We start from the raw sequence: 144,179 nt of genomic DNA, 5'->3' as shown, positions 1-144,179 counted from the left end.
TTAAAATGTGAGTCCTCATACATTGATCAATTGGCATGCTGGAACATCGATCACAAGCATAAATGCAAACTAAGTCACCCATTATGGCACAAAGTATTCTTCAAATCAAGAACAACATCCACAATCAACAAAAACAATATTCCACGTGGGTGCGAGAAACAATTTCAATAGACCTCAAGTCAACCACCAATTTGGAAATCAGCTTGTAAGAAATTCAGTCAAGTCCAAACACCGACTGCTGCTGCTGCTACTGATGTTATCAAGGTCCTTCCGTGCACATCTTATGTTTATTATCAACACATTATTCAAATTTCAATTTTCCGCTGGGAAGAACAAAAACAGAAAACTTTGTCCCTTTCTTGGCCGGACACGGTTATCTAGCACCGGAGATCGATGCCTGAGAGGGCGGATGGAAGCACAGCATATCCGTTCGTTGGTGGTGGAGACGAGCATGGTAAAAAACATCAGTAAAAGTTGGAAAAAAGCATGCTTACCATTTTAAAAATGAATTTATTACAAACTTTTCCCTTTCGGCGACGGCGGGGCGGGCGGTGCGGTCATATTCTTCCACCTTTCAACGATGAACGGCAATGGGGAGTAACAGTGTCGCCTTGTCGTAGGCAACCAGCAGCAGCAAGTCTTATGAGAATCGAGGGACTTGTCAAAACACTGCCAACAGACACAGAGACCGCTGGGAAAACTATATTACCGAAATGGTCAAGACAGGAGACCAGGGTTTGGATGGAGGTGGAAGAAGCAACCGAAAGGAACGGAAAGTAATGTAATTTTTGTTATAATCCTACAGAGGCGGAAAGCCAGTTACGGTCACGGATTGGTACCTCGGGCGGCCACCGGCAGGCTGGAGGAAGCGTGGAAAGTTGCGAAACTGTTTGAAAAGTGGAAAAAATGAGAAAACTTTTCTTCCCTTCGCATTTTTATTCATCACGCTTTGCAAACACACAAAACGTGGGACGCAACGCGGGAGATGGCCAGTTTTCCTCGCCCGGTGGAAGAAAATGCACCGGTAGGTCGGTCGGCTGGGTGGGTGGAAAAACCTTAACATGCCACTTATCTTCCATCGCCGCCGAAGGAAATGGCGGAGAAATGGGATCAGCCTGCTACTTTTATGCTTCGCATGAATCGATGAACGGAGAGACATCGGAAGCGTTTTTGCCTGAAAGCTTCGATGAGTTGTGGCTTGGGGAAGGGAGGAGAAGCGAGTCTTCACTTAAATATTATTAATGGAGGCAAAATAAATGTTTATGGTTGCTGTAAAATCGGTTGAGAAATGGGCCTTAAGTGAAAACAGAATTGCGAATTATTGCTCAAGTTCGGCTTGCAGACGCGCGTTCTCGTTTGGAATTCGTGCGAAGGGTGGAAACGTGGAGGTGGTAGCTTCGAAAATTGGATCCTCAGATTGTCGTAGGTGGTTGCGAGCTGGCTTAGAGGTAATTGAATACTTTTTGAGCCGGTACAGTCTTGTTGTTATCAAAACAGATTTAGGCCGAGATGTACGTGTGCATTTGACGAAATGATACGCCGGGCACAGGGGTTTGTTGTTTATTTGTGCTTATTCTGAGTGCTTGTTTCTTTCTTGGCAAGAAGGTATGGCTGTTCGGTCGTTGCTGAGATAATTGTACCCGAGGAAAGGAATTATCCATTGCTTGAAATTTTCCTCGTTGGTTGCCGGAGATACTAAGAAGATAATGGTTTATTATTATTTTTTGTTCGAGCAAAATCTTCAAGCTTTAACACAAGCGTTTTTTTCAAGCTGATGGGTCAAATGCTACTTCTAGCTGGGAAAATGAATCTTTCAATGTTTAATATAATGAAATACAAATTTGATTAAATTTTCCTTTTATGTACATTTTGTTGAAATTGTTATGAGTAACGTCAATTGCTTTACGAGTATCAGAACAGATTAGATATGGATTTGGGACATTTATCGGAAATGTCAGGATTGAAATTTCGACCAGACTTTTAGTAGTTTTTTTTTGATCGTCACGTATTAGTGACCACAATTTAATTTGTTTTGACTATAAATTCAAAACTCAAAAACTACACCGAAACCTATTTCCATCGCGATTACAATAACATTAACCATGATTCCTTTATACGTGATTTACAAGAATTAAATATGGATGCTATCTATTCTTATTGTGATGTAAATGACAAATTGAATTACCTGTCACACATAAACCGTTATGCGCTTTTAACCAGAAAACTGGCAAGAGACCCTTCAACTCCATGGCTTAATCGACATGTCCACAGGATGTTCAAAAATCCTTCAGAAGCATATGACTGTTAGAAACGCGATCAGAATAATGCTAATGGCACAATTTTCTTAAGCTACGCAACATAACTAACCGTACGGTTAAAAACACTAAACGTGAATACTTTGCTGTCCAACTTAGTGCACTTCTTCCTGCTAAAAAGCTTTGGATTAATATTAAGCGACTCGGGTTAAAAGGTTCAAATATTATTGTTGGTGGCGGTGATGTCACTGCTGGTTCATTGAATTATTATTTTGTTTTACATTTTGCCCCATCATCTTTTATTGAACCTGAGCAAGTTGATGAACTTTCTGCTAAATTTTCATTCAGAGGTATTATTTAGTAACGATATTTTAGAAGAGTTTGCGTCTGCTTCATGTGATTCTGTGGGTACTGATCTCATTCCTCTAAATATTTTGAAAGAATGGCCATGTTCATGGAAATTGGCTAAGATTGTTCTTATTGGTAAGATTGAATATCCAACTACAGAAAAGGATTGTCGATCTATTAGCATACTTTGTGCTCTGTCGAAAATATTTGAATCAATTATATCCAAACAACTAAACGAATATCTTAATAATCATAATCTGCTATGTTCTTTACAATCTAGTTATTGTAAGAACTGCAGCACGATTACAGCTCTTATAAAAAATGAAGAATATTTAAGAAATGCCCTTGATAAGAAAATGTTAACCGTGATGGTGCTCTTAGATTTCAGCAAAGCTTTTGATTCAATTGATCATCGGAAACTTTGCAATAAACTTGCTTGTTATTTTAAAATTGGTCATTCTTCAGTGAATTTAATCGAATCATATTTGGCTGGCCAATAACAGTATGTTGAATTTAATAACATGCAATCCAATTACGTGCATGTTCTAAGTGGGGTTCCTCAATGATCCATCCTGGGACCCTTTTTTTCTTTGTTCATCAATGTTATGCCCAACGTTATTAAATTTTAAATTTCACTTATATTCAGATGACTGTCAACTATACAAATATGTTGCAATATATATGCAAATTGAATAATATTTCTGAAACTAAATCATTATTAAATAGTGTTGTAGAAAATATCTTAAAATGGTGTTTTTTGAACAAGGCAAACAAACAAACTATTATTTTTAGATCGAAAAAAAAAACGAACTGGTATTCAGGATATCCCATTAGTTAAAGTGGGTGCTGATATCATTATGTATTCTGACACAATAAAAAATCTTGGTATTGCTATGGATTGCAACCTCAACTGGAATGCACAAGTCAATACTGTGTGCAGCAAAGTTTATTGTCCGCTTCACTTCCTAGTTTTGTTACGTCACTCCACAACCTGCGGAAATACGATCACATTTCTAACTTTTCTAATTTATTAGTGTAGAGAACTACTTCGGCCTAATCGCCCATTTTGGGCCTATCGAGCAGAAAACTTCAAATAAATCCATGATTTCAGAGTTAACAAGTCAATTATGCGTTTGGTACGATACTTTAGTTAATAAGCTACCGAACGAAGTCAATGAGAACGCGGGATATAAAGAAGCGCTCTGACCGAATCAATTTTTATCTTCATCCGATAGGCCGAAGTGAATTCATTGGCGTTATAATAGTTTTTCAATGCGTTAGGCCGAGTTTAGAATCAGTAGGCCGAGTTTGGTAAGTGTTGGACTTTTGACAATATCTCAACGATTGGTTTCTCGTTTTCAAATCTTACGGTACGTACGGAAAGGTAAATAAATTTGGAAGCCATCAATAATAATAACATTCCATAGTTGAAGATGCTGATTTCAAATAACAGACTGTAGTGGTAATTTTTATACGATAGATCCTCACCATCCCTCTCCAAAGGGGGAGTTTGGTAAAGAGAGATGAAAAAACCGATTTGTACCTTTCTTAAAAGTTGTCCTAGCTCGCTATTCTAATATCTATATGCAATCTTCACACTGCCGTACTCTAACGGAACTATCAACTCTATGCTTTCATCTACTCCATCTATCGTATAAAAATTACCACTACAGCATCTTCAACTATGTAAATCGTTGACTTCACGTAGAAGTAATACTAAAAACATATAGTCAAAGTAAATAACATTCCGTTAAAATAAATTGCCAATTGACACATAACATTTCCTTAAAATAAAATAAAATTAAAATTTTATTTTTTTCGTAGTCTGCTTATCTGTATTCAAATACTTCTTCGTATTCCCAGTCGTTGGGTCTTTGGTTTTCATGCACAAATAAAAAATATTCAATTGCTGTGTGAAACGCTTCATTTTTCCACAGTGGATTTAATGATTCGGTCACACAGAAATCTTCATAAATATTCGTTAGTAAAAAATCCAAATAGCAATTTTGTTGATTTTTAATGTGGTTAATTTGCCTCAGTACTAAATTAGCAGTTTCATCAAAAAATGAACTGCAATGTTTCATTATCTTCACGACTGGGAGTAAGATACATTTATTTTCAGAGTCCAGAATGAAGTCAGCATGGCGTTGATTAAAGTCTTCCTAGATGTGAACTTGAAACCCAGGAGGAGGCTCAGATAGAATTTGTTCAGCACTTTTGAAGAAGGCTTCATAAGTGATTTTATGAACATGGTCTGATAGAAAATACACTGAGGTGAACACGTGCGTTTCACCGGCTATGTGTGATTTCACCCAAACATACTCAAATTCTATTACCAAGCTAGAAGCGGTTGGTTGGATTCCCAGTTCAGCCAAGGAAATCTTTCGGATTGGAAATTATCTCGATCTCCCAGATTATCATTCTTGCTACCAAGGCTCTACATTTTCGAAGCTCGGGTTTTGTCACTTTCATATAACGTGTTCAACGCATCATTTATATAACACCTAGCTAGACACGAAACGAAAATGAAAAAGAAGCACGCTTAGAACGAAAGGCTGGCTGTGGATTTTCTCGTCATTGCTTTGCTCATCACTTTAAATTAAAGTAACGTCGATTATCGAGATGAAACGAAACCTCCGTATGTATTTCAATTCCTTTCATCGACACTCTATAACTGCTCATTCAACTTGTTTAATATGCGTTATGTTCCGTTTTCGTTATATTTTTTTAGATAATTATGTTGATATATTAATCATATTACGTGTAATTTCATAAACGCTTCAGGTTTTAATTTTCCGTCATATCCGTCTTGAAATCAATGTAGATGGTACGCAACACCTTCCGTTCGAAAACACCAAGCTGGTGCTCTAAGAGCATAGTCCATGTAACGTGGCCGTAGATGACCACTGGTCTAATCAGCGTCTTGAAGCTTATCAACTTCGTGTGGCGGTGAATTTTATTCGACCGGGGAGTCCTCTAGAGACCAAAGTAGGCACGATTCCCTGCCATAATGCGTCTTTGAATTTTTCTACTGGTATAATTTTTGGAGGTCATCAGTGTGTTATTATGGAAAAACTCTCTCTAGACAGCTTTAGTCCGGGAGTTAGACGGTGATAGTTCTATTGCAGATCCACCAACCTATTTCAGAATGTCTGGAGAGTCACGCCCATTCCAAGGATACTTTCACTTACAATAAGCCCCGAATGTATGTATTACCTCTATTAATTGGATTTTAGCATTACACACACACACTTCCAGCTTCAAAATGTTCTTTTGAAGCCTGGCACGTATTAAGTTTATGTTTTTTTTTTATTGTAAAAAGTATTTGTACTGGTGTCACCATGTTAATTTGATCCCCCAATGCATGGGTTACGTAGTTCCGAACGCAAATTTTCTTGCACTGCCATGCCTGGGAAGATTTTCGCGTCTAGTGCTTTCCCTAAGAACCGTTCGCGGCCATCAGTTACACCCCGTCAAGTCTCGAGCGAGGCATTTTTCAGATTAGTCGCAATCTCCGACACCGTCAAGAGATCAGCAGCCGAACACTTTTGCATGCGGAAAGCTTGCTGATTCACGGCAACATCTGCCACCGAATCACCACCAAAACTCGCGACGGACACATTATCAGCACTTTCCCGGGCTAATTCACCAATCGGACCGGATTAAAACTCGTCCACGGTGACGAATCTCTCAATAGAACTACGCGCCGAAAGTGTGGCATCCGAACTCGGAGAACCGGGCTCCTGGGCTCCCGGGAGGCAATTAAACCGACACCAAACAATTGAACTGAAGCTGCGACGTAGATTTTGGAGGTTAAATTCAAGGTCAACCGAAGCACTCAAGGTGGACCTTTTTTTCTTGCTTCTTTCTTTTGTCACTGCATGTTTCTTCTCATTTTTCAATCTTATTTTGCTTCAAAACTGAACGCTTCAACACAGGAAAAAACAGGATATATCACTAAATGATTACTTTATGAACACTTTAAACTAAATTTCAGCACACAAATCACCAAATTCAAGGCAAAAAAAAGCTTAATTCGCTGACGAAAAATACGCAGCAAAAGAAAAACACGTCAGCTTTCAAGCGCTGCCTACTGCGATCCTCATCATTTTTGAAGGTCATCAGTGAGCCCAAATACACGAACTCGTCGACCATTTCGATTATTAGCTCGGGGTGTGAGGCTAACATTGTCTTCCTCTCATGTATTTCGTCTTCGATGCGTTGATGGCAAGTCCAATTCGCCTAGTTTCAGCCTTCATGCCATGATGTCGATGTCGTCGGTGAAGCCAAGAAGCTGGATGAACTTCCTGGAGATCGTGCCACTCGTGTCTATCCCAGATCTTCTGATCACACCTTCTTACGTGATGTTAAATAGCAGACACGAAAGGGACTCGAGAGTGTCCCTGATACTCAAACCACGAACATCACTTGATCCATCGTTGTCTTGACCAATCGCGTCAGTTTATCCAGAAATTCGAGCATACAACAAACGACGATCTCCTGTTATAGTGCTTTGTTGTAATGTAAGGAACTCGGTGACCCAATAGCAACCGTTTTTGCTTACTGAGCAGAAAATCGTGGGTTTAATCACAGTTTCCATCTTACTATCGAAGCGCCGCCGGTGGTGTAGTGGTAAACGTAATTACCTCTCACCCCAGCAGGCCTGGGTTCAATCCCAGTTGGCGCCGCCAAGATGTTCTGAGGCATAACATTTCTGATCAAGGCTTCCTTCGGAAGGGAAGTAAAGCCGTTGGTCCCTGGTTCATGAGTTGATGGGTCGATAGGTAGGGTCCAGGTGTGGGAGCTGCTTTCCTGGCGTCGGTAGCATTGGTGCTCAAGCACGGAAAACAAGATCGACGGAAAACAAATCGAAGGAAAAAAATCTTACTATCGAAGTATTTTTTTATGTAAAAGCTGTAAATCGCTATTGATATAACTTGGTAAAAATGGTGCGAAAAGAAAGGTGTTGGGACTCCACACGGAGTTTTTATTTTACGGAAGCCTGATGCCATGGGCATATGGCATGGGGCTTTGAAAATGGTGAAACTTGGATTAATCCACGGTCTAGCGAACCATTCGGAATAGAGACTCATTCAACTTAATAACGTTCAGCCTACTTCTACTGACCCATCCTGGCGGAAAATTACCGACTGGAAAATCATTCCCGCAAAAGCTGGATTAAACATGCCAACCAATATAAAGATAGAAATTGCACAGTGGTCCAGAAATTCAGCAAGAAAACTGTAAAAGTATTTTTTTTTTTCCTTTTGTTTGTTTTTTTTCGTCGATCTTGTTTTCCGTGCTGAGCACCAATGCTACCGACGTGCCAGGAAGGCAGCTCCCACACCTGGACCCTACCTATCGACCCATTAACTCATGAACCGGGGACCAACGGCTTTACTTCCCATCCGAAGGAAGGCGTGATCAGAGATGTTATGCCTCAGAACATCCCGGCGGCGCCGACTGGGATTGAACCCAGGCTTGCTGGGGTGAGAGTTAATCACGCTTACCACTCCACCACCGGAAACTGTAATAGTACTTTTGTTTTAATATTTAGACGTTTGGTGCCTTTGGTGACGTTTTTGTGCTTAAATATTTCCTCCAACAGTTGTAAGCATTAAGGTGATCCTCAAATCAATTGATTTTCAATGAATTTTAAAAATAAAGACATATGAATATTTTTCATGGCATTCACATTTGAGAATTGTTTGAAAATTCGTAAGACGCATTTTATTAAAAAAAATAAAATTCCAGTATCTCCTGTTGCAAAGAATTAAAACGCAATTAGGGGGAGGAGGGGCATAGTGAACAGATGGGGCATAGTGAGCATCCCGCAGTTTGGCCCTGGATTTCTAGCTGCATGAAACAAATCAACTGGTAGTAGGTTCAATATCATTATGATACTGATCCTACCACCAACCAATTTGTTCCGAACGGCCGGAAGTCCAAGCTGGTGCACGGGATGCTCACTATGCCCCTCTTACCCCTATATTAAAAAAATATATGATTTTAAATGCGTTTGAAAAATAGCAGTACTCCAACTACACCGTATCACGTACTTCACGTTGTGCACTTTCAAATACTGACTTGAATTTGTGTGTGTATTTGCCCCATGCTGAGTAATAAACATTTGAAGAACTTAACTTAAATGATCTTAATTCTTAGGGTACATTCTAGTTCTATTTTGAATAATTACTCTTAAATTAGAACGTCAAGAGATAGATAAATCAACAAAGTTGCTTTTAAACATTTTAAATTGGAATGCTCGATCTCTTAAAGATAATGAAGACGAGCTATTTAACTTTTTGAGAGTTCATAACGTGCATATTGCCGTTATAACTGAAACGTTCCTTAAACCTGACCATAAGGTTAAGAAGGACGCAAATTACTTGATTTATAGAAATGATCGTCTTGATGGACCCTGTGGTGGCGTTGCCATCATTATTCAAAGACGAATCAAACATAAAATTCTTTCTTCATTTGAAACCAAAGTTTTTGAAACTTTGGGAGTTTCTGTTGAAACAAAATTTGGACAACTTACGTTTATAGCTGCCTATTTGCCATTCCAATGCGTAGGCCAGAAAAAGAATTTTCTCAAGGGTGACCTCCAGAAACTTACCCGTCATAGGTCTAAATTCTTCATTATTGGTGATTTTAATGCAAAACACCGCTCATGGAATAATGCTCAAAGCAATTCCAATGGTAATATTCTGTTTGATGATTGTTCTGCAGGTTATTACACTATTCAATATCCAAACAGCCCAACATGCTTTTCTTCTGCAAGAAATCCCTCCACTATTGATTTGGTCTTAACTGATTCATGTCAACTTTGTAGCCAACTGGTTACCCATGCTGACTTCGGTTCTGATCACCTTCCAGTAACTTTTGAAATATCCCAAGAAATAATTTGCAATCCCAACAGCTCTACTTTCAATTACCATAGAGCTGATTGGGAGCAGTATCGAACATTTATGGAATATAACTTCGATCCAAACATTCCTTTGCAAACCAAAGATGAAATTAATTATGCTCTTGAATCTCTGACTACTTCTATAGTTGAAGCAAGAGCTGTCTCAGTTCCAAAATGCGATGTTAAATTCGATTCAATTATAACAGACGACGATCTTCAGCTCTTGATCCGTCTTAAAAATGTCCGTAGGAGACAATATCAAAGAACACGCGATCCTTAAATGAAAGTTATCAGGCGGGATTTACAAAAACAAATTAAAAAGCGATTCTCTGCCCTGAGGAACAAAACTTTTGAAAATAATGTTTCTAAATTAGACCCGAGTTCCAAACCCTTTTGGAAACTCACAAAAATTTTGAAAAAACCTCAAAAGCCTATTCCAGCGCTTAAAGAAGGTGGCAAAATTTTGATCACAAATTTGGAAAAAGCTCAGAAACTTGCTAAGCAATTCGAGAGTTCCCATAATTTCAGTTTGGGTCTTACTAGTCCTATTGAGAATCAGGTTGCTCGGGACTTTCTGAATATTTTCCCTCGGGAAAATATTTTTGATGATTCCTGGGGGACTGATTTGGACGAAGTAAGGTCTATAACTAAAAAGTTTCAAAATATGAAAGCTCCAGGTGATGATGGAATTTTCTATATCCTCATCAAAAAACTCCCAGAGAGTACCTTGTCTTTCCTGGTAAAATTATTTAACAGATGTTTCCATTTGGCATACTTTCCTGATAAATGGAAAAATGCAAAAGTTGTTCCAATTTTGAAGCCGGATAAAAATCCAGCTGAAGCTTCTAGCTACCGCCCAATAAGTTTGCTTTCTTCAATAAGTAAACTTTTTGAAAAGATAATTTTGAATAGAATGATGCTTCACATCAATACGAACTCAATTTTTGCAGATGAGCAGTTTGGATTTCGCCATGGGCATTCAACTACTCATCAACTCTTAAGAGTTACCAATTTAATTCGTTCAAACAAATCTGAAGGCCACTCAACTGGAGTTGCTCTTTTAGACATAGAAAAAGCATTCGACAGTGTTTGGCATGGAGGTTTGATTGCTAAATTGAAAAAGTTTAATTTTCCACTTTACATTATGAAATTAGTTCAAAATTATTTAACCGACAGAACTCTGCAGGTAAATTATCAAAATTCCAAATCCGTACGACTAACTGTTAAAGCAGGAGTTTTCAGGGTAGCATTCTTGGGCCTATATTGTATACCTACCATATTCACTTTGGACCTCCCTGATTTTCCTCAGTTTAGATATTTTCTCTTCTTATTTACAAAAATGGAAGATCGCTCCCAACGCTTCCAAAACTCAACTTATAATATTTCCACATAATCCTAAAGCTTCCTTTTTGAAACCTACTAGTAGTCACATAGTCACTATGAACGGAGTTCCAATTTCCTGGTCAAACCAAGTGAAATATCTTGGATTAATACTTGACCAAAAATTAACTTTTAAAGATCACATTGAGGGCATTCAAGCCAAATGTAACAAATATATTAAATGTTTGTATCCTCTTATAAACAGGAAATCCAAACTTTGCCTGACGAATAAACTTCTAATATTTAAACAAGTTTTTTTACGCTGTGCCAATATGGTCTTGTTGTTGCACTTCAAAGGATTCAGAACAAAGTTCTGAAAATGATTTTGAAGTTGCCTCCCTGGTACAGTACTACCGAGGTACATATAATTTCGAATGTTGAGACTTTAGCACAAATGTCCAACAAAATAATTAATAATTTCAGGCAAAAATCGTTGCAATCCTCAATTGCAACCATTAATTCCCTTTATACTTAGATAAGATTAAGTTTTAGTTTTTAGTTTTAAGATATCAATTGTTATACTGACATGCAGGTTAAAAAACCTGTTTAAAATACTGAATTGCCAAGACATGAACAATGTAAAAACACTTAGATATATATAATAACAATTAAGACTGGTACGTTACTGCAGTAACTGGAGCACCTAGGTTAAAATGAAATGTAATTTATTTTGAATTTGGAACAAAAAAAGAATTAAAAAAAAAAAAAAAAAAAACAAAAAAAAGAAAAAAAAAAAAACAACGTTGTTTTAAATTAACTTAGCTACAGCTTTGCCAAAGATCGTATCTCATTATATTTAAAAATAAGAAAGTTAGTTTTTGAATATACATTACTTTGAGAGTCACCCTAATGTTAACATCAACCAAAAGAAAGAAGTTTTTAAGACTACTTGCCATCTAAATTCCCATCCTGGACCACTGTGCAATGGTGAAAGCAAAAGCAAGCATCGTTGGCTGACATCCAAAAATGAAAATTCACAGTCGGAAAAAAGAACCAGGAGACAAACAGCGTGTTCTTTCCCCAAAAAGCACCGACGATGACAACTGGAACGTAATGTTGTTGGCATCCAACATCCGGGAGATATGTGAGGACGTCGTCAGTCTAGTAGATGAAGGAATGCTTCCAAAGAAATTGGAACTACTTTAACTCAGGCCTTCTTAGGTCGTGGATGCTGATGATGCTGATGATGATGATGATGATGATGATGATGAAGATAATAGCGTTCGAAGATGGTGATGTAATGGAAATGTACTGTCGTCGTTTTCCTCAATCAACATCAACAGCTGCTCAGGTTCCACCAGGTACTGGAAGGCAGACGCCGACAGTAAGCTAAAAGCTAACCTGTAAGCTTTTTCCTCTCACTATTTGATAAGTTCCTCTTCACGAGCTCTGGGATAAAAATGAAGGAAACGGGAAATGTTCTTCCTTTACCCACCGCATTACCGGGCGGTGTGGTTTTAGTTCGATGAACTTCGTTGGAAGGCTGTTTTTTTTCGTATTAAACAACCGGGGATATGATTTTGCATTGTTATGCGTTAGAAATTGGCTACACATACATTTGTTGTAACATTAGTAGTAATTAGGAAATTTGTTAACTGCTGTGCACAAATCAATGTGGATGCAAAGTTCAGCCAAACAATTTGAAATTTTCTCACGCACTGAATAACCAAACAAATGAACAAATCCGATTGTACTCAGCGGAAGCATAAAACATATCTGCACGTACGCAACTGATGGACAATGGATACATTAACAGAGTAATGTGATAGGCCCCACAGGTTAGCTGCCACTGCGCGCTGGATGGAGTGCAACTAGTTAGCGGATAACCTATTATTTTTATTGATACTGCTTTTTGATAGTTCTTTGTTGCAGAAGTCGGGTTTCAAATATTTGTTAGCATTATTATATGAAGTTTTTTTTTTTGGGTTTTTGAATGATTGACATAGAGAAACTTGCGTGGCCTAACTGTCTATTCTTTGAAGAACAACGCGTCTCATATAGATTTGTGCGTTTTCTCCATTTCAAGAACTTCCAATAAAGCGCTTCATGTGATGTTGCAGCTGATTTAAAAAAAACCCTCTAGTCCAGGATTTATATTCAAAGTCCACAGGAGCCTACTAAGCAAAAGTAATGATCCTTGGAGAGAACATCATTACAGCAGCAATTATTTTTAAATGTATACCACCATTAAATATCCGGAACATGTTAATTCCAGGGACTTCATTAATTCGAACAATGACCAGCCGGAACGGATTCATTATGAGCCGGAGGTTATCATCATATTCACTTCATTATTCGAAGCTGCTTCCATTCCAACTTAATTGCACAGTATTTGCATCAATTCCCCAGAATTTAAATTCATCAATATTAATTCACCATTTCCACACACGAAATCTATTCCCAAACCAAGACCCGATAAACCGCAATACTCGCCGGAGAGAGAGAGAGAGAGAGAAAAAAAAGGGTTATCATCATTTAATTGGGTGCAAATAATGAGACAATGAACAAATATTACAATTATTTACTGATAACCGATATCGCGACATAATCGTCACTCATTACTGCCAAACCAGAAAGCGACCGAACGACCGACTCTGGAATGACGACATGCGGTAAAATTTTATATATTTCCGATTTATTCCTCAGGTGAATCAGGTCCCTCCGGGGGCCGGGCCGAATGGTGTTGATTTTTTAACATCCCGGCATTTCATTACTTTTCAGTCAGTTCGATGCAGTTGGTTGAAGTCGTCAGTCCAAACTGGAATCCCATTGAAATGTAAAAATTGTGTTGCAATATAACAAATCGGTATGATAATTGCCGAGAAGCGTTTGAAATGGAAATTCATTTTCTGTTTGTGTGTGTGTCAACCGTTTTCAACAATTAACAAATGTACAGCAACAACCACAAAATGTGTTTTCATGAAATATTGTTGAAATTCAATTGACCCTAGTAAATGTGTTTGATGTTTTGAATTAGCTCACAAAATCGTTGGTAAATGGGTACCACGAGTGAGCCCGGTATATTAAATAATAAAAATATCGGTGTGATATCGTTAGCTCGTATGAACGTAGTATTTATTTAATACGAATCGAGCTCGATGATGCAATGTTTGGGTTTGGTTCGGTTATCACTTCAAATTGCTCCAGTGGGGTTCCACCGATCGCACTATTTGTTCTTGCTCCGATAAAATGAAGCAATTTGGAGTGAATTTTTCCGGTGTTGGGTATTTTATTATATTAGATAGCTGAGTGGAATATTTGGTATCAAGTGGAAACCTGAAGCAATGAGTAGGTCAATTACATATCGAATTAAAGCTTTAATGTGCTTGACAAAATTAAACTTTACAATTTGCAACAGTAAGTACGTGCATTGATACTGACTGCTTTGAAATTTACTTTTCATTGATGAATGAAGACTGACGCAAAATTTGAAATTTTCGCTCCACAGTGCTCAAACGGTTCCAAATTGGGCCCTGATAAACCACACAAATTTTGAACTCAAAGTGAGAAACTGACTTGGCACAAACCATTTGAAGTATATATGGAATTTGCTATGGAGAAACCACAATTTCGATTCATGTCAATCACTAAATTCACTACCTTAGAAAATGATAGCTGAGCTTGTTGAAAATTTTCTCAGCTACAACTTTGTTGAAGATCACTTTTCGATCAGAAGTAAGGAACAAAAATGATTAATGATTCAAGTCACTTATGTCCTACGCGAAACGAAAATCAATTATTTTATTCATGTGTTTCACTTATACATTTTTGCCAAAACATCAGCCTTATACATTCCATAAGAAAAACCACATAGGTCCTATAAGAATGCATAAAAGGTATGTGTGACCGCTTATACATTTCATTTGACACATCATCTTCATTAACTTTTTGCATGGCGTCTGCTTATTAGTTGACTTATACATTTTATAAATAATCAGCAATAGAAATTTGCCAAAAGGTATAAGGAGATTTCTATCCGTGTATGATTATGCTCAATCAACTGTTCAGCAGGCAACATTGGTGTTTGTGGCGCGTAGAATAGAGGACAAAATTCATGGGTACTATGTCACACTGCAGAATACAGTGTTGCCCACAATACAGTTTCATAATCTTGCCATAAGATTAACAATCTCTTAAACAATTAATAACTATTTAATTTGACGTTTGGCTGAAAAACGATTTTCTGCAAAGCTGTAGATTATTAAAAAAAAATCCAATAAGAATAACAATAGAATGCTAAAGCAGAGCAAAAAATTCCCATAAGAATAACAATAGAATGTGTTTACAGTACAATATGTAAAAAGGCTAGAAGACAATGAACAAAAAGTTTTGTTTTCCCATAGTAATTCCCATATAAACTTCAAATGGTGTGTTCCAAGTCAGTTTCTTATCAAATGAGTTTAAATTAGCTCCTGAATGGAGTTGAAAAAAGTAGAAGGGCCTGTGCCTAGGGGCACGAACGGAAGCTTGACGTAGGACCGCTAGTGGATGGAATAAATGTGAAGAGCATTTAGTTCTTTTAATTGATCAATTATCTATTATTTCAACTCTTTCCGTTTTTTAATTGTAGGCGTACAAAATTTGTAGTAATATTTTTCAAAGAGAAAGTTGATTAAGAGAATCAATCAAAATCACTTGCACCCCTGCTTCTAAGTTTGGTTACAAGATTACAACTCTGGAGAGCATTTTGTGTGGTCGTTGGGGGCTTGTGGTTCTGAATATGGACAAACAAGCACAGATAAATTCTATTCCTCTTTACTGATGTAAGCTTGATGGCCCTGAAAAGGGCCGTTTTATTGAAGAGGACATCCATGGCCACTTACCCTTGGTGTGCTAAAAGTAGGTGACAGCATCACGGACCTCATTTTCCAGGAACGTCTTCATCACACCTCGTAGATCAGACCGGAGATACGTTTGACACTACCACGGCGAACCAGACGACCGATGGCGGTTATCTCGAAGAACTTTGCGATGACGCTTGGCGCCTCCTTTACCAGACCTTTTCCTCCTTTGCCACGACCAGTCAATTGTTGCTTGTTAGCTGTTAAGGAGTGGACTATCCACCACCTTCCTACTGCTGCTATTGCTGTTCACCACGCCGTCGGCGCTCTTTTATATCTTTTCAGGTTAAAGCAGAATGATGTACAACCAAGTGGTATAAAGGCTACAAAGACTCCTCCCATTATGAGTAGTTTGCTATCAACTAGCGACACTGGCCGTTTTCCTTTTGCGTACACAGCGAATGAGAACGACCCAAATTTGAGATTAGTTCACTCATAATCGCCAAAAGTGCAGGAACTCAGCGATGAGTAAATTTTTCTCATGGTTTCCTGTGGAAAACCTAAAAAATCTGCCAGAAAATGAGGAAATTGACGAAAATTTTATTCAGTCTCGGAGTAGTACCAATAGACTGAGTGAAACCAACCTTTACTTTTCGCAAATTCGGGATTTTTTTCCTGGAAAATCCTGGAAAAACCTGGAAAAACATGAGGCAAATTTACTCATCGCTGAGTTCCTGCACTTTATTTCTTATTTCTGAGATAACTAAACTCAAATTTGGGTCGTTCTCATTTGCCGTGATATCACCTTGAAAGATATCGGCGCCGGTGGTTAACGTGATTACCTCTCACCCCAAAACCAAAATTCCGAAACCAAACAGAGTGCGTCTCTCTCACTTTAAAACGTCGATGACATCCATGGCCGCTTACGCTTGGCGTGTTTAGTGTAGGTGACAGCATCACGGATCTCATTTTTCAGGAACACCTTCAGCACACCTCGTAAATCAGACCCGAGATACGTCAAACACCGCCACGGCGAGCCTGACGACGGATGGTAGTTATCTCGAAGAATTTGCGTTTGGTGCTGAATATGGCGATGAGTGTGCAAAATAGTACGCAATTCCATCCCTTGGAGGCGAACCAGCCCAAGGCTGAAAGCCTCCTTAATAAAGTTAAATAATAATAATAATAATTCCATTCTCTCTATTCGCACGCGCCCGAGGATTGGAGGCGAATGCCACTTCGACTTGTTTCGTCTACTTACTACTCTCTGACGACTGTGCTGGGGAAGCAGCATATGCATGTAGGTAATTGGTGGATTTGTTAGTTAATTCGATGCTTTTGGACAATGCATTTACCAGTTTTTCAATAGTTTCTTGTTGAAAATCAATATTCGATGCATAGCCATATTTCTGATCGATTGGTCATAAAATTATTGGAATTGGACCAGGGGCAGCTGAGTTATTAACGTTCAAAATCTTTCTTAATTTGTTACATGTTCCATTTTCGGTTTCCACAAAGTGTACCCTCATATAGAAATCAAAGACGTAGTCCTCCGTCAAAAACATCAAGAAAAAGACGAAAGAAGCTCTCCTGGATGAAGTTCGAGAAAAGCTGGAAAAACATCCGGGAAACTTCCAAGACACGAATTGAGAAACTTGTGGCGAAAATTTAAATAAAGTATCGGAAAAAAATCAGATGTCACATCCAAAGGAAGCCAAAAAAGTTTCGGAAACCAGAAGTAAATTTCCAGAAGTAGCCATGTCCAGGGAAAGCCAGAAGAAGCTCGAAAAACCCTTCCAACATAAGTCGAACAAAAAAAAACCTTTGGCTTATGGTCAAACTTCCAGAAGAAGACGAATGAAATTTCTGGGAGAATCAATTGAACTTCCTGGAGACGCTGGCAGAAACTTCCTAAGGTAGATTGGAAGAAACATCTGAAGAAAGTCGGCAGCCAGAGCGTTTACGGAACAGTCGAAAGAAACAAGGACATAGGACGGGAAAAAGAGATTCCTGGGGGATGTTCTGATGATCCAGCCCCTTGCATCAGCCCCTCAGGACATTGCTGAAAATTTCGGGAATTGCCTGAGTTTCTCAGAACTCCTTTATAGTTTCTGACATTAATTGATCTGTCCTGATGTTCTCTGAGCTTCACTAAAGTTCCTGAAAACCATTAAATTTCCCTGAAGTTCTTTGGACTTGTGAAGTTTCGAAAATATTTATGATGTTTCCTTAAGTTCACTGGAGTTCGCCGGACTTTTCTGAAATCTCCGGGTTTTCGAATATTAACAGAAGCTAATGAAACTGTCTTCTGTCTGTCTATCGAAACTTACACAAAAGTCTGGTCTTTTCTGAAGTTTCAGAACTTCTTAAATGATCCTGCAGCTAGTGTGGATCCGCAATAAAAATCTGATAGCATCCTTGAGGTTCCGGGAAAGTTGAAAAAAGAAACTGGCGGGAGAAGATGAAAGAAAATTTTGAGCGAAGGGGGAAAAAAACTCCAGGGAAAGTTGGATGAAACTTCAGGAAGATTAAAAATGAATAAAAACTTCCGGAAGTTAAATAATGTTTAAAAAATATTTCTCGTTTCCGTAGGAATTACCGGAAAGAGCCATCGACTATTTCTCGATTTATGGGTAGCCAAAAAAGGTGAGGAAATGCAAACATTAGTCGAAAGAGTATCAAGCATAAGGCATCTTTAGTACAGTAGAATAAATGATTTTTATCAGCACTGCTTTGTATACACTCGGTGTGGAATGAGCCATGGTTATTTGGATTTTTGAGACATAGAAAGCAGTCCGAAGCCATTGCCATTATTTTTTCCAGATATAGAACAATTAATTGCCAATAAAAAGGGATGGAACAAATTGCTTCAAGCCATACGAGTAAAAACTTTTTGTTCCCTAATTTAGGCCCTATCTGCAGAGTACGTCTTCGCTGCCACCACCGGGTGCACAAAAGTGCCACAGATAATTACCAAATTTCCTCGGACTTTCTATCGGCGGGAAAGGTGGCAAAACCCGGTACCGTGGTCAAAAGACAGACTTTTCCCCAACATCATCGCGCTGCAGAACAACAGATCGATTTGTCCTCCTCAATTTTTCCTTTTCACGGTCCCATGCCAATCCCCCGGCTTCATCCTTTCCGAAACCGAATGCAATCAAAGTGGTTGGGAAAAGTTTTGCGCGAATCTCCGACCGAACAAAATGAGAAAAGTTCCGCCAAGAACTATACTTCCTACTATACGAAACGGTACTATACCAGGCAGTGTGTTCAAGAACTTTGAGATAACCTAACCAATAAAAGCAATCGACAAGGACGGTCGAGGAAGGAGAGAATTGGAAATAATTAATTGGATTTTATTTTTATTGATGATTCAACGGTTTTCTCCCGAGTGTGACCGATTCTCCCTTATAGGCGTTGTGGTCGGGCTTCTTCTCTTGCACCCGGGAGCCACACGCTCCCATCGAGCTTTTCTTTGTGAGTGCATAGCGAAATGAGTTATGGTAAAATGGATGACCATCATTTCGGCCGATCAGCCACCAATCGAGGAAGACGTGCTCTATCACCATTGGGAACCCTCATTCTCACACAAACATCCAGATTAGTGCCGGATAGACTGAGATCCAAGGCTTTACCAAACAACCCATACACTCAAGCAGGAACCGAAAGGGAAGACGAGGCCTGTCGCTTCGCTTTAATGACTGTCATAAATAATTTTATGGATTAGGCCAGCATTATTCCGATTAAATCAATTATTGCTGCCTTGTTCCGCAAATCATCGCTTATCGAGTGTGGAGATCCAGGAAAAGCGAAGATTGGTCAGTGGCTAGCAGCTCGATTGCATTTGTGTCCGTAGGAGTGCAAGATTCTGCAGGAAGGGATTTGGGCTTGAAGCAATCGAGGAATAACGTAATCAGAAATTAGCACATTTAACCTTTCGAGGAGTCTTGCCTTGAATCATTTTCATTAGTAATTACGTCACCCATTCCAGAAATATTCTTGAAGGGTGCCCACATACCCCATACAAACTTAGCAATGTCTTTCATCTCAATAATGCTGTTCCGCTCTTCCAGGAGATGCGTAGGTTTTGGATGTCACTCGAGCACACCGCGCGTATTCAACAACTTGGTTCGCCATCAATTTCGCTCATCATCTCATCTCGTCAGTTGTCTTCCAGTGAAAGGAATCGGACCACATTGCTGTTTCCAAGAAGGTACAATTCATAGTTCTTTTTCAAATTGGACCAAGAGAGCCAAAGTTCTGGGAATGTGTAAAAACGGTTTTCATGCTGTAAGTTGGCTTGTTCCCGGAATATCGTGATTGTACTGAATCGTGTATGAGCATTGAAAATCTATCGAAAAATGAGAGACGACAGAAAGTCTCCAAATGCGATTGCTTGGCAAAAAGAAAATAAAGGAATTTTCTATTAAATGTGTTCTCGTCAACAATCAACAAACAACAATGAACAACAAAGACTGAAACAATGAATTAATGAACTTAAAATTTGCATTCAAAGGCGTTAGCTGAAAACGCAGCAACACCATCATACAAATTACGTGCTATTTGGAGCATGATGGGATTTATATTGATACTTAACTTTTAAAAGTTCCCGGAAGTATGGGCTAAGTGTTCGGATTTGAATTCTTTACCATACACAACAAAAAATAAATTTAAATATTACATCTAAGAGGATGTACTTATGCACATATTAACATTAGGACATAGCGGCGCCGATGGTGAAGTGGTAAGCGTGATTGCCCCTCACCCCAGCCCCTGGGTTCAATCCAAGGGTTCAATCCCAGTCGGTGCCGCCGGAATGTTCTGAGGCATAACATCTCTGATCACGTCTATCTTCAGAAGGTTGGAGGCAAACCAGCCTCAGACTGAAAGCCTCCTTAATAAAGAGAAATCAATCAATCAATCCTTCGGAAGGGATGTAAACGCGTTAGTCCCAGAATCATGAGTTGATGGGTCGATAGGTAGGGTCCAGGTGTGGGAGCTGCCTCCCTGATGTCGGTAGCATTGGTGCTCAGCACGGAAAACGAGATCGACGAAAATCAAATCAAGGAAAAATAAATACATTAGGACTGATGTTCGATGACTTCGCAGGGTTCTGAAATATATTTTAAATTCTGTTGAGGGCGTATTAAGGGCAATCATTTCATTACCGGTCCCAATTTAGTGTAATTGGTACGATGCTGATCTACTGCGAACAAATGTCGATTGCGTAATTGTCGGGAAGTTGCATAGAAATTTATTCTTGACAATAGATCAGCTGAGTCAATGCGTTGCGAAATGATATTGTTGAATAATGAAATCTTTGCGTAATCCCGACGTTCTTTCAATGTTTGAATGCTGATCAACAAGCAACGTTCTGGATCGAGGGATTCACAACTGGGCAAACCTTTCAAGATAACCTTAAACCGGCGATCAGTTTTGGTGTGGTAAATGAAACATTTGTGTTGCTTCTCAGTAAGATACTTGCGAATACGTTTGAATCCGTCCAAGCATTGAAATGGGAAGTGGTTGTCACAACAGGGGGGACCTTTTCCTTCTTGGCATTAATCAGGGAAAGTTTAATGGAATGTAGTCTAGATGATGGATCACTACAATCATCCGTGAGCATATCAAATTCATTGCTCAAATAAATTTTATCAAAAGGGGGATCAAGAGATTACCTTTTCCTTTTGCGTTTAGGCACCATGGCGGCAGTAAAACGTTTCTCCAAATCAACTTCCAAGCATAACGGCGCCGGTGGTGTAGTGGTAAGCGTGATTACTTCTCACCCCAGCAGGCCTGGGTTCAATCCCAGTCGGCACCGCCGGGATGTTCTGAGGCATAACATCTCTGATCACGCCTTCCTTCGCGTTGTTCCCCTGTTCATGAGTTGATGGGTCGATAGGTAGGGTCCAGGTGTGGGAGCTGCCTTCCTAGCACGTCGGTAGCATTGGTGCTCAGCACGGAAAACAAGATCGACGGAAAAAACAAACCAAAGGAAAAGAAAAAAAAAAACTTCCAAACAGATCGCTATAAGAATTCGAAGGATTGAAGAGAAATTTTTCAAGTCGATGTCATTACCAAACAAGTTTCTAAGAGGAATAAGAGTCGAAAAGCCTAAAAACCAAAGGGTATTCAACTCTCCACATCTTAATATGTGCCGTATACTTTTTCTGTGCCGAGCGTTGTGCCGAACGTGCCGAAATGCCGCAATCAAGGTGTCGGTCACAGTATACCATGAGCTTGGCAACCCTGCAGTTATGACTTATGAGATTGTTTGTTAACAACTTCAAGATCTCATGGATGGTACATAATAATTATGGTAAACGAGTGTCCTGTTGAAGGTAAAACGCGTGTGGTGAGTTCATTAATTCCGCTTGGTTCAATGATTCCAAACGAGTGTTTCATGAAGGAACTGACACACACAATCACAGTAGTAACTATAGTTTGATTACAGCAAGGATAACGATTTCAAGCACCACCACATTATTAAAAACATCGATTCTGATCTTTGAGTTCATCTCGGAATAGTCAGAATGAGAGAAAATATCATTATGCTTATATCTAGATTTTTGGGCTATCAATATGGCCTACAGATCTGATCTTAACCAGTCTAGCCAAGCCGGACCCAAACCAAGCCATAAAAGACAAGCGATCAAGACAGAGAGGACACTCATTTTACTATTAACTCATATTACTATTGATTGCTATAAATGTATATGTTAGAAATATAACAAGATGTTTGGATGATGCATGTGTTAAATAGAATATTTTTTTTTCCTTTGGTTTGTTTTTTTTTTCCGTCGATCTTGTTTTCCGTGCTGAGCACCAATGCTACCGACGTGCCAGGAAGGCAGCTCCCACACCTGGGCCCTACCTATCGACCCATCAACTCATGAACCGGGGACCAACGGCTTTACTTCCCATCCGAAGGAAGGCGTGATCAGAGATGTTATGCCTCAGAGCATCCCGGCGGCGCCGACCGGGTTGAACCCAGGCCTGCTGGGGTGAGAGGTAATCACGCTTACCACTACACCACCGGTGCCGTTGGTGTTAAATAGAATAGATAAAAATAAATACGAGCCTTATTTTATTTCGCTGAGGGGTGTTACATTTTTTATCTTACATAATAGGTGTTGAGAAGAGGGGTGTTAGATTTTGTAACATGCAATGAATTAGATATAGGAAAAACGTGGCAAGGGGAGGGGAGGACAGTGGTTGGCGATTGAAAACAAAAAACTTCTTCGTTGCCTTTATCTGCTTCAGAATGTTCAGCTTTTTACTCTAGAAAAAAAAACTTGAAGTTCATCAAAGTTGTTGTTACTTTTTGGTTTGGAAGATTGAGACAATCAAGGATGGACAGACTTGCAACGTCAACGATGTTTTCGTCGGTTTTCCCTCACAGCTTCAAATTGGGCATACGACTTTGGCACGGTTTTCATCGTCTTGATTTCGTCCAAGGAAATAATCATAAAATTATCCAGTGGTTTCTAAAAAAGGATTCTGATATGCACACTAATTGATTGTTTTGTTAGAGTTACTGGGAAGTAGAATGCATAAAAAAAATTTAAATAGTGGAAGGCCTTTATCCCTCGACTTCCTATGATCACTGCCAAATCGCTCATATGGCTCCCCGAGTAGCACACTTCTGTCGTGAAAAGTTGCAGCATCCTATTTATGACTAAAATAAGTCATTCAGAAGTTTAAAAAACCGATTTGTGACAAGCGTGTTACTAGGATCATGGAGGGGATCCCCACCTTCAGTTGCTGCTTCGATGTAGTGGTCAGACATATAACGCATATCCTCAGCAATTTTACCAATCGATCCCCTCGTTAGGTTTTTCAGGGACCGCCGGCATGAATTCTGAACTTTTAATATATGCTGGATGTGGAGATTTATTTGGCCAAACTCCAGCTCCAACTGATTCCAAAAGTAGGCCTAAAAGTTGAGTTTGTTTATTATATTTAATAATTTTTCAATCGAGCAGCACTTTTGACAATACTTACCTTATATAATGCCTCTTCCATTTTAAAAGCGGCACCAAACATTTTATGTTGAGTTGTACAATCAACTTTTAAAATTCTAGGATTAATCGTTGTTTCACCAGTATAGACGGATGTTTTCATTTGGAGTAAACAATCCTTAGCAACGGGTAAATCGATTAGAAAAAAAAATCAGCGTTCAACAGTGTTGTCGTTTTAAATAATATTTTTCGTGTCATACGTATCAGCGTGTGCTTCAACGTGCCGAACAGTGTGTCATACTGTGTTTTGGCACAGTATGCAGAGTTGATTTCTCCTTGGTAAAAGCTCTACGCAGATGTCGCCACTGCATGATGATGATAATGTTTACAGACTACATAGAAAATTCATGAAAATGAGCATTAAACAAAACACCTTTCCAAAATAACCTTCAAATTGTGTAGGGAAACACCATTCCTATTAGTCTGATGTGCATGTTTGAATTTTCCAGTTGGATTTTCATGCGAGACATTCATTTAATTTCACGGCACCGTCAATGCTTCATCACACAAAAGAAGTAAACAAAAGTAAATTTCATAAATTGCTTAAAATAAAAATGATTTGCTACTGTGGAATCACTGTGAAAACCATCTTGAATCATTCTAGAATGGAGTGCCTGTTACTTAAATAAAGTTCAGTTATATTTTTCATCGAAATGTGTGTGTATCCAAATGTTTGCCTGAGAAGGATTACAATGAACTACTATTTAATAATACCGTAAAAATGCGCTCGGTTTCCACTTTCATCTCAGTCAAGGGATTGGTCACTCTACACATTGTGCCAATCAAATTTTTACAAACCACAACCGTGAATCTCCATCGAATTCCACCAGTGATTCTCGGGTCATGAGCGGGCCATTTGGACAGCTGTTTCGACCGAATAACTTCGTTTTCGGACAATCCAGTGCTTGTAACAACTAGGTCAAACGATACTACACCAAGGGTGCTGAACTGGTGGATTCTGTGCTGGATGTTGTCCATAAGGAATCCGAGGGTTGTGATTGCCTGTAGGGCTTTCAGCTTACGCACTCGCTCGGCGGTGGAACTGGCTCAGGTAAATTTTAAATCTTTTGTAACGTTGGCGGAATTCAGTAGCCAAAATACCTTCCACTCAACAGATATGAGCACGCTACTGATCTCGAAGATTCGAGAAGAATACCCGGATCGCATCATGAACCTGTTTTCCGTCGTTCCATCGCACAGTCTCTCCCATTGTCGTAGAGCTATACTAACAGCTATACACGCTACGCTAAGTGTTTATCAGCTAGTGGAAAACACGACATTTGCTTCCGAGCATTGAAGCTCACCACCCCTACCTACGGCAATTTGAATCATCTAGTCTCGGTCACGATGTCTGGCAATCAACCTTTTTATAATCCACATCCTTCAGAGATCGTTCATTGTCCGTATCTTTTACCGTCCTCAAAAACTTCCGGAAAGCACCCAACCAACGCTCATTGCTTCACCTCGATTAGCATCTCTTCCACCTGCAGGCGGCACAAATTCGAGTGGTGGAAATATTCCGTTTCCTTCAACCGATTGATTTCCTCTACCGTCGACGGTTAGTACAGCTGCTTCATGGCTTTGAACTTCCGTTGGTGTTCTTGGTCTGTTCGTCGCTTGGAATGGCTTTGCGTCTTTTGATTCCGAAGATCCGACAATCATGACTAGCACAAAGCGTCCACCACTTTCTTGACCGCTGTCGCTTTCCGGCTCCGGCTACCCAAAATCGTCGTCGTCAATTGACGAATCCAACTTAAACTAATGCGCGCCTGGTGACAGGAATAAGCACTATCCGACGGTGATCAGCTAGTGACAGCCCTTGGAAATTTCATTATTTTTATGAAAATTTGTTAAATTACAGTGCTAGTTCGTGTAAATATGCTATTAAAATTAATGAATCTTGTTCAAAACCTAAAAAACTATTGTGATATGTGTCGATCCCAAAATTAAAATTACTAGTTTTCAAATAAAATTGAAAAAACATGATGAGGTTATGGACATGGTTATGTTAACAGCCATACCACATCGAGTAATGTTGATATGGAGACACCCTAAATAAAATTTTATGGTTAATTTGTTTAACGACGTGTTCAAGGTATCATACAAACCATTTATTGAATAGTTCAATGATTTGGGTTATCGTTCGTTTATGGTAATGTTTTATTAGGGCGTGACTAACCAAATTAAATAAAAATAGAAGAGCCCCTTTGTAAAATGTATTCCAATGCAGGCACCCGATGCTGGTTGTTGGTTTAATACGGTAGGATTGTATTCGGATACGATTTGCAACCATCGATCGAAGAATTTAGTTGGTTTTATCATGTTTGTTCTACGATTTTTTTATTTCAATGCTATTTCAATAATTTAGCACTTAAATATCTAATTCTACTTACCAGAGAGATTCTATTTATGCCAGAGAAGAAAGGGTTTTCGTTCGGCTATATTCCTATATTCCTTCCTGCGAATGGAACAATATATTGTTTTGATTGCTTCAATATGTAAAATTGTTCTAACAACTCACCTCAAACAGCAAAACTAATTGATTTAATTCAATCTCCGATGGGATGATCCTGCAGGATTGCATTCTCAGTTTGAATACTGTAAAAATATTGTTAACATTATTTGTTGATGTTTTGCTGAGAGCAACATATTTTTCATTTTGAAGAAATCTCAATAAGTTTGCATTTAAAAATTAGGATTTACTTACCATTCTTACCGGCGCTACTTTTCTGTTCATATTTGCTTTCTGTTATTGAATAAAGTCCAGTGTTTGAAGTTTTCACTGTTCACTGAATAATTCACGTGTATTTCCGCAACCGTTGGACCCCCGTGTGTCAGTAAACTAAACTGATTTCCTTGTATCGGCGAGACGACGAATCATGGCACATAAAGAAACAGAGAAAAATAAATCTTGCTGCATCGATGATCAAATACGTTCACACAAACGATTTACTACTGACGGTATCATCGAAAGAATCTTTATATTCGTGTGTACCATTCGGCATGGATTGTGTGCGTTAGTTTCTGTTCATGATACATCTGCGTATCGCAGTATAACATTGGCGAATGGTTCATATTCAGCAACATGTAATGACACTGAATATGGATGGTCAAAAGCTGTTGCATAAAGTGAACATTAACTTTTCACTTCGAATTACGTGGGTTATTGGGGGAGATTTTGTATTGCCAGGTTCCTAATTTTGCGTATATATCCTAGCCATTGTAAATACATTGAAATACACTGAAGTCTTTTTTTACACGGTTTTTTTTACGCGGTTTTTTTTTACACGGTTTTTTTTACGACGATTTTCGAAATAACGCGGTTTTTTTTACGCGGTTTTTTGAAATAACGCGGTTTTTTTTTACACGGTTTTTTGAAATAACGCGGTTAAAGAGCCAAAACATTCTAAGTGTTTTCTGAGGAATGGACTTAGCCAAAAAAACAAACTTGGAAGTGTACATCGAGTGGATTCACCGGACAACATGAGTACATACATATTTTCGGAACGGGAACGACGTGTAGAGGCCGGAAATCGATGATTCATGCCATTTTGGAATCCAAGATGGCGGCTTCCGGTTTTGTGAAAAACTGTCAAATAGCCAACCATATGGATATTTTTGGAACGGGAACGACGCGTAGAGGCCGGAAATCGATCATTCATGCCATTTTGGAATTCAAGATGGCGGCTTCCGGTTTTGGGAAAAACTGTCAAATAGCCAAAAATATGGATATTTTTGGAACCAAGACGACATCCAGAGGCCGGAAATCGATGATTCATGCCATTTTGGAATTCAAGATGGCGGCTTCCGGTTTTGTGAAAAACTGTCAAATAACCAACAATATGGATATTTTAGGAACCGAGACGACATCCAGAGGCTGGAAATCGATGATTCATGCCATTTTGGAATCCAAAATGGCGGTTTCCGGTTTTGTGAAAAACTGTCAAATAGCCAACAATAAGGATATTTTTGGAACCGAGATGACATGCAGAGGCCAGAAATCGATGATTCATGCCATTTTGGAATTCAAGATGGCGGCTTCCGGTTTTGTGAAAAACTGTCAAATAGCCAACGATATGGATATTTTCGGAACGGGGACGACGCGTAGAGGCCGGAAATCGATGATTCATGCCATTTTGGAATCCAAGATGGCGGCTTCCGGTTTTGTGAAAAACTGTCAAATAGCCAACCATATGGATATTTTTGGAACGGGAACGACGCGTAGAGGCCGGAAATCGATGATTCATGCCATTTTGGAATCCAAGATGGCGGCTTCCGGTTTTGTAAAAAACTGTCAAATAGCCAACAATATGGATATTTTTGGAACGGGAACGGGAATTATTTCGCGAAGTTCTCTTTGGCGCAATTCCGATTTGCAGAATCCTATTTTGCGGTATAAGGATAAAATTTCTGCAAGATAGGACATTACGCGAAATGGGATATTCTGCCAAATAATATTCCGCTTGATGAAATAGGTTACCCCGTAAATCACTATTGAAAAGCCACTGCCGTCAAACTACACTGGAGTCGCTTTTTACGCGGTTTTTTTTACACGGTTTTTTTTACGCGGTTTTTTTTTACGCGGATTTCGGAATTTACGCGGTTTTTTTTTACGCAGATTCCGGAATTTACGCGGTTTTTTTTACGCGGATTTTGGTTTTTTTTTACGCGGATTTCAGAATTGACGCGATATATCGCTTTTTACGCGGTTTTTTCTTACACGTTTTTTTTTTTACCCGGTTTTTTTTACGCGGATTTCGGAATTTACGCGGTTTTTTTTTACGCGGGACGTATCACCCGCGTAAAAAGCGACTCCAGTGTATAGGGCGCCTTGATAATGTTGAGCCGACTCTTTCAATTAGTAATGGATGAAATGGTTTTGCAGAACATACATGTATACCACATTTTTTTTTTGACCATGTCAAACAGTGGAATTTAAATTGAAGTTTAATTTAAAGGGTCTACTTCAGTACATACCGTGCACTGGTAGTGGCAGTGTCCATGATGTCTTATTGGCTAAACATCGATTTCAGTGACAAGGATTCTTTGTTCACTGTGTTTCATAACTTTGACTATTCGGTCAGCGACAACTTCAACCCCAGTTCCTGTTATGTTAAGTACTATCCACACAATTAGTTTTTTTTTCTACCGAACTCGGCTGAGCAAATCTCGGCAGGCCATTACCACTTGTACCTGTACAACCTCTAGTGCTACATGTATTCCACAACCAAGTCACTGGTATCACATGTTGTTCAACATTGAATTTATGAAGTTCTTGTAAATGTAAGAAGATTAATTACAGATCATCGAAAAAAAATTAATTAAAATTTGTTGCATAACATTTTTTTGAAACATTCACAAACCGGAAGCCACCATTTTGGATTCCAAAATTGCGTGAATCATCGATTTCCGGCCTCTACACGTCGTTCCCGTTCCGAAAATATCCATATCGTTGGCTATTTGACAGTTTTTCACAAAACCGGAAGCCGCCATCTTGGATTCCAAAATGGCATGAATCATCGATTTCCGGCCTCTGCATGTCGTCTCGGTTCCGAAAATATCCATATCGTTGGCTATTTGACAGATTTTCACAAAACCGGAAGCCGCCATCTTGGATTTCAAAATGGCATGAATGATCGATTTCCGGCCTCTGCATGTCGTCTCGGTTCCGAAAATATCCATATCGTTGGCTATTTGACAGTTTTTCACAAAACCGGAAGCCGCCATCTTGGATTTCAAAATGGCATGAATCATCGATTTCATCGACCTCTACACGTCTAGATTATACCATGCAAGAGTGGAAATGGCTGAATTCCAACACAAACCTGGTTCATTGTCTGGCTTTGTGGAAGCCAGCTGCTTTCAAGATGGTTAGGATTTACAAATGAGAGAAAATTCCGTAATGGTGTGATCAAAGCATTCGGAAGGTCTTTACCTCCAGAAGAACTTTATCATGAACGAATATGTTCTAGGTGATCATGACTTACAAGTACCGAATAAAATTCCATGCACACTGCTCAGTTTTTTTGTTATGATGAATTTTGAAATAACACGGGTTTATCACACGGTTTTGTGAAACACATGGTCTTTTTTTACACGGTTTTTTGAAACAACGCGGTTTTTTTTTACACGGTTTTTTGAAACAACGCGGTTTTTTTTTTACACGGTTTTTTGAAACAACGCGGTTTTTTTTTACGCGGTTTTTTGAAACAACGCGGTTTTTTTTACACGGTTTTTTTTTACGCGGTACGTATCCCCCGTGTAAAAAAAGACTTGAGTGTACTATATTCCTGTAACTTTTTCAGAGGATTTCCAACAAAACATAATCCCTAGTACCCCTGATGTTCTTGACTGGATTTTCTTTATTGGTCGGGATGTTAAGGCGTCGTCCACTGTTGTGGTGATGTGGCATGTGGCCTCTCATTCCACAAAACATGCATGCAACCTCGATTAATGTCAGACACCCACTGCCCACTACTGTGGCGGCGATGTGGCGTGTCAAAACATTATGCTGAAACATTGCATGTGGCGAACGTCAACATGATTTTAGTCAAGTTAGTTTCTGATATGGCGGCGGAGTGGCATCTGCTAGCATAGTAAAAAAGCTTGTCGTGGTTTGCCTTACGCCTCATTACATCCACATGATCTTTTGGCATGTTGTATGATGCCGCACCGTCGCCACAACAGTGGGCGCCTCGTCTCGTGTCCGCGGTACGTTGTTCTAGAGTTTTTTTTCGATTACACGAGTGAATCCCGAAAATTTAATACACGTATCATGTGGAAATTTGATTTAATTGGTTCCAAAATGGAATACCCCGTGATCCCGGCGATATAGGAAGTTACTGTGTTCGACAAACATTTTCAGGTGACTAAGATCTTTCCGATGGTGGACATGTTCAGAGTGGTGTAAGTATACATATGAGATTTTTTATGAGCCATTTATATCTCATGAACCAGACATTCATGGGAAATACAGTCCTCAACAATGTTTTTTTCCCCGGTGGACAAGGCCTTCTACATGAAGCACAGGTTAATTGCGAATGCTCTTGTTACGCGGCTCTATTGTATATGTGCTTTATCACAAGATCCTGACTTACTTGGAAAATACAGTCTTCTGCATAGCTGCTAAGCTAACCAAGTCCTTTCAAATGATGGGCAGTACACTCTTATAAATTATCGCCGACTTCGGTAATTTTTACCGAAATCTGAACAGCTGAACTTTTCGGTAAAATTTATGCAATTCAATTAAATTGCTTTTCAGCTACTTTGAAACTAAATCTCCACTAAAATGACAAGATTTGATAATTTAAACAAGGTTGAAAAAGTTTTGACATTTTTTTCAAATTCAATAGCCTTTAAAATGAAAGTCAAAGTTTTGCAGAACGTTCAGCTGTTCTGATTTCGGTAACATTTAACGAACACGGAAACAACATCTTAGTGTGTAAGTGTGTATGATACATGCACAAGCTCTTACGTTCACTGCTAAGTTGTTCAGATGGCCAAGGTCACTGCAAAGTTGTTCAAAAAATATATGAAAACTTTCCCGAAGTCACCCATTCACGGATTTTTTATACGTTGTAGCAAGCGTGATTGACCATTTTATGGATAATCCGGATCATCTGGACAACTTGTTTGTGGCCTCCAGTGTGCATAATTTTGCTCCAATGCCAAATTCAGTGAGATAACACATCAACAAGTGCTTGCCCAAAAAAAAATGGAGCTCTAGGACCAGTTTAATTTATTTACCTCTTTTACCTCTTTTACGGATGTTCTGGAGGACCAGTCTGTGATCATCAATATTATGGCCACAATATGAAATTAATTCGAAAAACACATCAACAAGTCTGTTCGCAAAAAAATGGAGCTCTAGAAACAGTTTAATTAATTGACCACTTTTACGCATGTTCCGGATCTTTTAATGGACCAGCCTTAGCCCTCCAGGGTACATATTTGGACCAAAACCCCATATTTTTTCTTAAAACTCACCAATAAGTGCTTCCGCTAAAAACTGCGCACTTTTACGGATGTTACGGTGTCCCGCTGGAAGACACATTTAACCAAAAGGAGGACAATTAACAATTTACCCGAAGATACCAGGAAGTTATCTATTCATATAACTTTAATATCAGAGTGTATCAGAGTTTTATTGACTGTATATAGATTTAGTTTCATTCATTTTAAACCGGCCATGACATTGATCCGTGTTCATAATAATTAAAAACTAACTAACTTATCCGCGTTCCATTTCTTCGATTATTTCTTCCCTTATTCGCTCGTAAGGTACCGCAGGACGAAGGAATGTTTCTTATGTACCTAGCTGCGCTGTGCTACTGCCAGAGTTGGTGCGGTAGAAAGATGACGTTTGCGATTCCTTATGTATCATCCTCTGCTTTGTACGGATCTGTACGGCAATGTTGTGCGGTAGACACGAAGAGAAGATATGTGCAGTCCAAAGTTGTATACAATCATTGAACGCATTATTCGGTGAACTGTTGAGATCGTTTATTTTTTGTGCAACCATCGTTCTTCGTTTCGTTCATTCATTTGGTGCTACAAAACTGAATACTCTTATTCGGCAAAGGTGTCTGACACTTCACTCATTTGTGAATATCTATTCATGACCAGTTACGAACCTGACACACGGTAGTTCAATGGCATGTTGACAGATTTCCAAACACTGGAATAAAGCGATTACAATAACACGTAAAACATAGTTTTCTTATCACAAACTTGAAAATATATGCAGTTTGACAGATGATCTCAAGTTCATCACCGCTACGATTACAGCGCCGCGGTGGCCGGCATAAACTTGGATTTGTCAATTGAGTTCTCAGGTTTCGAAAAACAAAACAAAATCAAGAGTTGTCAAAATACGGGGTTGCCAAACAATTCATTATTCAAAAGCAAACAAAAGTCAGTTCAATTACTTCTTGGCACTGCCGTGCCAGCTGCGGAACACTGAGGTACACTGAGAAAAAAATTTGGCGCAAAACAAGTGTGTAGAGCCTTGATCTCAGTAGAAATCACACATTTTCACCATATTCTGAAAAATTCAGCTGAGGAGGAGGTAACCTTTCCGTGTGAGTGCAAAATTGTTGTGAATAATTTGCCGTGAAACCATCACAGAAATTCACCGGAAAATGAATAATTAGTTACCAAAAACGTTTTCCTATGCTATTACAGCATCAGTTTCTCCCGGAAAAAGATAAGTTTTGCTTTATGGAGTAATTTTCTCTAAAACTCGCCTGTTTCCCTTGTAGTATTTTGCAACCATCATCCATATAACAGTTCTCACTTTGGAATGTAGGTGGTGACAGTTCGTAAAAGTTGAACTGCAAGACGCCAATCACACAACAAACCTTATTCATAGTCAGGTGCTTCCACCCGAACTTTCAGCTTTCAAATTTTCAGCATCAGTAGGATCTCCAACTTTCAACAAATAACGAACGCATAACGTAACGTTGAACCGCTGAATGTGATCAAGATGGTTCCACGTTACCTTCGTCCCTCCATCGTTTGCCTGTATAACGAGAACAAAAGTCCCACTGCGTTTATTTTTCGCCAAGGTCCATCGACCCTCCGTACAGTTGAGTATGTTATTCATGTTTAACTGATTCATATGGGAAATACCTTCTCGGGTAGAAGCCAAAGTCGCCAGAGTCAAATCTCTAAAAATACCGTTGAGGAAAATTAAATAGAACTGTATCTCACCCCTGTTACACTGAACGGAAATACTTAAGACGGGATGTTCCATTTGTCATCTCAAATCACTCCATTGCTTCAAAAGTGGAAACTAGAAGTTGGTCAATGCACTCTTCGAACAGAATACATCCGTCCTGAACACACCCAAGCCACACGAAATCCACTATCTACTATTATTTAAAATCTGGTAGATAACTAACTACCGCCAGAAATGCTGAGCACTGTAATCGGATGGGCCTGCAGTGTATGCAGGTTGGAACATGGCTACCCCACCTGCTAACACTCAAAACCTCCTGACTCTCCCGTTCTTGTGCGCGTACCTGACTACAACAAATCATAGCCAGGCACCGGAAGAATCGGAGCTGAGATACAAATAAGTCACAAGTCGACTTATCGTCTGGCAAAACCCGACTACCGTCCTAAGCAACTCAAATTCATAGAAATATGTTGAGTAAACTGCTATACAACCAAAAGCAGTAGTACAAAGGTATATATACTGTAATAGAACATATGTGTTGCTTGGGGTAGACAAGCGTTGTTATGCATATGCCTTACTGCCTATAATCGCATATCAGTCCCATATGGAACAAGTAGGCATTGAGGAAATGACCGTCGAAGTTACGAAGTGCAATTCCCATGTAAATATTTGAAAAATCATAGTAAATTTATTGATAATACATTCAAGATAAAATCAGTTGCAATGAAGCTTGTATGTTTTGTCAAATCAGCGAACAATATAGCAATTTGAAAAGCAGAACTTTAACTTGAACTATGGACGATTGAATTTTAGGATGGGACTGATATGCGACTATTTTGCTAAATGGGACAAACTGACTGTTGTTTTCACATTTTTCATGATCAAAGTTCGTAGATTTATCACGTAATATGGAAGTAGATGCCAATTTTTAGTGGATAGCATTGTTATCTCAAAATTGACGAAAATCCAAATAGGACTGATATGCGATTATAGGCAGTTTAGATGGTGATCCGAGATTTGTTCAGAATTATCTCACATGGAGCCGTTAGTGAGTAAAAGAATACTTCTTCTTCTTCATCATAATCGCATTTGAAGCTTATTGCTTATCGCATATTAGCTTATTGCGTGCTCTCAACTTAGTGTTCTAGATTGAAACTGTTCTCTTCTACTCACAAAGGTCAGAGGGACCCCTGACTACGCCCCTGGCTACTGGTCAAGCCTACGGCAGCCATTCGGGTGGGCCTTACAATAGCCTCTTTATGGAGCACTGATAGCGTCGTTTTTATGATTGGTCACCAGGTTATGTTCTACTTTTCCATATCGAAGTGGACAAACTAACAAAGCGGAAAACAAGCAGAGAACATAGGGAGAACTTTCAAACAAATAAATAATTTTACGAACAGCTTAATTTTGTTAGACCTTACATTTCTTTTATTTTGAGGAAGCTTCAATTAGAGTGTATAGAGTGGTGAGAAAAGACAAAAAGGGTTCATTCTCTACTTGCGCATTTATCACTCCATCCACTAGTTACTGAAACTCCTTGCGGCCGTGATGAATCGGTGGTCGACATTGATGAGATGGCAGGATGGGCTCACGTGGCGGCGTCGGCAGGTTGCCAACGAACGTGCGCAGCTGTGTAGGGCTTCCAGACGACGGGAGGATTCCAGATGAGGTGGCAAAAGGGCCTTTGTGTAACGGAGACCAGCGTTTCACTTCGCTTTGCCCGGGGAGTGGTACCATGCGCGCGCGCGAACTACCCCGAGTGTCTCACAACAGTCGAGTGGAGTTTTTAACGCTAGATTGAACGGTCTTTAGTTAAGTTCCAACGGTTCACAATATAATTTTCGGCGTTTTATTAAGCCACACACTGACCGTTAATGCACTCGCGTCGTACTAGTACGAATAACACTTTTGTTCCGAGCCGTGGACCAGGAAAAACGGCTCACCACACTATTACTCCACTCGACGGATCGACCAGCTCTTGGAGAGCGTGTGGTGACGCTAGCCGATCACAATTTCGATCTCTAAGATCAGAAAGCACTTAACTTTTTTTAAACTCGAAACGCTTTGTCACGTGTAACGGGTGACTTGCCACGATCTTCACTCCTCCGGGCGAATTTCTTTAAAAGAGCCCGTCACTATGTGCCCAGAATCCTTTTATAGATTTTCTGGAACAGCGACACATCAATAGCAACCCATACACAATAGCCGCGAACGTCGGCTTCTACATGACTCAGCGTTGGTGGTGATGACAGCAGCAATAAACAATTTTATTGGAGAAGGTTGATATTAAGGCTCATCAAAATTTTAATTTCAATTTTTATAGCAAAATAAATATTTACAAAATAACTACAAAATAAATATTTACAAAGCTGAAAAATAATACCAACCTTAGGCTAAAAAGCACTCAATATTTATCACTAAAACACATAACGTGGAGTACACAAAGACAAATATTTTATGTTTAATCATTTACTAACAATATAATATTTACAATATGTACATTTTTCTAAATTAAGCTGCCCCAGAAATCAAAGAAAGATTGTAACCGTGCAAGCGTTGGTTACAAGATGCACTTCCACAGTTATTAATTGAGAACTTTCGATGCCTGTACCATTTTTGTATTAGTATAATTGTGTGGTAAGTACAATCATACTCTATGCCCAGGGAAGTCGATAAATTTTCCAAACCGAAAAAAAAATCCTAGACCGGACCGGGAAATTGAACCCAGCCACTTCCAACATGGTTTTGCTTTGTAGCTGCGCCTTTACCGATCGAGCTAAGGGAGGCCCCAAGTGAAGGAGTAAAGGAATACTGTTCTACATAATATCAATCATGCTTACCAAGTAGAACTATCTTTTCTTCAGATATATTTACAAGATGGCGCTAATGAGCAAAAGTATTATTCCATCTCACATATCATGATACTGCCCATATGGAAAGTTCGTGTTTTCGGAAAAGTTCACCAAGCACAACAGAAAACATCTCAATTCTTTTATTTTTTTTAAAGTTGCCCAGAAATCCCTTTAATGGTACAGGAAATATATCTTGATACCACTAAGTTTCAACTAGTGGCTCATAATGTTGAAACCTGATGGCTGCTGACGGAGGAGCTGCACTGATGTCGCTACCACTCGATGTCACATTGCTACTGACAAGTGACGTTTAAAGCACGCACATACTCAACCAATTCTATGATTGTTCAAAACTACGTATTTGCTACTTATTTTCAACATAACTGGAACATGTTCCATCGATAATACGTAATGTTGCAGTTTTGTTGACAAATCGTTGCTGTGTTGGTGCAGTTCAATATGAATCAATCATTTTAATATCCACTCATCTCCAACGTAAAAAATACATGATGTCTTGAAAAATTGGATTGTGTGAGTTGGATTAAATCTGGATGAAACATACCCTACCGGCTTAAATTATGTAGCTATAATTGAGAATGTTTACAAATATTCCAAACATTGAAAAAATTAAATCAAATTCAGAATTTTACACTTGTTAATGGTTATGTGAGGGCGTTTTGATTTGTTATCGGTACAGGTCATTAAAGAACTATATTAAATTCTTCATTTTGGTTGACTTTATTTTCTTATGGTGTAATGTTGTTCAGCTGAAGGCTTTGATTTGTATTTTGTCAAAATTTCGATAGAAATCTTTGCTTTATAATTATAAGCTGTTTTTTTTAAAGATCAGTGAATGATGACTAGATGATTATGAAATGAAGTCTTACGGTTTGCGTAATCGACGTAGTGAAATCGCTTTAATTCTCGCGCAATAAACTGGGAGTTTGAATCCTTAGGGTTTGAAGTAAGAACTCTAAGCGTTGAAATATCGAACTCATTCACTAATTTTTGGTTAGTGTGTGGCCTATTATGATTGACCAAGGGGTCAAAAAGCAAGGATTAATGTATTGACCAGAAATTGATGATAGGCAGCAGCTAGGTGGTATATTTATCTGGAGTTGAATTTTTGTTTCTTGTTTCCGGAAGTCATACGAGTCCCACAACTGATCACCAACGACCGTCTTCGGAATCCGTAATCGCTCAAGTTTTCTCATTTTTTTAGAGAGGGAAAATGCTTCAAAAACAGCTCTCACAAGATCAAATTGACTGATGGTGTGTCATATAAATACAAACAATACATTTGAGAAACTATAACCATTTTTCATCAATAACCTTTTTTTCCACACTAAATTTTAGATATTTTTAATAGAATAATAATAATTAGCAATACCAAAACGATCAAATGATAAACGATAGCAAATGATGCCCCAAACCAAACAATGCAGTAGTGCACATCTGTCATTTTCATAATTGATTAATTTTATTAAATTAGAAGCGTGTAAAACATATTCAATAATCAAAACAAAATGATGGATCCTACAATAAAGCAACCATCAATATTCATCGGAAAAATTTCATTATCGAAATGTGTCACGCCGCTACCGATGTTCAATAAAACACTTTCCGTTGATTTATGATACACCACCGACAGCACCGCTCCAAATATGTGGCAATGCTCCACCACGTATCGAAAAATATCCATCCATTCAAACCCAAACCCGGGTATCTCTGTCCCAACATTCTCATAAATCGTCACACAATTCTTCGATTATACCCACTCGCATGTGTGCCAGTAAAAAAAAACACCCACAAAAAAAAATAAACGAAACAAAAACTCACGGCATCCATCACCACTTTGCTCGAACAGATTTCCCCCAAATACCCAATGTTTCTGAAAATGGTGAGATTTTCCGGGGTGGTACCGGAGCTTAAATCGAACGCTTCGCATCACTAATGTGTTAAATGTGAAAAAAATACGATAGCGCTAAGCATAACAAAACTGTTGGAGCTTGAATGCCGGGAACCAGGATAGGATGATGGGGGAATTAACAGAAGAAAAATCACATTACAATACCATTACACACGCACATACAGCCTCAGCAGCAATACCTTCAAGAAGAATTCCGTATGTGAACACGAACTACGGAGGAGGAAGAGAAGGAGGAGGACATAGCATGATTTGTCGTTGCCGCCGTCTTCGTTGTCGTCACTAGGTTCCCAAAGGAGGTACCACTTCCTTAGGGACTGGTACCGTCTTTTGTGCTTTTGTGTGAATGAATACGATAAAAGCGCATAAAAAGGTGGGGTAGGGATAGGATTCAGAGTCTCAGTTCGCATTCTTGTCAGTTATTATCAAAGCTCCAGCGTTTAAGCCATCTAGGTGTGGGGACCTTGAAATGTCTGCGAAGTTCTATTTCAGTGTGAAACTAGAAGTGTGATTTTCAGGCAACATTTAGTTGACCTTAGTTTCCTAGCGCATCTAATGAAGCACCCAAGACAACGCTCAATTACAATCGCAAATAATAGGGCAACCAAGAAAATCAAAATGCCTGTCATCTGCTACTCCACCATCCCGGAGAGCAGCTAGACTACCATTGGGAAAACATTTTCATCCCAGTCACCAAACTAGAAGTAGAGATACGAAGAATTGAATTTGCCAGCGTACCGACACCCACACAATATGGAATGTAACGTAACAAAAACAACAACAACAGCAGCTTAAGAAGGTGAGGGTTCACTTTTAAAGTGCCCGTCCTGGCGAATGTGTATTTATATAAATGGGGAGCTGACAAAAGGCAAAACATCAACAGCAGTACTGGTTCCCTCCGGGGGTCTTCACGTCCACGGAAATTCAAGATGTTGGATGTTTTGTCGCATGGGGGTCCTTCGGAGGTGGAGAGGATCTCGAAGGCACCAGCTTTTATTTATTTATTTAGATATGCATTCAAAACGGACGCCATCGCCGCCGCCGGCAGCCACAGCACAGCAAAGTAGGGGAAATCCGAAAAAAAAAGTAGTATGGAAGAGCGGTTGGGAAAAAGGACAAGCTATTTTCCACCACATCGCATACGCGATTGCCACTGACTGCGAGATGCGGGACGGGAAATGCTTCGTTCACTTGCAGAACCACATAGCACTATAGCCGCTGTTATTTCTCGTATGATTGTGGCTCTCTCTATATGGATGTAAAATGGGACGCGTCGCTATCGCAGGGAAAATTCCCCGAGGTGCAAAAGTGAAATCAAAGATGCAGGAATGAAATTGAAGCTAGCGCAATAATAATATTTACAGAAAATTATACAGATATCTTAACCTTTTTTCCACCGCTTTACTGGTCGCTCACATATACGCTCGAAACGACAAGTGCTGATGTGGTACTTGGCAACGATGTGGCTCGGCGAGGTATTTTTGGTCAACGGTGGAGAAAATCGTTCTGCCGAAATGTCTTCCACAGAACTACGTATAATTTCATTCATTTAATGGCCACAAAGTCTCGTCCCATTCGCTGGGACAATTTGCTGCAGGGTGGCACATTTGCAGCAATGGAGATACCTTCAGAATGATTGTTATGGTTTCTGAGTGCAACGTTCGCCTCTGGTAGAAAGTTCTGTTAACGATTTGTACATGCTATGGGAAGAGTCTGATGAATACAATTCCATCAAAATTTTACATTTAAATTATAGAAGACTATCCGTGAAAGAGTGGATGATGGATGACGAAGAGCGGCTGGCATAGGCAAAACAAAAATGCATGGAGAAGTTAAAATAATTGCGGCACGGAGAAAGCAAGCCTGGAAGGAGCAGAATATCTAGCTTTGGACCTCATTCTTACCTCACGCCTCCTCGAGTCATATGATAACAAAAGACTACCACCTTATTATGCCCACACACCAAAAAATATGAATTTTAATAGTGATGTAAATATCCATGCAAGCTAAAATTGAAGCATGTAAACTTCCTTTTAACGTAAACTAACAACTTGCAATAAATGTTGCTCACGAAAATGGACGGTTTCCTTCAATATATGGAATATTTCATGAAATGTCTCAAAAATTTACACGATCTGTAATGTGAATTTGTATGATATGTGACGCTCCATTTATGTGCATCATAGTGACAGAAATTTACACTACTTTTTCAAACTGTGCAGTGTAACGTGTGCAGGCTCGCGGCATAATCGAGTAATGGATGCGGTGTTCTCATCTGTTTATCCTAGAGGGCAGAAGAGGTTCGCAGCACTTTTGGGGAATTTCTTTTCCAATAAGCGGTGTCTAAACCTGTGTATCCCACACAGCTAAAAAGAAGTAGTGTTCATTTCCGTTACTATGATGCACATAAATGGAGCGTCATATATCATACAAGTTTAGATTGTAGATCGTGTAAATTTATGAGACATGTCATGCAATATTCCATATATTGTATGCAACTGTCCACTTTTGTTTGCAACATTTCTTGCAAGCTGCTAGTTTACGTGATGAGGAAGTTTACATGTATGAATGTTTGCATGGATGGATGTTTACATCGCCAGTAAAATTCAGAATTTTTTGGTGTGCAAGGTGGATCGCAATCCGAAGAGATTCTTAGATCGAAAGTAACTGTCTTTATTAATGAGCTGCTTGGGTTTATATGCATCGGAAACATGGACACAGCTGGGTGGCGTTAGCAATGGGCGAACTTGGATCGAAACACAAAAGATCGATTCCTTTGGTTCGATTAATCGATTTTTTGAATCGATCCCAAACAATACAAAAATCGACTAGAACGATCCTTTTTAATTCGATCCAAAAAGAAAATTTCAGTGCATTTGCATTTGCTAAACAACCAGTGTGACAGTTCAGTAGACAAGAACGAGACATAGAAAGTTTGGGGCTCCAGAGATGATTACAGACCTTTTTGACTTTCTTTTTTGTCTTTCTATATCTAGCACACATCGATGAACGGACGCTTTGTTTTCCCACTTATCTGTTTTCCTCTTGTTCGCGCACATTTGATTTAAATGGTGCAGTAGTGTACTGAAGTTTGACGAGATGTTCAAAGACGTTGAACTGGTGGATACATTTGCTATTGCAACGCTCCTTGATCCCTGTTTCAAGACACTGTACCTGAAGTCTTTAGCTCACGCTCGGGCAGTTAAAATTGTGTCTGAGCAGATCTCACTATAGGAAATCAGGCGGACAAAAATAAGAAAATTTACTTTTTCTAACTCAGTTTCTGGAATACTTTATCAATAGTAAACACTTTGACTAAGAAGTTCCCAAAATTTTAGGTATCTACGATTTGTAGTTTAAGAGATATTCAACTTGAAAGTTGAAAAAGCGCGGAAATCATACACTTTTTGCTTAAAAAACAAGCGCACATTCAAGTAATATTTTATTATTTATTGAACAGTTATTCATATGTTTTTACATACCATTAGAAAGCTTATGAAAAGTCCTTTTAATGAGAATGCAATCAAGAACAAAAAAAATATTTTAAAAAATTATAAAAATAAAAAAAATTGTGGATATAACAAGAAAAACATCAAATTTATTTTTTTGTTGGTCAGCCATTTTTTTCCCCAAACATTCCCAGGTCATTTTATGCTCGATGATCGAGTTTTATGAGTATTTTATCGAGTTCAGAAAAAAAAAATCTTGCGCAAACTTGCGCCATTTGGAAATAGAGCGTTTTCAAAAATTTGATTAGATTAGCTGATTTTCATTTTTTTCCTTGGTTTGTTTTCCGTCGATCTTGTTTTCCGTGCTGAGCACCAATGCTACCGACGCCATGGAGGCAGCTCCCACACCTGGACCCTTTGTAGTTGATTAACCAAGGAATTGTTTGAATACATCTTACAAGATGTTCTGCTCGAATAATTCATTGTCATTAACGTTTGAAAATGGGTTGCCGAAAATAGTCTTTGGTGCCGAAGCCAACACTTACGATATTTTTAATTTTCACAATGAAATGATTTGTTTTAATGAAATATGTTCTTGAACAACGGACCTAATTTAGTTGTTGATATAAAAAGCAAAAGAGCACGATGTATAAAGAATGTATTGTGATGGTGCGTATATGATTATATATATTTGAACCTGTTATTTGTGGGCTTGATTATGTTTCGAAGGTAGAATAATGCATCTGCTACCCAGTATTCCTACCTATAATTCAAGACTTGTTGAAGCTACTTATATTTCAATGTCAGAATCCTATATTAATTTTTATGGGCTATTTCTAGTTTCATCGTACATGGATATTAGAACTATTATTTCACTTTTTGACGTAGGACTAACGCATAGCGAAATCGTTCAAAAAGCTTTCAAGTATATTTGTGAAAAATATCATATCCACGTGAAAAACCAAACACGACATCGTGGTTGGCTCAAATCTAATTTGCCATCAAGGAATTCATCGAAAAGGAGCGGAACGTTCTTTCAACATCAAAACGAGGGAGACCTTCAACGCAATTTAATGGATGGTCAGATCATTAGCTGCTTGAACGTCAAGCAGTACAGTTCGGTCTTTGCTCGCTCTGTCGAGTTGTTCGATTAACCTATAGTTTGTTACAAACGTTCGCAGATATACTGCACGTCGCGTTGTCAGTAGTGTCGGTCGCATAGCGTGATGGGAAGACAGCGCTCTCGGAGCAGACTTCGTGACCAAGCGGAGAAGAAGAACAGTGGTGAGGGTAGCTCGGTACCTACCTCAAATAGGTACGCTACTCTGCCCACCGATGTTGAAAATACCAACCCAGTCCCGGTGAAGCGGATGAAAAAGAGGAAGAAGAATCAAGGACAGTCCGATGGTACGAGCGGACGCGACGATGTTACCGCGACGAACGCCAGCGACATCGGTGATTTCGGCGACGCCGTCGAAACCGAGAATTCTGCCGGCCCGAGTGCGGTGAAAATCAAGCTTCCTCCCCTGGTGGTGAAGCAAGTACCACTCAACACGCTGATTGGCGATCTTTCATCGCTGGGCGTTGCCGCTGAGTTCAAGCTCGGCAGGATCGGCACCAAGGTGATGCTGCGAACAAAAGCGGAGTACGAAGTGGCCGTGAAATATCTGAAGGATTCCAAGGCGGAATTCTTCACGCATGACATCCCCGGTGAGAAGCCCTTCAAGGTAGTCATCAGGGGTCTACCAAATTTCGACCCCAAGATGGTCGAAGCTGAAATCAACCGGTACAAGCTAGCCCCAATCGCTGTCTTCCGAATGACAAGGAGAGACGAAAACGTGAAGACGTACCCGGATTGCCTCTTCCTGGTGCACTTCCAGAAAGGGACGGTGACTCTCAATGCGCTGCAAGCCATCCGATCGATCTACTCCATCATCGTACGATGGGAGCCATACCGTGGCGGCCATCGTGACGTAACGCAGTGCCAGCGGTGCCTCAATTTTGGTCACGGTACCCGCAACTGCAACATCAAGCCACGCTGCAGCAACTGCGCTCAAGAACACGCCACTTCCGACTGCCCTGCAGATGGAGCCGTGGCATTAAAATGCGCCAACTGTGGTGGTGCACATCAAGGTTCCGACAGACAGTGCTCCAAACGCGAGGACTTCAAACGCATCCGAAAGCAGGCGTCAAGCAACAATCAACCAGGACGCAAGAAGGACAAAACCCCAGCATTCAGGACGGAGGACTTTCCGCCTCTTCGTGCTCCCCAGCAAAGGCAAGCGAATTCGCGGGTGCAACCCGCCCCTCCTCAAGAAGCTTCCGGTGATTCTGCTGGCCAAAGCTCTCCATCCCCCCCTGGATTCTGGAGACAACCAACAACGCATAACAACAACCCCGATCTGTTCTCAGCGGATGAACTGATGGAAATTTTCGTCAACATGTCCGGTGCTCTTCGTAAGTGCCGCAATAAGCCCGAACAGATCCAAGTGCTCGGTAAGTTCATCATCCAGTATGGCGTCTAAACCGCTAGATATCGTCACCTGGAATGCTTGCTCCGTAAGAGCAAAAAGGATTGAGCTTGCCGACTTCCTCCGCAAGCACAGCATCGACGTGGGCCTTCTAACCGAGACCCATCTAAAGTCCGGCGACAGCTTCTGGTTGCCTGACCACAACATTATCCGGCTTGATCGCACCAGCTCCAGGGGGGGTGGTGTTGCGGTCGTCGTCAAGAAAGGAATAAAATACCACACTCTGTCCCATATCCGCACCTCTATCATCGAGGCCCTTGGTGTGGAGGTGGAGTCGTCGACTGGATACGTCCAGTTCATCGCCGTCTACTGCCCTCGACAGTGTGCCGCCAGCAGTGGACTAGCGGCTAAATTTAAGAAGGACCTGTCCACCATCACCCGTACCGGTTCCCGCTTCGTAGTTGGAGGAGATCTGAATGCTCACCATGAGGCCTGGCAGAACTACCCGCAGAACCAGAACGGTCGTCTCCTGTTTGACCACTCACAGCATGGGCTGTACTCCGTTTGGTTTTCGGATGAACCAACATTCATCTCACCGGCGGGCAACCCATCGACGTTAGACCTGTTCCTGACAAATATCGGCTTGTCCAAGCCGGTAGCCTTGAACGAACTCAGCTCCGACCACCAACCGGTGGTGTCTGAGCTGGGCTGCAACGTGGCTCCTGCTTCAAGCCTGCGCAAGGACTATCATCACGTAAACTGGGCCCAGTTTGGACGCGTGGTAGACAGGCACATCATCGACAACCCGCCGCTTGACACCGTGGAGGACATCGACCGAGCGTTGGAGGGACTTCACCAAGCCATAACCGTGGCTGACGAGATGTGCGTCCGACGAGTTCCTGTGAGGGGTAAGTTTATTGCTATTGATTCCCACACCCAACTCTTAATTCGCCTGAGAAATGTTCGTAGACGCCAGTTTCAGAGGACTGGAGATCAAGCGAGGAAACGTGAAATGGCCGATCTGAACAAGGAGATTGCTTCCAGAATGGTCTCACTCCGGAACGAAAGTTTCGGGCGGCTTGCCCAGAATCTGGACGACCGCTCCAGACCATTCTGGAAAGTTGCCAAGGTCTTAAAGACGCACCCTAAACCCATTCCGCCACTAAAAGATGAAAATGATGACGATCGGCTCATAATCACCCCTCAGGAGAAAGCAAATGCGATTGGTGAGCATATTGCCAAATCGCACATGCTTGGCTCCAACATCCAAAGTCCGCTCGAAGTTCAGGTTGAGCAATGCGTACTCAACCTTGATTCCTCCCCTTGTGCCATCCCTCCGGAGGATATAATCACAGTGGAACAGATTTGCTCAGCGCTGAAATGCACCAAAAACATGAAGGCCCCCGGGTTTGACGGAATATTCAACCTAGTGTTGAAAAATCTCAGCATGAAGGTTCACTCTCTGCTGGCTGCTGTCTTAAACAGATGCTTGGAACTGCACTATTTTCCAAGTATCTGGAAGACAGCGAAAATCATACCAATCCGCAAACCCGGGAAGGACCCAACGCTAGCTTCAAGCTACAGACCAATCAGCCTCCTTTCAGCGCTGAGCAAATTGTTCGAAAAACTCATTCTCAATCGTTTGCTCAAGTTTGTCGAGGAAAATAACATTCTCCTTCCGGAACAGTTTGGGTTCAGAAAGGGGCACTCCACCAATCACCAGCTAGTGCGGGTGATGAATAACATCCGAAGTAACAAAGCTGTATCCAAGTCCACAGCCATGGCCTTGTTAGACGTTGAGAAAGCGTTTGATAATGTCTGGCACAATGGGCTTGTATACAAGCTTTGTAACTTCAACTTTCCATTACATCTGGTTAAAATCACCCGTAGCTACCTCCAGCAAAGGTCGTTTAAGGTATCGTTGAATGGTTGTCTTTCAGACACGTTTTCCATCCCAGCAGGAGTCCCGCAAGGCAGTCTGCTGGGCCCCTTGCTTTACAGCATTTACACTTCCGACATTCCTCCCCTTGGAGACGGTTGCGTGTTTTTCCTGTTCGCAGATGATACCGCAATAGCCGTCAAAGGAAGGATGCCTCGCGAAATAACGAACAAACTTCAACGATGCCTTAACGCCTTTGCTGATTATGCCACCACGTGGAAAATCAAAATCAATGCTTCCAAAACACAAACAATCATGTTCCTCCATCGGCAATCACCCAAACTAAAACCGGCTCCCTCTTGTACTGTAATCATGGATGGCACAAGGGTTGAGTGGTCCGCCGAAGTAACCTATCTCGGGATGTTGTTCGATGAAAAGCTCCTCTTCCGTTCGCATGTAGAGAAAACAGTAGTCAAGTGTTCTGTCTTGGTTAGGTGTCTGTATCCGCTGATTTGCCGCAGATCCCGCCTCTCAAGGGTGAACAAACTGGCCGTCTACAAACAAATAATAGCACCTGCGATCCTCTACGCAGCTCCGGTGTGGGAATCATGTGCACAGACTCACAGGAACAAAATCCAGGTCGCTCAGAATAGAGTGCTGAGGATGGTTCTTGATCGTCCTTTCGACACTAGAGTAACAAATTTACATGAAGAGGCAGGCATTGCCAAAATAGATTCCAAAATTAAGGAAATTAAGACTAAATTTGCACAAAAATGTAATTTATCAGAACATGCTTTGATAAGCAATTTGTATATAGTAGGTTAGGTGTACATAGCAGTTGTAGGTTAGTTGTAGTTGTAAATAGTAGTTATAAGTAGTCTCATTTTTCCAATTCAAATCAAACCAATCCCACCAAGGTGGTCATTCTCTAAAACAGGCCTGATAGGACTAGGAACTGTTAATAATAATTAAATTCTCAAATGTACTAAAGTTGAAAAGACGCATCTGTGTCACTTGAAAATTCATACATGTAAACCACACAATCACAAGAAATAAAGATCATTTAAATGGCAAAAAAACGCAATTTAATGAGCTGAGCGAAAGAAGCAAGTGTCGTCTCGTCGACAACAAGGAAGTAAATCCAAAGGAGGACAGCATCGAGAAGGCTTTATTTATTACGCGACGGACTGCCTATAATCGATGGGACTTTAATCTGGTTAAGGTCATTGTACACCTTATTAAAACCCAAGAACATTAAAAGAAAATATACGCGCAGTTAACAGATGAACGTGGAATGATGTCACCTGAAGAAGCATTTAGTATGTTCATTGAAGCTGGCTTAAGCAAAAGTCAATAGAGGCACCATCAAGATTTCCACCATACAATTTTATCGGGACATTTAAAAAAGTATGTGCCCCTCCGATTCAATCCATTGAGAAAACTGCGTCCAAAATAAGGGTGAAACTACAGGCTCTGTTGGAACATACAGTCCAACGAATCATCAAAGCTATTGAGATGGAACTCGACGAGTTTATGACATCAAATAACCTGGAATATGCAGAATTGATTCTATTGAGTAGTTGGAGCAAGTATGTTTCAACCGGTTATTCCCAGTATCATCAAAAACTGCCAGACAAATTTCAAGATGATTCTGATGTATTCTCATCAAAACTCTCTCCAATACGGTTATATATGGTGAATCATCCGAACAAAATTATGTGGTTTAACCACATGCCTCAAAACATTCGGTTTTGTGGGCCATTCATCCTGCAATTCGTGAAAGAGAGTAAAGAGACAATTCTTGCTACAAAATAAGACGTGGAGAAAGAAATCCTAGATTGCTGATTGCATCTGAAATTGGACTGCCCCAAAAATGCAAAAAGTGTGATAATAGTGCACCTTTGCGTCGAATCGTTTTAATGTCTTCGGAGCACTTATTGCTTGCACCATAAGAAATAAGTGCACCGAAGACACCAAGACAATTAGACGGAAGCTCGCACTTTAATCACACATTTTAATAAGTGAAAACGCGGTTATTAGTGCAGTTTGGTGTGAAATGCGCAATACCAGTGAAATTTGATCTGTTAAACGGAAACACAATCTTAGTTAATTTTAAATTTGCACTAAGTATGATTGACGGTAAGGTGTAAACATATATTTGTGGTAGTTCATCAACGCAGAACTGTGCTATTTGTGGGGCAACTCCAAACGTAATGAACAACAAAGACAAATAAGAAGAAGGATTTCTATATAATGTAGATATCCTAGTCTATGGTATATCTCCACTTCATGCATGGATTCGCTTCTTTGACTGTATGCTGAATATTTCGTATCGTAAGGATATAAAGCAATGGAAAGTTTTACAGCCATATAAAGAACAGTATTTGCAAAGAATTAAACAAGTAACGGCGCAGCTTTATGACAATTTTGGAGTTAGAGTTCATCAACCAAGATCGGGAGGAGCAGGTACTAGCACAACAGATAACGTTTGTCGACAATCATTCGCAAATCCTCATCTTTTAAGCAGCGAAAAAAAAATTGAAAATATTATCATTAAAGATCAATTAAATGAAATGAAAATTTGTTCTTCGTCGCTCAGTAAGTAATTACAACCATTCAACATCTTACATTGAAGCAAAAATGAAGAAAATAATTCTGTCCGCCTGCTTGTATGGAAATTTCCCATAGTGAATCTATAGTACCGAAATAGTATACGATGATATGCACACCTCTGTTCCCTCACCAAAACCAACCGGAGGCCTGTGGGATATTAATGACGAAAGTTATTGATCTACATATGTGCACACATTCACTTCTTATGACATATTTCAGGATCATTAGTCCTCTGCTATGTCAGAACCAGGCATACCAAAAGTACCGCCTCATGACAGTATTCCAACGGCTGTCGCTTTCTTTTTCCTACGACAGCCTTGAGATTGAGCTATAAGCGACAGCCCACAGTGAGGCTTTTATACGACATGCAACGTTGCCGTCTTGTGCTGTTCACGACAGCTTGTTCTTAGTCATGTATTTTGTTCGTTCGGCTATGACAGCCTCGGATGGTCATTCGTAACTTTCCTCGTATATACAACAAGCAGTCCGTCAAACTGCCGATTCGTTGCTGCTGTCTTTGAAATTTTGTTTGTATGTCGTAAAACTGCTACTACACTACCAGTGTGGCGCCGGAGCTCGTTCGGTTGCTATCACGTTCGTGCTACCCATTGCAAAATTTTCATCCGATATATTTTTTTTAAACGCACGGTCTCCGGCGAAAAATATAAGCCTACCCGACACCAACCTGACTTCTACCAAACCCCAACCCGATGTTGGCCCGACATTTACCTGACATAAACACAGAATTGACCCGACATCGACCCGACATTTGGCCGACGTCGACCATAAAATGACCTTACATTGATCCGACATCGGGCCGACATATCTGTTCGGGATCATTCTTCTGGGTTTCTTCCATACTCCACTGCCGTATATCAATTGTATATAATGTCTCGTGACAGCCTTTTCGTGACAGCCACTTGGGTAAGCTGAGGGATGTCGTCGGTTTGTGAAGGCTGTTATGACGACAGAAACATTGAGAACCTGGTCATAAAGAAATGCATAAATACAGCCCATGCGGTTCATTACGTTCCAAGCACGATTTTTTTTTTTTTTTTTTTTTTTTTTTAACTCTTTATTTGTTCCAAATTCAAAATAAATTACATTTCATTTTTAACCTAGGTGCTCCAGTTACTGCAGTAACGTACCAGCCTTAATTGTTATGATATATATCTAAGTGTTTTTACATTGTTCATGTCTTGGCAATTCAGTATTTTAAACAGGTTTTTTTAAACCTGCATGTCAGTATAACAATTGATATCTTAAAACTAAAAACTAAAACTAAATCTTATCTAAGTATAAAGGGAATTAATCGTTGCAATTGAGGATTGCAACGATTTTTGCCTGAAATTATTCATTATTTTGTTGGACATTAGTTCTAAAGTCTCAACATTCGAAATTCTATGTACCTCGGTAGTACTGTACCAGGGAGGCAACTTCAAAATCATTTTCAGAACTTTGTTCTGAATCCTTTGAAGTGCTTTTTTCCTGGTAGTGCAACAACTAGACCATATTGGCACAGCGTAAAGCATGGCCGGTCTAAAAACTTGTTTAAATTTTAGAAGTTTATTCGTCAGGAAAAGTTTGGATTTTCTGTTTATAAGAGGATACAAACATTTAATATATTTGTTACATTTGGCTTGAATGCCCTCAATGTGATCTTTAAAAGTTAATTTTTGGTCAAGTATTAATCCAAGATATTTCACTTGGTTTGACCAGGAAATTGGAACTCCGTTCATAGTGACTATGTGACTACTACTAGGTTTCAAAACCGAAGCTCTAGGCTTGTGTGGAAATATTATAAGTTGAGTTTTGGAAGCGTTGGGAGAAATCTTCCATTTTTGTAAATAAGAAGAGAAAATATCTAAACTTTTCTGCAGTCTGCTGCAAATAACACGAAGACTTTTTCCTTTAGCGGAAATGCCTGTGTCATCAGCGAACAAAGATTTGTGGCAACCCTGAGGCAAATCAGGGAGGTCCGAAGTGAAAATGTTATACAATATAGGCCCAAGAATGCTACCCTGAGGAACTCCTGCTCTAACAGGTAGTCGATTAGATTTGGAATTTTGATAATTTACCTGCAGAGTTCTGTCAGTTAAATAATTTTGAACTAATTTCATAATATAAAGTGGAAAATTAAACTTTTTCAATTTGGCAATCAATCCTTCATGCCAAACACTGTCGAATGCTTTTTCTATGTCTAGAAGAGCAACTCCAGTTGAGTGGCCTTCCGATTTGTTTGAACGAATTAAATTGTTAACTCTTAAAAGTTGATGAGTAGTTGAATGCCCATGGCGAAATCCAAACTGCTCATCTGCAAAAATTGAGTTCGTATTGATGTGAAGCATCATTCTATTCAAAATTATCTTTTCAAAAAGTTTACTTATTGAAGAAAGCAAACTTATTGGGCGGTAGCTAGAAGCTTCAGCTGGATTTTTATCCGGCTTCAAAATTGGAACAACTTTTGCATTTTTCCATTTATCAGGAAAGTATGCCAAATGGAAACATCTGTTAAATAATTTTACCAAGAAAAACAAGGTACTCTCTGGGAGTTTTTTGATGAGGATATAGAAAATTCCATCATCACCTGGAGCTTTCATATTTTGAAATTTTTTAGTTATAGACCTTACTTCGTCCAAATCAGTCCCCCAGGAATCATCAAAAATATTTTCCCGAGAGAAAATATTCCGAAAATCCCGAGCAACCTGATTCTCAATAGTACTAGTAAGACCCAAACTGAAATTATGGGAACTCTCGAATTGCTTAGCAAGTTTCTGAGCTTTTTCCAAATTTGTGATTAAAATTTTACCACCTTCTTTAAGCGCTGGAATAGGCTTTTGAGGTTTTTTCAAAATTTTTGTGAGTTTCCAAAAGGGTTTGGAACTCGGGTCTAATTTAGAAATATTATTTTCAAAAGTTTTGTTCCTCAGGGCAGAGAATCGCTTTTTAATTTGTTTTTGCAAATCCCGCCAGATAACCTTCATGGCAGGATCGCGTGTTCTTTGATATTGTCTCCTACGAACATTTTTAAGACGGATCAAGAGCTGAAGATCGTCGTCTATTATAATTGAATCGAATTTAACCTCGCATTTTGGTACTGAGGCAGCTCTTGCTGCAACTATAGAAGTAGTCAGAGATTCAAGAGCATAATTAATTTCATCTTTGGTTTGCAAAGGAATGTTTGGATCGAAGTTATATTCCATAAATGTTCGATATTGCTCCCAATCAGCTCTATGGTAATTAAAAGTAGAGCTGTTGGGATTACAAATTATTTCTTGGGATATTTCAAAAGTTACTGGAAGGTGATCAGAACCGAAGTCAGCATGGGTAACCAATTGACTACAAAGTTGACATGAATCAGTTAAGACCAAATCAATAGTTGAGGGATTTCGTGCTGAAGAAAAGCATGTTGGGCTGTTTGGATATTGAATAGTGTAATAACCTGCAGAACAATCATCAAACAGAACATTACCATTGGAATTGCTTTGAGCATTATTCCATGAGCGGTGTTTTGAATTAAAATCACCAATAATGAAGAATTTAGACCTATGACGGGTAAGTTTCTGGAGGTCACCCTTGAGAAAATTCTTTTGCTGGCCTACGCATTGGAATGGCAAATAGGCAGCTATAAACGTAAGTTGTCCAAATTTCGTTTCAACAGAAACTCCCAAAGTTTCAAAAACTTTGGTTTCAAATGAAGAAAGAATTTTATGTTTGATTCGTCTATGAATAATGATGGCAACGCCACCACAGGGTCCATCAAGACGATCATTTCTATAAATCAAGTAATTTGCGTCCTTCTTAACCTTATGGTCAGGTTTAAGGAACGTTTCAGTTATAACGGCAATATGCACGTTATGAACTCGCAAAAAGTTAAATAGCTCGTCTTCATTATCTTTAAGAGATCGAGCATTCCAATTTACAATATTTAATGCTTTAAAATCCATTACTGAATTTTAAAGTCATGACAATATTATTTGCAAATTTTACTCCAGTTTGAATAGCATCAAACATGGAGTTAGATTTAAGCATATCAGAAATCATGTCAATTAATGATTTCTGTAAAAATTCCATTTTAGGGGCAGTAATGCTTCCTAAATCAAAATTGTCGTTCCAAGCACGATGATTTTAGCAAAGCGGGTATAGATGCGACTGTTCTAATACAGCTTTCATTCGTTCATGCGTGCGCTGTTACCAATACACTTCGAATTCAGATCTGAACGTACGGTAGCAAGCGGTAGTAAAGCACACAAAGCAACAGTCAATTCAGGTATAAACCAACTGTCGCGAGGAGGCTGTACTTTTTAGAAGCCTGGTCAGAACTGGATTGCCATGGGGGCATAACGGCAGAAAAATTACAAAATTTCTTGCATCAGCCTGATTTCCCAAGTTCTGTCGATCCTTTTCAAGCATGGTGAAACTCCGTATTGAATATTCCCTATTGCTCGAGACTATTTATCAATTATGGCAACAAGTGTTCCGTAAGAGAGGCTATTCGATAAAATTGGTGAAACCACACAGAATCTTTATCGGCTCAATGCAAAACGCATGGCTCAATTAGATTTCCTGGGGTCCTCGTCGGATGAGTTTTGGGATATCTGAATTAAAATCTGCTTTTACACTCCGACCATCAAATCGTTTCGTTTTTAAATCGTTCATTTATTACCAATAAAACGAAAATTATAACCTGTTAAATCACTAATCGAGTGTCCTGAGCAAAAACTTCCACATGTCAAATGAAATCAAAATTGTCATTAACTAAATGCTCATCGAGTAGGTATGTTACACTCACAATGTGTGCGCGTATGTGCTACACAATTTTTTTTCCAAATTATATCAGTCATCACTCTAAATGACTATTATAAGCGAAATGTCATAACAAGATAGCTTATGTAACGTTATATACATTTTAGACTGAACTTGGCATTAATTTGCTCCAAATTTTCTATGATCCCTTATATTTGAAACATTTTTCTGCCATTTTAAAAAATGAATCGATTCAAAAGATCGATTTAAAAAGATTGATTAAATCGGTGAATCGATTCACTATGCTCGATTCTTGCCTCAAGATTGCCCAATGCTAGGTGGCGTAGCCTGGGCAATGTTGCCAGTCCGGTAATATCAAAGTGAATAGATGTGACGCGAACATTGGTGCGGTGGCCACTGGTACGGTGATAGAGGAAATGCTTCACCAAACCAGCTAGTGCCAGCGTGGGACTCTTAACAGAGCTGTGCACGATGGTCTCTCGGCGAGACAGGGGGTTGAGGCAGGCCCAACAAGCCACCCTGGAAAAACCATAAAGTTGCAAATACGCAAGGAAGAATCGGAACAGTCGGAACAGACCTACGCGACGAAATAAGGACTACGATTGGAAACTCGGAACATGCAAATCGCTCGGCTTCCCGGGCTGCGAAAGGTTAATCTATGACGAACTGCAACCACGCAACTTCGAAGTCGGAGCCCTGCAGGAACTTTGCTGGACGGGACAAAAGGTATGGAAAAGCGGGCACCGAGCGGCTACTTTTTACGTAGTGCTGGGTTGGATGCGGCAACGCGTAGGGGAAACGCTCCTATAGTTGCGGTACGTTAGAAGCGTTAGGTTCCTATAGTTGTGTACGGAGTCTCCATACACAACTATAGGAACCTAACGCTTCTAACGTACCGCAACTATAGGAGCGTTTACCCTAATTGGTTGGCAGCCAATCAACGCGAGGATGTGCAAGTTGAGGATTAAGGGAGACCCGACGACAACAAAAAGCATTATATGTGCAGCTGGAGCGACGGCTGTTCGCAACGGGACGTCAAAATCGTCATCGGCAACATGAACGCTCAGACAGGATGGGAGGCAATGTTCAGACCGGCAATTGGGCCAAACAGCCTGCATGCCGTATCGAACGACAACGGCCAACGATGCGTGAGCTTTACAGTCTCCCGTGGTATTGTAGTTCGAAGTACCTTTTTCCCCCGCAAGGATATTCACAAAGCCACCTGAAGAATGTTGAAATCGAGGGGGGCGACACATTGAAAAAGTCGTTTAGCTTCAACTCTATTTACATATGATATTCTTGTTCAGTGTAGATTTGCAGGATTCCGTCACCACGACGTGACTCTTCTCACTTCATTAGTTACAATAGTCACTTGGACTCTCGGAATAACCCCCGCTGACTGACTTTGACTAGAAAGATGCCGGAGATTTACGACCATTGCGTTTCTCATTGAAGAACCCTAAACTGGAAGTGGGTTTCATTGACCGGTAAGGATTCACGTTTTGCTTCGCAGTGGACACTAGCTTCCACAAAGCAATTTCATAGCGCTGAATTCATTTGCTCTTAAAAGTATAGATTCTTAAAATCTGCAATACTAGAGCTTCCTAAATGACCATCTCTATCTCCGAACAGACCGCTTAAAACTCACAAATCTATAATTCTGGTGTTACGACGTTGAACAATTATCACTTGACCACAGTCTCACCGAAATGTAAATAAACACCTCCGGCTTGCTGCTTCGTCTGCTATGGTTGTTTGTTCGGTGATAGCTCGATCACGAGAAGATTCGAGCATGCGCAAGTAGATGGTAGTAGATGCCACAGATGCAAACAGATGGTGTACGGGAAAATAAATATAAAAAAATAGGACAGATTCACGCTGAAAATGAGATAATCTGGATGTGTCGCCCCCCTCGGTTGAAATATCAATTTTCGTATCACCCTAAGCGAGTTGGTAAGGAAAGAGCTACAATAGATTCTGCTGCAAACTGCTGTACAATAGAATGTGCGCTATCTTTTATTGCGCAACTTTATAGCCGAACTACGTGCCGTATATGCCTATACGGAGAGTGTAGAAGAGTTCGGATATTGTGTAAATATATTATTATCCATCGCTACTGGACTATACACAGTATATAGATATTAATGACTAGATTTCATGTAAATAATATCTTTGAAATCGAATCGAAGAGTATTCGATTAGTTCACGGACCTCAACAGGTTATGGGCCAAGGAGATTACTAGTATCACTGGCATATATTTCTTGAACTCAGGACGATTATAAGAATCGGTGGTACTTTTAAGGTCTTAAGACTTCTTAAGATATGAAGATAATTGGCTCTTGAACGTTAAAAATGAAAGCCAAAGAAGACGGACAACGGCAGCGCTTGGTGATGATACCAACCTTCCAGGGAGCAGTTGGAAAGGATTACCGCAAGGATGGCCCACGTTCTGGAATGTGTCTACGCGAAGCAAATCCTGGACCGCTAGGATTCGGCCTACCTACGCCATGGACGTCTGGCACTGTTTTCGATACGGCGCAAGCTGTATAAACTTCGGACCGCTGGATACAAGACGCTTTTGGAGCTGTTCTTGGCCCACGAGAGGCTCATCCAGAATTTGGAGAGAGCGGATGAGGTGGTATCAGCAGATGAACAAGTGAACACCCTGCTAGTTGCCAATCCGGATCACCATCAGAACATTTTGGATGCTAATGTGGTAATACGTCAGAGCGATCTAGCTTCGATGTCACTATCGGACATTCGTAGCCTTTTCCTGGACGCCGATGAGAAGAAAGAGGAGCAACATGATCTGGAACCATCTAACGTAGCCATGGCTGCCGACAACCGGATGAAGAAGAATAAGAAAAAGGAGACTTGAGCATGTTACGAATGCGGCAAGGTAGGCCACACCAAGAAGTACTGCTACCGTTTGCTGAATCAACAAAGGATGCTTGGTTTTGAGCGAGGATGTTTCCCAGCAGATCCCAAGCAAGAGAATTTTTCTGAACGTGCAAATATTGCACTGGTTGGTGTTTCTGAGCGGAAATATGTCCCAGCAAAACAAAGGCGCAAAACGTTTGAATTTGTCGCAACAATGTGTACAATGATCTACGCTACTGCTGCTGCTGCTGCTGACGAACGATCGGAAACCACCACACACGGTGATTGAATAAGCACTGTCAGGGAGACAGGGTTGAATTAGTTTTTGAAATCTGTGCTAGGGAATGCGCTGTTTTTAGGCAATCGTTGATAATTTCGATCACTATTGCAACAGTTGGATATTTGTGTAATTTTCAGTAGTGACCTTTTTCTTGTTCGCATTTCAAGCTTATTGCTTAGCGCATATTAGTTTATTGCGTGCTCTCAACTTAGTGTTCTAAATGCACTTCCATAGTTACCAATTGAGAGCTTTCGATGCCGATACCAATGCATGAATTTGTATATTGTGTGGCAAGCACAATGATACTCTATGCCCAGGGAAGTCAAGTAAATTTACAACCCGTAAGATTTCCTCGACCGGCCGGGAATCGAACCCGCCGCCTCCGGCTCCGTGCCTTTACTGACTAGGCTATGAGGCCCCATGTCAGTAGTGACCTATTGAAAATTAATGAAGTGTTCAATTATTTATATGTGGTCAAAAACTGACGACTTTTCGTAATGCGGTATATTTTGATTTTTTGAAATTGCACCCCCAATATGTTGCCGAAAAACGTAATCCTACGTCAAAAACAAAATAGGGTAAATTATGGCTTCGGCACCCATTGACTGTTTTCGGCAACTGAAATTGAAACGTTAATTTCACTGTATTTTCCCATCAAACTCTTCGCTGAATGTATTAAGCCGATGTCTTACCTTTTCAGCTTCAATCTGATTACATTTTTACGACTGTGCAATCCTGTTCTGCCATATTTTTCTTTAAATGAAACATACACACTACAAAATATGGCTGATTTCGAGTTGCCGATAATAGAACAGCTGGTTAACACGCAGTTCAAATGGAAAGGGTGCCGAAGAAAAAGAGACTGCCGACAATAGTCACACTCACCTGAGAAGTTTGGAGCGTTGTAAAAACATGTTCAACCCGTTTTGATCAATTCTGTCGATTGGAATTGGTAGAACTGCAAGCAGCAGATAAATGTCAACAAACAAAACTGTCATGTATGTGTGTGAAGCTGAGAAATCGCTAATAGAAGTTCGGACGCTGCTTAGATTGACGAGAATACGTAAATTCCCCTACCACGTAAATCTTGAGAAAATTCGAAGTGTGATAAGAATATGGACTGCGCAAGGAAACACTTTAAGTACATTGACTGCCGTTAGTTAGTTTATCTTCTCCCTGATCTAAATACATGAATGTTTAAGTGATGCATAGAGCCTCATGACGAAAGCTTCGTGGCAAATAGGAGTTGATATTTTCGCTCTGATTATGATTTATTCGCAGTGATATTTAGTTGTGTAAGCTATAGTAGCCTCCTTCCTCATGAAAGTGTTAAAGTTTAATTCTTCAACATGTTCTTATAAGGACAAAAGCGATCTTTCCATTTAGACCTATTCCTTAGTTTACAATTGTATACTTCAAACCTCGCAACTCCAAAGATACACTTTCCCGAAAAGTTTCACCCCACCTGACATCTTCCTTCCAAGGTCCGCCATGGCCCAGGAAGCGACCAACCGACAAATTCCAGCAACCAGAAACACACTTCCTGGCAAAACATAAAACCGAAAATTATTACATTTAGATCAGAAGCCAATCTTATATTTCTTTTACTATCTTGCATCGCAGCAAATCCCGTATTCCTTACTGTTACGCCTCGGGAGCAGAGTCAACTGTAATTAGTTGGTTGGCTCCGGGCTGCTGCTGTCTGCTGGATCCGCTGCCAAATGGAGAAACACAGTGCAATATTTAGAACGAAGACGCTGCTAAATGACCAGGACCAGGACCAGCAGAAGCCAAGCCGTGAAAAGTGGGATTTCCATTTCGCACCCGCAGCCGGTCGCGCTCTGCTATCTCGGCGGCAAGGTGATTATAAAACGGTGAATTATAATCAGCGACGTAGAGGCGGTCGAGGATTTATGAACTGTCACCGTGTTCCGATTTTGCTGCCGCTGCTGCTGCTGCTGCTGCTACTTCTTACGATTTTTTTTATCGCCATAGAGGAGAAGCATTTCAAATATATATTCTCTCAAACCAGTCTGAATGAAGTCTGAGAAGGCTTTCGAACGGCAAGGCACAACACGAAGGCGACGAGGGATTCATTTAATTTAGGTTGACAATGGTGTCGGTGCCGTATCGTTGCAGGATTTAATTAAAAAATAAACAATTTATCATTGCACTATGTGCGAGAGCAAAGTTCAAGCCATACATAATGGTCCTCCCCGGCAGCGTCGCTCCAGAGTGGAAAGTCGTAGTCGGTGATCTAGGATTCACGCTTTTCCACCCTTGGTACTCTGTTTACGAGGCTGCCCCTTAAGCTCGGGGTTAAAGCGAAGCCATCTCCCGAGATTATTAATGATCTAAATACATAATTTCGGATTATGTCTGGAGCTTGTGGGAGCACGCAAACCGGGTGCAGATGGGAAAGATTTCTAATTAAAAAGATAAACAGAAACCCGTCAGCCTTCCGTCATCCGGATCAGGCGGACGACGCGTGCTGCTGCTCGTTGGCAAAGTACACCCTCTCGGAACAGGGCGACAAGTGCTCTTCATACCACACCGAGCTGGATCATGAGAAGAATGGTTAAGTGGATAAATTCTTGTTTGCTTGTTTGCTTTCGGGGGAAAAGACTGCTAAAAATAAACACACTTCTTAAAAGTACATCCTGATTGAGCCTCGCTGCAATGAAGTGGAGTACGGCCAGTGGTACTGAGCAAAAAAAAAATCGGTTCAAGGATGATGCTTAATTCAGAATTTAATGGGGAAAGAAGTTTACGTGAAGTGTTCGGTGATTTACCTTGAAAAAAAATATTCACTACAAAACTTTCCATCCACACTCAAGCCACGGTCATAAAGTCCTTCACCATTATACAAGCAAACGGCAGAACCTGCAGCACCCTTCCAATAATGAGCGTCTAAAGTGCATCATTTTCCTCACTATGTACTGCCATGTCATCACACGAGAACACCCTGTGAATGGCTTTTCCACTGCCATCGTCAATTTCCACTTTCATCCTCAGATGAACTACTGCGTCACCTCCTACCGCACCGAAGCATGAGGAAGCTCAAAATGTGTGCCTGCAGCTCTTTTAATGTTTGTGCTGGATTTTTCGCTTTGAGTTCTTTGCAATTTTTTTATTCATGCCTTCACTTTATCTTCCGGGCGCTCTTTGCTGTCTCTTTAGCACAGCAAACATGCAGAGCTTCTTTCAACTGTACTGTTCGTTCACCCACTAATGCACAGAGAGGGAGGGAGAGAGAGTAGCGCAGTTTGTCGTCTGCATTCACTTCCGCAAATGTCATTTTTCCTTTGACAAGTGGATAAATTGCTGGAAATAATTGAGTTAGGAATTTGAATTATGATTGCTTTCATTCGGGAAGGCTGAGAAGTCAGCGAAATGAGCGACCTGTGTGTACTTTCAGTTGGTAGGTGGTTGAACGGGTTATTGCACTTTTGATGGGAAGAATTCTGCCTCGGGTGGTTCAGTTAATGGAAAGGTATGCAAGCATGATTTTATTTCGCAAACATTTCTATCACTAACATGAATAGAACAGTAATCCCTCCTTAATGCAGTGGGTGGTACCGTCAACTCATCGCTATTTATCGACTGTCCTTCAACCAATTTGTGCGAATTTTCTGTAGATACCTAGTTTATGCTTGACACTAATCACTTTAAAAAATCGGCGTAATTAGTTGAAGGACAGACGAGAAGCAACGGTGGGTGGACGCCTAAATGTAGGGATTAAATGTAACCACTAAATATCATTGAAGATTTGGAAAGTGCGTTAAATCTCCCATAAGAATTGATCAGGTGTTTTAAATGTCAGTAACTCGATACGTTTTGGTGAGTAGCGTTGTTGAGAAGTGCAAAACGTTCTAACGTTACGAAACATGGTCACTTACCAACTGATTTTGAGCTATTCAAATCATAAACTCCTAATCAATTCTTGTTGGAAATTTGTCACACTTTCCAAATCTGTAATCATATTAAAAAGTTAGCTTCATTTTTTTCCGGTTACAGTACAAAAACTATCAAATGAATGTGTCATAAGAAGATTGGTTCAAAAAGTATGACACTCTGATATATTTAATTTATGTGCTAAAATTATGAAATTCTACTGAAGTGTAAAAAATTCGAGACGAATGCTCAAGAAAAGTTTAGCCTATATAAACTCAAACAAGTGTTAAATATGGGTCATTCCAGCTCAAGTGGGTACAGAATATAAAAAAATTGTGGTCGATGTCACCTATTTGAGACATACTAGGCCAAAACGCTGATTTTGGCATTCTGACGAAAAAACCTTTTTTGATTTTGCTCTCAAGTGCCAAGATACTTCTGGGCTACAACCCTGGATTCTCAATATTTAAAAAAAAATTATCTTTCAGAAGAGATTACTCCACAATCAAATAAGCTATTTATTAGCTTAGAACGTCAGTTTGAAGGTTTTTAGTATAGATTCTTATAGGTGTACCCACATTTTGTTTTTGTAAAAGTGATCACAGTAAACAGACCAATTACCGGCAGGTATCCAAATTTTCAAAGATTGGCCTATTTTCACCATGGGCGGGATTTTTTATTTCTCGATATTTTGGGCTCAAATTTTCACCATACTTTGAAAAACTCTTCTTCTTGATGTGTTTCCAAGGGCAAATGATTTGGACAAATATTTTTTGAGATATGACAGATGAGTGAGTTGTAGTTTTGAGCTTTTTGGTGGAAAATCAATGCTAATAATATTCAAATGCGTAGAAGCAGAACTTGATATTTACGTTCATGAATGGAAAGTGTGTTTTCAAACAATGGAAAATAGAGGTTTATTTTTCTTTATAACTATAATAAAAAAAAATCATTCGTGCTCGTTTGATTATATCTAAAACTCAAATAAGAGTATTATTCAAGTAGCAGAGTTTTGTCATCCACAACGGAAACTTTGTATACCTGCTAATCTATCTGATTTAATCGTACTACTAGCAAAACGCTTTGGCTGTATCCCATAGGAACGTATTTTCCACTTTTAGGACCACAATTAAATTATGGACAGTATTAAATAAATGAGCTAGTTATAATTTCATATAATGCGAATCCTGCCCAGAACATGTGAAAAATAACATAAACATATTAAGAGTTGGTTGGAAATGCTATCTTACATGAAGCTTTAGTGTGATAATTTATTAGCTAAATAATGATCTTAGAAAGGGTAGGTAGATAGTTCCGTTAGAGTACGGAAGTGAAAATTAAATAGAAGTTGAAAATGAGCGAAGGGTCATAAATGCGGCAAGTCAAGTCAAACGCACACTCTTTGCCTAGCCCGTACGATGTACGTGGAGATTTGAAGTATGTCTTCAAATCTCCAGGCAAAAAGTGTGCGCCTGACTTTGCTCAAACACTGCCTGCGGCTGTGGAATATTTCTAGCGACGTTTCATCACTACCAAAGCCCCACGTTGCCGAAAGGATTTCCAGTCGATAGTGTGTTATAATGCAATTCTTCTTTACCCAACTATTGTGTTGCTCCTCTCGACATGACCAAGGTGATCATTTAAGAGAGAAAGTTGTTGCGTGCTGTACCATCATCAGCATTGTTGGCGGCTACTCTCGCCATGAGTTGTTACATTCGTGTTTTTATGAGCTGTATTCAAAGTGTTTTTATGTTACTTCATACACGAAGTTTGTGATTTTCAGAGTTGGTTGGAAATGCTATCTAACATGAAGCCTCCCAAGTAACAATCTAAATGCTTGGAAGATTTATTCTTATTTTATCATTGTTTTATCATAGCATCCCTTGCAGCCTGTGGTTGTATTACGGTTTTGTGTGCTTGTCATAAAATCAGGCCGCCAAGTCGAATATAAAACTGTTTTATGACTACTAAATTAAAACTCAGACTCCATAGTTTTACTGGTAGCTGTAAGGTGGCTCTATATCACTGCTTATAACTGCAGAATAAAACCAAAACAAAACATACAATTATGTTTTATGGCATACTTTTTATGACCGATATAAAACTTGAAGCAGTCTTAGACCTTCATCAAAACCTCATTACAACCATCATCTTTATCAGAGGCCTAAGATTTACAGATAAGAAATATACTACAACAATAACAAAAAATACTCTGAAATTGTTACCAATATAAAAAAAAAAAACAAATCTATTGAGATACATGAAATGAAAACCCCTTCAGTGTTTTTAAAAACGATGAAAATGAGACAATCGCCATTACGAAACTCCTGGAATATCTACAGTTATGGGCTCCCTCATTCAACATAAGGCACAGTGTGGTGAATGAGCTTTTAAAAATATTGAATAAGCGGCTTTCCGATACACTTCCGACAGATCCACGAACCCTTCTTAAAACAACGCAGACAGTTTCACTAAATCCGGTTGGAGATGGTCAGTATTTGCATCACGGCTTCACACCTTGGAATTGTAAAAGTTTTTAAAAGATCCAATAAGCATTTCTTACATCTTGATTACAAGAGAAAATAGGAGATTCGCTTGGAATGTTGACTTTTTGACAGGTTGCCATGGTTTTTGTTTTGTTTTGATTCGCTGTACCGAATAAAACCAGCAAGCTATTATAGAGCTTAGATATAACTTAACGTTCTCAATTCGGACTACGAAATGCTAAGATACAACCATTAGGTTTATGTTATGCTATAGAATTCCAATCTAGGAGAATATGTTATATTGAGGTATTTTTAAGGAGTAGCAAGTTATAACGAAAAAAATGTCGCCGTATGAACAAATTTAACACAGTATTAATAATTACGCTTTAATTGATAGGCGATAAAACACTTTCACACATCTATGTATAATTAAATAATAAATGACTGGTTATTGCTCAACAGTAGTAACAGTTTTGTACTAAATAGATAATCTTTTAAATCATCCTTGTATTTTGAAAAACATTCTAACTGCCCGAAGATCTTCCGAAGATCTTCCGAAGGATTTCTTATCTATTTGATATGTTGATGGAATATATGGAGAACTCAATTTCAGTTTCCAATTAGTCATACGTGTTCGATATTAATTCTGATAATTCAGAAAAAAAATCTTATCAATTTGATGTGATGAGGGAATTAATGGTGAATTTGATTTCAATTTCCAATCAATCGAAGGGTTATAATAATTATAACCTCTGATAACGGGTGTTCAATAAAGAAAATGAGAATATTTTCAGTCATACATCTAATAAAAACCATTTTTTTCAACGAATTCAGTATTTTTTCATTAAAAACATAATGTTTATTCTTCAAAAAAAAACGTCAATGAATATTGGAGAAGGGGTCCTGGTCAGCCGTACGACGCAACTTAGTCGCGATGCTCTCACAAGAGCGCTGGACGGCACTGAAATCATTCTCATTTTTTATTGAACACCCGTTAGTTTGGAAGAATTTCTGACCATCCTTGTATTTTTAAATATATTCTAACTGCACGAATGTCTTCAGAAGGATTTCTTATCCATTCGATGTGTTGATGGAATATATGGAAAACTCAATTTCTTCGGATTATTCGGAAGAATGATTGATCAATTTGATATGATGAGGAAATATACGGAGAATTCGATTTCAATTGCTGATTGGTCGTAGGCCTTTGATATAATTTATGATAATTCGGAAGAATTCCTGATGCATCTGATATGATGAGGGAGTATATGGATAATTTGATTTTAATTTCCGATTAGTCGGAAGCTTTCGATATAATTTATGATAATTCGGAAGAATTCCTGATCAACTTTATATGGTGAAGGATTATATAGAGAACTCGATTACAATTTCCGAACAGTTGTAGGTATTCGATATAAAGTTTGTTCATTCGAAAGAATTCCTGATCAATTTGACATGATGAGCAAACTAGAGAAAAAGAAAATGTGGTCAACGTGGTACAACAAATGCGTAATTGACCACTTTGTCAAGCAGTTTTGGCGTGACTTTCTACCAGCGATTTTACAAAACTGGACCAACTAATTTCTATTTTTTTATGAAACGTGCGAATGTTGTCTACTTTTCTCATGGTTCTAGAAAAAAAATCTCAAAATAATGTTTTATTTCAAAATTCGAGTGGTAGTAAACGTCATTTTAACTGCTCGAATAAGGTGGTTAATTGCTGATTGCTTCTTTACTATGTCCGTGACGAATTTACAGCGAGAATGTTTGGCGCATGGTTTGGAAATTGAAAAACCATGCTACAAATTTTCGAGAATCATATGTTTATGTATACCATCATTTTGTGCATAGTTTACAGAATGTCTTGGTATACAAATATGGTATACTTTCTTGGGAAATTACCGAGAAAACATAGGCGCAAGATTGCATTTCCTTGCACGCACATATACAGGGTGGAAATGCCACTTTCCCGGAAAAAGCACACCACTTGAAGATGAATGCACTTTTCCACCCAAATTTTACACAACTAGAAAAAAAAAATCCTTGGCTACAATCGCACGGAATTTTTTTCCGGATATTCGCTTTCCTTCACCGAATTTTAGGGACGTTTCCTGGAAAATCATCCAAATCACAGAAAAATGGCTTAAAATGTCCGAACGATGGCCTGAAATGCGGCAAGGTTTTTTTTTCCATTGGTTTGTTTTCCGTCGATCTTGTTTTCCGTGCTGAGCACCAGTGCTACCGACGCCAGGGAGGCAGCTCCCACACCTGGACCCTACCTATCGACCCATCAACTCATGAACCGGGGACCAACGGCTTTACTTCCCATCCGAAGGAAGACGTGATCAGAGATTTTATGCCTCAGGATTGAACCCAGGCCTGCTGGGGTGAGAGGTAATCACGCTTACCACTACACCACCGGCGAATGCGGCAACAATTTGGTTGATTAACAGCTGAATAAGCATTTTTTTAGCTGAAGAAGCTTATTTTTGCCTGAATAAGCCCTTATTAAACATTCAATGTTTGTTGGGTTATAACGTTATCTAGAATACTGCATCTATTTTTCGCAACGTGGCGTGACATGTACCAAGCTTAATCTTTGAGGAAAAGGAGGAGCTGTCAAATTAGCACCAGAGCACCAGAGAAATATGGCTTCACTCGAGTTGTCCGCAGATGATAGGTGTTGCAGTCCTGTGGATACAGTTAGTACCACCGCCCCCCCCCCCCTCCGTCCCTCCATTATACAACTACGCTTATTAGGGAGCTGTAAGGACGAAGGACGTTTCGCCGAAGAACGTATCGCCGAAGAATATTTCGCCAAAGGACGTTTCGCCGAATGGGTCTTTTCGCCAAATGGATCATTTCGCCGAATTTTACAACTGAAAACAACTGATCATGTTTTATTTATAATATAATATAAAATTTTTCGAAATCAGTACAACTCGAAATAACTGCTCATGTTCAAAAGAAGGGTGCATTACATTAGAATAGCTTGCCAGGTTGAAAAAGTCGAACCATCTTAAACTTTTTTTCGATACTGATTTCAAAATTTACTGAGCCTTGAGAATAGTTCAAAACCGTAGAAAAAGGCTTGCCCTTCGGTAAAATGACCCATTCGGCGAAATGTCCTCCCACCCCGACTATTAGATTGAGCAAAAATTTTCGAATAACACATTTGAACATATCAACTTGACAAGATCAGCGTTCACTCGGCTGTCGACAGAAGCTGACCACTCTGAATGTGTGTCACGCGATCGTCTGTTTACTCGGCAGCAACCATTTTGTGGTCACCCTCATTGTTCCTCATCAGCAGTTCTTTCAGTCGATGCGTCGACGACTTTGGAAGGCAACCGTTTCGTGATGAATGTGCTGACCACGTTTTGCGTCCATTGCACAGTGGTCCAGAATGCAGATTTAGGTGGAATGATATGTTTTGAGCCTGAAATTGAAACTTTAGACTAAAAGTCTCTTGTACAAAGTTGTTCCTTATAGTTAGGCCCTCATTTTTATGACAATGAATTCTAGGGTGGTTCCTATTATCATTAAAATCAAAAATTTAACTTTTTTGTTTGAATAAATTAAGGTATACATAATAGCTGAGCTAATTTCAAGCAACTTTGTTGAAAATAACTTTTTTGTATCTCTTAAATTGGCCGATTTAGAGCTATTTTCTTAAATTGAGTTAGGGTGGCTCTTTAAAAAACAGTTGTTTTGCTCTAGTTTTCTTATTTCGAATTTCTCAGCAAAGGTGTATTGAGATAACTTTTAGATCTTAAGAAGGCGCAATTGTTTGCTCCACAAAGCTTGTCAATATCTTTTGCCGATCAAGAGTTATTGACGTTTTTATACTAAAAATATGCATTTTTCAAATGTTAATATCTCTGGTTGGGGCAAACAAAAAAAAAAGTTTTTTACGGCATTTGAAAGAGCGTATGTCATTCTCAATAATATGAAAAAAACTGGAGATATTAACATTTGAAAAGTGCATATTTTTAGTATAAAAACGACAAAAACTCTTGATCGGCGAAAGATATTGACAAGCTTTGTAGAGCAAAAATTTGCGCAAAAAAACTGTTTTTTTAAGAGCCACCCTAACTCAATTCAAGAAAATAGCTCTAAATCGGCCAATTTAAGAGATACAAAAAAGTTATTTTCAATAAAGTTGCTTGAAATTAGCTCAGATATAACTTTGCCGAAGAATAAGCACCTTAATTTATTCAAACAAAAAAGTTAGATTTTTAATTTTAATGATAATAGGAACCACCCAAGAATTCCTTGTCATAAAAATGAGGGCCTAACTATAAGGAACAACTTTGTAGAAGAGACTTTTAGTCTCAAGTTTCAATTTCAGGCTCAAAACATATCATTCCACCTAAATCTGCATTCTGGACCACTGTGCATTGTTGCAATGGAAGCGCTTTGTTCCCCGTTGGCGAATCTGCCATACACAAAATATTTTTTGTGTTGTACTATAGTTTTAAGATGTATTGTAGATTGAACAGGAATCTTCGGCTCTTTAAAGTTAATTCGGTTGAGCCTCATCAAATAAATTAATAAACAAACTTGGCTAGATGCGAAACACCGAAGTTATTTCAGCTTGAAATGTTATTTCCACAGATATAAGTGAGGAAGTGGGGGTATAGTTACGCTTAAGCAATTGTTTTTGAATAATTCAACTTAATTTACCAAATCAATAAGAACTCCGTAATTATTTTAATTTTGTTTCTTACTTTTATAGGTACATCGTCAGTGTTGGCAAGAAAATTGATTTTTGGCATTTAATTAGTATCATAGATCTTTGAACAATTAAAACTTTTTTTAGATACATTCTAGTACTGTAAATTTAGTTATATACTTCCTTGAATATATTTGATCATGTAAGATTGTGGTCCCTAGGAATAAAAATGCAAAAAAGTAAGTTTTCCCATACTGTTTCCATATAAATTTAAATGCAATGCGGAATGCCGGGCTGCAACCAATCGTCACCAAATTTTGCACAGTTGTTTGGGACGCCAAATGGAACCAAATAAAAATTGTTCTGATAAAAATAATTTTGATGACCCACCCTAAACACCTTCTTCTTCTTCTTCGCAATTCAAGCTTATTGCATATCGCAACTTAGTGTTCTAGATGCACTTCCACAGTTATTAATTGAGAGCTTTCGATGCCTGTACCATTTTTGTATTGGTATAATTGTGTGGCAAGTCCAATCATACTTCTATGCCCAGGGATGTCGAGAAAATTTCCAACCCGAAAAATTTCCAACCCGAACAATTTCTAGACCGGACCGGGAATCGAACCCAGCCACCTCCAGCATGGTCTTGCTTTGCAGCTGCGCCTTTACCGACTGAGCTAAGGGAGGCCCCACGCTAAACACCGCAGGCATCGATTAACTTTCCGTGTTGGGTATACTCATCACTGCGTCATCGCCGGCTTATGACAATTGGGACGTGATGGCCAAAACGAAAAGGTCTTAGTTGGAATAAGTACATTTAAAAACAATGCTTGTTTTTAGAAGAACACTCAGAATACATTTTAACATATTGTTTTGTATATTTTCAGGTATGGCTAACATTTTACGATCTTATTTGTAAGTATCATTGTTCGATGAGGACCAGGAATTTCTTATGGTTGGTATCATGTTTGAACTTTGAATGTTTTGAATACAAATTTTGAGTTTCACTCGAAATGTTCGAAACAATAACGATGACTATAAAAATTACAACGCAAGCTTCAAGTTAAAGTTTATTTCAGTTCAAAAAATTAACTCTTAATACTATTGGTGCTTTTGTCTTGTCCCCCCGTCTCGATGATTCTCATCGTCGCCCACTGGTCACCATAGCTCTGATGAAACAACGAAATCTTACCCCCAAGCTCCTCCCCTAATCCTATCTTTTGACAATGTACCTTTCTAACCTCGAGTAAGCCGCGAGTATTCGGTCCAACTCCTACTAGACATAGAATTAAGAGAATTTTGTTACAAACAAAGAACAATGAACTATCGGCTCCGTAAAGCTAACGCGATTGAACCTTCCAAATAAACGAACTAGTTAAAAAAAAACTATTGGTGCTTTGATTCGCAGATAAATGTACTGCAGTGGTATTGTGTACCTCTCGCTCCTTAGCAAATATGAAAGGCAGTGCATAATTGTATTGTTTACATGTGATTCAGTTAAAATACGTATTTATTTTCTTCAATTCCAATGAATCAAATCCTGTGCAATATTTCAGAAATGTTTGCACAGGAAATCGATGACATGTCTATTTCGTAGTGCACTTGGCTTTCTTTGTATCAATGAATTCAAACCCGCACGTCTCTGTGCGTCTTGTTCCGGTTATAACAATTCACATGATGATCTTTGTTATTACAGTGTTGCCAATCCATGTTAAAGGCTGTTTTGAATTACTGTTTAATTTCTTTTCGATAAATCTAAAATTAACCCGGTTCAGAATGTAGCACTTCGTTCGTATTCAATAATCTGCAAGCAAAATGCAGTAAATCACATTTATTAAACAACCCTATTCAAACGAGACGCTGTTTTCCACTTGCCTCTTCCAACATCAACAACAACAACAACAACAACAACAACAACCCAACGCGCCAAAGTTTCCCTGGGAAAGGACCATAACTCATACTCTGTTAGCCTATTCGTTCGTTTCTAGGAAGCGATATTTATGTGCGCGCTCGCTCGATGTGGTATGTGAACGCATGGTCTCGTCGTAGTCATCGTCGTCGTCGCCCCGCAGTCAGAGTGAGGCATGGCCGGCATAAGAGGGACCAGCTGTTCCCCTCAAGCTCGTGAAAGGGGAGCACCGCCCGGGATGGGAGATCCCTCGGCACCAAGCCGGAAGTAAGTGGTGAAAGCAGAGAAAAACAGTAATAATTTACAGACATTGCGTCTGCTGATTTTCAATTTTTCTTTCTCGGCACGGGCAGAGAGTCCTAACCCAACGATGACGACGACGACGATGCTTCAGTGGGAAATGATGCATGGCAGAGGGGAGAAACCCAAACATTTTCTCATTTCCTTCAGTGTGCCGGCGTATAGAGCAAATGGGCACCGTGGCAGATTTTTCGGAAGGGCTTTAACCTACTTTGAAGAGAGAGATAGACAGAGAAAAAAAAAGTAATCTCCAGCTGTGTGGCAGCAATGATTTTAGGCCACACTCTTCATCGACGGGTTCCCTGCCACATCTTTCAAAGTGCGGTGAAGGGATAAATATGCCGGTGAAAAGTTTTTCCCTTCTGACCACAAACAATGGAAATCGCTGAGAGAGAGAGAGGGAAAAGTTTGTACGCGTGGTTTTGAAGGCTGAAAAATGGGCTTTTCCTGTGGGTTCTTGAAATAGATTGCTGGCCCATGGCAAACCAGTAAATTGATTCAAATTCAGTCGGAATTGTCTACTCTGATAGGTATATGTTTGGCATGATAATAGTTGCAAACATTGTGCATCTCAGTGGTTAACTGTTAAAAGTTTCATTCGGTTAAACTTCAAAAAATCATGCAAAGTTCAAGCTGCAAGAGTGCTATTAAACTATCGAAGGTCTCAGATCCTCCATAAAAATCCGAGGAAATCTTCTAATATATATTCACTTTTGCCAAATTGGCCAACGTGACAGCGAATCGCTTTTGGGAAAATCTTCACATTAGTCTACCCATACTTGGCAAAACTAAGATCTCAGCTCAACTCACAGATCTCTATGTCTGTGCCATCTTCGAAACTGCAATTTCGCGCCAACCGATGGACGGCTGCTCTCACTTTCAGTGTCTTATCTTGTGTTGGATTTTTCACTAGAAAAGAAAAACCTTAAGCGGCAAAAATCAACTTGGAGCTTTATCTGTTTTGTGTTAATTTGGAGAATTTCCCTGCAGCACTTGAAAAGCGGTCCCGTCCCGTCGAGGTGTGTGTGTGTGTGTGGGTGTGGGTGTGAGTATGTTTTTCTTCGAAACCACTTCTTAATTCTTCCAAAGCTGCAAACAGCATCAGCAGCATCCAGTATGGCAAAGAGGACCGTTTTTTTTTCTCGCCATGTACTTCAACGAGCGCGAAGATAATGCACTGCGCTACATGGTGCGCTACCAATCCAGCTACTGATGACGGAGATGATACTGCAAAAGTGGAAAACCATCCTAACCACGCTGGGTTGACTGGGTCTGGGCTGGGTGGTAGACGGGCAGATGAACATAAAAATAGTCTCGATCGTTTGGTTTTTGTTTTAAGTTTTTCGCTGCAGGATACATTTTGTTTGTTTTCATTTATCCACCCGTTTGCCTTCAGATAAACCAGGCGCAATCGAGCGGTTCAGTGAAGTTCAATAAGCTGAAGTGGTTAGCGTGGCCGAGGTGGCAATGGCAGAGGTTTATTTCGAAATGTTTGATATATTTTGAGAATGGTAGATGGAACAAGAAAAGTTAAGCATGAAGGGCACCATTCTACGTTGATGGCGCATTTTCCCCATTAGCAATGCTTATTATGCTAACTGTTGAACCATTTTTCGTCGACGTAAACTGCTTTCAGTTTGCCAGACTTTCTTTTGGAGGAGTCGCACTCTTTACACTTTCGGTGGACTTTATTTCCCTGCATTATGCTGTTCACAAGGGTTTTGACCGAACCAACGAATAAACTTTCCTCCAGACGTCGCACGGGTTCGAATGAGCACTCAAATGTTTCCAATCAAGAACTTGATGCTTCTAAATCTTTTATACGCAAATTAGCTACTCAAACTCTTACAAAAATTAGTCTCCAACATAAGATAAAGGTAGACAGAAAAATTTTGATTACCTTTGGACTTCTCTCATAAATTCTACTTTGTGTCACCCAAAATTATGTGAAAGAATAGTTTCAAAAGTTCAAAAATGTGGTGTGAATTTCAATTAAATATGATGCACGTAAATGGAGGGTCTTTTTTCCTCGTCGGGTATTTTCATCACTGCGACAATTTTGTTTTCTTTAGCTATATAGAGATGCCGTCTCAAGTAACATTTTAAGTTTAATGAAGTAATACAAAACTACTATAAAACAACATTCATAAAACCCTGGTCGAGGCTACTTTGCCATTGATGCATCCAACAAAACCTCTTTAAGACTAGAATCTGTCTAGTTGGCAGATCGGAAAACGTCGATTATGCTCATTATTTTTAATTGAGAAAAATAGTTATTCTTCAGATTAATCACTAAGCTCAGCCGAGATATTTTTTTATGATTATCGAATTGCAAATATCTGCTCATTGCTAAATTGACCAAAATAAAGTTATATCCAAGGAAATACACATTGAAAACGAAGATTGTGAAAATCAAACATAATAATTGTAATATGGCGGTGGCTTAAAAGTTGGTTTTCATGGGCCATTTGTGAAAAAGTTTTTTTGCTTTAATGAAATCCCTAACAAATCCATAAGGTTTTAAAATGGCTTTTATGAAGAAAACTTCCTGACTGAATTGTATTTATCTACAGCCATTTTGCTTGATCCTAACCCGTTCAGATTTATGGCAGCATTTATGGAGGCAAAGATGCATGCAAATAGTTAAACGTCAAAGTTTGTGTATCTTTCGATAGTTGCGTTGTTCGATCATTGCAACGAGGTTTTACTCCAGCGTTCTTTCTGGCAATTTTCTCCCGCTGGATTGGAAGCAGTTACTAAGGAAGTGTGCGGGACTGTTTTGCGACATTTTACAACGTTTCCCATATATAATGGAACAGCTGGAAGCTCAACCGGTCCCGTAAAAAAAATTCCCTTCTTCCGGATGGTTCCCGAAGTGCACCATCAAACGATGCAATATAAATGCTTGAATGAAATTTTGAACCTTTCGCTGAATAAAATCACTGCTATGAATCGGAAACCAGCCAAACTCCGCTTACTGACAGTTTCAGTGGTTTGCTTTCGGTACTGCCCTTCGGTCGTTAACATCGCTTGAATCTTTTATCCTACTTCGACTACTCTTCGAGATTTCCTTGAGATAAATTTTGCTTTTATTCACTATGAGGAATCCAAACAAAAAATATATATATGCTTTCTGCTCTCATTTAAAACCAAATAGTTTTATGGTTGCAATGATAGAACAACTTTATAGAGTATTTTATCAATGTATTAATAAACAATTGCTAATGAAGTTTATGATTGATTTACAGAACAGTTTTATGGAGGGATTGAGTGCTGCTTTAAATTTATTTTTAAAACAAGAAAGATTTTGATTTTCTCGACAGACTATAACAGGTTTTTAAAACAGCAACAAGCTGAATTTTTATCCAGGAATGTTTTACACTTTGAAATGCTGTATTTAAACTAAATGGATTGTTCATTTTCGTTATAAAACCGTCATAAATCAGAGTGGATGTCAAGTAGCTGCTGAATTGTTACTTGGGGTATCACTATTATTAAAAGTGATCGCCATCGTTTGACTAATAGCATTCTCCCAGCACGGCATAAGACTTCGAATAAAGCGCAACGCCGTACTGGAAGTTGTTTCGGGTTGGAAAATTTCTCGACTTCCCTGGGCATAGAAGTATGATTAAAATTGCCACACAATTATAACAATGCAAATTAGTAAAGCGTCAATGTATGTGCAAATTACACTTATTCAGTTTGTTTTGAGATAAAACTTTTGGTGTTGAATCAGAAAGGCAGTCAACGTTTATATAACTTTTAATTAGTAAATTAATCAAATCAGAGCAAACAGCGGAATTAAGACGCATCTATCGATCTCAATGAGGTTTTTCAGTACACAATTCGACATCCCGCTTTATTCAGCATTGTACACTGTTATACAGCATTTATTCAATATGTATGATTATTTGTGACTCTGAATTGTTTGTTGGGCAGTTACTCCTGCTCCCACTTGATTGTTCAATCTTCAACCATATGCACAGGAAAAAATTAATTTCAATATCACATCAAAGTGGATGCACTTCAATCGTGTCAAAAATATGGTGTAATAAGGGAAACGGATGTAATGTCGGCCTAAATGCTCCTAATATGGACCCATACATAAAATCAGAAATCGACTAAATTTTCAATAGCGACCAAAAATATCCATAAGTAGAGTCCAAATGACGCGTTCATCTAGATAAAATTGATAAATAGCAGATTTTTAGCGATGGGCCCTCTCTTAGATCCATGGGCCAACATTATTTATTTATTTATTTAATTTAATTTGTTTTTCTTCATCGGAATTAACATGTCTAAATGAAGTCTGATGGGGGAAAAGCCTAGAAAAGGTGTGAAAACCCCATATCTTTTCGAAATACATCAATAATACAATACAATTACAACGAACATGTATCAAGTCTATAGCATTAAAAAAAGATATCCCCCTATGGCATGGAAACAAAAAATAAACAGGTAGCACAATCCTTCACGTGTACATTAAATAGACAACTACTCACTTTCTCAGGAGTCTGCGTTGAATACGGTGACGAAAGGTTTCCGCTGCACAGTTAAAGTCGAAAAACTCGTAAAACTCGTTGGAACGCCCAGACATCCGTATTGGGTCATGCAAGCTGTAGTTCGCAGCACGAGGTCCAAGATGCAGGAACTTTCGCTGCGAACACGGCCAGACTAATCGTCCGCTTATGTTCTAGTGTTTCAAGACCCAGGAGTTGACAACGATCTTTGTACGGCGGAAGGTTCACAGGGTCATTCCAAGGAAGGTGACGAAAGCCATACCGAAAAAATTTCCTTTGAACAGATTCAATCCTCGTTATCCAAACTGCTTGATACGGGCACCATACTACCGAGCTGAATTCCAAGATCGATCGCACTAGAGAGCAGTAAAGAGCCTTTAGACAGGCAGGATCGCGAAACTCGTCAGCGATCTTGAAAATGAACCCGAGTTGCCTATTAGCTTTCGCAACGATGCCCAAGTAATGAAGCTTGAATGTTAAGGCGCAGTCCAGCGGATTCCTAGGTCACGAACATTGTCCACATGTTGCAGAAGTTGGTGATTTATCGTATAGTTGAATGCCACTGGTTTCAGGTTGCGATGAAATGAGATAATATTACGTTTTTGTACATTCAACGTGAGATAGTTTCTTGAGCACCACTCTTCGAAAGTATCGATTAGGTGCTGAAGCCGCAAGCAATCGGCGAAGCTACGAACAATCACATAGATCTTCACATCATCCGCGTAGAACGATCGGCAACCAGTTGGGAGGATAAGTCCGGCCTCATTCACAATAATCGAGTTGCTACCTTGAGGAACACCGGAGCTGTTTGTAAAAGAGTCCGATTGCTCTGATCCGATTTTAACACAAAGTTCTCGATTGGTCAGATAGGACTTGAACCAACGAGTTAAACCCGAGGATACACCGAGTTTTTCAAGTTTAGCTAGCAGTATGGAGTGGTCAACCCGGTCGAATGCAACCTTAAGATCTGTATATACAACGTCCACCTGCGCTCCAGCTTCCATACTCCGAAGACATAAAGAAATGAACGGAGCTAGATTTGTTGAAACTGATATCTTGGGATAAAAACCGTGTTGGTCAGGAGAAATTTAATTTCTGCAGCTAGAGAATAATGCGTCGTTGATGATGATTTCGAAAACTTTAGAGCAGGCACTGAGTGATGTGATCCCTCGGTAATTTTCGACGTTTCTCTTGTCTCCTTTCTTGTAGATCGGGAACATGAATGACGATTTCCAAGGCGTAGGGAACTCCCCCTGCTGTAATGAAATATTGAACAGCTTGTAAGCTCTGAACAGCATCGCTTCAGGATGCTTGAGGGGATCCCGTCAGGGCCAGCAGCATTAGAAAATTTCAGCTTCTTGATGGCGGATTCGACGAGGTCTACTGTAACCGAGGTAATCGAAAAATTGAAAGCATCACTGGGAGTGTCCCTCACCGCTTCAGCAACTTGGGACAACGAAGCCGTAGTGTCTTTGAAAATTCTTTTGAAATGTTCTGCCAGAAGATTACATTTCTCAAAGGAATTGCTGGCGATTCTATCACCCAGGTGAATTTCGACTGGTACCCCTCCTCGTTTTTGTTTGGTATTCACAAATGACCAGAACTGCTTTGGATTATGCCGTAAATTAGTCTGCACACGCCTTGTGTAGTTCTTGTAAAGAATGCGGTTATATGTGCGATGTTCGTTGCTCGCTGTTGAAAATAATCGTTTGGTGAATGGGCTACGAGTACGACAGTATTTACGGATAGCCTTCGATCTCAGACGCTTCAAATTCCGTAGTCGAGCATTGGACCATGCGGGTTTGGGAGAGGGTCTCCTCAATGGGACAGAATCAGTTATTGCCCGGCCAACGACCTCAGCGAAGTAGTTGACGGCTTCATCAATAGATGAACACGTGTCAAGGAACTGCCAATCTGCCTGGGCAAGCGAGTGACTCAGCGCGACGAAAGTCGAGCTCATGTACATCAACAGGTGGGTTATCGTAGCGAACAGGAACAGATAGGTTGATGGAAACTTCCAACGCAGGATGATTGGTGTCGATGCCAATGAAAGGCTCTGGGGCTTCTAGGATAGAACATTCCAGTCCTGCAGTTTCGTTCGCCAGAACGAGATCAAGCAGCCGAGAGTTGCTATTCAGTATCGACTTGATTTGCGTTAAGCCATGCAGGATGAGACCATCAAGGAGAGCACAGCAGGATGCGGGCATGTTCGATCGAAGAACATCAATGCTAGGAAGATCGTTTGCAGGAACGTTCCATGAGAGCCCAGACTGATTGTTATATTGTTGTGGCCATAAAAATTACATGAGATTTTCGACATGATTGAATTACATCCTCTTGTAATATTAAAATTATTTTTTTGCTGTGTGTATAAAAAACAATCGAACCTACGCCCAAGGTCAAATACTTGAAAAAGTCGATTGAAATTGTACCTTCTCCATCCAGTCTTCGTTGTTCCTAGAGAGTTGATACTAACAGTTTTTAGAATCCTAAGATGTCCTCTAAGGTCTCCTTCAAAGAGTTTCACTGACCTTGTAATCCTTGGAGAACACTTTTCGGCTTCTAATTGTACAAATTGATGCAATGGTAACATATAAAGCAAAGCTTTAAATGCCTTATATGGTGTTCTCCCAACAAACAATCCAGAGTCACAAATAGGTATATATATTGAATAAATGCTGTATTACAGTGTACAATGCTGAATAAAACGAGTTGTCGAATTATGTACTGAAAAAAGCTCATTGAGATTGATAGATGCTCATTTATTCTGATGCTCTGATCTGATTAATGTTCTTATTAAAAGCTGAATAAACGTTGACTGTATTCCCAATTCAACGCCAGAAGTTTGATCTAATAAAAAACCGAATAAGTGTAGTTTGCACATACATTGACACTTTGATTCGACTGTTTTCAATTGATTTAATAACATGCGTTATTATACGTCTAATAATTGTTTTCTAGCTCCATTATTAGATTGCATTGCATTACTTACCAATATTGCGGCTTCTAATTGTACAAATTGATGCAATGGTAGCATATAAAGCAGAGCTTCAAATACCTTATATGGTGTACTTCTCATTGCACCTGTTATTGAGAGAGTTGTTAGCCTTTGAAGTTTTTTTTTTTAGCTTTCTAGATGCATGCTCCAATTAAGTTAACTATCACCCCTCACCATCCCTCTCCAAAGGGGGAGTTTGGTAAAGAGAGATGAAAAAACCGATTTGTACCTTCGTTAAAAGTTGTCCTAGCTCGCTATTTTACTATCTATATGCAATTTTCACAGTGCCGTACTCTAACGGAACTATCAACTCTATACTTTCATCTACTCCATCTATCGTATAAAAATTACCACTTCAGTCTGTTATTTGAAATTAGCATCTTCAACTATGTAACTATTAAGGATTACTCCAAGATATTTGCCAGCATTAGAATGTTCCAAAAGTATGCTTTTCAATCTTATGTTGACTAATGAAAATTTCTTACTTCACGTAAATGGCACAATAGTAATTTTAATTAAATTTAATTAAAAGGATTTATGTTCAATTTTCCTCTATCACACCACTATGAGACAAAATTTAAGGCAATTTGCATTCTGTTAGCGATAATATAATCATATTTGACACGTACAAATATTGTTATTGTAATTTCAAGGGAGGTTTGCGGTTTTGCTTTTGTTTTATTCGAGGTCTCGAAGTGTAACGAATAACTATCATTGGTTCCAGCCTGCATCGTGCTCTCTTGCCATGCGGATTAATTTGCTTTTTGCTGTAGAAAGTGTTACTACTACCGAAAGCTTTAAAAAATTTAAACAGCATATCTCAGAGCTAAATATTACCTGTAAAATGTAAACCTTGTTTGAGTCTTATTTCTCTTTGAACCCCCAGGTGATCTTGCCTTGAGATCGACTTGAAATATTCGTCTTCGATCTGATTGCAAATCGATTTGTAGGCAAAACTTTTTTTTATTATTGTTTGGACCCCATCCGAAGTAATCCTGCTGGACATCGATTTGGAAAATTCCTCTTTAATCTCTCGGATTCATAAAGTAATCTGCCCTGAATTAGATTTGTAGAAACATTGCTTGCGCCATGCCTAGCTGCAAAAGAAAATAACAATCTCTTGATCCCCCTTCTGATGAAATTCATTTCAGCAATCAATTTACTGTGCTCACGGATGATGAGAATGATCCATCATAAAGGCAAAATTCCAAAATATTTTTTTCCGCTTTAATGCCAGGGAAACGTATCAAATTTGACTGCAGTTATCGTTTTACTCATTAGTACGGAGAAATTTCTAAAAGCGTAGGTCAGCGCAAAAGTATCTACGCTTTTATGACTCCTTCCGAATAAGAAAAAGTGACTCACTCTCTGAGTAATAATCGTTTTCAGTGTAGTTTTCCAGCCCGGTTAGAAAAAAAACTATTCAGAATGCATAAAGCTTATTAGATGGTCAAGCTCAGTGTGCATCAAATTTCATGTTTTAACTTGACAACACGACCAGAAAGCAGGTTTCTGTATTTAGTGAAGTTATTTGGATGGACAAGACCTATCACATGATTGGCCTATCAGTTCAGAATTCACTGACCATGCAGCTCTAGTGTTATTTGATTCAAAAGGCTTGCTTATGCAGTCTACATTCACTGAAAACGAATCTTATTCAGATAGTAAGTCACTTTTACTCATTTGAATGGAGACATTTCTAAAAGCGTAGGTTAATCAAATGCTTTTAGAAACTTGTTTTTGGTTCGAACGAAAAAAAAATTGACTGAATATCTCAAGATACATGCAATCTTCTTGAAAGAAAAGAGAACAAAGAAAAATAAAAGAAAACTAGAATTATATGTTGTATAAATCGGGCTTAATCCATTATATTGCGTGTTTAATATGCTTCAATGAAACAATCAAATTGACATTCAATTACAACGTTTGCTAATTTATAGATTTTTCTTTGAGCACATGCTCTTGTTGGTATTGCACCAAAATTCAAATATTCCACAACTAATAAATTTAATTCAAGCTTATACGTTTTGGGTATCAGCCCCACCAACGGTCCCTAGGGGGTCATCTTCGACCCTTTACGAGAACCAAACATACAGTCTTGCTTAAATCACGGTATCCCATTAGGCAAACAACCAAACCATTACAGCACACAGGCAGGCCAACAGACCCACAGCGTACCACAGTTAATCAATTTCACAATCACTTCCGGCGATCCGAACCACCGCTGGCTACTGAACTTTTTATCCTCTTGGACCGAAAATCTACACGCCCTTGCGTTGCTGTGTCCCCTGCAAACAAAACACGATCCCATCGGTTCTGCGGCTCCAAAGCTCCGACGAAAACCAAGCAGCACTCGAAAGGTCTTCTCGCTTCCATTGATCCGACAATAACCACCGATAAGATTTATGTAACAAAGCATAATCTCACTAATAACCACAACAATACCAACACACTTGCACGCTGGAAGCCTTCTACCATCGCCGTGCGGTCGGCGAGCGCTGCGAATGGCGTTTTCCACCCTTTGGGCTGAGATTTTCCGATGGTTTACCACAACAGAGAACGATTTTCTACGCTACGGGATGGGCGATTTGTCGGCTATTGAACATAATTCAGAAAGCCGAGGGAAAGAAGCATTCCACTTCACACATTCCAACAAATGAAGAAAAAATTATGCCCTGCCTGTCACCGTTGGTTATGGTACGAGCCGAAGGGCAGACAAAAATGCCTGCAGATGACCAAAAACTGTTCCCTGGAGTGTTGTCCGGAGAACGTTTCATATTTTTCGTCATCATCCCCTGCTGGGTCATGTGAACGAGGGCGCCTACACTGTTCTGTCATCATGAAGATGGTGTTGGTCTTTGGTAAGGCCAATGTCGATTATTTCCGCTTTGATCTGGTTAAGCTCTATATAGGGTCTACGAAGGTGAAGGTGAGAAAATGTTACTGGTTTGAAGTTTATCCGATGAAACCACGAAATTAATTTACATGCTGTCCCTTTGTTACGCCGCTACTCAGGCTTTGGTAGTCATCCGGGCTTAGACAGAGAGCACAAAAAATTACCTCACTAAACTTTTACGTGCAGCGTGTGGATTTCCCACCTCGCATGAAGCGAGGTGAAGGTGAAGTTTCTCAACGTAATTTTCTCACTCTGTGCCAATTACTCTGTCCGAGCCCGCTGCTAAGCTCCGAAAGCCAACAACTGCCCGGTTTCGGATTGCCCACTGACACCTCAAATAATTTACCTCAAAGGATATGACCATTTTTGGGGTAGTTTAATTTAAAAGAAAAACATCACCCTACACGATACAACACTTACCCTTTCCACTTCCATCGGTACGGAACAAAAAATTGGTACAAGCATATCCTCATCAACACCATCCTCACTACCAGGGTGGGAAAATCAGGGTCTGTACGTGACAGGAAAACATCCAAAAGCTCGTCGCGTCCTCTCACAACAGAGCCGGCAGTGTAGCAGCGTACAGCCACAAGCCTCTTCCTCTAGTAGTCTAGTAAGGAGAGAGTGTGTGTGTGTGTGCGTGCGGAACCTACTAGCCAACCGTTCCACTCAAGCAAATCATTACCCTCAACCGCACACATCCAATCAACTAATCCACTGCAATCGGAGATGATCAGGGGCATAGCATAAATAAATTCCATATATCAATCGGTTCGAATTTTCACTAATCGCTCTGACCACACACACAGTCAGAATGGTTGAGCTTCTTCCGTTGTTCCCATGTCCACCTCCATTCAATTCGGTTCTGTGATCCAGATGACTGGTGACCATCATTCGTCAATGGTTCGATGATGATATGAATGGATGGGATTTGTGCAGAAACTATTTTAGGACTGCCTACTGGTGCAGAGAGCTTAGAGAGCTGCCAGCAAAGGGATATCCGGATTAGCTTTTGTGGGAGTGTGAGTGTAGCATCATGCAGTGCATTCAGGGGATATGAAGCATGAAACCGCATAGCTAAATCGATGACGATGGATGTGATGGAAGGGAGATGAAAGTTTTGTTTGATTCGATTCATTATGAATGTGGAAGATTATTGTTTTGTTCGAATGATTTCCTCAGGCTAAGGTTCGCGTGATTTGCTTTCAACTCGGAGAAAATAGAACAAAAGAACCGAAGTCAAAGTCCTGTGCTGTATTAGGCTGGTTTGAAGCAATTGTTTTTTTTTTTTTTAATTTCAACTATGCAATTCTCATAATCAGTGTCCGTCTCTGTAGATCACTTAAATTAATGACACTGACAAAGACTGCAAATTGTAGTCGAAATACGTATCTGTCATGGATACAAAAATAACGAGATGTTTTTATTACCACAGTGTATTTGGAGATGCAACATTTGTTCGAAAATTTAGCTAACATGAAAATTACAGACTATTTATGCAAATCGGAAATTGAATCTTACATTTCTCGGTTGGGTGTATGAACCTTTAACACAGTCCTCCTCTCTTTAAACCTATCCCCATGGTTTGGACACTTCCATAGTTACAGAATAAAATTTTCCAAAATACCACCTGCCGAAAGCAATTGAACTGAAAGTGAGAGATAGAATTTCCAAATTAGAATACTTAAATCATTAAGATTTTGGATTTTTTTAAAGATAGAGATTTGGATGTTCAATGAATGTTGGATATTTCAATAATCTGAAGAAAATATGAATTGTGATTAGAATTCCAAATAAATTTTAAGAAAATGTTTACGGTCCTCTGAAGAAAATTAGGAACTATTGAGCTGTAATATACACCCAATTCTGAGGATAAATTAAATGTATACTAAACATAAATGGAAAAGAATCGAACTCTGAAGAGCTCTATCTAAATACATTACGGTGAGGTAATATATTTTAGGACAATTTGGAGGAATTTAAGGAGACAATTCTAGCGGCACCGGTTGTGTAGTGGTAAGCATGATTTTGCTTCTCACTCCAAAAGGGCTGGGTTCAATACCAGTCGGCGCCTTCGGGATTTTTTGAGGCATAGAATATCTGATTGTTGGGTTGATTGGTTGGTAGCGTTGGTAGCATTGATACGGAAAAAAAGATCGACGGTAAACAAATCAAGGGAAAAATGGAGACAATTCTAAGAAGTATTCTAAAAAAAACTCTGAAGATAGCTCCAAATAAGCAATTCGAGGGAATTCCGAGAAAAGAACTTGGAAGAGAATTCCAAAAAAAATACTCTGAGTAATATTGCACAGTAAACGTCAGGTAGATTACCATTTCGTGATGCGTTACTGGCATTAGGATCAACCACTGAAGCCTAGTCACATCTCAGTCCTTTTTACTTTATATGCCTTTTTGATAGTGACAAGGGGCCGTATGAATAAAAAGAGTTTACTTTACTTTCCCGTGCTTTTCTTACGGGGAAAGTAAAGTAAACGCTTTTATTCATACGACCCAAGGCTCGGCTTTGTCCACTGAGGATGAAGATCGTAGTATGCTGTGCTCAATAAATTTCAACCGTCAATTTTTTGCTCCGTTTTTTTTTTTCGTGTTGAAACCCGAAATTGACAATCGTCACTGACTGCCAATGTCAATAAAACTTTGAAGTACTGAACCAACACCATTCGCAGAAGGCTATGTCCTCATAACAACACGAACAGCCTCACCAAACATCATTAAAACAAATGGAAGATCGGAGTAAAATTCGAAGAGAAATGTTTATGCGCGGATTTATATCGTTACAGCTGTGCCATCCCCGATTTTCATGATTTAGATAGATGAAAATAAAGAGTTAAAATATTTGAAGTACAAAACAAAGTGATGCAGTCGATACTCGAACTGACAACCTAGCCGCCGTTCAACCCAGCAATCATGCTTATAAATATACCAGAAGTTCATCGTACATTCTAGCCTGAAATCTAGTTAATTTAGGTAAACCGGATAAGTTTTTTTTTTAGCGATTCTTGAGTGATCCAGCTATATATACAACGGGTTAGTTCGGAGTCCACCATTAATTTAATAATATGTTTTTGTTTCAGTGTTTGGAATGTATGACAGCTGCGGTTGTGTCTTTTTCTTGCTTCTGAAAAATGAATGAATGCTAAGATTTCTGTGAACTGGCAATAGTGTTCCCCCAACTCCGCTTCGTTTGATCTATTTGCCACCCAGGACATCATCACCGATCGGTGAGATCGGCCTTTCGAGACCTAGCACCAACACCGGCCGGCCTTATTGGTTGATCTTTCCGGCATTTTGTGTTTACGAGTGGGTCAGGTTCCGATTAGCAGTCTGAATCCATTCAACCACAAGTCATCTTCGTTGACCATTATTACTGGCATCATCTGACCGATCAACTGATTGGCCGCACAGGATTTTTGGTTCGCTTGTATTCATCATTGGACGTAATCACCAACACTAAGCATAGGCAAACCTATTATTCTACCCAGTTGACCAACCCTTGAGTGTGAGAAAGAAAACGTGATTTATCATGTTTGCAAGCATCAGAAGAGATGTCGTTATCTGCGTTTTTTTTCTTCGCTTGTGCTCCCGGACCACACATTCGAGGCATCGCGCCGAACTGTATTCGATTGAATTGTTTACAATTCTTAGAACCTGTGATGCCTTCCTAGGCAGCCTAATGTCGATACACCTCAAAAGCTTCCTGTCAAAAGTAAACACACCTTGCTATATATTGGTGATGAGGTTGTATTTTACATTTTAGCGTGTGTTCTTGCACTTATACTTGGACCCTCCCATAGCCGGCTGCATATACTACTTTGGGCATTCAGAGTAAGGGGCTGTTCATTAACTACGTAGATAGTGTTTTGAGATTCTTGACCCCAGCGCGGTCTATTGTTAAGTTTTTGCGATGTGCATTGTTTTTGTGCACAGTGTGATTTGAAAAAGAAAAGTGATATTTAGTTATTGTGGGGATGGAATCGATGGAGGAGGAACTGTTTAAAGGTGAATTCCATCCTGAGCTATATTTCACGAGTGGGGCATGATTTTGCGAAGGTACGAGAGGGAGAGAAAAAGAGTTGTCTCTCTCATTCCAACGAAAAATTTGCTCCGCTTCGCTAATACACGCTCAGATCTGAATACACCTTAAAACTGACTAGAGAAAAATATGCGTCAAAAGTATCGAGAATGCGTTCCTGGGTGTAATGATTTGGTTAGTACGTTCCAGTTAAAGATTGTTGAAAAGTGTATTTGTGGTGATGCAAATTATGGCTTTGATGACGCATGGCTTCAAACATTTTGTGTATCCAAATAAAACATATTACATTCTAAATACGCACAGGGCATCGTCTACTGACCATTGCCGCGGGTATATCGTGGGAGTCCCAGGTACCCGGTTCAAGCTTTAGTTGGCAGCGGTGGCTCTTCTTGACCTTCTACCCCCTGAGTAAGTGTGAACAAGAGCGTCTATGTGATGTTTTGCTGTACCTGTTGTGGATAACTAGTGAATCCTGTTCCCTTAACTTGTTGAGGACACCCTATTTTGCCTCAAAAGTTACCCTCCAGTACTAGTCTTCACAACATAAAGGGCACCATAACAGAGCATGAGATTTGATCAAATTATTAGCAGTTCTACTTGTCTAACTCCCCCGACTAGGTGGGGGATAGAGGATGACACACACACAGTTAACCTACCCTTGAGTATGGAGACCACTGTAACAAGACATCGGCCCTTATTACGGGTGTCACTTCATGGTGAATACTAAGTGAAGTGACAACTTTTCACTCACGGTGAAGTGATTGCCATTTGATTTATCCGGGAATCACTTCACCGTGAATGACAACTTGTCACATCGCTTCGTTTTCACCGTGAAGTGACACCCGTAGTAAGGGTCATGGTTCATGGATCGATTTGGTGTGTCAGTTCCAATTTAAAACCAACAATTGAAAAGGGCCTAATTATTAAAAGTAAACATTAAGAAAAATGGCCATCCAATTGAACGATACATTTTAAATCATATTTAAAACATAAATATTTTTTCTAGTTTTAATAGTGTCAAGTGTTGAAATGATTGAATATTGTTAGCATTAGCATTAAGCAAGTTGCAACAAATTCGTAGGTGGTACAAGTCCTAGACCATTTTATGAATGTACTGTCACCTCCGTCCGTTACCGTATTGACCGAGATATAGGATTGATCTCGGCCTCTTAGATGAAAGTAGCAGTATCTCAAATAATCGAGAACTGTCCAGGCCACGTCCTTGCAACTGCTGGGGATGGGAAGGATTTTTAGTTGGGCACTTACTTAAGAGAGATGCAGAGAACTCTACGACCGCTCATAAGTGTCACAGGAGTTTGGAGGTTTCTTAGTGGGGAGGGTAAGGTCATACGTTTGGTAAACGTTGCTGGCAGATTTATGAAAGCATTGGTTATGTTATATTTTTGTGTCAAAATAAAGTAAATGTGTATGTGTGTATGTGTGAGTCTTTTAATAAATAAAAATGGATAGCTTTTACCAATTTTGTGATGTTGAAACCTGCTTCTTGCTCTATTTGAATTTCTTTATGGTGAATTCATGGGATTCCATTGGGTTGGGTTTCTAGCCAGTTTCAAAATTTTCCAGATTTAGCAGACCTTTCTTCATCACTGGCTATTCTTGAAAACTTTCTGTGTAAAATCGTACTAAACTCCTACCAAAACTATCCAAAACACGAAAAAACGGAATAAAATCACTATATTCGACGAGAGAAAAAAATCACGTCCGTCTTCGACAACCGCACACTTCGATCTGTCATGAGACGGATTGAATATTATGCTGTTAAAATAATCGACCTTACCTTACTTTTAGCCAAAAACAAGCAAAATTTAAAAAAAACCGCTCATTTTTTTACCGAAAACATCATGCGCCCTTTTTGTTATACCTCTCAAATGTCAGTTTTTTTTTTATGAGATCCACGTCATGAGACCTTTTTCAACCGAAAAATATATCGTTTTCTAAAGAGAGAGAGAGGGAGTAGTAATTTCCATGTAACTCCACTACCTTATTTGCTTATCCTTGACAGATACGCGTATTTTGTCTACAATTTGCAGACTTTTTCAGTGTCTTGTACTAATACTCGACTGAAGAAAAACATCGCATTTTAACGAATATATTTCCTGTAGGAGGAAGTACTCCGCTGCTTACTCGTTTATGTCACTTGAAAAGCCATGTGTGTCCGTTTCCAGGGATCAAGTTGAGTAAAGTTGAATTCCGTTGTTTGTTGATCTCGAGGCTCTCTGCAACTTCCAGTTTCCATGGTGTACGATACGGTAACAGAATGAAGATGTAGAAATTTGAAATTGCAATAGTTGGGTTGCGTACGCCCAAAACGGAATAATATAAAATTCGGGTTGATTTCGTGGCAATATTTAAACTCACTTAAAGTCCTAAAGGACCACTTTGCCAAGCAAACCTTGAGCTGATGCACCCTAGAGAATTTAAAAAATAAATACTGGAGCAATCTATTTTTGCATTGCATCGAATAATTGTGATATAATAAGTTGTTAAGTTCTGCGAATAACTGGAAAGTTGCATCCACTTATACGAAGTTTTCTGAACTTATACGATTTGATTATAGTTTATACTATGACTCAATCACGGTTCCCGGAAAATTGAACAAGATCTCATAACATCATGTTGAATTTCTACAATATTCCCATCCACAGTTCCACAAAATTCTCGATTATACTATCATATCAGTTAAGCGAATTGACAGTGAAGTCATAAGACTTCCAATGATTCATTCGCTCAATGATCAAAACCGCCTGCTACTAGAGCGGCACTCACTCAACGTTAGAATTTCTTCCGTACCCATTTGAGTTTGTTAATTTCAAAGAATGAACGGATAAAGCCGCGAAAGCAAAAAAACACTCATTTACTCTTCTGTTGAAGCAGTAGGTGTGCGATGAACAGAACATTATTGGTTTATAGGTTACTTATCTCTCGTGTAGATTATTCTTGGCTTAAAATCGTGGTTTCGTTCAGTAACCACTGTCCACTGTCTGCATCCTACATAATTGTAAGCAAATCTTACATGCCGCTGTTGGGTGTATGAAAGATAACATCTTTTTTATTGGCTTATTTCATATTTTTATGGAACATTTCCTTATTTTTTAGGGAAAATTTCAGCTTTTTCCTGTTGCGTAGATTTACTGTTGGGCTAGTTTTTTTTTATTTAGGGGTGCGGAGCGACGGGCAAGTGTCCAAAAGAAACTTCTAGCAAGTAGTCACCTAGAAAGTGAATTCTGAATTAAGCTGTCGGTAACCCAGAAGCTCTTATTTATCTAAACATCTTGACCAAAGACAGCATTTATCTGGTCATTTAAAATAAAGCAAGCATTTGTTATACTTATGTTTTACTTATTTTTTTTTATACTTTATTTTAGTGATTTTTACGATTACCTCCGGATACTTATCTCGCAATACCCCCAATCATTACCTCCCCAAGTAACATATTATGAGGGTTCTGTAGGCCATGAATTAGACTTGTAGAATGCTTTAAAACCTCGATAAACCTTGCAATGTTACATTCAAAGTGTTTTTTTATGTTACTTCATACACGAAGTTAACGATTTTCAGAGTTGGTTGGAAATGCTAACATGAAGCTTTAGTGTGATGATTTATTAGCTAGAGAATGATCTTTAGAAGAGGGTAGGTGGATAGTTCCGTTAGAGTACGGCAGTATGAAAATTGAATAGAAGTTGAAAATGAGCGAAAATGCGTCAGTTTTTCAAGATAGGCGCACATTTTTGCCTAACCCGTACGATGTACGCGGGGACTTGAAGTATGTCTCCAAGTCCACAGGCAAAAATGTGCGTCCCTCTTTTTGCTCATAAACTGACTGCGGCTGTGGAATAGTTCTAGCGACGTTTTCATCACTACCTAAAGCCCCACGTTGCGAGAGCATTTCCAGTTGATGGTGTGTTATAATGCAGTTCTTCTTTACCCAACTATTGTGTTGTTCCTCTCGTCATGACCAACGTGATCATCTCAGAGAGAAAGCAGTAGGGTGGTTGTTGCGTGCTGTACCATCATCAGCATTGTTGACGGCTACTCCCGCCTTGGGTTGTTACATTCAAAGTTCAGTTTATGAGCAACAAGAGGGACGCACATTTTTGCCTGTGGACTTGGAGACATACTTCAAGTCCCCGCGTACATCGTACGGGTTAGGCAAAAATGTGCGTCTATCTTGAAAAACTGACGCATTAATGGCCCTTCGCTCATTTTCAACTTCTATTCAATTTTCATACTGCCGTACTCTAACGGAACTATCCACCTACCCTCTTCTAAAGATCATTCTCTAGCTAATAAATCATCACACTAAAGCTTCATGTTAGCATTTCCAACCAACTCTTGCAATGTTGCTTGGGTCAGCATTCTCTAAAGTTCAACGACTATCTCCATGTAGCGTTGGTTGTAAGTAAAAATTCAAATTTACGCTGCACTTTCTAAAGCTTAAATTCACATTGAGCTAACAAAACGGTTTCATTCGCAATCCCACAAGAGGTCGTTGAACCAATCGGATGGTGAATGTTTTAAACAAAAGCTTCCTGGATGTCGTTCTCCACGCATCCTGCAGTCATCGCTATTGTCGGAGTATCCCATTGCTGACAGTCCATTTTCAACCATGTATAGCAAACTCACACAATTTTCTTCTTCATTTACCGGAAACACACGCACACCCCTCCCAACCAGACTATCACCCTTGCAATTGAAACGACTGCATTGGGGCACCTGCCAGCAACACTCGACAAGCCAGCTCAGTCTCTTTAAAGTGGAAACACCCGGCAGATCGGGTGTCCTGCTGCTGCTACATTCATCCAACTGCATAGAAAGGAAAAAACATATCAGCCTTTTTTGTTGCTGTATGCAAATTCCAGTGCACGGTTCAGTTTTTCACCCGCAGACTCCAATACGCATCGCACACATACAACTGACCGGTGACGCGCGGTGGGGGCCCTACGGGAACTCCGCAGTCATTTGCAATCGATTTGCTCTATTTATGAGCCAAAGGCATTTATTAGAATTGCTGGAACTTCCTGTCACAAGCTGGGTTGTTTATTTTCCTGTTGTTCAACAACGGGAGGAGAGCCAGGCAACAGAGCAAGAGGAAACTGTTTCAGTGGAAATTTGCTGACTACGTGGCATCATCTGTTCACGGCTTCAATCGCTGCTCACGTTCACCACGAACGGATGAACCGTTTCATCAAATTTATGAGATGAGCAATTCTCGCTGTAACCGGCCACTTTAAGTTGCGTTTTGAACTCATTCGAACTTAGAAAAATCGCTCTTAAGTATCGTTAGCTAAGGACTTGAACACTTTTAGAAAAAGATATTTTTTACAAATTCTCGAACATATTTCTTAACTTATTTAATGTGTAGCTTTTACAAAAAAAAGTTTCAGCATTCAAATGGCGTGCAATTGGTGGGAGATAAGTTGAAGAAAATCCGAAAAAATACAATATGGCGGCTGAATTAACAAAAAAAAATAGAGGTTTATTAATTTACAACATCCAATGAAAATCGAAAAACTAGTGGTCAGGTTTCAGCGAGAATTGCTCAGCAGCGACATTCGTTCGTATTTTCGGGCTACGATATAAAAGTTTCGTGGAATAGCATCATCACGTTTTCACTCTTTTAAGAGGAAAGAAAAGGGGAATCCTGATTCGGCATTTCCGGCGGAAGTGAAATTGAGCTTTCCTGATTGCGAGGCGCTTTCGGGTTCCCTTCCTGTTAGTTCATATTTATTTTCTTTCGGCCGGTTGGTTATTCATGTTTGGTCATAGAAACGGAGCGGGAGATGATTGGACGGAAATGGGAGAGCTGACATTTGGTAACTGGTTGGTATCAATCATTATGATGACTAATAACCTGAATGTATCCACCTATAGTGAGATCCAACCCTGCTTACCAAATCAAATTTTAAGCCACTTCCCGGGTGATATCAGCAACAAGTCCAGGTGTTGTGGCATATGGCGTCCTGGGATCTTAATATGACCAGCAGTGAGCTTGTTCTGGCGACGGTGTGGTAACTGCTAGCATGTCAAAACATCGTGTCAATGTTCACCTCACGCCATCAACATGATGATTTGACATGTTGTATGATGCCATATCGCCTACTCACAAAAACGGTTCTCATTTCAGAGAACAAAAAATCACGACATCGTGAACTGATAACTGCTTCAAATGCATGACTTCATTTCTATAAACGTGATTTTATAAATCCATCTTTCATGAAAACAATCACGGATCCGTGAGCTCAAGGCTGAGCCATTTCGTAACGCATTAAAAACACAAAATAAAATCATGGCATCGTGACTTCATAAACCAGTAACAATTTTGTTCGTGATTTCGTTCCTTTTTGTGAACGTTGTTCATAAGCAGATCATGCAACTGTTATCTCAGCGGAGTCGGTGGTGTAGTGGTTAGTAAAAACAGCAACTGTCTTTAAACATAAATTCGGAATCGGGGAAACGTTCCTATAGTTGCGGTACGTTAGAAGCGTTAGGTTCCTATAGTTGTGCATGGAGACTCAATACACAACTATAGGAACCTAACGCTTCTAACGTACCGCAACTATAGGAGCGTTTACCCTAAAGAAAAAGAAAACTGACCGAGCGCGCGCACGTGAATCACAACATTCGGGTGGATCTTCAAATCGAGCAGTGTTTGTCTCCCGTAGAGTGAGGCCAGATCTGTCTTGACGGCCGGGCAGAAGAACCGAACCTGTTTGCATTCTGGTCGGTGCATTTGATGGTAAATTTGTTCATTGGCTTAGCTTACCTTTTTTTTTGTAATTCTTCAATTTTAGGCGCTAAATGCATCTTTTCTGCTAAATTCCCATTCTGGACCACTGTGCAATGGAATTTGAAGTTTTAAATCCAGCCATAAGATATTTTCCTACTTTCAGGAACAGGTTTTGCAGAACAAAATCATGATTTTCAGAAAAGATTTCACGTTTTCATGAATTTTACTCTGCGATTGGTTGACGATTACATGATCATTGTTAATGATGTACATTTGTAAGACGAAAATCGGCTTGTTTCGAAATTCATGACTCGAGCTTGAGGAATATCGGAACGGTTTTTTTTCCATATAGTGAGTAAAATTTAATGTGTCGCATGATATGTGTTGTATCGAGTTTGAAATTAGCCACACCCTCGAGTGTGGATCTAAAGGTCCCATTTAGATCAGGATCATGTTTTTGAATTCTGATGAAATTTGATGTATCGTATGCTGGGTTTTTGTCCTAGTCAGGAACTAACCACTTTCTAGGGCGAGATCTTTTCTTCATGTTCATACGTTTAGAAGTAGAATTACGTTTATTTATGTTAGTTATGATTTAACATTGTTTGAACAATTTCATTGATTAGCCTATCAGGCCCTTCATCTTTGTTTAAATTGTTATTCTAATTGATGAAGGCGAACCAGCCCAAGGCTGTTGAAATATTCAGACAGGACGTCCAGGCCTCTCTGAATATTGTCAGTCAGAGCTCCGATGACACTTGTAGACGATGGATGTGTCATCTGCGAACAGAGACAACGATCCACCATCAGGGAGAGCCGGCATTTCGGAGGTGAACAGGTTGAATGAAATGTTGCCAAGGATGCTTCCTTGTGGAACCCCGGCACCGATGTTGAAAGCATCCGATGTGATGCTATTCAGAGAGACTCGGAACGTCCTGTCCGATAGATAGTTGTTTATTATCTTCACTAGGAAGATTGGAAGACCGTAGTGCTGCAATTTGAACACCAGGCCATCATGCCAGACATTGTCGAACGCTTTTTCAACGTCCAACAACGCCATGGCAGATGTTTTCGAAACAGACTTGTTTGTTACTCGAGTCAGCTGGTGGATGGTCGAACGACCTTTCCGAAAACCAAACTGTTCCTCGAGTAGCAAGTTGTTTTCTTCGGCAGATGTTAGGAGCCTGTGATAGACTGCTCTTTCGAACAGTTTTGATAACCCTGAGAGAAGGCTGATTGGTCGATAACTTGAAGGAGAGGACGGATCCTTCCCAGGTTTTCGGATGGGTATGACTTTAGCTTACTTCCAGCACGAGGGGAAGTAGCCAAGTCGGATGCACAGATTAAAAATCGTGGCACTGGTTGGTTGTAGGATGTGGAACTCAAGTATTTGAACTCCAGATTCAGGATGTTGGGGCCTCCCTAAGCTCAGTCGGTAGAGGCGCAGCTACAAAGCAAGACCATGCTGGAGGTGGCTGGGTTCAATTCCCAGTCTGGTCTAGGAATTTTTCGGGTTGGAAAATTTTGCGACTTCCCTGGGCATAGAAGTATGATTGGACTTGCCACACAATTATACCAATGCAAAAATGGTACAGGCATCGAAAGCTCTCAATTCATAACTGTGGAAGTGCATCTAGAACACTAAGTTGAGAGCACGCAATAAGCTAATATGCGATATGCAATAAGCTTGAAATGCGAAGAAGAAGAAGATTCAGGATGTTGACGAAACCTGGGGCCTTCATGTGTTTAGATGATTTTGATATTGGCCAACAGTTCGCCAGCCATAATCTCGGATTCCTCGGGAAAAATATTAGGAATCTGTTGAAGGTTGGTTGCGTTTTCAGCAACCTCAGCTTCAGATTATGGGAGCTGACGAAGTGTTGACCTATCGCGGCAGCCTTCTCTTCAGTAGTAATCAGATGAACCACTGGGTCGCTGGGACTATCCAGTGGGGTCAGTGGTGGAACGGGTCTTGGCTTATTTTTAAGGATTTTGGTTAGTTTCCAGAAGGGTTTTGCACAATCTGGGAGAGAACGGATCCTGTCAGCAAAATTCTGATTTATGAGGTCTACCATCCTGCCTTGGATGGTTTTTGTTAGGCGATTACAGTGGGTTTTCAAGACAGGCAAGTCAGAACGCTGGTATTGCCTTCGAATTGAGCTATGGAGTCTAATAAGATTTTTGGTAATTCTATCAATGTTGGAACGCTATCCTATCCTCGATGGAACGCAGACACCGCTCAAGGTCTTCGGGCGTCTCCAGAAGGACATCGTAGTCGACAGTGGAGTCGGCACAGTGTTGGAACTGATCCCAACTGACGCGATGGTAGTTGAGTCGGGAAGCTTGGAATCGGTTGACGGATGAGCCCACATCGGCCACCACCGGATAGTGGTCCGAACTCAGCTCCTGGTGGGTCATATTTTGCGAGATGTTGTCTCCCATGCTGACGAAGATATCGATGGTGGAGTGTACTCCAGACCACCTCAACCCGGTGTGAGAGTCCGGCGCTATTATGATGTAGTGAGCCTCGTCACTACAGCCTTGCATGTCGTCGTTCAGGATTGTGCCGTTTTAGTTGCGTCGACTGTTGCTCCAAGCCTGGTGTTTGGCGTTCAGGTGACCAGCGATGATGTACTTCTCACACCGTCGAGTTAGTCCGATTATGTCCCTCCGCACATGTGCTGCCGACTCGTCCCTGACGGTGACTTGTTTGGGACAGTAGGCCGCAATGATGGTAATAGGACTGTCAGGAGTGGAGACTTTCACACCCACCGCTTCGATCATCTTCAGCTGGAAACTTGGTAGCAGTCGACAGCCAATATTTCTCCTTAATGCGATAGCCACTCATCCTCCGCAGGAGCTGGCCTGGTATATGTCTGCTATGTTTATTGAGGAAATCAGCGAACTAAATGATTTTACTCTTGAGCGAGCAAGCCTTCCAGTTGACTTTTTGATGGCTTCACGGTCCATACTTTTGCACGAGGGCCATAACTGCACGAAGCTGTTCAGGTAGTGTCTTGGTGGTGGGCAAGATTATGATCACCTCAGTCACGAAGATCACTAGTTCGTCGCTTGTGAATGGAGAATTGTCTTCTGACTCACCTGACACAGCGTACGATAATCCCGGTCCAGTAGAGCCATGGCTCGGCTGGGTCGCAGCGGCAGAGAGGCGATGCTGAACTGAACGGTGACTGGGACCCACTTGATCTGATGGTGGATTCGCAACGGGGGAGGGGGCGCTGGTTTAGTGGAAGCGGTGCTAGGTTCTGGACCATACGACAGCCTGAAATACTGAAAACGTGTCCATGTTGACAATAGGAGCACGATTATTGCGGTGGTGACCAGATGGGTTTCTCGTGGAAGCCTGTTGTCGGATCTGGATGAAGGCCGCTCGCTTGGGACATCTTCTATCGCTGCCCAGATGGTTGGGATCACAGTTCACGCACTTCTTGCAGGCGGTAGTATTGTGAGCCCCAGCACAAGTGCCACAACGAGCCTTCATGTGACAATTCTTTGTACCGCGCCCAAATGCCAGTCAAACTTTCTACGTTTTCCTTACTTAAACTTTAAGATTCACATTCTACGGTCCGCCTTTTTTTTATTTTGCTGATGTATGTGAATGAATAGAAAAAAAGCAGACAAAAAATGATATTGAATATTGAGTGGTACCAGCTCGTCTCTCTGTTCTCTCGATAATCATAGCGAGCGAGCACGTTGATTGATTGATTTCATTTATAAATGATCATATTATAAGCGTTTAAAACATGACACTACTTCGTCAATTTTTTTTTTGATTTAAGCCCCATTATAGTCCAAAAATAAACCATGACTTTTGTGGGATAAAACAGTTAAAAAAAAATACCCCAAATAACCCTAACAACAATACCCCCGAAAAACCGTTGGGTGTGATGACATGGTAACTCGCAGCGAGGTGAGCTGTATAACTGCACTTCTGAGGAGCATTAACACAAGACCGGACATGCGCTCACAAGAATACAAATTGGATCCCGGTCGGAGCACGTTCTGGTAGGTGTAAATTCTGTCAAAATCGTTTATCGGTATCTTTGACGCACGAAGCTTATTCCTTGCTTACCTAACGCATTAAAACGATGCAAGCCAATCACGCACTATTACACAAGCTTTGCACGTTTGAGGACGGTTCAGTTTTCTTTACAATAAACTAGAGCTCTTATATGTAAATATTTATTGCTGGCCTTGAAAAAGACCGCTTGTTTTCACGACATTTTTTATGGATGACTGATAAATTGAACAATTCCTACTGATTACAATGTTCAAATTCTTCTGATACCGATGGATCACAGATTAGACGCGACACACGCGGCCAGATTAGACGCGACATGCGATGCGACTTGCGCAAGAAATAATAATAAATAATAAAATTCTTTTGAATTGGTCGCATCGCGTGTCGCTTCTACTCTGGCCGCGGCCTTACGCCATGGTGTGATAAAAACCACTACGTCACACTTCATTGCAAAATTTCATGTATTCCTTCTGACACCCAGAACGCTCGTAAATATTCCATCACCGTCCGCGAACATGCCCACATGCGTACGCAAACGTCATGCATGACTGAATAGGACTAACCGCTGCTGCCTTCAACTTGTAAACTTGTCTATCTCGTGTTGGAAAAAAATAAAACTCTCAGCCCGAACAAGGATTTGCGCTTATCAAAAATTCGCAACAGCCGTCGGGCAAAACAAACCGCACCAGTCACCAGAGAACAACATCATCGCCGCAGCACCGGAGCAGTTGACTGTTGGCGCCTTTAAGACCGGTACCTTTTCCACCCACACCAATCCAGCCCCACAAAAATGTGCGGAAATTTTGCACAAATATGATGACGTCGCTCTTGCTTTCTGTCGGCCGCTGTGTTATGACGAAATGTGCCGCCTAAAGTAAACACAATTTTTTTACAGCTCCACTTTGCGTTCCACTTTGACTGCCTGTCGGAGGATCTCTCTCCCTGTTTTATTGCCATTTCGTGCTTTTTTCCTCCCTTCAGTCAGTGCTCCTAACATAGTCTTACTGCCTCTTGACTGGCAGAAGCCCTGGCTTTACTCGCTGACTTTCGTCATTTTCCTGTCCACCCAAAAGCGACCGAACACATCCAGCCACAATCAGGCAAAGCAATCAACATCAAGGACGTTCCGGCCAGACCTTTCGACTGACTGTTGTTGTTTTCGTCCTAGCTCGATGACGATGCACTGGGCGGGCTGGTGGGTGGAGATGGTTCACTGTGGGGCCAAAAACATGTTCTACTCACATATGCACGCAACTCGCACTGCCGGTCACACAAGTCGATCGATATCGTTCGCCACAATCACGCCAAACAGTCTGTGCTGGGGATAGTAAAATTTTGTGCGTAGCATTCAAATTTTTCGCATGGACGGAATTGGTGCTCGAAATGAATGTTTTGTCGATGTGTGCTAATTCGGCATTTTGTTTCAATGGAGAACAGCTATATGGAGTGACCTAGTTTAATGTTACGCATTTGAACTCGAGAAAAAGACTCGACGAACAATCCATATCAGAAGGAACCTCCCTTAGCTCAGTCGGTAAAGATGCAGCTGTGAGGCGGCTGGGTTCGATTCCAGGTCCGGTCGAGGAATTTTTGCGGGTTGAAAAGTTTCTAGACTTCTTGGGTATAGAGTATAATTGACCACTTTGTCAAGCAGTTTTGGCGTGACTTTTTACCAGCGATTTCACAATACTGGACCTACTAATTTCTATTTTTTTTTTATGAAAGGCACACATGTTGGCTACTTTTCTCGTGGTACTAGAAGAAAAAATCTCAAAATAATGTTTTATTTCAAAGTTCGAGTGGTAGTAAACGTCATTTTAACTGCTCGAATGAAGTGGTTAATAGCACTTGCCACCAGCATGGCGCTTGTGAACAAAGAGGTTTTCGTACTCACAAGAACATTCATTCTGTGTTCACGCATGTACTCAGCCAAATGAACATGAGCTCGAGCGTATATTTAAAGTTCATGCGCGCTCTTCGTTTTCTGCGGTGCTCGAACATCAATGTTCACACCCAAGTTTCCCTTTCAAAATTTTGTTTTAGAGTAAACGTGTGGTGTGTGTGACGAACGCGAACATATTTTAGTGGTGATTTAGAAGCATTATCTATTCAGATAACGATAGATCTTCAGATAAGATAGATCTTTTATCGCAAAAAGTAATCACCGGTAAAATAAAAAAAATGGTTCGACAAAACCATATTTAACTGTAGCGCTGGTAGAGATCAGTGCTACAACACGGTCAATCAGAATGACTCAGCGACTTAATTTAATTGACACAGAGCATTTTGTATCCATACGAAATTTACTCATATATAAGAAAACCTGCAGTTACTCATTAGCTATCGTCGTGTACGTCGTATGGCTGCCATTTCCACTCAAAAACTCTCAAAACGAATTGAAGCTAAAAATACGTTTTGTGTTAACTTGTTTATTAACGTGATTTATTTAATTATTTGCACAATTTCTTGATGGGTTGTTGTGGTATTTTTGTTAGACTAATTTTGAATTCACTATATGTTTCCTGTGTGAATGAATATATTTATTTTAATGACACATACATCGAGGTATGTAGGAAGATCGGCTTTGGAGGCAAACATATAACATTCTTATAGGATACCAGTTGGGACACAATGAATACAGGGCCCTCAGACAACCTAATGGTAAAGGCATGGTCTTCGAAGTCGGAGGCGGCGGGTTCGATTCCCGGTCCGGTGGAAGGAATTTCCGGTCCAGTCATGGGAATTTTTCGGTTCATGGGCATAAGGTATCATTGCGCTTGCCATACAATATATTAAATCGTGCATTGCACCCTTATAAAATATGTATTGTTATTGTGCTTAACGACGTGTTCAGGGTATCATCCAAACCATTTGTGTCATAGCTCTATCATTTGGGTTATCGTTCGTTGATAGTATTTGTTATAAGGGAACTTTAGCAGCAGACCAGCTATTACAGGCAAAAATTACAATAAATTAATGGTGTATAGGGTTAACTACCACAATCCTGGCCTATTAAGCACAACCCGCACTTAGACTTTCTTAATCTAGCGCAGCTTAGCACCAAAAGGAATGTTATTATTACAGATGGCTTCCAAATTTATTTACCTTTCGTTTATTATTGAATTATTATTCGTCTATTCTTGTAAATGCAAAACTGCTTCTGGCGGCTCAACTTGGCCTTCCGTTTTTTTTTGGTCAATTAGTCATGGAAACGCTATTGGGATTCTCTTTGGTCTATCGAACAAAAGTGAATTCGCATGCGCCTTTTGTTTTCGAGACCTTATTTTGCGTTCTTCAACACTTCGTCTTGCAGCTATTGAATAGAAGCATCGTACCAAACGTTTGTTTGACACGTTCATGCCGAAATCATAGATATGTATATATGATGTTTTGTGCTCGATAGGCCGGGTATGGGCGATTAGGCCAAAGAAGTTTTTTCCCCTAAGCTGCCCTTTTAAGGTAAAAATAAAGTTTAATTACACACTTAGAAAATAATACCGAACTCGGTTTGATTTCAACCGAGTTTTTATCTGCTGAACGCTCGGTAGTCTGTTCGGTTCAAAGAGGTATAACCGAGCTGCCGTTTGTTCTTCTTTCACCTACAATCTGTCAAAGTTACCGAAAATCTCGGTTGACAAAAAATATTTAAGCAGAAATAATCGAACATCGGTTTACTCGATAATTACCGAACGCTGTCAAACAAACCGACCCACCTGTGTTGTAATTACGGAATTCGGTTAATTTGGGCAGCGTTCGGGTTTTACCTCAAATCCTGCTTTAAATTTTGATTTAGGATAAGTTGCTTCGAATTTTCATTATAATAAAAACCAGTTTTGTCAAAGAAATGAATGATATATATTTATTTAGTTTGTTTTAATGGAAGGAATGGAACTGCTTGTCCTGTTGCTGTGCTTTTAAACCAAAAGCAGTAAGCGAACCGAACAGAACCTCGAATGCAGATGTAACATCAAGTTGAAGTCCTGCATGAACGCTCCTCAGCAAATCAATACCGGGACGTTGGTATCAGTGGGAAAATCATCTACTGACTGTAAATAAAAATTAAAGGTAATTGTTTAATACGATAGCCTATCCAATAAACATTAATCTCATAATCTTACATTTATCCACTCTATAACGCATCGTCCTGTTGCAGTTGTACAGAACTTTTCCAATTTCCCCTAATTTTTGCACACGTCCGACGAGCACGCGAGAAAAAATGGCTGCCTAGCTTTAGACTCAGCTTAGAGAACCGAGTGTTCGGTTAAAATTTCCGTCGCGAAGTTGAGCGTTTGACGTTTAAGCGTTTGACGTTTAACATGTTTTAGCGAATATTCGGTTCAGTTTACCGATTTTCTCGGTTTTCGCGTACCGAATTCGGAAATGTCGATACTTTACCGTACTTTTCGGTTCAGCCTTCATTTCTATCTGTCAAATTTATACTATTTTACCGAAATTCGGGTCTGATTCGATAAATACGCCTGATTTTTTGATTAAACCATTTATTCGGTTTCTCATTGGTAACCGAACAGGTTCGTTACAAAATTAAACCGAGTTCGGTATTATTTTCTAAGTGTGTACATTTAAATCCATGCTACGGTAAAGCTAACATAAAGTTAAGTGATCGTTAAGTTGATATTTAAATGAATCCGGATCTCAAAACCGAGTCTGGAGTTGGATCTCAATAGGGAATCCGAAGCCGGATCCCTAAAAATTAGGTTGAAATTAAGATAATGTTTAGTTACAGTTTAGCTAAAGTTAAGTAAAAGTTAAGTTATAGGTAAAATAAATTAGTTGATTAGTAAAAGTTGATTAAAATTTAAGTTAAAGGTTTATTAAAGATAAAATCAAGTTAAGTTATAATTTAGTGAAAGTTTAGTGAAGGTTTAGCCATAGTAAATGATATGTTAAAGATAAGTTAAGCTTATGGTAAAGTTAAATTAAATGTGTGTTAAAGATAAGTTAAACTTAAAGTTTAGTTAAAGTTAAGTTAAGGATATGTTAAATTTAAGTTAAAGTATAGTAAAAGTATTGTTAAAGTTATTTCCAAAGAATTTCAGGGAAACCTCTTGTAGCTTCATACATATTCTTGGATTTTTTGAAAGCTTTTGGATGTTCTTGGAGCTCGAGAAGTTCTCGTTTAGATAAAATTAAGTCAAAATCAAGCTAAATTTTAGTTAACGTTTAGCTAAAGTTATGTTTAGTTAAAGCTAAAGCTAAGTTATTTAGTTAAAGATAAAATCAAGTTAAGTTATAATTGAGTAAACGATTAGTTAACGTTAGGTTAGAGTTTAGTTAAAGTTCAGTTAATGATTTTTAGAAGCAAAGTTAAAGTTATGTTAAAATTAGGTTGAAGCCAATAATAAGTTATCTTAATTTTGAGGTAATTTGTTAAAGTCATGTTAAAAATGATTAAAAGTAAAGTTAAGTTAAAAAAATCAATATTTAGTAAAATAAACTAAAAGTTTAGTTACAGATAAACTTAAGTTATGTAAAATATAAGTTTGAGTTAAGTTAAAGTTAAGTTAAAAATTTGATAAAGTTATGTAAAACCTACGATAAAGTTTATTTTAAGTTATTTTAAATTTATTTTCAGGGAACTTCAGGGAAACTTCAGTTCAAGGAACATGGAAGTTGTTGAAAGCTTTTGGAATTTATTGAATGTTCTTGGAAACTTATGGAAGTTCTTGGAACTTCTTGGAAGTTTTTGGAACTTCTTGAAACTTCTGAAAGTGTCGATACATTTCTTGACACTAAATTTGGATGTTTTTATGTGTTAAAATTAAGTTAAAGTGAAGTTAAAGTTATACTAACGTTTAGTTGAAATTTAGCAAAGTTATGTTTATATGGTAAAGTTCAGTTAAAGTTAGGTTGATGTTTGGCTAAGCACCGTATTCATCAATTGCATCTGCGAGGGTTCCGTAGGCCAACAGACGATTTGCTGCTGTGCATTTTTGGAGAGTGGTTAGACCAAGCTTCCCAATTGCATCCACTCGTTGGACGAAGTACACATTGGCAGCTTGAACATTATCCGCGATGCGCAAGAATAGTTCTCGACTTTGAAATTGGTCGTTCTTGTACGTTGGATTGTCCGAGAAATAATCCGACACCAGACGTTCAGCTTTAGCGGCGCCGGTGGTGTAGTGGTAAGCATGATTATCTCTCACCCCAGCAGGCCTGGGTTCAATCCTAGCCTAGCCTGATCACGCCTTCCTTCCGAAGGGAATTAAAACCGTTGGTCCACGGTTCATGTGTTGATGGGTCCATATGTCGGGTCCAGGTGTGGGAGCTGCCTCCCTGGCGTCGGTAGAATTGGTGTGTTCAGCACAAAAAACAAGATCGACGGAAAAAAAAAATTAAGGAAAAAAGACGTTCAGCTCCTTCCTGTGCCAATCTATCAGTGTTGGGTCGCCTCCCAGCCCGACTGTTTGTTTCTTGCGTACATGTCGTTTCTGCTACGATAACCTGCATCTGGAATAACATCCTGCTTACCAAGTCCAGATCGTTATCACTGGAATCCGAAAAACACAGCGAATAGTTCGAGGAATAGTTGTCCATTGTTGATTGTTCAAATTGAAAACTGAAGACGTACAGATAGTCAACATGTTCACTACCGATACGAGGATCGCAGTAGACCGTGCTTTAAAGCTGATGTGTTTTTCTTTTGTTGCGTATTTTTCGTCAGCGAATTAAACTTTTTTACTATGAATTTGTTAATTTGTGTGCTGAAATTTAGTTTCAAGTGTTCATAAAGTTATCATTTAGTGATATATCGTGTTTTTACTGTGTTGAGGCGTCCAGTTTTGAAGCCAAATTTGATTTAAAAAAGATAAGAATATAGCAAGTGCAAAATAGAAACATGCAGTGACAAAAGAAAGAAGCAAGAAAAAAAAAGGTCCAACTTCAATGATTGACTTCGAATTTAGCCTCCAAAATCTACGTCGCAGCTTCAGTTCCATTGTTTGGTGTCGGTTTCATTGCCTCCCGGGAGCACGGTTCTCCGAGTTCGGATGCCACACTTTCGGCGTGTAGTTCTATTGAGAGATTCGTCACCGTGGACAAGTTTTAACCCAGCCCGGTTGGTGAATTAGCCCGGGAAAGAGCTGATAATGTGTCCGTCGCGCGTTTTGGTAGTGATTCGGTGGCAATCGTGAATGGGCAAGTTTTCCGCTTGCAAAAGTGTTCGGCTGTTGGTCTCTTGCCGGTGCCGGAGATTGCAAATAATCTGAAAAATGCCTCGCTGGATACGCCCAAGACTGGACGGGGTGTAACTGGTGGCCGCAAACGGTTCCTGGGGAAAGCACTAGACGCGAACATCCTCCCAGGCATGGCAGTGCAAGAAAATTTGTGTTCGGAATTACGGAACCCATGGATTGGAGGATCAAATTAACATGGTGAGACCAGTCCAAACACTTTTTACAATGTTATTAACAAAAACTAAATACGTACCAGGATTCAAAAGAACATTTTGAAGTTGGAAGTGTGTGTGTGTAATACTAATATCCAATTGATAGAGGTTATACATACATGCGGGGCTTATTGTAAGCAGGGCTCTACATTTTCGAAGCTCTAAAATGAACTCGAGTTTTGTTTCTCTCATACAAACGTGTGCAACGCTTCATTTTTGTAACGCCTATAACTATCAGCAAGAAATGATAATGAAAAAGAAGCACGCTTAGAAGGAAATGCTGACCGTGGATCTTCTCGTCGTTGCTTTCCTCATCGCTTTCAATGCAAGTACTTAGTGTCGATGTTATAGTTAAACGAAACCTCATTATGGCTTTCAATCCCCTTTCACGAACACACTGTCACCGCTGTTTCAATTTGTTCAAAATGCGTTATGTCCCGTTTTCGTTTATTTTTTTTTAGATAAATATGTGGATGGATGATAAATTAAACATATTACGTGTAATCTTCAAGTGTTTTCACGTGAGAAATGCTTTCAATGTGTTATTTCATTTTCCGTCATATACGTCATGAAACCTCTGTTGATGTGTTTCATGAAAGAGAAAACTATCAAAGTCGAGCGCTCTTTCGCTTATCCGTTTCACCGAAGCTTGAAAGGAAGACCAATGGAGCGGCGGGAGAAAGAGAGACAAGCGATTGAACATTTCGACAGTGAGCATGCATAAGGGCCTATACGCGATGATCGATTCTCTTCATCGATTTTCTCTTTTGTTAATAACTTGCTAGATTTAACGTTTCTCGGTACGTTTGCTATTGCTTTTGATAGCTAATACAACTTGTTACAACTCTGCATTGAACAAATTCTAGAAAATTGTTTCGCTTAGCTGTAGCAATGCAAAGAGAAATTCGATGAAGAGAATCGATCATCGCGTATACGCCCTTATGAATGCTCACTGTCGATTTGTTTGTGCACGCCGACTGAGGTTCTAGAATGCTGCGAAGCTGTTCGACTTTAATAGAAAAAGAAAGCCAGCAGTCTCTTCGTCGCATCGATTTGGTCGATCGAAGCTGATATTGTGACGCCCTGATTGTAAGTGAAAGTAACCTCGGAATGGGCGTGACTCCCCAGACATTCTGAAATGGGTTGCTGGATCTGCAATATAGCTATCACTTTCAAACTCCCGGACTAAACCTGTCTACAATGACCATAAATGCGACATTGTAGATAGAGTTCTTCCATAATAACACTGCCGGCCAGTGGGGGGTAGAGGGAATACACACACACACACACACACACACACACACACACACACACACACACACACACACACACACACACACACACACACACACACACACACACACACACACACACACACACACACACACACACACACACACACACACACACACACACACACACATACACACACACACACACACGCACACACACACACACACACACACACACACACACACACACACACACACACACACACACACACACACACACACACACACACACACACACACACACACACACACACACACACACACACACACACACAACATGTTCACTACCGATGCGGAATGAGAGAACTTATTTGGTACCCGCGATAGCAACGACCGGTGTGAAGAAGAGTGGCTACACTCAAATGAAAGCGCAGTACGTACATACTTAGAAATAACTACTTTTACACGAGACGTAATCCAAAATTTGACATAAATCATAGAACGTGAACAATCATTTCATGTAAAACGAAGTGTTCTCAAACCGAAATATCAGCTAGTCGACGAAGAGAACGTTTTATTGAATTGATTTTTACGTTTCTTTCTGATTTTACTGATTCTTATGTCAAAAGGTCCGCTTACATGTGTCGGTCTCAGGGAACCGAAATGTACATGACTTTTTAGTAGTGTGTAGTTAAAATAGCCGCTCATATTCAGACGACCGTTATGGTTGCTCTAAGAAAATTGTGTCGCGCACTCTCACACACTGATACACGGACAAACAGTTTCTGACCCCGTCAAGCAGAATAAATTGGAAGACTTATTGAAAGATTTATTATTTTATTAATGTTTTTATAAAAAATTCAAGAAAGTGAAAACAAAAAAAAAAGTTGATCAAAAATAAGACCTATGTTAAATTTACTCCACCATTATTTGATTTGACAGAACCAGAGTACCAGAATTTGTGCGATACATTCTTCGCTGCACACAGCGTAAATATTTACGATTTTTTGACAAAATTCACGTACATGTAACGTAAATCATTGCAGAAGAATCGATAACATAAAATGCCATATTTTCTAAAAAATTACATCCGTGTAAAATTTCAGCAAAATCGGAGCCAAAAATTTTTTTAAGTCGTTATTTTGAATGGAATCACTCTATTCCTATTGCCGATCAACTCGGTCACCAGCGACCTTTAAAAAATCCACGCTAAATCCTGTCAGACAACGACTAAAGGATGAACTCTAACAAATCCGGACACATTAGAAACGCTACCATGCAGGCACTTTTTGAGTATTTTTTTTAAATTTCGCTTAATCAAGGAAAGAGTGTATAGAATCACAGTAGGCATTGGTTGTCAGACATCATGGCTTCACCGGTGCAGGCACGTCGCGATTCGATCCTGCACGCTCGAAACGAAGATCCCGGTCTATCGATCAAACTCCTGGGCAGGAATTTTGGACCGGAAGAGTGCCCGGAAGAATGTATGGTTAAGTTACTAAATATGTATAAGTCTAAAAATTTTACGCTTAGCTGTTGGGGGTAAAGCGCCTTCGGTCAGCAAAAAGGCAGATAATCTTCAGCGAAGCATATTCCGTGTCAAGTGGAAATCGAACATCGACGCTACTCGGTTGAACACTCACTGCCATTTGTAAATAGCGTTCCCTAAGCTATAATTATTCCGAAGCAGTAGAAGTCTTAGCATAAGACTGTTGCGTAGTGATCGAGGTTGAACATAAATGTTCTTTTGTTGCAGAATTGCTTCGCAGTCGATTATTCCTTGCAGAGTATCGACGATGGTTAAGGCTCTGAAAACATCTCTTCGAATACGTAAGGGTTCGACATTGATCAATTGGCAGCCATTCTCGTAGCTTGGAAGATGAAGTGGGTATCTCCAAGGTAGGTTACGGAGCGCAAAGTGAAGAAAACGTCGTTGAACAGATTCAATTCACTCGGCCCCATTATTGTAGTTTAGGTTTCAGATTGTGGAGCAGTATTCCAACGTAGATCGTACGAGAGAGCAATAGAGCGATTTCAAGCAGTAAATGTCTGTGAAGTTTTTAGTAATCTTGAAGACAAATCCAAGAGTTCTGGACGCTTTGTCGACGACATACGATATATGGTGTGAGTATGTCAGCTTTGAGTTCAGAAAAACGCCTAAGTCTTTCACGCACTGCACCCGTTCGATAGTCGTGCCTAGTAGTTTGTAGCTGAAAATAATCGGTTGTTTCTTACGTGAGAAAGTAATGATTGTACACTTAGCTGGGTTGACCACCAGTCGGTTCAAACTACACTAGTCAGCAAAGATGTCAATCCCATTTTTGAGAGAACGGCAGTTGGCGAGTGAGTGGATGCGCAGAAAAAATTTCAGATCGTCTGCAAACGATAATCGTGGCCCTTTGATAACATGGTGAACGTCATCGAAGTAAAGGAGAAATACCAATGGTCCCAGATGGCTACCCTGAGGTATACCGGACTTTGCACAGAAGCTTGCTGAGCGACAAGTACCCAAAGTTACTGTCAGTTGGCGCTCTTTGAGGTATGAACGAAACCATTTCAAAAGATTTCCACCGATCCCTAGCCAAGCTTAGCGATCGCAACTTCGTGGTTCTGCTTATCGAAGGCTGCCGTAAGGTCTGTGTAAATAACGTCCCAAAAAGTTCCATCTCTGGCAAGCCATCTGGAGTTTTTGGCTGAAAAGCGAAACTTCCGCTACTTCTGGGACCTTTAACCAGCAAATTTACCAGGGGAAGTGCCTACGGAAGATACTACTGCCTTATTTGGATCAGCATGAGGTCGATTGCCTATTCTGGCCGGACTTGGCAAGCTGCAGCTACTCAAATTCCACCAAATAGTGGTACAGCAAAAATGGCGTCAAAGTGGTTCCCAAGGAGATGAATCCGGCCAATACTCCCGAACTAACACTAATTGAGGAATACTGGTCTATTGTGAAGCACATACTGAAAAAAAGGTGGAACTGCAATTCACCTGAAGGATTTCAAGCGGAAATGGAATTTGACAGCCAAACAAGTGGGAACAGGGCTCATGCAAAATATGATGGGCCGTGTACGAAGAAAAGTTCGAGCAATATCTTATGGTAAGAAGGATGACTGAAACAATGGTCTTTCAATAAGCTTAATACCTACTTATGTATAGCTGTTACATTGAACTAAGAAAAATAAAGCGCTATATTAACCCTAACAAGATTTCCGTTTCGTGTGTAACGACGCTGGTGGTGTAATGGAAAGCGTGATTGCCTCTAACCCCAAAAGTCGGCGACGCCGGGATAAAATCTCTGATCACACCTTCCTTCGGAAGGGAAGTAAAGCCGTTGGTCCCCGGTTCATGAGTTGATGGGTCGAAAGGTAGGGTCCAGGTCTCCCTGGCGTCGGTAGTATCGGTACTCAGTACAAGATCGACGGGAAACAAATCAAAGAAAGAAAAAAAAAAAAAGATTGTCGTGTCCGCATTTTTTTCGTGTTCAACCTTTACGTCAAACTGTATTTTTCCAGTCAATCCCTTGGAGATTCAATCCAAATACAAAATTACCTTGATAAATAGACTGGATTTGCTTTTCCTGAATCCACGTTTACATTCCTGAATCCACGTAAAAAAAAAACCGCGTAAAAAAAAAACTGTGTAAAAAAAAACCGCGTAAAAAGCGACTCCAGTGTACTTGTCTGAAACACTACCGACATCAAAGCAAGATGACCGAGCGTGTAACGTTGTGCTCTGAATCAAAACCGAATGCTTCAGCATTTTACAATAGTGATGGAGCAATGCAATGCAATGCACAAAGCTTAGGAAACGTAGTCTACCAGAATAGCTCAAATTATTGATTGAAGTAGACTTATGTCCTGAGCAGAAAAAAAGAAACAAAAACTAAAACTAAAAGATCCTAAAATTCTCCTAGTTCTGAACTTTTAGACGCCTGAAAACAAAATAACTTTAGCACCAGACGGAATGAATACAAACGAACAACTTACTTTCTGAAAAGTAAGCTTGCTTGAGCGGCTCTGCGTTTGATGATTCATTAAAAATTCATCTCACCGGAGAGTACTCGTTAAACTGTTGAAGATGAATTTTTGATGCTAAAGTTGTAAACAATACCACTTTGACTTGTGTTGTGTATTTTGCAAAACACTGAAAGACGCTACAGCGAAGACAAAGCTGTCCGGTCCCGGTCGGTGGCAGGCTAAATTGGGTTGCTGTTGAAAAGACGACACTCCATCTAGGTAAGGTAGTCGCTATAGTCGTCCGGACAGGGCCATAAGGTGTAGCACAAGTTCTCTCCGGTCGTCGTGTTACAACTTTTGGAGAGGCTTCAATTTGCTCTAATTGCATCAGTCTCTAGTGCCGTTTGGGGGCTGGCTTGAAACAACCTTTGAAAGTGTATAGGATTTTGTTTTCACGGGGTATTTCCCTTCCGTTGATGGGTGGGAAGGTCGTCGAGTTTCGAAAACTTGCAAACGAAGCGTCCAATTAGCAGGTTTTACTAGTATAAAGAGAGAGCGTTAAAACAAGCCACGATGCACTGGCCCTTTCTACTTAATTATTTTAGTTTCAACTGTGTATTTATTATCATTAATTAGTTCTTAATACGGAAGTGCTATGATTTACAAACAAATATTACTGTAAAGACAACACATTTACCCGGTATGTATTCATTTTTCAGACTTAGTATCATCATCGTCGCTAAAAGCCATCTCAATTAGTTCGATTTGCAACCAATTTTCCGCACCATCTCGCGGAAGGTGCGTAGTCTCCATGTCGCACCACCACCCTTCGAGCAGCCCAGTCCAATCATGCCGAAATAGGCAGGAAATTAAGACATTTTAGAACCTTTTAGCACAAAACGGTCGCGCACCGAGCCATGAAAACGTTTTTTCCTCCATTAAGAGATTTTATTACCATCACTACATCTCACGTTTCACTATTAGCGTTAAACGTCGAAAAAGCGAAAAATCCTTCCAGCAATCGTTCGGATCGTTTCTCGTCTGTATTTTTTTTTTTTGGCGAGAAGCATCCATTCGCAACAAACGTTACCCATGATGTTGCTGTTGGCTTTAAAATTTTATCACATTTAATAAAGGTACACGGTCCTGTGTGCCACCGTCGCTTCCGTTGGGTACGCGCTACAAAACGGGGTCATCCTTCCGTACTTGCCAAATGACCTAACGACGACGGTGAGGATGGGACCCGGGGCACCACAGGTAGCGATGTCCCGACAATGTTCAATCGTCATAAAAATAAAGGAAAAAGTACGGTTACGCTGTACTTAAGTGGTCCCGGGACTGCTGCTCTGAATCTTAGTCTGTCTATGATGGGATGGCTGGCTGGTATGCTACGGTAGAGCGAATGTTGATTACAAACGTCCTGGCATGTAGAGTCAGCAAGCTGTTTGAGCATTCGGCTCTCATTTTGGTGCGTCGTTTTTGTTGCCACAAATGTTGTCAGCTAATGAGATGGTTTGGGGGAGGGGGATGGAAGGTGTCTTACAAATGGTTGTCTGAAAGAAGATAAAGGAAGCTAGCTATGTTCGCAGAAGTTGCTGTTATGAGCACCTTTAAGCTTAGCTATTGATTTGGTGAAGTTTTATAGAGCTGCTATACTAAAAACTTCAAGTCAATTTTAATGCTAAAATGAATCCGGAAACTTAAATTATATTACTATAACAGAACCTTGGGAATTATTTTGAACAAGTAAATAAAACTGTAAATCCTCGCAAATGCCTCCCATTTAATGTTGCATCATTTTTGGGGTATCATTGGCATACTTTTGATTGAAAAAAACACGAATTAATTCCAAAACACGTCAGTCCCAAATCTGTCATTTTTGTGTAGCCTCTAATAGGGATTTTATGTTTTATCTACTACTCAACTCTCTGGCAATAAAAGCTGGCCCTTGCCGTTGGGATTCTCATGGCATTAGCATAGCATTAGCATTATTGACCGCCCACGGTTGCTACTCTGTTATTACCAGATCAGCTGCAATTACACAGAGAACCAACAGATGATGTTTGGGACTAACATTCATCCGCAATGTGTAAAAACTGAAGATCTAATATTTAGCAATACCAGCGCCGGCCGTGTCCGAATGCAGGTCCAATAGGGAATGGGAAGGAATGTGTTGACGTGATACTCGCTGTGAAGGAAACCGAGAAATCCTCTGCGCTTCCACGAGAAATCACTAGGATGTTGGATGTGGGGAAAGGTTTGCAGCAGCCGGGATCGTTTTTGGTAAACTAATGCTGATTGTAGTGATTTATAATAGGTACATAAACACAAAAACGCGCGCATACACACGCACACACACTCGCACTCGTGAGTATAAGCAGAATATAAAATGATATTAACTTCATTTTAACTTAACTTTAACATAACTTCAACTTAACTTTAACTTAACTTTAACTTAACTTTAACTTAACTTTGACTTAACGTTAACATAACTTTAACATAACTTCAACTTAACTGTAACTTAACTTTAACTTAACTTTAACTTAACTTTAACTTAACTTTAACTTAACTTTAACTTAACTTTAACTTAACTTCAACTTAACTTTAACTTAAATTTAACTTAACTTTAACTTAACTTTAACTTAACTTTAACTTATTTTTAACTTAACTTTAACTTAACTTTAACTTAACTTTAACCTAACTTTAACTTAACTTTAACTTAGCTTTAACTTAACTTTAACTTAACTTTAACTTAACTTTAACTTAACTTTAACTTAACTTTAACTTAACTTTAACTTAACTTTAACTTAACTTTAACTTAACTTTAACTTAACTTTAACTTAACTTTAACTTAACTTTAACTTAACTTTAACTTAACTTTAACTTAACTTTAACTTAACTTTAACTTAACTTTAGCTTAACTTTAACTTAACTTAAACTTAACTTAAACTTAACTTTAACTTAACTTAAACTTAACTTTAACTTAACTTTAACTTAACTTTAACTTAACTTTAGCCTAACTTTAACTTAACTTTAACTTAACTTTAACTTAGCTTTAACTTAACTTTAACTTAACTTTAACTTAGCTTTAACTTAACTTTAACTTAACTTTAACTTAGCTTTAACTTAACTTTAACTGAACTTAACTTTAACTTAACTTTAACTTAACTTTAACTTAGCTTTAACTTAACTTTAACTTAACTTAACTTTACCTTAACTTAACTTAACTTTAATTTTACTTTAACTTTACTTTAACTTCTGTAGGCTAGTTCATCTCTAAGCTGAAAAAGTGAATATTTATAATATAAATGCAAAATTCAATAATATAAATGAAATATTATAATATAATCGTAGAGGTGTTTCATCATCGAAGAGCTGAAAGCAAGCTTAAATAATTAAAATCCATACATCCCGCATGAATGAAAACTGAAAAAAGTGTATTATTATTTTGTAAATCTAATGATGTCATACATTCAAATATTCAACGATCTGAAAATAAACTTATCTTATTTAAAACAATGGATCTAACTTGAGTGACGACTGAGAAAAACTAATCATTACGTTATAAATCCAAAGATGTTCCGTCATCAACGAACTCAAATAATGTTTCATCATTGAAGAGCTGAAAATAAATTTTTAAATAATAATATTTCTTCAAGTGTTCGTCGCAGCAAAGCTATGCAAATAAAACGGCGTCCCCGAAAGCTGTTTATAATTTCACTTTAATAATGAATCAATAGTCAGAAAAATCGAGGTTATTTGGACAGTTAACAGTTTTCATGCACTTGTTATCATGGATTACAATATTTTTGTATTTTCCTGAACGAAGGCTGAAAAAGTGAACCATTATAATATTATTCTAAAAAAATTCCATAATCGAAGAGCTGAAAATAAACTTAAAGATTCAAATCAGTAAATCCAGCCTAAACGGAGGACTCGCGAACACAATAAGCTCCCCGATCACTCATATTCCGAATCTGATTAAATGAGTATTTACAAGTATACAATTAAATATATCAACAAGTAATGTAATTTTCTCTCCGGGAATGGAAAAATAAAATGGTTAATTGCTCTGTCATATAAACGTAGAACATACATTAGAGAAAATCAAACAATGTTACGTTGCTTCTTCCAGTTGTGTTTTGATCCTGTTTTAAATATTTGTCATTGAATATATAATAATAATATAATAGGACCTGGGATTTATTCAAACTCAAACTCCACGGTGGTGCCTCTTACACAAGAATAAGCCTCTGCTACCGATGATCTTTTAAACCTGGAGACAAAAAAGCTACGAAAAAGCGCTTATGCCTTCATTAAGTTCTACTCTTAAGCGACGTTAATAAAAAATAATAAGATTCTCTTGAATTGGTCGCGTCGCGTTAGCAATTATGCACGGCCCACACAAATAAAAAAAAATGCATGGACAATTGTCTACGCAGGGGGGGGGGGGGGTCAAGAATCCCAAAATCCTGTCTACGTAGTTAATGAACAGCCCCTAAGAGCAATCTTCAACTGGAACGTACTCACCAAATCAATATATCCGGGAGCACATTCCCGATGCTTATTTTCCTCTCGTAAACCCGTCGCCGTCGACGGGAACTCGGTGAGCAGTTTTGTGATAAGGAATTTTCCCTGAAAAAAACCGCGAATTCACGAATTTCACCACACCCAACTGAGAAACACGTTTAGACGCACTTTTGGTACACTTTCGATATCAATTTCGTACGAAAACACTTATATTTTTTTGCAAAAATGGTTGCAAGCGAACCAACATCAACACCGATCGTACGGAGCTCTTTCACGCACATTATCACTCGCGATTCCACTAATTTCTGGTCCGGGAGAAAAAAAAATTAAACAACGCAGGCATCTCTTCTGATGCTTGCAAACAAACATGATGAATCACGTTTTCTTTCTCGATTCTAAAACTTCCCATAAAGGGAGAAAACCACCAATCACACACGTATAACCGTCCGGGAGGCAGAGTGCCAGTGCTAATCCGGCAAATGCAGCCGAAAACTATGAAAGCGAACGCACGCACAAAACAGAGAACAACAACACAACCGTATCCAAAGGCGTTCGGTACTGCACCCCTTGCCATTGGGATTCTCATGGATTTTAAAAGAATTTTCCAAGATGAACCCATCTGCGGTGACCTGCTTTAGTCGCTTCTTGGATAGAAACAAACAACTTTGAAATTCTCCGTCGTCAGTAACAGAGCTGCTGTACATGTTTATTTGTCGTCAATCAGTGTGGACCGTTTTACAACAGTATTGTGGCCTTACATGCTATTTTAAAACATACGTTTTATTTGAAATTGTCAATCAATGTAGACTACATATACAAATATCTAGGAAATAAAACTTATTTTAAACTTAACGAGATGAAAGCTTAACAGTTAGTGTTCTCCTTACTGTATCTTAAGGCATAGTTAGATCTATACGCTCACAATAATTATTATTCACTCTCATCATTAAATTTATTGGTCCATTTTTACCCTAATTCATTATGTGAGGTGGCAGTTGAAATATATTTCGAGTTCTTAACATGCGTGACGGTACGTAAAAATTTAAACTTGCTAATATGTTTGTCTGAATTTACGCGTTCTGAGACAAGATGGAAGTCATGTAAATCTCTCTTCGTTTCTTAAGGTGTTTCGCTGTGAGATCCTTATTCTCGTTACCACTTCGAAACTTTAAGTGCACAAATATCAGCTTCCTCGAAACGTACTTGAAACTGTTACTTCGCGTTTGCTGTACTGCAGCATACATTGTAGCAAGTACGCTGTATTAATTTCTGGATATCATTGAAGATATATCAACTGTAAATATAGTTAGTCTTCCAATTCGTTATCATTAGTTTTGTGTGTAGTCACGTTAAATTATTTATAGCATGAAAGCTCGTCTTTAAAATTTCAGCCTAAATGTATGCACCGCCAAGGGAGAGCCACAGTTAGAAGAGTTCCAGTAGCCATAAAACAATTCGAACGAGTTCCCTGCGCTAAGCTACAAGCGCAAAGGAAATGTCCCGATAGCCTGATAGTTTACCTGGTGTATCACTTTGATGCCACAATTTCACCGCATTGGCTTGCGGGCGTCGACCCACAAGCTAATCGATTCAAAATGCATTGACCTTTCATATTCGGTTTTGCGCACTTTTCCGAACATGGGAGAGAATTTGACTGGTTGATTTGAATAGGCAGTTGGAATGAGATGCCACTAATTTTGGGAGGAACTACGCGTGAGTAATTTAGAGAATCGCAAATCGTGATTTGGACGTCGTCCAAATTCGCGTCATCTGAGGACGAAGATCTCCTTGCGCGGTATCTGAGGATTTCCTCAGTCATTAATCTTCCACTTTGTTCTGGTTCGTGGAAGAGGCAAGAGTGGTCAGTGTTTGATCCGTGCCGTGGTGGGTTTAAAAAGGTGTGCATAAAGTGACATGAAATCCTAATAGGGCATTTGCTAAATTAATTCTCCTTTCCCTTAGTTAGGCACAAATTGGTTATTAGTGCAAGAAGTTTGGCGGTAGTGTAAGCAGAAGTGAACATAGTCAGGTAAATCTACTGGTTAGGATAACCTTGAGGGCGTGATTGTGATTCTCCCCATGCGTGCATTGGTTTTCCTGAAACTTAATAGGTTCGTTTCTGCGCAAGCCAATTGCCGACACACCACCGTTTCAGTTACGACCGCTTTTGACCCCACCTATCAGCTACAAAGGATCCCGGGGTACACGTGGCCGGAAGAAGGACGCTTTCACCAATTTCGCGCCTTTGGCAGGCAGGCTTACCATCGCTGTATCGGTTAACAGCAACCGAACACGTGGAAACTACTGTTTCGGCGCGCAAGCAACAGTATCCGGACAATCGAGCGTATGTAGCACGCTCCACGCGTAAGCCCGCAAATCGGTGTAGAAGACACCCATCAGTTCATCGCATCGATGATAGTTTCCGGACCGAAGTAGTGCGCAACGCAGCTTCGGTACCACCGCCGGTCTCCTCACCAACGCAGCAGAAAATCCTAGGTCGTGAGTACTAAAAACATGCATGTTATCCGTTTGTGTCAATAACGGCGCCGGTGGTGTAGTGGTAAGCGTGATTACCTCTAACCCCAGCAGGCCTGGGTTCAATCCCAGTCGGCGCCGCCGGGATGTTCTGAGGCATAACATCTCTGATCACGCCTTCCTTCGGATGGGAAGTAAAGCCGTTGGTCCCCGGTTCATGAGTTGATGGGTCGATAGGTAGGATCCAGGTGTGGGAGCTGCCTTCCTGGCACGTCGGTAGCATTGGTGCTCAGCACGGAAAACAAGATCGACGGAAAAAACAAACCAAAGGGAAAAAAAAAAATCCGTTTGTGTCGTCCATGGCCATGTGACTCGTAGAAGCACAAACTAATCTAGCCCGTATGTCCATTAATAAACGGGACTAGATTGGAATGAATGTCGGAATGTGAATCCACCGACAAAGTGAGTACCAACAGAAGAACCTGCACACAGTGAACACGCACATGGGAAGAAGGATATTAAACACGCGCTAGGAGATAGAATGGGAAAAAGTAAAAGGAAAGGAACAACAAAAATCTAGGCCTAGAAATACAATACGAATGAAGGGAAGTAGAGCAACCATAAAACACTTTGTGCTATAATTGCGTTGAAATGAGAGTGGAGCTTTATATTATGTAGAACTATACAAATGTTTCCCAATAAACCGTTTTTCGTATCTGTACACTGAATGTAATCCGTTGTATAATTTAAATGTTATTTGGTTAGTTTCTGTTAAGGTTTTCATGTTTCTCCGTGTTCGATATTAGTTTCTTTTGGAATTTGATGCTACTGGGAGGTCAGCCCGTTACTGACCATTTGACTGCTCTCTATTCGGAAACGGGTCAGAACTTTTTGGGATTTTGAGGCTGGGCCGGTGATGAAAAACCCCGCCAAAGAGCTTCTGGTACTCGGTCGTTTCTATTGATAACCTCGTGTACGTGTTTTGAAGATTAGTGGCATTCACACGTGTCACGTGAAGTACACTGGACGTATTGAAGTCGGCCAGTCAGCTTCCTTCCCCTTTTCGGGAAAATTGATCCTCCCCTAATGAAGGTCTCATAGCCGGGCAACGCATTGACTTGCTGGATGGTCTCCTTTTGGAGTGGCGCATAAGCCATCCAATTATCAAAAAGGGGAAGCTCGACAGGCTGGCGGATTACAACATGAAGAAGCAATTTCAGGTGAAATGGGGCATTGATTTCCGAGATTTGTGTAATTGGAAATTCGAAGTGGAAGTGCATCTATAGCCTATGGGGCGGCCATTTATGGACTCGGCGAGGAATCACCTTAAGTGTTTCAATGTTTATCAACATGCAACGAGACTCATAAGAAGGAAGAGGAAAAGAGGTCCAGCCTAGTTTCCTAAGAACAAATAACAAAAACTGTTTTGAACTGATTCTATACGATTCATATAACTTTCATGGTATGGAGCCCGAACCACACGAGAATTGATCTCACGTGAGCCATATCAAGTGTTTTGATGGTATATGGGTCTTTAAAATGATAACAAAATCTTTTTATGAATCCCAACATATTATTTGCTTTGTGTATTGTGACCTACAAATGTCAACTTCGAGTCAATAATTACTCCTAAGTCCCTAATTTTATCGCACCTTACAACCAGCTGGTTTCCTAGAGTACATGTAAAATCTAGAGTAGTGTGTTTTCTGGAATACAACATAATATTGCATTTTTTTTAACATTAATATCCAACTGACTTTTAACGCACCAATTGTAGAAAACATTAGTTTCATTTTAAAAATGTAGTAAATCAGAATTGTTAAAGATTTCCATATACAGTTTCATATTGTCAGCATATATGAGCACATTTAAGCGAATTAACAAAAACCAGTGGTGGCGGGGGCGATACCCCTCACCATCCCTCTCCAACGGAGTTTGGTAAAGGGAGATGATCAAGCTCGTTTTCTACTCTCTATACACAATTTTCACACTGCCGTACTCTAACAGAACTATCAATTCTATACTTTCCTCTCCTCATCTATCGTATAAAAATTGCCACTTTAGTCTGTTATTTGAAATTATCATCTTCAATTATGTAAATCGTTTACTTCACTCAGAAGTAATACAAAAAAAAAATAAAAGTTCAAACTTCACAAATAAAATAAATAATAAAGGACCTAAATGGGATCCCTGTAGAACTCCCGAGGTAACATTGACTGGCGACCAGTATGATTCAATCCAATTTAAAAGTGTTCTTGTCATACCTAAACGTTTTAATTTGAAAGAAGTCTACTCTGTCAAAGGCCTTACAAAAGTGAGAGAATTTTCTTAAGTTTGAGATGCTTAAATTAATGAGATCCGGACGCATTAATGGTGAAACAATAAATTTGATTATATTTATTTCATAACAACTATTGGGAGAGCCTTAAAAGCTTGCTGATTTTGAACAAGCCATGATCGTTTGTTCATGCTTTTTGTAATGAAATCACAAAGCGTCCTGATCTCATAAATCTAAGCATCTCAAACTTAAGAAAATTTTCAGAGTTAGGTAATGAATTCATTTTGTAGATGTAGATAAAGATATATTTCATACAATTAGGACTAAGGAAAATGTTCAAGATGAACAATTCCAAACATTCTGGATCTTCAAATAAAAATATTTTTGAGATCCCAAATCCATATGTTTTCAAGATTTTGTAACTAATAAAAAAAGGATATTTCTGATACAGATTGTAAGTACAATTTATTGATATACAAATGCATATGAAAATCAATGGGTCATTCGTGACTTGTCCGGGGGTGAGATTTGAACTCGTGACTTTAGCGTGAGAGGTATGGATGCTAACCACTACGCCGGGGTCGCCCCCAAAAATCAATATTATTAGATCAATTGTCATTATTCTAAGACTAAGATAAAATTTCAAGATCCTTCCTATACAGTGATTTCTTAAACATTTTAGTACATGAATATTAAAAACAAACAAACAAGAATTTTAATAATTATAATATGTTTGACCTAATCCACAAAATAAAAATGCCTGAAGAAAGTTCGATGAAATGTTATCCAAAATGAATTTTGGGGTTTAAAAAAAGGGTTCAGGCTTAAACAAGCTTTGAATCTCCTGTTGAAGTTTAATTCAAGAACTTTGACAATTTACCTAGATTATGAGACTTACAGCATTTTTCGAGAGGAAAATTCTTCAAGATAAGAAAGTAAGTAAAAATTAAGATTCAAAAGTTTCAAAAAATCTTGATATCTAACCAAAAATTATGAAAAATTCGGTTACATACATAACATCATACATTTATTTGTACAACATCACATTAAAGATAAGATATAATCAACAATAGTACGCCACAATACTCGGTTTGCGGCTGCCGCTCTCCATCCTCGGTCGGGCCTAATGCTCGCTAGATCACGCTCTACTTGGTCCGCCCATCGTGCTCTCTGCGCTCCACACCTTCTTGTGCCAACCGGATCAGTAGCGAACACCAACTTTGCAGGGTTGTTGTCCGGCTTTCTTGCAACATGCCCTGCCCACCGCATCCTTCCGGCTTTGGCCACCTTCTGGATGCTGGGTTCACCGTAGAGTGCAGCGAGCTCGTGGTTCATTCTTCGCCGCCACTCACCGTTCTCCTGCAGATCGTCCTTAGCACACGTCGCTCGAAAACTCCGAGTGCTTGCAGGTCCTCCTCGAGCATAGTCCTTGTCTTGTGTCCATAGAGGACCACCGGTCTTATTAGTGTTCTGTACATGGTACATTTGGTGCGGGGGTGAATCTTTTTTGACCGTATTTTCCTTTGGAGCCCGTAGTAGGCACGACTTCCACTGATGATGCGTCTTCGTATTTCACGACTCACATTGTTGTCAGCCGCCAGTAAGGATCCAAGGTAAACGAATTCCTCCACTACCTCGAAAGTATCCCCGTCTATCGTGACATTACTTCCTAGACGAATCCTGTCATGTTCGGTTCCGCCTACTAGCATGTACTTTGTTTTGGCGCACTCACCACCAGTCCGACCTTTGTTGCTTCGTGTTTCAGGCAGGTGTATAGTTCTGCCATCGTTCCAAATGTTCTTTGCGTCCGCAAAGCACACAAATAGACCGGATTTCGTGAAAATCGTACCCCGGCTGTTGAGCCCGGCTCGTCACATTACACCTTCTAGAGCGATGTTGAAGAGTAGGCATGAGAGTCCGTCACCTTGTCGCAGTCCCCGGCGAGATCCGAATGAACTGGATAGTTCACCCGAAACCCTTACGCAGTTTTGCAACACCGTCCATCGTTGCTTTGATCAGTCTGATCAGCTTCCCAGGAAAGCCGTTCTCGTCCATGATTTTCCATAGCTCTGTGCGGTCGATACTGTCGTATGCCGCCTTAAAGTCGATGAACAAATGATGCGTTTGGACCTGGTATTCACGGCATTTCTAGAGGATTTGCCATTGTCGATCGGCCGTCGATGAAGCCGGCTTGATAACTTCCCACGAACTCGGTCATTTTAGGTGATAGGCGACAGTACCGTACATTGTTGATGACGGAAAGTTTTGGACGCAGTTTGACCATCACCAGGTAGTGGTCAGAGACTCAGAGTTGATGTTAGCGCCACGATAGGTCCTGACGTCGATAATGTCGGAGAAGTGCCGTCCATCAATCAGAAAGTGGTTGATTTGCGATTCCGTTTGCTGTGGTGACCTCCAGGTGTAACGATAACGAAGGCTGTGTTGGAAATCAGGTTATTGGCGTTGACGAGAGCTCTGTAACTCTTTACTCCTATGGAGAAATCTCATATGTAACTGTCAGTCTATGCGTGAAACATGGCGGACTTTTTCTTATTCTCACTCTAACGCAAAATCCCATAAGGAACAGTCAAAATGTGTGTGAAGAAACGTCACTTCGGGACTGACGTCAAGGCGAATAATGTAATAATTATCAGGTTTTTAGGATACCCGATTTTGTACGTCATGATTCTGATATTTGAAGAGAAAATAAAGTAATAAAGCATTTGTTTATTAGTTTATTTGATTTGGCTCATTCGAATCAACTTTACAGCGCCGAGGATTCTTGATCTTCCGCTATCTAATAAACCTCCTCCATCAGAACGGAAACCACTTTTAGTGGTATCATTGAATGGCAGTATCGCCAACGGTGGGCAGAGCGCTTCCATTGCAGCAATGGACGCAAAACGTAGTCAGCACTCACACATTCATCACGAAACGGTTGCTTTCCAAAGTGGACGACGCATCGACCAAAAGAACTGCTGATGAAGAACAATGAGGAGGACCACACAATGGTTGCTGCCGAGTAAACAGACGATCGTGTGACACACATCGAGAGTGGCCTGCTTCTGTCGACAGCCGAGTGAACACTCAAATAAAGCATTTTCCCAGAACATTTTTTTATTTGATGCATCGAACTAAGTAGCATTCGGAGTGATATATAAAATCAAGATTTAACTTTAATTCTAATCGAAAGGAATGAACTCGAAACACGAGTGAGGCTATGGGACGTTTTTGAATAAAACATAAATAACCCTTTTTGTCAACCCCTCCTGATAATCGTTTATAAACAATGCAAATTCCATGAGAAACCAAAATCTTAAAGTACCCAAACAAAACAATAAAAACTTATCTTATTCATTGCTTAAAATAATAGGAATTGTTTTTCTAAAATAATTTGGATGCAGAGGGGTTGATTGGAAAATTTCTGTAAATAATAAATTTTAAAACATTATATTATAAACTGGGTTAGGGATAGAGAATCGAAGTATTTGTTGACTGGATGAGGGTTCGTGGATTTGCCAGTCCCTTGTCACGTGATAACAGATGGCCATCTGATCCTTTTGTCTTTTAAAGGTTTTCAAAAGCTGATTCACCCTGCTGCAACAAACCATCAGACAGAACTTTGAAACCGATAAAGTATCTGCAGACATTGGTAATCCTTGCACTGATGGTGGGTTCCATTCACATCATATCACATCACATCATGTAGAAATTTCCAACTCTTCGTTGAAATTTATGCCCGGAATTTAGCTGAATTTAGCTAAATCACCAAGGCACGGGTCTTCCCAATAGAGAATTTACAAACATGTCAATAAAATATAGATTCATCATTCAAGTTTCCATTAGATTTAATTAACTGAAAAACTTTTGAATACTTCCTAAATAATCTTGAAGGAAAATTTGAATATTTAAACAGTTAAACAGTTGGAGAACGGCGCCAGGGGTGTAGTGGAAAGCGCCTCTGATCACGTCTTTCTTCGGAAGGGAAGTAAAGCCGTTGGTCCCCGGTTCATGAGTTGATGGGTCGATAGGTAGGGTCCAGGTGTGGGAGCTGCCTTCCTGGCGTCGGTAGCATTGGTGCTGTGTGCATCAATTGAACATGTTTCCAAGGTTTAGGGACCATTTACCAATATAAGAATGCAGTGTCAATTGTGCTGGCCTGCGAACACACCGAAGATGCCCACCCTTGAAATGCTTAAATTCACGCAACAATTCCAGGTAGGATAAGCTTCTCTTGACCAACCCATGCATGTCACGGAGAGAAGCAGGCTTTTCAGCGATTATCACTCAAACTCAAAATGAATGAAGGAAAAAAGCTGGTAATGGGCCGTAATCCCGCTGCGGTTGATTAAATTCAGCTATTTATTGTACCGGATGAGGAGTGAGGAGCGAAGCGGACAAACTTCAAGTGTTTTCTGTGACGGTGGAAAGCTGAAAATTGGAACCAATGACAACGACGCCGGCCGACGATGGTGAACAGTTTGCGCGCAATGGTAACGGATCAGTGGCATTAAAGTTCTGAAATAGCGAGAGGGGGAAGCCAGGGAAGTCAAGTTGAAAAAGCGAGGAAAACGCATTCAACCGATTATTTTGTGGGAAAAAGCGTACGCGCTATCATGGTCCCCCAGCCTGAAATCAGCAAGAGCCGGGTTGGAAAAAAGCATCATTTTCCGAGTGAAAGCGCACTCGATTTCGATGTGCTCCCTGTACGTACGAAAAACTCTTCAAAAATTATTAAAAAAGTTTAATTGAAGTTGGAAAATTTCAATATAAAAATCCAATTAATTTCCATTCTCTTTTTTTCACTACCACCGTCGCCCGTACGAAAGGGAACGACTGTTTTCGCTTCTTCCGAACCCAAGGATGCTTGGCGATGCTGTATGGGAAAAAGAAAAACGTTCACATCTTGGCAGACGTCCTTCCGTTATTGGAGCAGTTCGCGGGTAAAAGTGCTTGCCCGCAGTCCGATGTTTATAGTTCACCTAACCACGGATGTTTTTCTGTTCCTAGATGGACTTTGATTTTGTTCGTAGTCTTTAAAAAATGCGATGAAGGGTTAATGGAAAACATGCAACGTCTTTAAAGTTTCCGCTCATGATAGTTTCTATTGGGAGGGGAGGGGAAGGGATGACCGCCACTTTGCATCTGACGAGTGAGTGACGAGAAAAAGTCGGAGAATAAAGAAAGTTCATTACCAGCAGTAGCAACGACAAAGTTCATTCTAGACCTGTGCGCCGGTCGTTTCATCGGCGGCTGCTTTAGCCTTACCGGCGACGTGACATCTTTGAGTTTTGTCGGCGGCGGCGTGCATCGGCAGTGACTAAGGAGGCCGTAAAATTATCGCATTTTCACTGGAATTCAAGTAAGGTAACATAAATGAAACATGTTTTGATGTTTGTAACAAGACAACGCAATTTAAAACTTGCTACCAACACACCATGGTATATCTTTTTTTTTTTTTTTTTGGTGGTCGTTGGCCAAATTAGGACCTAGATTATTTAATACTCTAGTAACCTCAAGTCCGTGCTCTGTCACAATGTTTCATTGTGATTAATCAACACTCAGAGGGGTAAAATATAAAATTTGCGGTAAATTTGAAAGAAAGGGTACTTGGAGTGTAGAGCGCACTGCCCACTGGACGATTCTGAAGCCTGGCCAAGTGAATGGGGTATGGGTTTATTTGATTGAACGTCATTTCCAATGTATATATTGATACATTCAAACCATTGGCATTTGAGATAAGACAGAGATAGGATGCGGAGGGCCCGGTTAGGGGGAGCGTAACCCATGTTATGGTTTCCATTTATTAAATAGTTCAGATAGGCTAGAAATGACAGGTTTATAGTGAGAGAATGTACCATATTGGGAAAGCATAATATTCATAGGGCTTAGAGCGGTTGAGCTGTTCGTTTGTAGTTTGACCTTCCTTCAAAACCAATTTGGCACTAGAACAATTTTAAACTTGTTCTGCATTATTCACATGTTGCAATTATTGAAAAGAGCTCGATATAAGATAGCCACAGAAAACAGACGTTGAGGCTCCAAAATGTTTCTAAAAGCTTGTGTAAAGATTCCTATTTGACTTAAGCGCCACTAACGGTGACTTCCCCACTTAAAAACCCTCTTTGACAACATGATGGCGCTGGCGTTGCAAAACTTACACTAGACACTAAGTGCTTGTAGCGCCAAGTGGCAGTTTTCAGCAGGTAATTTATCGGTACTAGCGCCAAATTGGTCGAAAGTGATAAATTTATAGAGGAAATCAGGAGATGCTAGCGCTACGTAACGGCAACGTTTCCACTTAACTTTACACAAGTTTCTGACCGAACTTGGACATCTGGTCTCTGTGAGATAGCTTAATACAATTAAATAGAAATGCCAAAATCTTACCGAGTAGTTTAGCTGTTCTGATTTCGGTTCAGTTTGTTGAGGTCGGGTATAGTTTCTGAGTATGGATGCCCATTTTGAAATAACTCATATTAGCACAGAGTAATAGTTTTATTGCTAGGGAACTTTCTTTTGGGATCGTCTTTTCTTCATACAATTCTCATTATTCATACTATACTAATCATGTTCAGTCTTAGAAAATGTTATATGTTTAAGCCCCGTTCTAGATTTGTTTGTTATTCATATCTTATGCATTGCAGCTCGTGAGAGGTTACCAAATATGGGTTCTTTTTCTCATCCGCAATAGTTTGGGGGAGGGGCGATCTGAGAGCTGAATAGAGGCAAATAAAATAGGGAACACAACACCATGACCCAAACGACTAACCAACACATGCAACTCACACTTAACTTGTTCTATTTCTTTCTTCCCCTCATGTACCAATATTACCTACCTGAGAACAAATGGGAACACGGCCAGATTTTCAATAGGAAAAAGGAAAAAAGTGAGAAAACGTAAGAGACTAAGCAGTCAGAAAGGATTAGGCCATTTGGAAACAGGCAATTTATACTGGACGGAACTGGTAAGTAGGATAAGAATTGTAAAAGGTGTGTGCTTGCATGATTTACCTATTTTAGAATTACCTATAAGCCACATGAGAACCTCATTTCCTTGAATTACTACTCCATTGCAGCACACACCTAATAATGATCACTAACATTCATATAGTTTCAGCATTATCGACATTTATAATCAAAAGGTGAGTTGCAAAGTATAATTACCAGGCATATATATAAGTTAATGTACCAGAACCTGGACGGACACGAGCCTACCCAGGGGAGGACCCGGATACGACCACCCATGTGTGTCTAAAGTATCGCACGAGCTGACGAGTGCAACGGGAAGGACAGTAGGTTTATAGACTAGGGGGTTAGTCCCCAGATAAGCCAACTTAGCGGTTGGCACAGCCTATACACTGAACAATTACAATTACAATTACAACACACATATCTTTTCAGAATAGTATCGACATTATTTCTAAGGTTGTTTGGATGAATGCTCGATCTTTGTGAATGTATTGAACAAACAATATGACCAACATTGATCTTAGTTTTGAATTTCTTTGTAATTTTATATGTCATATGATGGGTTTTAGTTTGAGACTCAGATCATTTCCCGAGATAATTTGGAACGTATGGCCAATGTGGTCTTGGGCACTCGCTAAAACTGCCATGGTTAGTTTTTTTTTTTGTTCTTACATAATTTGAGTTGCTTGATCTGTTGAGGTTTCAGTTCAGATTTTTGTCCAGGGGAATCCAGAATATATCTGATATAATGTGGATATTGGCATCTTGGATTGAATTGTTTTCAAATTATTAAAGGCTAATTTCATAATCTAGCCACATTCCTGGGGGTTCCCTGCAGAGAGCTGCTACTGAACACGCGTTTGAAACAAGCGTGAAAATGGTATATCTAAGAAACCTATTTATTTTCCAATTTATTCAGAATAGGTTTCTAAAGGTCAAATCTTATTAAACTAGAAAGTACAAATCGAAAACATGTTCGATTCAATCAAAATGTATGGGGTTTGGCAGCTGTAGTTTACCCCTGGTTCCTGTGTTTGATAATTGCAATGGTCCTAGGCATTTTTTCCACCAATGAAAGCTTGTGGTTTTGAATTCATATGCGTCTTAAAGCTTAACATGCATGTTTTATTTTTCTATTTGGTGCAGTTTTTCAGAAATACTTTTTCTAAAATTTAAAACCGCATTAAAACCTTAACATTGTTGGCGTATTCAAAATTAGAACGGCGTTTGAAAACAGTGTCGGCGGTTGCGGCGCACAGGTCTAGTTCATTCATACTTTGATCTACGTTGTGCAATTTTCCCATCATGTTCTCCTTTCTGCGCGAGAATTTTCCAGTCAGCCTAGGGCTGATGTTTTGTTTTTAATGGAATTTACTTTATTTTAAAATAATTAAAAAGTAATTAAGCTCAAAGATGCCACTTGGGTGCAGAGTATCAAGTTTCTGTAGGTTGAAGGTAGTGGTGATTTTTACTTTTTTCAGTAGAACTAGAGATTCGGTAATTGCACTTCTTTTCGCAATTTTTTTTTAAAATAAAATCTAAAAAGCCTAAAACATCCAACAGTGATTTGGAGAGAGTGTACTGAGTGAGCTCCCAGCGACAATTGGATATGGTTTGTTTCAAATCGGGTTGGTAATGAGGATTATGATGATGATGATTATGGTCCAACCTCTTACCTCATTTTAAATAAGTGCGATTACATTAACAAATATCACCATCTTAGCACCCCTCAGTGGGACATTTTTTATGGGAGTGAGCTGTCAATTTGTTAGTTTAGTGTCAAACAGTGGAGTTAACGAAAGTCTACGGTTTCGAAAAAAAATATCGTTGTGCTTAAAAAACGAAGCTCTTTCAGATGATGAATACAAATTGACTCACTTTTTTTAAATTAAAAAAACCCAATTAGCGCAATTACTCAGGGCTGCTTGCGTTATTACGAGCCCGCGTTTCGTTAAAAGTCCTATTTTGAGAACATTATTCATTTTTTAGTATTATACTAGAAAGTTAAACTTTTTCACCAAACATACATTTTTCATGTCCATATGTAATATTCATAGAAAAAAAACACGGCATGCATTTGGACGCAGTGCGAAAATGACATGAATAGGTCCAAATCCATTACCCTACACCGGGGCAAGTAGAAACGCGTGGGGAAGTTGAAACGGTAGATGTAGCTCTTTGCGGAAGTGAATAATCACTGAGATTATTTATGAGATTTGATTGCGGTAGTACTCAATGCCTTTCAAAAATAATTACAGTGAATATTTACTTCCACTAAGAGATATACATACGTGCTGTTTAAACTTGCACCGGTGTACCTTAACTATGATGTTTACTATCAAAACATTAAACAGGTGGTGAACCTGTATACAAGTTTATGCTCTGACTTTGAAATTCAATAGTTGAATCCGCTAATTTTCATTTAATGTTGTACTAAGCACCTACTTATTGGAAACCAAACGTTTGATTTGAGAAAAGTCACAGTATTCTATTTTGCATCATTCTACGAACACGCTGTTAAGAACATAATGATGATGCATGATAAGTTTATGTTATGGAGAACAAAGAGGTGTTTAAACCCCGTATGATCGTTACCAGTGTTGGGAAAATATCAAAAAGTCAAATCTCGCCAACGCCCAAGATCACGCTTGATTTTCGTAGACAAAAATCAACAAGCAAACTACTGCGGTTGATTTTGCAAGCTGTGATATCGCAGCTCGGAATATCAAACTAACAAAACTCACCAACTGCAAATCTCACCAAACTGTGGTGAGATTGAGTTTAATGATTTTTTGCTATACAGGCGAATGCAACCGAAACTTCCATAACGGCTTGCAACAACCCCTTTGCGTCTGCCATCGGTGAAGATTAAAAAGAGATAGCAAACTATGCTTTGTCTTTCTAAAAAACGATGTGCAATAGAATCATGTTTGTGTCGAGTCAACTCTCAGCTTGATTTTTGCACATTATGAATAGTGTCGCAATATCAAAGGAGCTTGTAAAATCAATATCAAACATGATATTTTGTTCGAGATATTGCGTGATCTTGCGAGCGCATGAGAGCGGAAAAATAACAATTGATATCTGATTTTGCCAACACTGATCGTTACACCCTTTCCTCCCCTACTTTGTTGACATATGAACCAACATTTTGTTCAATATTTAATGTACAGTCTTCTGGCAGGTAAAACAACTGCCTGTTGCGTTATTATAAAATGCAATCTCCACTTTCTTCTCTGCTTCAGAAACCAAATTTGAAACTAATGATGGAGCTACTGAAAAAAAGTTAATGTATTTTTTGGCAATTGTGTTATCCCACAACATTTTTTTTACTATACTGAGGTGCAAATCAACAAAAAATGTGTGACGAAATAGTGTCAGTTCCTATTGAAGTCGATATCGATGTTAAATTTAGTGTACACTGATCACAGCAAAATAACTCAACATTGATCAACCCAAGGTAGTTATGTAGGGGAAATTCTGTCAATTCTTAACCATTACATTAAATTTAAACACATTATCTCATGCGTAAGATGAACCGTGGTCTGATTATGCTAACATGAATTGTTGCGAGTTTTGAACCATAACTTACTTACTTACTTAAGGGTCATGTGCACCACCAGCGGTGCAAAGGGCCAAGTTGAAAGACTTCCATCCTGGGCGGCTGCTCGCTTTTGCCTTGACCTGGGCCCAGGTCAGATTCCTATCGACTTGCTTAATTTCCTTATTGAGGCTCCGCCGCCATGAGCCCCTGGGTCTGCCTCTGCTACGATGTCCTGCCGGATTCCAATCCAGCGCTTGCTTGCAGATTTCGTTTCCGCCCCGTCGAAGTGTGTGGCCGACCCACCTCCACTTTCGCTCTCGAATTTCTGTTGCTATCGGCTTCTGATGACATCGACGATGGAGCTCGGCATTGGAGATCCAGTTGTGAGGCCACCAGGCACGAATTATATACCGCAGGCATCGGTTGATGAAGACCTGCAGCTTTTGAGTGTTCTTCGCTGATACACACCACGTCTAGCTGGCGTATAACAACACAGATTTCACGTTCGAGTTGAAAATTCGGATTTTGGTGCGTTGACTTATCTGGTTGGATCTCCATACGTTTCGTAAACTCGCAAAGGCAGCTCTAGCCTTCTTGATTCGAGCACCTATGTCGCTCTTGGCCCCGCCGTCCGACGCTATTTGGCTGCCAAGATATTGGAAACTTTCGACCTTCTCCACTGCTTGCCCCGCTACCGTAAAGTTGGAAGGGTTGCCCGTGTTGATATCCAACGATTTGGTCTTGTTGACGTTGATGGTGAGACCCGCCGCAGAGGAGCGTTCGGCTAGGTCATTGAGCTTACTCTGCATATCAGAGCGCCGTTGTGCAACTTTATGGGGCGACCCCGGCGTAGTGGTTAACATCTATACCTCTCACGCCAAAGTCACGAGTTCAAATCTCACCCCCGGACAAGTCACGAATGACCCAAGGGTGTTAAAGTAACTATAATATTAAAAAGAAATTGCAACTATAATTTTATTTCCAAATACGTGCCAGTATCAAGAAGCAGATTTTTTAATGTGGAAGTGTGAAAACACTTTGATAATTTTGAGAGATTATTTTCAGCGCAGGAGTCTACTGTGGTGCAAAATGTGCCATAAAATTGATGATTTAAATGTCATCAATAAACGTTTCACTATTTACCTATGTGCACCAAAATCTTGCCTAAGATTTGATACATATTTAAACAAATCTTTTTAAACCGAACGAAAACTTAAAGTCCAACGTCCTACCACTAGATCAAACTGCTGCCAACATCCCAACCCGTAAGCCACCCCCCTCCGATTGCTTTGATTCCGTTTTCTCTCGGATCCAGAATCGAGTTCCCGAAATTGTTTACCCCCGCTTGGGGCTGAAAATACACAAAGAAACCGACCAGACGCCCAGTCATGCGTTTAATCTAGTTTGGCCCAATTCCGACCTTGATTGCCGTCCCTCTTATTGCTTCATTCAACTCGCTTCGGTGTCTGTCACATTCTCCCTTTTCCCGAAAAATTTCGATTTACCAATCCAATCGTGAACCAATACACAACCAAGGTTATCGTTTGTTTGCAAATATTTACCATCCAACCCGGGGGGCCGGTAGGTTCCAACCATGGTGTCGATGAGACGTTCCAAAATCCGTCCATATTTCTCGATTAATTTGTGAATAGATCCTATGTCCTCTTTTTATAAAATTTTTGTTTGACTAATTCGCTTTGGTTTAGACTTGTGATATCAGTGAGCTGATGAGCTGCGATTCCTATAAAATGAACCGCGGGTCATCAGCTCAACTTAGAGAATCGGGTCCGTAGAACAGCTCGGGAGCGGATTGCCCATTTCTTATTCCCTGTACAATTAAATTAGAGTAAAACTCAATCATTTATCATAGTAATTCATCGAAATCTCCAAACAAACTTCAACCCATTGACCCGACATCTAAACCTTAATCAATCTTTACTATTTTTTGCATATATTCATTTTTTGGGGTATTGGCTCGAACTAGAGGGGTGCATATAAGCAATGTATATCCCTTTTCGCAAAATGAAACACATCAATAATACATCATCGATATTGCTAATCCATCGCTAGAAAGTGAATAAAGTTAATGAATTTTTTGATCAATAAATGGACATAGGACCAAGGTGCCTTTCATTCATTTTGGCTAAAAAAAAAGTTTTTTGAAATTATGGAATAATAAGATATTATGATAATAGGGTTAACTACCACATTTTTGGCCTATTAAGCAGAACTCGCGCTTAGTCCTTCTTAATCTATCGTAGTTTAGCACCAAACGGAATGTTATTATTACAGATGGCTTTCAAATGTATTTACCTTTCCATATGTTTCGCTTCTGGCGGCTGAACTTGGCCTACGGGTTTTCTTGGGCCTATTAGTCATTGAAACGCTATTGAAATTCTTTTGCAGCCATTGAATAGAAGCATCGTACAAAAAGCTTGTTTGACACCTTCACGCCGAAATTATAGACAAATTTAATGTTTTTTGCTCGATAGGCCGGGAATGGGTGATTAGGCCAAAGTGATTTTTCCCATATTTTGTTTGTGTAAGTAACAAGAAAATTGAAAAGTTTGTGTTTGACACATAATACCTGCAAATTTAGCTACATAAGAGTCGCAATGAACGGTTTTGTAATTTATCTCACCCACTCTTTGCTCTTCACTATTTGCGAAGAGGCGATAATCGCTAATTGTGACTCTGTCAAAGCTAAATTTGCAGGTTTTATGTATCAAACACAAACTTTACAATCTTTTCTGTTTACTTACACACACACGAAATGTCATCATTTTATCTTATTATTCCATAATTTCATAAAACATTTTTTTAGCCAAAATTGATGGAAGGCACCCTTGCATAGGACCTATTCAAAACTTAGTCGAAAATTGATATATTTATAACTGCTGTTTAGCAGCGACAAAGGAAGGTAAATTAGATCAGGCTGTGCTGGCCTGATACGGAACGGCGTTGGCCGCAAAGACGGACGATGCTGCTGTATACTTGCAGTAGTTGCAGGCAGTGGACTTTGTTCAAATGAATTTCGGAAACCTCTTTTGTCCTGTTCCGCCGCCATCGGCACCGTTTGGGGAGGACGCAAGGAAGCATGGTCTTAAAATTCGATTAAATTAATTGATTCCTGGCGCAGTAGCTGCAGGAGTGATCGTACAGCAGGTTCAAAACTGAATGCTGCCGACAATTCAATTTTCTCCCCGGCTGCGGAATGAACCATCGTGTGCACCCGAATACCAAGAAGGAAATGATTTTACCAGGGAGGATGACCACAGCAGCAGTTGAAAGTGTGTGAAACGAGACTTGAACTAGGACACAGGGCACATGAGAGAGACGACTGATGTATGGTTTTTGGACCATTTAGCCCGGGAAATGAAGGTAATTTACTCAACTGCACGCTCCGAGTCTACCTTGGCTCTGAGTTGGGTTCCGGTTCTATCTAATTTGATTTTGATTGATTTCTGGCCTTTTGATTGGGGTGTGTTTGAGTGTGTGAGAGAGCGCATTCGAGCCATCACGTTTGTCGTACACAGTTAATGGAGGTTTCGGAACAGTAACGTAAACAATTTCCAACTACCACCAACGAGTACACGTAATTATCGAATCCCTTGTTTGGGACTGCTCGGAGAGTTATGTCCTTGCCAAAATTTGGTATTCCTAAACAAATAAACCCCCACCCCGGGGTGGTAAAGGATAGCCGTTTTCGACGTACACACAATGTAAACCTTCGCTAATGAACTTTTGCCAACGACGGTGTTGCTGCTACAGTAACGACCCGATTTTGTCAGCCCTTTTGTCCATAAAAAAAAATCCGTAAGGGGGCTGACAAAATCAGCTCATTACTGTATTGCATTCGCCAGTACTTGTGAGCAGTGGTGGAAAATGTACATTTTTTTTTGTAAATGTACATTTGTCGCAGCCCATTATTTTTCAATTAGTTTATTGTAGGGTAAATGATCGTGCTGTCAGAAAATTATTCAGAACTGCCATGACATTTTTGCCGCTTGCCAGTTTGTTTTTGTGCCTCTTCTATGATCATTGTGAAAAGTATCAAATCAGGCATAACATTTGATAACGGCACAAAAGCATTTGTAAACAAATATTCTAAGGGTTTAACACGAGAACCAAAGTACGCTCACGCAAACCAATAACATCATCGGATAGGGGCAACTATCACCTTTCCGAAAGTGGTATTGGTTTGCGTGGGCGTACTTTGCTTCGCGTGTAAAGGGCCTTAGAAAGTTTGTTTACAAATGCTTTTGTGCCGTTATCAAATGTTATGTCTGAAATGTTAAACTCCAGTACTCGTTTCACCGCTGCTTGTAGGCTTTCGGTTGTGGAGTGATTGCTTGCCCTTTTCAAGGGTAGAGATGTGAGGAGTAAGTACTCTAATCAATACAGGATATGCATCAATGTTTGTTGGTTAATTAAATGTCCTGGATTTTCCAATAATGTTTTTAATAATGCCTCCTACCTGCTCAAAAACATGCTTGAACGTTTCTTTTTCTGTTTTGAACCAACAATTGCGATATAACATGTACTAGTACTGGTACGCTCATTGTTCAAAACGAAAGAAGCGCTCTTAGAGAATCCCCCTTTTCTACGTTTATCCGTAGGACGAATAAAGTCTAAATGCATTTCAATGGGTTAGGACGGAATTGAAACTCGTAGAACGAATTTAGAATCAAGAAGCAGTATTAAATTTTTAACAACATCTCAACAATTTGTGACTCTTTATCAAATCCAACGGTACGTATGGAAATGTCAATAAATTTAGAAGTCATCTTTGACAAAAATATTGCATTTTATGTTTAAACTCGTTCAGACAAGAGAGGTAAAGCGCGGTTTGTGCTTAGTAGGATGGAAATTAGATCAAAAACCCTACTCAGAGGGAGAGATGGGTAGAGAGAATGTTTTGAGCCAAATGAACCGTCAAAATCTGAGCCAATGAAACATTCCTTATAGAATTTTTCCGAGGATTTCTTACTAGATTAAATTTGAGAGTATTGCAATCGAACAGAAATGTAATCACCTTTATGTTTCGTGTTCTTCTCAAATTCAACTAGTTTTTGGAATCAAAATCAATATTCTAACTATATTGATTAATTGACCTTAGTTGGTTAATTGCCATTCAAGAAATGAGCAAAATATTGCGATGCAATCAATCATTATTTTGCGCGTAGATTGAATCAAAAATAAAAGTCATGTGAAATGCTAGCTTCTAGCAAAGGTTGCAATGTAATTTAGGTACCAATCCCTGCTGCCGAATTGTATTTTGTTTTCTCCGCCTATCTCTCCCTCTGAGTATTTATAATGTGAACTTTTCCTGTTCCCGAACATAATGTCCACCTCACGCACGGATACATTTGACTCTGAACAACGTCCGTCCTAAAAATCTGTAACTAAAATTTAAAAAAAAAACCACCTCGCTAACGTGTAAATTGATCACTCTTCTCTGTAGTACTATCACATCCACTCACTCGAGCACGCACTCACCAATTGAACACACACACACACCCACATTGCTCCGACCGCCATCAGATGTGGCTCGAACGAATCAAACAATGCGATTGAGTAAATTTAATTAAATCTTCCGCTTGATCCCGGAAAACTTTCCCTCAATTGCTGTTCCAAAAGTTCTTCGGATTCGAATTGAACCTGTTCCAGTGCAGGTTTGATTCCGTCAGCACGAGCGGCCCACAAAGGACCGATAAAGCAACCCACGTAGGAAGTTGAAAAAAACGTACCTCACACAGCCAAAAGATGAAGTGCTGAAATCCCACCTCTGGGATATCCTGGCCAGCTTCAGCGGAAATGGTAAATGAATTTTTATTCAAGTTTCATCCTACTGAGCTTAGTGCTGCTGTGTTCCTGTGTGCCATCAATGTGCAACACACTTCGGCGTACGGATCTTTTGATGGACTCAATCAGCTCTCATTTAGTGGGTTGTTGGAGTTTTTTTTCTTTCTTCTTTCGTTGAGTTCATTCCTACCTTGGTGCTTAGCTCATATATTCCCGGGAAAGGTGAGGATTTAAATAATTGAGCAGACTTTCAATTGAAAAACTGTTCATCAAGGTTCGGTACAGTGACTGGAGGGGAATGGAACCATCCCAGCTGGGAATTTGAACGGACTTCTAGTTGAGTTACTGCTAAAATCTGAAGCAATATATAATCCCTTGCAATTGGATGGTGAAGATGGATGAGGGCTCAGGCGTGCGTAGGATGGGATTGGCATTGTAGAATAGATAACTGAAGACACACTACAAACAAAGTCATTTAATTTTCGGAGACCTGAGACCGACACATGGAAGGGACTCTTATGACATTAGAATCAGTTGAGAGGAACGAACGAGATATTCAATTCAACAATAACACAAATTTACATTGTATGTTTGTTTACGTTCCAAATAATAATTTCTAAGAATGTAGTAAACATCATTTAACTTCCTTGCAATAGGAAAATGCTTCTAAAGGACTTTAGATTGAAGATGAGCTGAACGGTTCTGAACCGATCAATTCACTAAAACGAGCTACTGTGTTACCTGACTGATATCGAACATGCTTTGTATCCGTCGGGTTGTATACCTCGTCCAATTTTACGATCATTTTTTGGTAAACGATCCTGCAAACATTGTACATTTTTGTTGTAAAGCATGAGTTTAGCCATGTATCGTTAATTGTAATACATCTTTCTGAAGTGGTTTCGAAGAGAAGCTCTAGAAAGTTTCAATTTTTATTATCTCCAAGAACTCATGTTTCAGAGCTCTCAAAATGCAGATTTATTGAAATACATTCAAACATTAGTAATATGGTTTATACAAATATGGCAAAATGGTACACTATTCATGTTTAGAGCTGGCATTGGGGAATTAACCCAAGTAGCAATTCAGTAACCATTTAGCATCCACTCTAATTTATGATGGTTTTATAATGGCAATGAACAATCCACTTAGTTTAAATATAGCATTTTAAAGTGTAAAACATTCCTGCTTAGTAATTCAGCTTTTTGCTGTTTTAAAAACCTTTTATAGTCTGGCAAGAAAGTCAAAAACTATCTTGTTTTAAAAATAAATTTAAAACAGTCATCAATCCCTCCTTAAAACTGTTCTATAATTCAAGCATAAACGTCATTAGCAATTGTTTATTAATGTCATTATAAAAAAACTTTATAAACGTGTTCTATCATTATAAAAGCAACACTAAAACTATTAGGTTTTGCATTAGAGAAAAAAGCATTTATTGTTGCTTTTTAGCCTTTTTAAAAAGCATCATTAACTCCCCAATTACTTTGTTTACAAATTGAGCTTAAAAGATGGTTCCTCATAGTTACTAAATGCCAAATCTATGACAAGGAAATCTCGAAGGATAGACGAAGTAGGATGAAAAAATCAAGTCAATTTCAGATAAATTTACTTCTTCAGAAGAACCAGCACACCACCAACGACTCACCATCTGTCGGAGAAGAGTAAAGTGAGCGGGGCCCTCGAACTCATAAAACATTTCTAAAGTTGAAAAACATACCAGCCTTCTCCAGATCTTGCGATGACAATCGAAATAACAACCGACAGCAAACCACTGAAACTGTTGGTTAGCGGAGATCAGCTGGTTTCCGATCCAAAGCAGCGATTTTATTCGGCGAAAGACTCTTCGAAAATTTTATTCAACCGTACATCTCTGCATCATTGGATGGTACACTTCTGTAACCATCCGGAAGAAGGGGATCTTTTTCGGGAACGATTGCGCTTCCAGCTGTTCGAAATGCGAAATGTTGTAAAACAGTATCGCAAACTATCTGAGTAACTGCTCACAATCCATCGGGAGAAAACCGCCTGGAAGAATCCTGGATCTCACAGCGCAACTATCGAAAGATAAACAAACTTTGACGTTTAACTTTCTGCAGGCAACTTTGCCTCCATAAATGCTGCCATTAATCTGAATGGTTTAGGATCAAGCAAAATGGCTTTAGATAAATACAATTCAGCCTGCAAGTTTTCTTCATAAAAGCCATTTTAAAACCTTATTAATTTGTTAAGGAATTCTTGAAAGCAAAACAACTTTTTCACAAATGACCCATGAAAATCAACTTTTATGCCACCGCCATGTTACAATTAGTTTGCTTGTTTTTTTTTACAATCTTCGATTTTCAATATATGTTGCCTTGGATATAACTATATTTTGGTAAATTTAGCAATGAGCAAACATTTAAATGCGAAAATCATTAAAAAAAAATGTCGGCCAAGCTCGATCTGAAGAATATTTTTTTTTTCAATGTTAAATAATTGGTCAAATCGACGTTTTACGAGGGTGGACTTAATTTTTTCGATGTTTTCAAGTACATTTCACATAAAATTGAATATGGCACTTAAAACTAGGTCACTTAATGAGAACTATTGTAATAGATTTGGATATTCAACAATATTGTTATACCATCAGTTTCTATTTTAATTATTTTGATAAGATCGGATTCATAAATCCTTTTCTATCTTGATTGATGCTTTCCTAGTGGATTCAGCGTGCGGCTAGGGGAAATGGCTCAAAAAGGGTTTTTATTGTTGCTAAATAGCTTTTATTGTAGCTTTCAAATGGTTCTGAATGCGTTCGTCATACAACCTTTTGCAGTAAATCAATCTTGACGAGTTTCGAGAATACACCCTTCAGAACCTTCTCCAGGGTGGGCCAACTAGACATATTCTAGGCTTAATGAGGTTTTGGTGGATGCGTTAATGACAAAATAGCCTTGATCAGGGTTTTATGAATGTTGTTTTATAGTTGCTTTGTGGTATTTCATAAAACTTAAAATATTACTTGGGAAATAACCGCTTCAACATTATGTTACTCATATTCTTCTTTTTTGGCTTTATTACGTCCCAATGAAAAACTAACTTTTTGTAATCACAAGATCATAGGTTTATGTCTCCGGCAAAGTTGTAGAACTATGAAATTCATGAAACTTTGCTGGAAACACTAAGCTGCTACATCATAAGTCTAGTGAGATGTAACTGGATTATGGTCAGGACTACCCTAACATCAGGGTTACTTCTACTTACTTGCTATAAAAAAAAAATTATTCTGAATTATGCAATCATTAGATGCAATAATGCTATGTTGTACTTCTTAATAACAAGAAGAGGTAGTAAAGTATGTATTTGACTCATAAAACCTGTCAATTTCGCTTTGAGAGCGTCACAATTAGTGATCTTATGATTCGTGAGCGTTCACTCAGAGTGAGCGCTCACGAAACTTAAAATCGCTGATTGTGACGCACTGAAAGCAATATTGACTGATTTTATGTGTCAAACATATACTTCATGACCTCTTCTTGTAACTTACAAGTAATAATTAGCATTATACTATATAACGATTTCATAATTCCGAAAAATATTTTTTTATAGCAAGTGAGTGGAAGTAACCTTGCCTAACATATGTTTTTGCATCATGAATCTTAACTAATCGATTCGACATGTTGTACAAAGTTTTCAATATCATAAAAATACACAACTTCTTTGATGACAGCAAAATTTGCTTTGTAAAGCGATTTTAAAGCAAAATTTCACAATTTCATTGCAAATATTATTAGACCAACTATGAAAAACCCTATGAAAATGTTGCAGATACATGCAATCTATGACGATTTTAATTTTATGCTTTAATTGAAACAATATTCTTATTCTTCTTCTTTCTCACATTTCAAGCTCATTGCTTATCGCATATTAGCTTATTGCGTGTTTAAAAATAAGTGTTCTAGATGTATTTTCACAAATATTGATTGAGAGTTTTCGATGTCTGTACCTTTTAGCAAGTACAATCCATACTCTATGCCCAGGGAAGTCGAGATATTTTCCAACCCGAAAAATTCCTAAACCGGACCGAGAATTGAATTCAGCCACCTCCAGCATAGTCTAGCTTTGTAGCTGAGCCTTAAGCGATTGAGCTAAGGGAAGCTCCAATAACAACACAGTTAAAATTATTTTGTAATTTTGCCTGATGCAAAATTTGACATTTTCGCTCCACAGTGCTCAAACGGTTCCAAATCGGGTCGTGATTAATTTCCCAAAATTTTAACACATTTGGTAAGACACTGACATGGCACAAATCATTTAAAGTTTGTATGGAAATAACTAAGGTAAAACTATATTTTTTGTTCATATCCATATATCCATTAACCATATCGCTTCGCTTGAAAAAATGAAAACTGTGCTCGCAGGAAATTTTATCAGCTACAACATTGTTTGGGACTACTTTTCAATAGAATGTAAGCATCAAAAGTTATTAATTATTCAAGCCACTGATGTCTTATGATTATGGCGGTATGGTGTTTGTGGCGCACAAAATAGAGAATAGAGCACACAAATCATGGCAACTATGTCACAAAACAGCTGCTTGATCATGTTATAAGATTATCAATCACTTAAACAATTAATAATTATTTTAATTACGTTTGACTCAAAAACTATAATCCGCAAAGCTGCAGCTGAGAAAATTTTCCATAAGAATAGCTATAGGCTATAGAACATATTAACAGTGTGTTATGGAAAAAGGCTAGAAGACAATGAATAAAAAGTTTGGATTTCTTATAGTAATTTTCATATAAAATTCAAATGGTTGGTGCCAAGTCAGTTTCTTACCCAATGAGTTTAAATTTTGGAAGGTTAAGCAGGACCCCTCTTAAATTTTAAAATGGCCTTAGACATAGGCTTACATACACATCACTAAGATTCCAAAAATACCCATATTGTGAGGTATTTGACAGTATTTTACAGTTTTTCTGCAATCGAAAGCTGCCATCTTGAATTTTAAAATGGGGTCAGATATCGATTTGCAGTCACATTGATTCCAAAAATACCCATATTGAGGTATATTTTCACAATATTTTCGAAAAACTTTTTTACGAAGTAAATCCTAAATAACGTGTTGCTTTTTACGCACTGATTTGGTTTACGAACCTCCGGTTTGGTTGTTAAATGGAGGTTCCAGTGTACAAAACATCATCATAACACCAATTGATTTCATAATGCTGAAAATCAAGGTTTAATAGCAAACCAATGACCGCAACACTGATTGGAACCACCCTTAAGTTTTCAGAATTTTCTTTAAATTTCTTTAATTTCCTTGAAATTCTCCGAATTTCTTGAAGATTGCCTCAATGTTTCTAATGTTATTATAAGTTTTGTATTTTTTTCTAAATTGACTATATTTCATGGGAGTCCCAACTTCTGCAAGCTTTTTGGACTTTGTACTTGGAACATCATAAAGTGCGATTTTTCTGCAGTTAATCGAATGGACCTGAAGCTTTAAAAATTATCCTGATAAATTCGGAAGTTTTATCAAGTTTCCACAAATTTTTGAATGTTTATGGAACTGCCCTGATGTTCTAAGAATGATCCTGATGCCCTCAAAACTTTTCTTACGTTCTTTGAACTTACCGGAAGTTTTCTGAAGTTTTTCGAACTTCTTGAAAAGTTCCTGAGATTTATTTGAACAGTCGTGGAGCTCTCCTAAGCGGACGAAATTTTCCTGAAATTCATAGAACTGCACTGAAGCTCTCGAGCTCATCGTTAAAGATCTTTAAGCTGTTCTGAATTGAAAGTTCTCTGAATGTTTCAGATAATCTCTAAAACTCTTGAAACATCTCTGAAGTTACCGAGATTAATCTAAAGAGCTCTGAACTCTCAAGATTTTTTTTGTGGAGTTATTTGAGTTTCTCTGAACTTCTTTGAAGTTTCTATCTTCTTGAAATAAATAGAACTGTCCTGCCCTGAAGTTTGAACAAAACTGTTTAGAACCGACCAAAGTTTGTTTATACATTTGCATGCAAATTTTGTTTTACGTTTTATCATGCAATTAAGTATTGAGGTAAATGCATATTCGTAATCTGCATTAGAAATGGAACCGAAATCTAAATTTTTTATTTATTTTGGTACACTGGAATTATTTTAAATAAATGCGATTACATTTGCAAAAATCAACATCTTAGTACCCCTCGGTGGAAATTTGTATGGGAGTTGTAGCCAGCCCGGAGGATCCGACTTGAAACGTGTGGCTTAAGCTTCACTCCACAAGAGAGACCATACGCCCAATGTAAATTTGCCCGGTTGAGACTCTCCTAGGGGCGAGTCCATTAAATTTACTAGAAAAGATTTACGGATCAGGCAAGCCAACTTTCAACCAGGGGTTGAAACTGTTGACGTTTTTTACGACACTCGCTTCGTTGTCATGCGCGACAGTCTGTTTGTATTCGTACTCTCATGTTCTACCGTCGTCTTTCTCACACAACACAACCGGTAGAATAACATTCGAGCAAAAAGAAAATTATCAAATAAATATCATATGACATGAGTGATTTCGTTCTAATTCCTCAGTTTGGTGTAAATTAAACCATTTCTTATCAGAAATGTTATTCCTAGGACATCATTGCTTGCTATTTTCAGAATTCATACAAGCACAACATCAGCAGCTCTTATTATGAGAAAAACTAAAATACATACATTCGTGACGGTCTTCGGCGACAGTGTCGTATGACAGAGCCTGTCAAATGACATTTGAGTTTGCTAGTGTACTATGATAGCTTGTTTTGCAAGTGTCGGAGGCAAAGGCAGTCGTTTATCACAGAAAATGTGTCGACTACCGTGACCGCTTACAAGACTGCTTTCAACTAACCGTCCAAACGGGAAAACCCTTTTAAATCCGTAAAATCACAAACACGATAATCACTCAGAGAGTCGGTGAGAGCTCACCCATACCAAAGAGACCTCTACGAAAGAGAATTTATCCTCATTGGCAGTCTCGTCACTTGCCACTAGACGTCGCCCCGATCTGGAAGTGGAATACTCTCCCAAACATTCAAACTCTCAACAAGAGAACGGGGCTCGAAGACTACAACGGAGAACGCGAAGTGATGTCGAATGCATTCAATAAATTACTGCTAGGGAGATGGTTCGTTTTAAGAAAACATTTAATTTACGAACTATTCAGACGGTGTATTAACGGAATAACGGGTATTTTAAGTTTTCAAGCTTATCGGCATCAAAGGTTTACAAAATCGGTATTTATCGGTTTTACCTAATATTATATTTTTGTCTTTTTCTTAGGTGAAAATATAAACTTTTAGATTAAAATCTCGGTCTTCCTAGGAAGTTTGGAATAAATATTCGGGGAATGTTTTAATTAGCTTCTGAAGAAATCCGAACTAACTGAAAAATCTGAAAAACATCCAGGATACTTCCAAGAAAAATGCTGAAAAACTTCTGGGGAAAATTTAACGAAAGTTTTGGGAAAAATTTGATGATACATCCAGAGGAAACCATACCTTTCTGAAACCGGAAGAAAATTGCAGGAATTGCCATTTCCAGGGGAAGCCAAAAGAAGCTCGGAAAAATCTTCCAATAGAAGCTGCAAAAAAAAAATTCGGTTGAGGAAGACGAAAGAATCTTCTGGGAGAATTCAATAGATGCTTTCCTGGACGGATGAAACTTCCTTAAGACGCTGGAAAAAATCTCATGTGGTGGGGGAAATGGCTCTAATGTTGGCCTATGGATCTAAGATTGGGCTTATCGCTAAAAATCTACTATTTATCAATTTTATCTAGATGAACGCGTCATTGGGACGGTACTGATGGATATTTTTGGTTGCTATTGAAAATTTAGTCGATTGCTGAATTCATGTATGGGCCCAAATTGGGGACACTTAGGCCGACATTACAAACATTTCCCCTAGTTGGGAAGAAACAAACAAACAACAAACAAAGAACAAAGTCAGAAGCTTCATCCGGCGGAAGCCAGGGGGTTTTTGGGACATTTGAAAGAAACTTCTAAAAGAATTGAGTTGAATCTAATTGCTAATTTAAAATAACAGACTTAAGTGGTAATTCTTATACGATAGATGAGAAGATGAAGGTATAGAGTTGATAGTTCCGTTAGAGTACGGCAGTGTGAAAATTGTATATAGAGAGTAGAAAGCGAGCAAGGACAACTTTGAGGAAGGTACGAGTCGGGTTGATCATCTCTCTTTACCAAACTCCCCATAGCACGTTTTTAGGTGGAAAACATTCCAAATGATTACTCTTGAATTTTTACATTCTAGGGCAATGATGGATTATATATAGGAGAAACGTATGTAGAGCGATATTTCTGCGTGGAGGTAGTTTAGATTTGAAATTGGTTTTTGGAGCTGGCTACTAATGAAAACTGCACGGATGCACTTTTATTCGCGATAAATCAACTGCTGAAGTTATTGTTTAAAAAAGCAGTTCTGCCAGATAATGATGAAAATAATCAATGTCCCTGCGCACGCCAATGCCAAAAACCAATCGCGTCCTGCTGCTCGCAAATTTAATTTCGAAGGCTTCACAATCGAATGAGATAAACAACAAAATGAAACCGCTTTCGGTTTCAATTGGGACGCGGCCATCATCGTCAGTCAGAGGTAGTGATTCGTTCGAATCCTTCATTCTAGCAGGATCTCGAGGGGATTCCGTTTTATTGATTGTTTAATGATTGACTTGTGCCACACTGCTGCTGATGAAGTCATTCGCCGGGAGTATTAGAATGGATGCCCGAGGTGGAGGAGTCTGATTTTGATTCGTGGCGTTTCGGTCGCCTCCAGTCAGCAGTCAGTGGTGGCACTGATGAATGGTGTACAACATTGGAATTTGTGGTGATTGTGCACATTCCCGGAAGGGGGATTGGAGTCTCTGGGGTATTTCCGTATTTGAACAGAAGCAAATTGAAAAGCCTCGGTAATAGGAAAGGAAATCCCAGCAAAAAAATCTCTTTAAGACACCGCATCGATTTTTCCAGCTCCGTCTTGCGTGCTGAAAATTGAAACATTCCGGATGCCATCTTCTCCATTTCCAGTAGCAAAACTTCCACCATAAAAACATTCTTATCGTGGCAGTGCAATCAAATTAACACCCACCAAAACGGAGAACCATTCAACAGATGATTGCCTCGTCCTGAAAGCAGCTCTGCTCCGCACGTTGGAAACTTTTAAGCGCCTATCTCGTGACTGAACAAAACGAAGAAAGACATCTCAGCGCGTGCATTCCACGGTTGCAATAAATTTAACGCCACCCTCTCATTGCCACTTCCAACTGCTTTATTTTTATTCGTCTAATCCATTACTTTTACTGTCGGGATGCCCGTAAATATCTTGCAATTTTTGACTCCCCACCGCGCCGCTGTTGCCTCCATAAAACACGGGATGCTCCACAGCTTCATCACTCATAGCCACACTACGTCTGCCGCCGTGCTTTTGTAGCAGCTTTTAGGGATCAGTTGAAAGTATGTATGTGCCTGGGACGAAATGCAGCAGCAGCAGCTAGCACCCCATATATTTCACATTTTTGCACTTTCGCTGACTGTGCAAAGTCCTAAAAATATTCCCTGGCTGCCACGATCGCCACCTCCACCACTGCAATTTACTCCTGCCCTGCTGGTGCGGAAACACCGAGGGATTGAGGATAGCTAAAGTGTAAACACATTTTATTGCTACAGTGGAAAGTACTTTCACATGTGATGTCTCCCGACAGAAGAGTAGAGCAACGCAATTATGAAGTGAACCGTGATGGAGGCGACGGGTTCGGTTCCTGGTGCGATCAGAAAACATTTTTGGTCCGTTATTTTATAACCATTCATAGATTTGTAATCAACCCTTTGCCTGTCTGTACCTCTAAAATAATGCTAAGTTCATTCAATTAAATCCATAATAAATCTCAATTAAGACGCAGGCAAATCAAGAAAACTTCAGCCTTCAAAAATTTCTTAAAGAAATCGTTTTGAGTAATAATCAAGAGGGCAAAAATTGCCTGAGGTCATATTGAGGTTAAGATTCAATTAAGAAGAATAAGAAGGTTAAGAGGCAATTATTTCAAGACTTTGATTCAGGTTCGTCACCGAACAAAATCTAATAAAGAAGTGTGAAACTCAATTTCACACCTCTGATCAATCCTTCCCCCAAATATATCAACACAATGTCGGTTGCTCAGCGAACTTCAATTCACCGGCACCAAATTTGCCATCAAATGTAATTACAGTCCTCCTGCCAAAATCTGCAATAGAAATAAATAATCATTCTGCTCTTCCTCGAAATGGCAAAGCATTTGTTAACCTTCACCACAGTCACAGATCTGTTTCGCAACGAGCAAGAGGGCAAGTTGCATTGTTGCCAACTTTAAAGGTACATCCATTGCCCTTTTTTTTCTCCCCATTCATCCATGTAGGATGCCAACATGTATCGTTGTTCTCACACCGATCTGCAATTTGCCGGAACTATACCCCATGCAACACACCTACACCAATGCATTGTTCTCCTGTTCGTCTGTTTAACTGTCTACTGTCTCCTAGAAAAAAAAATCCAGTCGGAGTAGTCGAAGGTGAAACAGCATTGCCACTTCTCCCCACCCCCTTCCATCACCATATTCACATAAGCTTCGGCTGTACCTACACATTCCCTGGATCGAGACAACACGGTTGCTCAAAATCCTGGAGCCAACCATTTAGTGGCATATCCTCCAACGAAACAGTTGGCGAGAATAGGAAGAGTAGCGAAGAAAGTGGCGTGGAAAACGAGCAAGCAATAGTTATAGACAGAATTTTTTTAAGTGCACAACTATGTTACTGAACTCAGATGGCTCGGAATGTAACGGGTGTGCTGTATATATGTACCATATATACGTGGCAGTTGCAGAGCTGTATCAGTGCTCAGGGGAGGGGGCAGGGTGTCCGATGAGAAACAAAACCATTTTTCCGGTGGGTGACAGTGTGACGAG

This window comes from Ochlerotatus camptorhynchus, unplaced genomic scaffold (assembly GCF_037179485.1).
Source record: "Ochlerotatus camptorhynchus isolate MF236.1 unplaced genomic scaffold, CSIRO-AGI_Acam_v1.1 ptg000516l, whole genome shotgun sequence".
NCBI lineage: Eukaryota > Metazoa > Arthropoda > Insecta > Diptera > Culicidae > Ochlerotatus > Ochlerotatus camptorhynchus.
This window is presented reverse-complemented; position numbering follows the sequence as displayed.